This window comes from Ursus arctos, unplaced genomic scaffold (assembly GCF_023065955.2).
Source record: "Ursus arctos isolate Adak ecotype North America unplaced genomic scaffold, UrsArc2.0 scaffold_9, whole genome shotgun sequence".
Classification (NCBI taxonomy): Eukaryota; Metazoa; Chordata; class Mammalia; order Carnivora; family Ursidae; genus Ursus; species Ursus arctos.
This window is the reverse complement of record NW_026623111.1, coordinates 52,608,507-52,752,685: the sequence shown is the minus strand read 5'-3', so window position 1 is coordinate 52,752,685 and position 144,179 is coordinate 52,608,507. Positions and strand designations below refer to the sequence as shown.

At 36.5% G+C, this 144,179-nt stretch overlaps 2 protein-coding genes and 1 pseudogene across 2 annotated transcripts; 2 read left to right on the top strand and 1 right to left on the bottom strand.

The window, feature by feature from the left end:
* Window positions 1-15,545: 15,545 nt before the first annotated feature.
* On the top strand, window positions 15,546-28,859 carry LOC113262358 (transmembrane protease serine 11B-like protein). The gene is made up of 10 exons (XM_026508672.3): window positions 15,546-15,574; window positions 18,520-18,635; window positions 21,410-21,528; window positions 21,627-21,694; window positions 24,416-24,576; window positions 25,283-25,321; window positions 25,844-26,018; window positions 26,983-27,242; window positions 27,710-27,852; window positions 28,673-28,859. Exons 1-10 carry the CDS (start codon window positions 15,546-15,548, stop codon window positions 28,832-28,834), a joined length of 1,272 nt encoding a protein of 423 aa, XP_026364457.2. The 3' UTR covers window positions 28,835-28,859.
* A 36,689-nt stretch (window positions 28,860-65,548) lies between these two features.
* Window positions 65,549-135,954, top strand: LOC113262357 (transmembrane protease serine 11F). The gene is made up of 10 exons (XM_057309854.1): window positions 65,549-65,728; window positions 103,239-103,390; window positions 105,106-105,224; window positions 116,319-116,386; window positions 118,405-118,568; window positions 120,827-120,865; window positions 124,600-124,801; window positions 128,048-128,307; window positions 130,269-130,411; window positions 134,311-135,954. The coding sequence occupies exons 1-10, from the start codon at window positions 65,718-65,720 to the stop codon at window positions 134,467-134,469; spliced, it is 1,317 nt and encodes a 438-aa protein (XP_057165837.1). The 5' UTR covers window positions 65,549-65,717; the 3' UTR covers window positions 134,470-135,954.
* Window positions 108,410-110,317, bottom strand: LOC113262319 (CUE domain-containing protein 2-like; annotated as a pseudogene).
* Window positions 135,955-144,179: the final 8,225 nt, after the last annotated feature.

Here is a 144,179-nt window from a genome sequence, read left to right as displayed (position 1 = left end):
AGAAAAGTAACTTTGAAATGGAACATAAAGACAACTGCAGGGTATTCTTACCTGTTGCTTCAAGTCTTTCTCTTGATTGTTGTTATAAATCCTTTTGTTACATTCAAATACAAAAAGGTTTTTATCAATATTTTATTATATTCACAACATTATCCATTCATTTATCTATTCAAATAATACAGGAAATAGGAAGGAAAAAAAAAAAAGAAAAGATGGCCAAAATATTTTTATTAATAGCCTAGTTCTTTTGGGGGGGATTTTTTAAATTTAAATTCAATTAACCAAGTTATAGTCTAGTTCTGATTTATCTTACCATCATATTCAAAATTTACCTTTATTTATTTTTCAGAATTTACAAAAATACACATTTTGTTAGTATGAGAACATTTATGCTGGGTCTACCAAATAAATTAATTTTCATTCTATAAATTATAATTGCATTTTGTTAAACTGGAATATGTCAGATAAATAAATAATATACATTCATTTTTTAATGTATATGTGAGATAGTTTGCGTACCATGTATAATCATATGATCTTGGAGTGGAGAAGGGATATGAGCTAGAACGTTTCTCAATTTATAGAAAAGGAAAATAAAGACTAGAGAGGAAAAATTATTTGCCTAAAGTCACTCTTCACTTGTGACCCTCACGTGAACTTCCCCTGGTAGAATTTAGATACAAAATTAGTCAGGAGTTTAAAAATAATTTTTAGGTTGCAATTATTTATCTAACATTTTATTCATGTCATCTTTTTGTCATTTGTTTGCCTTCGCTTGTAGCAAAAATAATGTGAGGTCATCAAGGGCAGGGAACTGTGTGGCAGCAATTGTAATAAGGTCTCCTGACAGTGTATGTACAAATAAATGTATGGAGGGCTGACTTTGTAGTCTCTGCAAATTATTTACCTTTTGTGACTTCCTGAAATAAAAAAGTAGCTAAAATTTTCAAAAGCAACTAAAATAAACTAGAAAAAAAATACTCCTTTCTTCAAGTGTTTGTGATGCTACTCTTTCATTCTTTGTTTATTATAAAGTATGATTCGAGTGATATGCATGATGTCAAGACAATCCATAGCCAGGTGTGTTTTTTCTCTCCCCACTCCTTTCTCAGGCAGATCACACGTATTTATTGAGCACCTAGAGTGTTCCAGGAACTATCAGGTATAGACACGGTATCTTCTTTCAAAGATGCTGCATTTTGTGGACAAAGATGGGCAATAAACTTATCAATAAGAGAATCCTGGGTTGTGATAAATGTAATGAAAAAAACAAAAAGTAGTATGATAGAAAATACTGGGGCAGATGAGGGGAACTTGAGACTGGACAGTCTGAATAACTTTTCCAAGAGAGTAGTAGAATTTGAACTGTACCTAAATAATGAAGAGGCAAAACATACAGAAACACCCGGTAGAAAGAGAAATCCGAAAAGAGCAAGTGTAAAGCCCTTGAGATAGAAATAAGTGAGGTGGATGTGTGGGTGGAAACAAGGCAAAAACGACTAAAACCTGGCAGGTAAGTGAGAGATGGTAGAAAGGAGTATATGAAGAGGTGGTTGGGGATCAAGTCAAATAGCACTTTGTAAAGACGTTGGATTTTATTTTAACTGAAGTGAGGGGGCCTTGAGTTTTCTAAGCAGAGGTATGAGTGAGATGATCTAACATCACACTTTGAGAAGATTGCTTTAACTTTGATGAAGAGAATGGGCTGGAGTTGGGAGTGAAGATACCTAATGAAAAGCATAAAGACAGATTAGAAAGCTATTGCATTTGTCCTGGCAAGAAATGAATGCATATTCACCCTTTTCCTTGGGTCAGGAACTTATCTAGGAAAACAGAAGGGATCCTTTTATAAGGCAACTCAAAGTAGAGGAAAAAAAAGGGGCATAGGCTTATTTGGTATAATACCACTACTAAGAGATATAAGAGGTATTACTGGCTGTCTCTTTGTCTTGTAGATACTTAATTCAGAAGCCAGATATCTGTGAACTTATTTCTTTCCTCCCCAGCCTTATGAGCATGGTGTCTTAGCTTAGGATGCTAACAAATTACCATAGTCTTAGTGGCTTAAACAACATGCATTTATTTCTTATACTTCTGGGGTTAGGAAGTCCAAGATTAAGGTGCCAACAGATCTGGTATCTTGTAAGGCTCCATCTCTAAAGTCCCTAATATCGGGGATTAGAGTTTCAACATACAAGTTTTGAGGAGGCACAAACATTCAGTCCATAGACCACAGATCTTAGTCAGTCTGCCTGAGGGAAAATCATTTGGAACTGAATGAGTGATAACCCTAGCACTGATGGGGTAGTGTTAGGGTTTTTATCTTTTATCCAGCCTCAAATTAACCAACTAGCTTTGGCCTTAATGAAGAACTATTAAGAATGACTTCCTTGTTCGAGGATTGTATTTATTTATTTATTTATTTATTTGCTATTTGTTTATTTATTAATTTTAAGATTTATTTCTTTATTTGAGAGAGAAGAAAGAGTGTCTGATCGGGTATGAGTGGGGTGAGGGGCAGAGAGAGGGGGAGAGAATGTCAGGCAGACTCCCCATTGAGTGTGGAGCCCAGATTTGGGGCTCAATCCTACAACCCAAGAGATCATGACCTGAGCTGAAACCAAGAGTCAGATGCTTAACTGACTGAGGCACCCAGGTGCCCCAAGGATTGTATTTATAATAGAAATATCTCCAACCTATCAGCAGATGAAAATTTGATCTTTTAACTCATAAGCCAGCATTTTGTTTAGCAAAACAGACTTTCATATTGATGCATTTGAGGAATGCTTTCACTGAAAAGTGTGCCAGGAAAGAGAAGGTAAAGTGATGCAAAGTATAGAGAATTATTTTAATTATATTTTTTTATTTAGTCTTAGATATAGTCCTAATGGTCCAAAGCCTACTGGAAATTCTATTCCATTGACTGGAATTTTTCTTGAAAACTCACAAATATCTTTATGTTCTCCTTACTGAGTTTAAATACTATGGTCAACCATGGCATATGCCCCCACTGCTCTTGCCCCTTTCTCTATTCACCAGGTTTTTTTTTTTTTTTTAAACACTACATCTCCTTCCTGCCATGTTTATCTGCAAATATGGTTGAAAGTGTTGTTTCACCTCTTTTCCTTCCATTTTCTCAAATTCACTCCAGTCAAGATATTGACTCAGACACTGCTTTAAAACCACATTTCTCAAGGTCATCAGTACATTCCATGTTGCCAGCTCCGAGGCTTAATTCTCAATCCTCTTCTTATTTAACCTATCAATAACATTTAGTACTATTGATCATGCCCTATTAAAACACTTTCTTTTTCCCTTGTTTTTTTTTTTTGAAGTATACTTGACATACAATTTTATATTAGTTTCAGGTGTATAACATATTGATTTGACAGTTTTATATGAGATTTTATATATATATACACACACATATATATACACACACACACTTATATAATAAATATATTATGAAATGTTTACCACAGTAAGTTACCACCTGTCACCATATAAAAAGTTACTGCATAACAGACACATGAAAAAATGCTCAAAATCATTAGCTATCAGGGAAATTCAAATCAAAACCACATTGAGATACCACCTTCCACCAGTTAGAATGGCAAAAATGGACAAGGCAGGAAACAACAAATGTTGGAGAGGATGTGGAGAAAGGGGATCCCTCTTACACTGTTAGTGGGAATGCAAGCTGGTACAGCCACTTTGGAAAACAGTATGGAGGTTCCTCAAAAAGTTAAAAATTGAGCTACCTTATGACCCAGCAATTGCACTACTGGGTATTTACCCCAAAGATACAGATGTAGTGAAAAGAAGGGGCACCTGCACCCCAATGTTCATAGCAGCAATGTCCACAATAGCCAAACTGTGTAAGGAGCCAAAATGACCTTCAACAGACGAATGGATAAGGAAGATGTGGTCCATATATACAATGGAATATTACTCAGGCATCAGAAAGGATGAATACTCACCATCTGCATCAACATGGTTGGAACTGGAGGGGATTATGCTAAGTGAAATAAGTCAAGCAGAGAAAGACAATTATCATATGATTTTACTTATATGTGGAATGTAAGGAATAGCATGGAGGACATTAGGAGAAGGAAGGGAAAAATGAAGGCGGGAATCAGAGGGGTAGACGAACCATGAGAGACTATGGACTCTGGGACAAACTGAGGATTTCAGAGGGAAGAGGGGTGGGGGGATGGGTTAGGCCAGTGATGGGTATTAAGGAGGGCACATACTGCATAGAGCACTGGGTGTCATATGCAAACAATGAATCATGGAACACTACTGATGTACAGTATGGTAACTAACATACATAATAAAATAAAACAAATAAAAGGAAAAAAGTTATTACAATATTATTGACTATATTCCCTATGCTGTACCTTTCATTTCCATGACATTTATTCTATAAATGGAAGTTTGTACCCCTTAATTCTCTTTAACTATTTTCTTGTCCTCTCACCCTCCTCCCCTCTGGCAAACACCAGTTTGTTTTCTGTATTTATGAGTCTGTTTCTGTTTTTTTGTTTGTTTTGTTTCTTAGATTCCACATAAGTGAAATCATATGGCATTTGTCTTTCTCTGTCTGATTTATGAAACACTTTCTTTGCTTGGATTCCAGAAAAAAAAAATAATACTCCTTTGTAATTTTTCTGTGTCATCAGCTATTCCTTCTCAGTCTCTGCTGCTAGATCCTCTACCTCTTCCCCAACTTTGAATGTTGGTGTGCCCCAGGACTCAGTCCTCAGATCTCTCCTCTTCTCTATACACTCATGCTCAAGATTATCCTATCCAGTCCAGTACTTGTAATACTAACTACTTGCTAACTAACCCCTGAGTGTATTAACTTTAGTTCTGACTTCTCCTTGGATCTCTAATTTCATGTCTCTAAAATTTCTACTTGACATTCTAATAAGCAATTTATATTAGCATCTCAAAACAGATTTCTTCATATTTCCTTAGTCTTCTACATCTAAAAAAAAGGTTCTGGAGTCATCCAGAGTAAGAGATATTTGAAATACTATCCTTTGCAATGTTAATTATTGGATTTTGTGTAGAATTTACAACTGGACTGGGAAAGGTCTATCTTTATCTTTGGAAATGCCTGGATATGTGGCTTTGACTCTTGGCTATCATAAGGTGAAAGGATTTATGTGAGGTTTATATGAGGTTTAAAATCAGAAACTTTCTGTGCAAATTCTGGGCCAGTTTGTTTCCTGATCCAAGATCCTCCTGGATCTTGAAGTTAACAGATTTCAGTGGTTCAATATGGAGACAAAATATGTATATATGTGATAAGGACAGTGGGATCTTGCACCTGTATATCTCTTGGTCTCCCCGTGCTTGCCTGAGCTCTCTCTACACAGGATCCTTTGCTTATTTTATGTAAGTATTCCCTATGGAGTATATTATGTAACTTTATGTAGGTATTCCCCATGGAATCTTATGAGTCCTTTCAAATATTCAAACTTCTGAAATCTTTGCACATTTTAATATTTAAAAGTGCAGCAGTCGCATGCTGAAACTAGCCTACACCAATGTGCGAGTTTAATGTTAAAATTTCAGGAACTAATATGTTAGCCATCTGTGAAACACATCGCAGTCAAAAATTAAGAGTACTAAATACCCAAAACTCATCATGTCCTAGTTCTTTTACATTGTATTAGTACTCTGGGTCTTGAGGTTATTTATATCTATTGTATCTGTGTGGCAAAAATAAATATAATAGAGTACTACTTCTCACCCTTTCCCAAATGAATGTTTGGTGATGCAATGTGGGTAGTTTTAAATTGGCCATGGTATTGGTATTTACACCATAGAAACTGACCAGTATTACACATTAGCTCCGAACCCCTGGTCCTGAGACCTGGTTGTTAAATACTTACCAGCACACCACTGAATGTAACTATTCTTCATTTATGCTTTTAAAAGAAATTGTCACCAAATAGTGCAACTGAAGTACAATTTCTCTTCCTTGACATTACAACCTAGTTTTTTGGCCATTGCACCAGTTTTGTTGAGTGCCGTAAGTACTGCCTGCTCATGACTGAGGTGAATATGGTTTGATACTGGCTTTCATTTTACATAATTTTAATTCAAGAGAAAGCTCCAGAAGAAGCTATTTTTGAAACATTTCATAGTGATGTGTAAAGGACATTTCAGATTTGCAGTTTATAGTGACTAATTAAAGGATTCCAGAAAAGACAATAATATATTATTATAATACATTGTGTTCTCTACAGTTATTATATTTAATTATGAAAAGAAAATAATCCTATCATGCTTTCTTATGTAGTTTCTTCAAAAAAATTTAATTGTCTTCATTTAAAATTTGTCATAGTTGACACTCATGGTTGTGTAAAAAACCTTTATTTTCACTAAACATAGGAGTACGTATTATGTGAGAATACAATTATTAGCCATTTCTGGTTTTATAAACCTATGTTTATGCTTTTAAAGTCACATTTATCTCCAAAAAAGTCATTCAGCAAGGCAGGAATTACTAGCCAGGGTAATGAGAGATTGTTCCCACTTTTCCTCCCAAGTCATTTGATGAAAGAGAATTAGGAGGAATCAAACCAAGCCACAATCAGAGCAGGGACAAAGTCTTAGTAATCAGGGAGAATTAGTCTAAGAGCACCTCTCTCCCCTGCTTAACATCCTACTCCACCCTGGTCTCAAGAGAGTCTCAGAGAATAAAACCTAAACTCTTTATTATGACTTGCAACTCCATAAAAATCTTGATTCACTCTTCCTATTCCTTAGTCAAAGCACAGCTCAGGTGTTACCTCTCACCAGGAAGCTTTTCCTGACATCCCCACACTGATGTTGCAGATTGTCCCAGGCATACACCTGGCCATTACACTTCCCACAAGTTGTAAAACTTCTATTTATGCATCTGAATATCTTACTAGACCATGAACTTCCCAAGGCTCTTCTCCATCTCCGTGTTCCTTGACCTGTGGTTGGTTCAGTGGAGGTAATCATTGTGTCCAAAGGAATGATGCTGAAAAGCACTATTGGGACCTGGCTGTGGGAGACATCTCTGTTTATTTCCCATTGTGCCCTTGAATTTCATTTGTTCTCCAATCGCACTGTTACTGGGGATTTCTGAAACATGCTATCCTGGACTTTTCCAAATGATGTACTCCTTGCCTAGAATGTCTTTCTCTGACTTTTTTTTTTTTTTTCCCAGTAAACTCCTTCCATTCTTAAAAAACTAGCTCACACCTTTGTGAGACTTTTATCCCCTATGTTCTCATGGATTTGGGGCTTATTGTCATCAAGCTATCATCTCATCCTGGAAAGTCCTACAAAGCCAACAAATAAATTTATTTTTAGCCCATATTAACTTGGCCCTGACTCCCTGAGAAGTTGTATTTTATTGCCAATTCCACCTTTTTCCTCTACCCAGATCGCATCAAGGACAAACTTTTATTTCCCTTCAACAAGTACATTTGAAAAAAAATTAATTATATAAGCAATGTATTAACACATTATCCTTGTGAAAAAAATAAACCCGTTATAGATCAAGCTAAAATTTCTTTGATTGCTATTTTCAGTTCTGGTCTCTATCCTTCTCCTCAGGAGTAATAATTGATTTGCGAATTTTTCCAGATCTTTTCATATATTTATTTAACATTTCATAAATAAACACATGGATTTAAGTAGATCTATTACCACCCACTTAAAATGTGAAGTATTATTTACTGTTTCTTTTAAGTATTAATGATATCATATTGAATTTTCATTCTGCATTTCATATTTTCGGTCAGTATTTCTTGAAATCTTTCTATATTGATCTACAATTGTATCAGTCAGGGGTCAGAGCAGGAGTTTGAACAAAAAGAGTTTGAAGCAGAAAACTGCAAACTTCAGAAATTGTCAAAACAGCTGGGGATAAAGGCTCTAGGCTAAGCCTCAAGGATAATTCACAGAATACGAAAGAACTGATGTCAGGGGAAGGGACTGTAACTGGCATTTCTGAATTTGATAGGTAAGATCCAGAGATCAGAAAGCACCAGCAATTTTTTGTTTTGTTGATGATATCTTTTGCTGTGCAAAAGCCTTTGATTTTGTTGTGGTCTCAGTTTAATTTTGCTTTTGTGTTCTTTGCCTGAAGAGGCATATCTAGAAAAATATTTCTATGGCTCATGTCAAAAAAATTACTGCCTGTTTTCTTCTAAGAGTTTTAACATTTCAGGTCCCACATTTAGGTCTATATCCATTTTGACTTTAGTTTTGTTTATGGTGTAGCAAAGTGGTCCAGTTTCATTCTTTCGTTTGCATTATAGCCATCCAATTTTCCCAGCACCATTTGTTGAAGAGACTGTCTTTTCCCCATTGTGTATTTTTGCCTCCTTTGTTGTAGATTAATTGACCATATAATCATGGTTTTATTTCCGGGCTCTCTATTCTGTTCCATTTAACTATGTGTCACTTTTGTGCCAGTACCATATCGTCTTGATTGCCACAGCTTTGCAGTATATCTTGAAATCTGGGATTGTGATACCTTCAGCTTTGTTCTTCTTTCTCAAGATTGCTTTGGCTATTCAGGGTCTTTTGCAAAGCAAAGGAAACCATCAGCAAAACAAAAAGGCAACCACTGAATGGGAGCAGATATTTGCAAATGATATATCTGGTAAGGGGTTAATATTCAAAATATATAAAGAACTTATACAACTCAACACCAAAAAAAACAAAAGATCCAATTTAAAAATGGGCAGAGAACCTAATAGACATTTTCCCAAGAAAGACAGACAGATTACCAACAGACATATGAAAAGATGCTCAACTTACTAATCGTTAGAGAAATGTAAATCAAAACCACAATGAAAGATTACCTTACACCTGTCAGAATGGCTAGAATCAAAACCATAAGAAATAACAAGTGTTGGTGAAGATGTGGAGAAAAAGGCACTCTGATGCACTGCTGGTGGGAATGCAAATTGGTGCATCTATTGTGCAAAACAGTATGGAAGTTAAAAAATTTAAAAATAGAATTATCATATGATCCAGTAATACCGCTACTGGGTATTTACCCAAAGAATACAAAAACACTAATTAAAAAAAAGATATATGAACCCCTGTGTTTATTGCAGCATTATTTACAACAACAAAGATATGGAAGCAACCCAAGTGTCTATCCATCGATGAATGGATAAAGAAGAAGATATGATAAAAAAGATATAATGGAATACTACTGTCACAAAAAAGAATGAGATCTTGTTATTTGCAACAACAGATGGAGCTAGACAGTATTATACTAAGTGAAATAAGTCAGTCAGAGAAAGACAAATACCATACAATTTCACTCATGTGGAATTTAAGAAATAAAACAAACAAATAAAAGACACACAGACAAAGAAAGACTCTAAATAAGGACAATAACCTGGTGGTTGCAAGAGGGGAGGTGGGTGGGGAAAGGGTGAAATAGATAAAGGGAATCAAGAGTACACTTCTCTTGATGAGCTCTGAGTAATGTGTAGAATCGTTTAATCACTATACTGTACACTTGAAAGTAATATAACACTGTATGTTAATTAAACTTCAATTTAAAAAAAAAGAAAGAAGTCAGGATAGAGGTTACTTTTGGGGGAGGGTGAGAGGTTAAGCCTGTGATAGGGTATTGGGGGAGATTTTGGCGTGGCAGACAAAATTCTGTTTCTTAACAGAGATGGCAGATACATGGGTGTTTGCCTTATACCAACTCATCGAACTCATTAATTAGAGGAAGGAAGGAAGGAAGGAAGGAAGGAAGGAAGGAAGGAAGGAAGGAAGGAAGGAAGGAAGGAAGGAAAGGTAAGACAAGAAACACAAGCACTGATGACATCACAACAGCCTCCTGACACCCACAAGCTGGTCTGGTTTCTGCCTACTCTAAAATTGTTTCTTGGCTCCCAGAAAGCTGCAGAATGGACAGTGAAATGCTGCTAGAGGAAACATCATATATCCATGAACTTTTAACAGCAAAAATCCACAAGTGGCCTCATTTCTGCCTTAGAAGTCATCTGATATGTTTCTCCCTTCTGTTTCTTTTTTTTTTTTTCTGCATCATTACTTTTTGATATAAGGTTCAATGATTCATTCGTTGCATATAACACCCAGTGCTCATCACAACACGGGCCCTCCTTAATGCTCATCACCCAGTTACCCCATCCTCCCACTCCCTCCTCCCCTCCAGCAACCCTCAATTTGTTTCCTGGAGTCAAGAGTCTCATATGGTTTGTCTCCCTCTCTGATTTCTTCCCCTTCAGTTTTCCCTCCCTTCCCCTATCATCCTCTACACTATTCTTTATGTTCCACATATGAGTGAAACCATGTAATCGTCTTTCTCTGATTGACTTACTTCACCTAGCATAATACCCTCTAGTTCCATCCATGTCAATGTCAATGGTGGGTAGTCATCTTTTCTGATGGCTGAGTAATATTCCGTTGTATATATAAACCACATCTTCTTTATCCATTCAACTCCTGAAGGACATCTCAGCTTTTCCCACAATTTGGCTATTGTGAACATTGCTGCTATGAACATTGGGGTGCAGGTGCCCCTTTTCTCACTACATCTGTATCTTTGAGGTAAATACCCAGTAATGCAGTTGCTGGGTCATAGGGTAGCTCTATTTTTAACGTCTTGAGGAACCTCCATATTATTTTCCAGAGTGCATCTAGCTGGCAGAACCTAAACTGCAGCCAGAGTTCTAACTGTAAAGGAGTCAGGGAGATGTCATTTTTAGTTTTCCAATATCTGCAGGAGAAAAAGGAACCTTAGAATGAAGCATGAGTAAGTCAATCTACCATATTTACTATAACCTCATTTAATACCTGACTAATAGTCCAGAATATTGATATGCCATAGTTTACTTAACCATTCCTCTACTGATTAATAATTTGTTTCCATTTTTTTTGCAATTGAAAACATTGTAATAAACATTCTCATATATTCCTGTTTGATTACCTATGCCAGGATAGAAATCCAGCTCGTTACCTAGAAGTGAAACTGTTGATTACAGGGGACATAGGTATAAAATTAAACAGACGCTCCCTCTAAAGTTTCTGCCTCAATTCTAAGTTCTACCATCGACATATGGGAACCCATTTCCCCACATGCTTACCAAATCTTACCAACCATGGGACATATTTAAATAGAAATCAATACAACATAGCAGATGATTAAATCTAAAATTACTAAATTTATAATTTTTAAAAGTATGAATGACAGTAAATATTAGAAACCAGAAAATAAGAGGTCAAATAGAATAATGCTTTATAGGGAAAGCTTCATCAAGGAAGTGGCAATTAAGTTGGACCATGAAGCATGAATAAACATTGAAAGGGTAGAAATGACAATCCTGAGAGTATCAAACATCCTGAATAAAAGCATGGATGTAGGAAAACACTTGCCATTTAAGGAATGGAACTGTGAGAAATGGCTCAACTAAAGTCATACTTTAGATAAAGTCATCGTTAAGATAATACAATGTCCTGGATATTGTGCCATGCACTTGGTATACATGGCCTTAGCTGATATAACACCTTACAAGTATGACACCATCAGACTGCATTTTTACCTATTAGAAAGCTGAGGCTCAGATATATCATGACCTTTGTTTCACCAAACTACCATGGAACAACATAAATAAAAAGAGATGCTATTCTAAAGAGCCTTGAATATCAACCAGAGGAGTTCATATTTTATTCTGAGAGCAATTGAAAGTTTTGAAGATTTTATATAAAGAAATGTCATGAATATGTGCTTTAGGAAGATGAGTCATGCTAATTAATACTATAATCCTGTTCTCTGTTCAGTAGCCTCCTCCTCTGAGAGGCCTTTCCTGACCACCCTAAAGAGAGCCACCCTCTGCCCTCCCAACACACACACCACTCTCTACCCGATTACTTTGCTTCATTTTCTTTATGACATATCTCATATTAAATTTGCACTTACTATTTTCTTCAGTGTTTGCCTGTTTTTCTCATTAAAGTGTAAGCTCCATGAAGACAGGGACTTTATTATATTCCTTGTTGTATTTCCACTACTAGGAACAATATGTAAATCTCAGGAAGTTTACAACAAGCATTTATTAAATGAATGAATGGAGTGAATAGGTGGTTAAAGATATGAGATGCTGCCAAAAGTCTAGATATTTGTATCCAAAATATCTTAGTGACCTCCTGATTTTTTGTTTTTATAAGAATTTGATGTCACCCAAAAACTTAATCCATATTCATTTACTAAAACACCTCTTGACTAGATTAATTTGTTCCATTTCCTATAAACAATTAGCAAAATAGAACTGATATTTCTTTCACTAAAACCTATTTCTACCTGTAAATCCATTTCCTTTTTTTTTTTTTTTCTGGGCATGGTGGCATATCTATTTTTTTTCAAAAATGCAAATGTATTTTTCATTTTTTTATTTAAATTCAATTATTTACATATAGTGTAAATCTATTTTTACAAAAGTATGTATACAGTCCCAGTGAGAATTTTCAGACTAAGCACATTTCAAATGAGTAATGCTGTAGCAGAATTTTCATATAAAAAAAATAATGTATATTTAAGTCATTTGTCAGAGAGTGCTCTGGTGGATACAGCTGGTTTCACTGAGGAGGACTTCTGCTCCGTGAAAGAGCTGGACGGGATCTGAGTCAGAACACTGATTCACCAATCTGGGGTGGTATTTCCTGGGTGGACCTCTCAGGCAACCAATCCAAGTTAGGTCTATTCTTTTTCTAAGTATTCGACTCAAAGGGAATTTTCATTTCTTCCTTTAAACCACAAATCCACAGATGTCATCAACACTTGTTAAACGAGTTTCCTTTTAATTGCTTTCTGCTATTGCACCCAACCCTTAAAATCCCAAGTATCATTGTGGTTAGCACATTTACCTGAGAACCACTGACCAGGACAAAAGAAGTGCAGAAGTTTCCTTTATCTTATTAACACCAACAGCCTAAATTATATCAGCACAGTATGTATAGGTAAGTGGACATTTGCTTGCCCAAAATTCTAATTAGACATAATTAGAATTAACTGTTTGCCCTATATGACTCCCACCCAAGGGTTGCAGTAAAATAACTGAGTTAAGAGGGGGATTTGTAATTTTTTCTACAGCATTTTGCACGTTCTGCATGGAGACACCCCTGTAACACACGTGCATTTGTGTCTGGAATCTGTAGCTTTATGTCATGCTTTGGAGAATGTTTCAGAAGGGTGAAAAGCAGCTTAACATCCTGTGAATGAAAAACGTGTGACTGTTGTCAAGTACAAAGGAAGAAGCAGAGGGAAAATTTCTCTCATAAATCAAATGTTAAATTGTTATAGGTGGTGATGATGATGATGACTCCTTTGTATTTGTTTAATATCTAGTGCTTTCTAAACTGCTTTAATAAATACTGTCTTGAATCTCATAGCACCATTGCTTCATAGGTGTTCTTTATAGAATCATTTATAAACCATGTATTTTTATCTGAAAAATTATTCATGAACTAGAAGAGAATCATGTATAGACATGTGCTACTTATTTTTAAAGTATCTAACTAGGTAATTACCATGTTAAGTGAAAGTGATTTTTAATGTCATTTTATTTATTTATATTTTTTAAAGGTTTTATATATTTTTTTGAGACAGAGAGGCAGAGAAGTACCACTAGGGTGTGGGGCAGAGGGAGAGGGAGAAATAGACTCCCCAGTGAGCAGGGAGCCTGGTGCAGGGCTCCATCCAAGACCCCGAGATCATGACCTGAGCCAAAGGCATTCATGATGCCATTTAAAAAAATACTTTCATCTTACAAGACGTTTTCATCAAAATATAGCAAAATAAAGTGAACCTAATTATAAAATATTTAATGTTTAGATAAATACAAAATATAAATGCATGCTTTACACAAATGTTTCTTCAAAAATTTGCACCTTTAGTCAATTTTTTAGCCCTTTAAGACATACACACACACATATATATATATATAATTTACAAATCACTATTCATATAAAATGTGACTAGAAAGAGCACACTCACTGTGATGGAATATACCAAGAACATTTTTTTGAACTAAAGTAAATAATTTACTGTTGTGCAAATTCTTTTTTAGATAAGTCATATCATTCGTAACTCTGATGTTTTCTTATTAGCCACATCTCCGATCTATCAGTAAAGGAAAGGGTGATCACACACATTTAGTAAGTGGAAAGTAAACAGCATGATTATTTCGTTGTTGTTTTGCCTATAAGACAGACATCACGTTTATGCTGGATAGATGTGCTTTTTTTAAAAAAAAATAGGGCACCTTCTTCTCCTTCAACATTTTGACACTTGTGTAAAGTCTTTACCTGAAAGATTTCAAAGGATTAGTCCATTGTGTCCAAGTACACCTAGTTACCTAGGAAAGATTCAAGCCATAATTTAGTGGTTAACTTCACAGACTAAGGCATTAATCTGGCCAGAAGAATCTGGACGAATTTGGAAACATGGTTGTTTCTGCAGGTACTTTTGAGGAGACCTTAGTCAATCCTGTGGTTGTATTTGGGTGCCTGAATAATGAATGGCCAAGAGGAAGAAAAGCTACACTAGAAGTAGAAGTAAAGACTTCAATGCCATATTTTATCAATTTCAATTGTTTTCTTAGAGTAGTTCTCTAGGACAGATTGGAAAAAGTCTCAGGAGAAAGTGGTGTTTTAGATCCTTGCCAAGGTGGCATTGAGATTTCATCGCCAGGAGTTTGTTGTTTTTTGTTTTCATTTTTTTATGGCAAGATACAATTGATATTCTATATCCTCTTCCAGTAATCCCCCTTATGTGATTTTTCGGAAGAATTTATAGTATGGAGTACCAGAAATATTGGCTAACTAGTTGAGTGATTTTTCTGTGTGGGAAGTCTGTCATCTTTAAACAGATATTTAATCTGTGTAGTGGTGTGTAAGATCTTTAGGTTATCAGTTAAAGGTAGCTGCATCTGAGAGAAACATCTGAGCTGGTGACAAACAAAAATCAAAATGGAAAAAGAGGGTAGGGAATGTAACTATAAAATTCTACAGTATTTTCAATGAAAGACAAATGAAAATTAGGAAGTTATTGCAATCTTCTTTCTAGCCATAGTGTCTGGATGAATTCTAAGATATCTTATTTGATCACATTTTAATAGATTTAGATTTATGTCTGTTCTTATAAGAATACCAGTTCTAAAACAAATTGTAAAGATAAAAGAAAAAAAAATACCCAAATCTATATGAAGTCCTGTCCTGAGGTAAAAATTTAAAAATAAAACTGAACAAAACAAGAAATGTATAAATATATCCCCAGTTAAGAGACTCCTAGGAAAAGAAAAGTAATCAATGACAATTTATGGGAGACAGAAAAGTAAGGGAAGGGTGTGGAGCAAAGGTAGAGAACCAAGAGGTCAGCAAAGTAGTCTTGGTGGAGCAGAATGCCTAGGAGATGAGGTAAGTGCTTACCCGTCGCTGAAAGGTGGACAAGATTTAAAATTTTATAGTTAAGAAACATGCTGACAATTTAAGTCTTTTGAGTGATGTCAAACAACGAGACTGTGAAAATCAGGTAAGCATGAAAAAATTGAGATAAATTCATTGTAGTTAGAATGGAAACAAATGTTTGCCTCAGAAAGAGAAATATCAAATTTGTACTCTATTTTATATTTTATATAAAATATGTTATATTTTATATAACACGCACTAAATTTACTAATCCAGTTTCACAGCTTTGTTTGTTCCATTTTTGGATGACTCCTAAGTTAACCCCAACTACGGTGCCTCAGTTAACTACCAGTCTGACATCTCCATTTGTGTACTGGAAATTTAAATGTCTCTTAAATTCCAGATATAAAATATTTATCATTTTCCCCCCAAGTTACCTCTCCTAGACTTCATTCTTCTCAAGATAAAACTTGTGTTCTCTTTGACATGTCCCTATCCTTTACCAAGATAGCTAATTAATTGCCAAGTTCTGACAAATATTCTACTCAATGCATCACTTTGCTTCTTTTCTTACTACCACAAGCCAGGATGCCATCACTCCATTCCCACTGATTTTATTAGCCTCTTTGCTCATTGGTCCTCCTCTCATTTTTCTCCCTCCTTTAAACTATCATCATGCAGACTGCAGATTCATCTTCCTACCCTCTGCATGTCCTCGTGTTAGTCATTTCCACTGCATAAAGCAAAAAAAAACTCTTCTGATTAGCACTGACAGCTTTCTATAGTTTGTATCCCTCTGATCTATTTATCCTTCATAATCTAGTTGTCCTCAATACCCATTGGCATCCTTTATTCACTACTTCAACAAACCCTACCTATAATGTACTAGACCCCACAATATGGCCTGGGTACAAAGCAACAACAGTATCAGCAATAATTAATGACATGGGCCAGACCATAACATGGCCTTGAGTAGAGGTGAAAAGACTACCATTAAAAATACAAAATACTCTCAGTATAGATGCATATTTGGGTTAGCCATGGAAGACCTCAACAAAGAGGAGATAACAGAGTTGAGTAATAAAGTCTTAGTCGGAGCTCACTGCCTAGACTTGAGGTGGACATTTTAGGCAGAAGAACCAGAGTGTGCAAGGACAAGGAGGTGTGAAGGAGTTCGGTTGTCCATGGAACTCTGAGTAGTTTGAAATGGCTGGAACATAGATTAGAAGCAGGTTGGAAAATGAGATGAGATGATGGAGGGGTTGCCTTAAGACAGGGGCACAGTTTATTTACAGAAACATGAAGAAAAAGCAGAGTGTGGGGTACAGGTGAGAAGTTTGTAAATGTGATGATGGAGTTGTAAGTATTCTCTTCTGATGCCTTTAATTTTCTCAGTGGACCAGAAAGTAAGGTTATCAGCTAAGATTGAGGATGGGGTAAAAGGTGCTGGAGGTTTGAGGAAAAAAGAAGTATGAAATAGTTTTCAAAGAGAATGGGAAAAAAATCAACAGAAGATGTATGAAAAACACACACACACACAAACTTGTTCTCCTGAAAGCATCAACTCAGTTTATTTTTATCTGAGATCCAGTACCTCATACATACTGCCCTCGAATGCCACTTCCTTTTTCTTCCTTTTTCTTTTTTTTTTTTTTTAAGATTTTATTTATTTATTTAAGAGGGAACACGCTAGAGAGACAGAGGGAGAGCATGCAAGCACGAGCAGGGGGGAGAGGCGGAGGGAGACGGAGAGCCAGGGTTTGCTGTGGGGCAGGGAGCCCAATGCAGCGCTCCATCCCAGGACCCAGAATCATGATCTGAAGGCAGATGGTTCACCTACTGAGCCACCCAGCCTTCCTTCAATGCCACTTTTAATCTGAAAACCCTGGTGATAGGCCTGGCTGGATTAAAGTTTTCCAATTTTGCATATAGTTTAGTAAAAATCTGCATCACCAAGAGTGTTAAACTGCAAATTCTCAGACCCTTTCAGGAATTTGAATTCACTAGATCTGAGGTAGGATACTACAGTCTGGATATGTAGTACGCACTCCCAGGTGATTTTGATAAAGGCTGTCCTCCAATCACACTTGGAGGAGCCTCAGTATTTAAGACAAAATCTCAACACCTTGTTGTTGCCTCTGTATGAGGATTTTCCAGGGAAACAGGAACAGTAAGATATCTCTTTCTCTCTCTATTTCCTTTTCCTCCTCCCCTCTCTCTTTCTCTCCTTTTCTCTCTCAATAGATAGCTAGGGAGCTAGCTAGATAGGCATATAAATATATGGGATATATGTATCTAAGATAGAGAGATTTTATTTTAAGGAATTGCTTCACACAATAGTAAGGTTGATAAAGCTAGAAACTCAGGCAGGATTTCTACCCCCAAGGCAGAATTTTTCTTCTTCTCATGAAAAGCTCAGTTTTAGCTCTTATGTCCTTCACTGATTGGATGAGGCCCATCTACCTATAGAGGGGAATCTTTAAGTCAACTGATTATAAATGTTTATTATAGCTACAGAATACTTTCACAGTAACATGTAGACTTGTGTTTGACCAAACAGCTTGGCACTATAGCCTAGCCAAAGCTGACACTTAAAATTAGCCATTATGCTGTCCAGTTTCATCTTTGGCCAATCCATGACACATAGTTCACTGCAAGAAAACTGAATTTCTGGCCATTTTTTTGAGCACTGCTTGTTGCTCCCTCTTCCTATACTGTCTCCTCATGCCTCTTTATCTGTGAAGTTACCCCAAATCCCTATTTCAGTTTAAGCAATACCTATTAGTTGTCTAAATGAAACATGGTGAAAATACCTAATTTACTGTAGGCTGAACACAGCATGCTTCTCTACAATTGATTTTAAACTTCTTTCCTTCTTTCTCTTCCTTCCCCTCCTTCTTCCTTCCTTTCTTCCTTTCTTTTTCTTTCCTTTCCTTTCCTTATATACCTATTGCTACTATGATGCCTAAATTGAGCTTCTGGGGGTAAGCAAGAGTAAAGAAATAAGGATTTAGAATGACTGTGATTTATTTCTGATATACCTTTTATATTTATATCCTTTACTTGCAGACCAGTCACAGCTTCCCGTCCATCTTTTCCACTATGGATGATTGCCCTCATTGTGTTTGGAGTGTTGGCAATCCTGGGAGTAACTATTGGTCTCCTGGTTCATTTTCTGGCAGTAGGTAGGTAATGAATACATTTTTATTTATTTCAGTTTGCTGTCAACTTTATTTCCATTTCTACCAAAGACAAAGAGATAATCTCAAACAATAAATTATCTATCTTCCTTTAAAATGGCCATCAATGACCCAAGATCCTAGAAATACGCATTTACCAAGCATTCTATTGTAGACATCTTTTGAATATACACAAGTAAAGGAATGTATACAATATAGAAACATGAATGCACAGATAGATAACTGACAGGCATAAAAAGTAATACCAAGATGATATTATATGACTTTATAATTAAAATATTAAGACAAGAAAATCAGCATATACTTATAATTCTCATTTTTCTCCCAACTTCCCAGTGGTTTGTTAGCAATATTCTTTTTATATTGTCAACATTTATGACACTTCATTCTGGTTTGTAATCATAATTACTAGATGATTTCTAAAGAATACTGTGAAAAGTAAACCTGGGGGGTGGGAGTTTGCAACTTATATTTTGACTTATCTCAAATATTCTCTTATCCAGTTTATTTTTTAACCCTATGGAACACTTATCTTTAGTTTTTAATACAAGTAGCTGGGGTAGCCTTAGGAAAGCACCTTAATTTACAGACTCTGAATCATGATATAGTGATCCTGATTTCCCTCCCATGTTCATCCCAACTTACCTCTAGCAAGTTGCCTCAGCTGGGGGATTAGAACACATACCAAAAAATGGCACATTAGTATGGTTTCACTTTTATTTTCACTGCTGTCATTCTGCAGGGTCAAAATATGGCTCTATGGAAATATTCCTTGTCTTTCTTCTGGACCCTGAAGTCTCATTACTCTAATCATAGAATCATTGAGAACTTTTAGAAAGACCTTCATTTGACCCAACTTGTGAAGAGATGTATCTCTGTTCTGTATCATTCTTCACCCTAGTGTATATTTCACATTTGGGGGAATATTTGCTTCATAGTTTTTAGTCTGGAGTTGTGGTTTTCTTTTGTTTCCTTGGAAATGAGCCCTTTCCCCCTGTCTTTTGGTCCTTTTAAAAACTTAGAAGAAGGAGAATGTAAAAAAAGTGCTTTTACTCTGTCAAATTTAAACAGACATGTTTCCATAATTCATGCTTAAGCTCTGTTACTGCACTCCAGAACACTCCCTGTACAGAAACAAAAACGTGTGTGTGTGTGTGTGTGTGTGTGTGTGTGTATGTGCATGGTGTGTGTAAGTTGTAAGTTGTCTTCACAGAAATAAGTTCTAAGTCATGGAAAAGTCATAAAACAATTCTTTCTTTCTGTCCCTTATCCATCTTTCTCAATTAGTATTGTCATTTGAACCACTTAGAGAAATGGGAATGTTAATTATAAGGTGCAGGTGTGCCTTATGGATATCTCATCCCCAAGGGGTTGTTTTCATTTCACGAGGCACCAACAGAGGACTGGTTTCACAGCGACCTCAGCATAGTGAGCCATCTCTGTGGCCATTAGGATTGCTGCATAGAATTAAATTAATACTTGATTCCTTGTTCTAGGGTGTGGTTTCTTAGTCTTAAATGTCTTAGACGTAAAATTTTAGTTTATCCACTGGCTCTGGGAAAAGTGCCCCGTGCAGTAGTAATAAAAAGTTTGTATTTTGTCAATTTATTAGTTTATATTGAGGAATATTCATGGCAGCCTGATTATCATAATAGGTAGAAATATTTAGGAATCTAAATAAAGAACTGAAGGATGCACTGTGAACACTGAATTATAAAAAAGAAAGTTGAATAATCTCAAGATGTATTTTTTACTACTTATGGTAAAGTCTAATAACCAACCATTGCAAAGTTTGGTCTCTATAGGAAAAGATCCATGACCTCCAGACAGACTAACTACAATTAACAATGTTGGTTCACAAACTATTCATAAACAACCCATTTCCAGCATTTTCTTTAGAATTTTCTGACTTCTTTTTTTTATCACCTTTCTCACTGTAAAATATTTTCACCACATTTATAATAGTTCAGTCATATTTTATTTTAATTATGATGCTTTCCTTTCCTTTCCTGCTTTCAAATAGAAACTGTAGTTAAACAATTAACGTTATCATTTAGTTATATCCTTATTATTACCTCATGTAATGATTTCTTCCATATTGAGCCTGTCTCTTCTATCACATAGTCCTCAAAGGCAATGATCACAGTGCAAAATAGTATCTAGTGTTTGCTATATGCTAGGTGCTATATAACACTTAATATCGATCACATATTAGAGGTAAGATGTATCATATACGAAATGGGTTAGTATCTATGAAAATTTGGGAAGGAAATACAAGGATTAGGTGTGGACTTTGTAGTCAAATCAAATTTGATCCTTGGCTCTTAGTAGCCATATGATATTGGCTAAATTTCTGAATATCTCTGAGACCACATTTCTCCTGGGGAAAAAAAGGGTATACTTTATATGTGTTTTATAAAGCATCTTCCCATGGTACATAATAAATGGCAACTATTTTTACACATAGTTTGATGATTATGGGACAGAAATCTCATTTATAGTATATGATCTAATCTGTCCCAATCAAGATATTACTCTTCTTTCTTACTTTTGTCTATGTCTTTATCTGCTGCATTATGGGTCAAAATACTTTTCACAATGCCCAGGATATCTAATCAACTGTGCCAGAAAGATTCACAGGCTTTATCAATGTTGAATATGAGCATGAAATTTACTAGTTGGTATTACTATGTAATCTATATTTGCATTTGAAATCCATTTTACTTAAATAATTCTTTGATCATGTTTTTATCTCACAGAAAACACAATCTACTATTACCAAGGTAGCTTTAAAGTGTTGGATATCCCATATAACGGAAATTACCAAAGAGAGACATCACTGGAGAATAACTATCTTAGCAAAATTCTTGAGACTAAGGTAAATTAGTATTTTCCTATATTGATTTCATTGTTAGTTCTCTGAAATAGAAATATATTATTGGAATTTGATGTTTGACTGTATGTTCTCTTTAACAGATGGTTGATGCGTTTCAAAGTTCTAGCATTTACAGACAATATATCAATTCTCAAGTCATCACACTGGTGTAAGTAACTAATAATAGCAGTTAAAAAAGGGATCAACCCAGTCATACATACATATTTCAAGTACCTCTGTAAAAAGAATTTTGAAATGTTATAGTCATTAGTCAATAAATTACTAATAAACAGTATCACCCTAAGCTTAATGTCAGAATAATTGTTCAGTATAAAACCAAAGCAAAGATTGGGCTATCTAGTTTTATTCATTAGATCTATTGAGAATTTATTATTCATTAAATGCCTCATCACTCAAGTTTCTTAAGTTTTTATGTCCAGCAAATAGCAGATGATCCCTTTGACCAATGTTTGATGGTCTAACATTTTAGCAGTAGTAATACAGACCCTGTTTTCTCATGTCTTTCTACTTGCAAGTCAGCTAAATACCTTGTGGAACTTACAGGGTAGAAAAGAGTTCTTACAGGGTAGAAAAGAGCATATCTACATCGAGCTTTGATGACAAGGAGGTCCTTCTAGTCTGTAAGTAAAATAGACTATGTGTCCTCTGCATATGGGTTTAGAGTAGCATGGAATAGCAGGGGAGCTCAAGAACTGGAATTAGTCAACCTAAGCCCAGCCTTTGCCACTTAGTAACCCCAGAGCCTTCGGTGAGTTACTATATCGCTTTGAGTCTGCTCACATATCCGTGAAATACTGATAATAGCACCCTTGCTGACTCTCTCACAAAACTGGACTCAGAATCAAAGAAGATATGTATGAAAAGATTTGCAAATAAACACATTTCCAGTGAAGGCAATTTTTTGCTTTTATCTTCAATAATGCCTCCATACTATATGTCTTCCCTTCTTCCCCTGCTCCTGGAACTCATGGGACTCCTGAAATTGCAGGATACATCAAGATCTCAATTAAAATTAACCTTGAGGGTTGATTTTAATATTGGAAAGGGATGGGAGGCTAAAATTGAAGGGCCCAGGTACCTTTCAGAGATAATTGCAACCACTGGAGATTCTGCATTTTCACATGCATGTAACTTTAGGTATCTATAGGAAGTGGGAGCCCAAAGGAAGTGATGGAGAGGCTGTAGGACAGAGGTTTTCATTTTGGTACACCCTCCTATGATAATCAAACCTGTGTGTGCTAAGTGTTTCCTAGCACTGGTTACTGATTTATATGCCAAAAGATTAGTCATCTGTCAGGAAGAGCCAAAGCATAAGAGTGACACTTCAGACGCTAGCCTCAAAGCTGCTTGACAATTCCTACATGTCTGTTTGTCAGCCTCTTAGGTTGCTCACGCCCTTCCTGAATTCCAAACCAATCTTTCCTGAACACCACAGTCAGGTTCATCTTCCTGAAGCATGGTTTTATTCAACAACTTCTCTTTACTACTACCCCTTGACGAGCATTAAAAGTCCTCCTCCATCTAAGCCCAAACTCCTAGACATTGTTGTCTCCGTGACTGGGTATAAAGAGACAGTACAGTATGAAAATCCTTGGGCGCTTCAGTGGCGCAGTCGTTAAGCGTCAGCCTTCGGCTCAGGGCGTGGTCCCAGCATTCTGGGATGGAGCCCCACATCAGGCTCCTCTGCCAGGAACCTGCTTCTTCCTCTCCCACTCCCCCTGCTTGTGTTCCCTCCCTCGCTGGCTGTCTCTGTCAAATAAATAAATAAAATCTTAAAAAAAAAAAAATCCTGGGTTATAGAGTCAATTGTCCTGAATCTGGTCTGAGTTTAGCAGCTGTGTAATCTTAAACGGATTAGGTAGCCTCCCAGAGCTTCCATTTTTCCCTGTCTATAAAATGAAGATAATAACACCTATGTTGCAGGGTTGTTATGAAGTTTAAGTGTGATAATAAATGTGAAAATACAGCAGATGTCCAGAACACAGCGGATGCCCCGTAAATGCTAATTATTGCTCTTCAGTTATTCTGGAGTAGTACTCTTCCTTTTCTCTGCCTGATGAAATTTTTTGCTTGATAATGAAGTCGTGATAACAATACTTTAAGGTCCAGTGTACATGTCACCTCTTCCATGAAAATTTCTCTGCTTCTTTAAGTAAAAAATGACTTACCCTTCTTCTATTTGCAGATAAGATAAAATAAATATCATCACTTCTGCCTAATTTATTGTAGTAATTTGTATACATGTCTTATCTCCTAGAAATCTCAAATTCCTGGAGGGTAGGAACCATGTGTTAGTCACCCTTGCATCACCTAGTAGCACCTATTCCAGCCACTTGTTTATAGCAGTTGCTCAATGAATGACTGGTGAACACATGAATAAGTGAGCCCAGTTCTTACATGGTACTTCTTTTCTTAAAAAAATATTTATTTATTTATTTATTTACTTATTTACTTACTTATTTACTTATTTTAGAGAGAGAGAGAGAGAGAGAGCATGAGTGGAAGGGACAGAGGGAGAAGGAGAGAGAATCCCAAGCCTCAGACACCGCACAAAGCACAGAGCCTGATGCAGGGCTCGATCCCTCTTATGTGGTACTTCTACCCTGTGCTTCAGGCCTTTCCTATTTTTCAGATTTATAGAAATACCTGTCCTCTAAGATGAATACTATAGCTGCATGCTTACTGTCACCAAATAAATGTAAGCAGATGGATGCTCCTGTGATTAACCAGAAGTGAAATTACTACACAAACCCACAAAAGTCAGAAGAAATAAAAATATGAAAGATCAGGGAATGAGGAAGGAAATGCTATTTTTTAGCAACATATGAAATATGTTTATCTTGTAGAAACATATTTATCTCTTTTCCAGCCCTCATAACAACAATGTCACTGCACATATATGGCTAGTATTCAAGGCTTCCAGATCAATGAAGGAAAACACAAGAAGAAGAATTGAAAGCATCTTACGTCAGATGCTGAGGAACCATACAGGCTCTCTGACTACAGATCCTAATTCTCTTAGGCTCACGGGTAAGCTTATGTATTAAATAGGAGCAGTGTTACTCTCATCTTTTTATTTCTGACATATATCACAAGTATCATGCACAAAGCTGATACTCAGTTTTTTAAATGAATATGTCATTATTTTATATCAGAGTAAGAATTTATGTTCTTTATTATTGAGAACATAATAATCAAATCATAATGCAATAACTGAAAGCAGTTCTGGGGGAAAACTGCTTCTCATTATAAAGCAAATAGTAAAATTTTGAACAGCCTTAAAAGTAATGGTGTGTGTTGTGTATTTTTTCATGAACTCCTATAACATTCAAAAATAGCATGCAATCTGCCGTTACAAGACAGGTCACTTTTTAAAAGTTATTTTTGTGTACTGACAGAAATCAGCTTCACTTGCGAGTCTTCCTGTTCTTCTAAGAAAAGATACTGGTAATTTTCCACCTAAGATGATAAAGAATACAGTTCCAATTAAATAAAAAAGAAGTCTCTCATGTGGAACTATGGAGGTGGTATTTCCATGTCATACTTTCACATATAGTAAAAGAGCAATTCAAATAAGTCAATATTCTCTCCTTTTTACTGACATTTTATCCTGAGATTCAAAATTATTTCTGGACCCTCCTGCTCTGCTGAATCTAGCATCTTACTTCATTGGCCCCAGGGTCAATGGATTAATGCTAGGTATTATATTGACCATGAGCTTTTTGTTCTATTTCAGAAATCAGTAAGGTTGATGCTGAAAAGATTATCAACAACCGTAAGTTCAGATACTTCTTAATTAAATGTGCGAGATGATCTGAGACATAGCGGTCAAGATTTGTTGCTGTTAGTTAGGCACAATTCTAATTAGGTACTTTACATACAAATCATTTAATCCTCACAACTTTCGTAAAGATAGATATCATTATTATCATCCCATTTGAGAGATGGGGAAACTGAAGCACAAAGAAGTGAAATAATCTACCCAAGTTGATCCAGCTTGTGAACGGTATGGTCAGAATTCAAACCAGGGCTGCAGAGCCCATGGACTTAACCGTGGCTTTATCTGCCTCCCACAGTTCTCATATTCTCCAAGTGCTGAAGAATCTTGGCGGTACTGTGCTGGGTATGGAAGTGATCCAGGGGCTGCTAGTGATTCCTGTGCAAATTACAACCTGTCCCCTTCAGTGCAAGATATTGTCAGATAGAACCGTACAAGAATAACCCAGCTCACTCTCTGCTTTATAATCAAATAAACATTACCTTCCTACTCTCAATGGAACAAAACTGGCTCTGACAGGCTGTGGGACACGAGCAAGGATGTCAGCTACGTATGATAGAATCAGAGGAGGTTCCAATGCTCAGAAAGGAGAATGGCCATGGCAAGCAACGCTCAAAAAGAATGGTCAACACCACTGTGGGGCATCTTTGATCAGTGAAAGATACCTGGTGACTGCAGCTCACTGCTTTCAAAGGTAAGTTCATCATGTTGCCCAAGGCTAGGGAAACCAAAGACCCTGGACAGTTCCAGTTCTCACCTGTTTTCCCAGCTTCATTACCAGTAGCACTCTCATCACGAGTGTCCTGGTTTGGAAGACAAATTATATAGGAAGGCAATCTAAAATTGTTCTGCATCACCTATAAGAATGCAAAGAGTCATTCATTCTTGATACTACATTTTTGTCTCACATGATTCTTACTTCTCATAACTTTATACTCCAGATATCCCTAACTACTCAGAGTTGCTAAAACACATCACCCCGTTTCGTACCTCCCTTCCCCTCTGCACCTCCCTGTCCCCTTCTCTTTATCTTTTAGGCAACTATGCCTCACCTCTACAATCTTACCCAAAATGCTACTTTCCCTAAGAAATCTCTTCCCTGGGGCATGCAGATTTAAGTCCACCTGCCTTGTTGTCCCACTAATTCTATGCAAAGCACTTAAGCAATTATAACTGTCTGTGTTTATGCCCATTTTCATTAGATTTAAGTCTCTTGAAGGTATAGCTATTAATTTTTATTTCTATGTTCCCATTGCTTTACATAATGTATGGTATAGGGACTCAAACAAGATTTTTTATTTTTTTTTAAAGATTTTATTTATTTATTTGACAGAGAGAGAGAGACAGCCAGCGAGAGAGGGAACACAAGCAGGGGGAGTGGGACAGGAAGAAGCAGGCTCCCAGCAGAGGAGACTGATGTGGGGCTCCATCCCAGGAATCTGGGATCACGCCCTGAGCCGAAGGCAGACGCTTAACAACTGAGCCACCCAGGCACCCCTCAAACAAGATTTTTTAAATGAATTTTAAAAATCAGACTATCACTACTACTGAGCTATACAGCAAAGGAATATTAATGTCATGAAAAGAGTACAGTTGGTGCAGGCTGTATTTCTATTATTTTGAAATAAATACAAAATACATAATTTTTGTTTCTTTAGGACAAACAATCCAAAAAACTATACTGTCAGCTTTGGCACCACAGTAAATCCCCCCTATATGCAACGTTATGTTCAACAAATTATTATTCATGAAGACTACATCCAGGGTGAACATCATGATGATATTGCGGTTATAAAGCTCACTGAAAAAGTCTTATTTCAGAATGATGTACATCGAGTTTGTCTTCCTGAAGCCACACAGGTTTTTCCACCAGGTGAAGGAGTTGTTGTTACAGGATGGGGAGCATTTTCATATAATGGTAAGTTCAGTGAAGGCTTAACATAGAATTTGAGTACAAAAGCAGCAAGAAAAAATGGTGACCTAGGTGCAAAGACGTCATTTACTTCAGGATGCCTAGTTCTCCCAGGCAACGTCTCAGGAGACGATGCATATGGAGTTATGGCTTTGCAAATCCTTGGTTTGGAATGTTCTGTGGAGACAAATTGGTTGTACAAACTCCCCAACCTGGAATAACTAATTGAGAAAGTTCTGGTTCAAAGATGTAAAAAGAGAGAAAAGGGCATAGAAAGGCAGCTTTTAAAAGATTTCAAATTATTCTTTGAAGTTTTTTGTTTCATTGATTTGAGTGAGAGAACTGAGTGGGCTTTTTAATCTTAAGAATAGGCAAGAGTCAAATGTAGGTTTTATGTACAGAGGACAAAACAATGTTTCCATCCTGCTCTGTTTCAGAGCAGCTCTTTTACTGGTAATGTTTACTTCCTTTAGGGAAATACCCAGACGTACTTCAGAAGGCACCTGTCAAGATTATTGACACAAACACTTGTAATGCTAGGGAAGGATATGATGGTTTGGTATCAGACACAATGCTATGTGCTGGGTACTTGGAAGGAAATATAGATGCCTGCCAGGTAAGTCTGGACACTAGTCATATTGACCGCATAGTGTATAAATAACTGCTGTTATTTTATGAAAATCATCAATATGGACACAATTCTATGCTTCAGTTATTTTTCACTTTGACAAGTCCGTTGAACTGCCTCCAGCTTTGGTGCTAAAGTAATTCTCCGCTACGTGCAACATATGTCTATAAGTGTTTAACGAACACTTAAGTTGGACTTACTCTGAGCCAAGCACTGATTGAAGTCTTTTACAAACAATTAATTTAATCCTCATCACAGCCTTGTGATGTAGATACTCTCGTTATCATTTTACAGATGAGACAACTGAGTCAGAGGAAGGTCAAGTGATTTGCACGAGAGCCGTAGCTAGTGAGCGGAAGAGCTGGCACACAAACAAGGTAGTCTAGCATTACAGTCTGTCATCTGAACCATATTTAGTAAAGGATCAGTCTCAAAGAATTTTCACCACTTCCAGCCATTTCTCTTACCTTCTTAGCCTCCTCATGGCTAGGTTCTGGCTACTTTTCTCAGATATGAAGCCTCGTTCTCTATCTAAGTACATCTATAATATTTGTTTCCCAAAAGCTTTCTCATAGAACTAGACCTTGTATCTTATCAGTTCATGCCTTCAAGGTTCAAGTCAACACCAAAGAGCCCCAGAGAATATATTCCAGCCAAAGGTGGGGTTAAGGATGATACAGGGATTTACACCATACATTTTCCTATAGTTTGTATGAAGCATGAATCACAAACTTCATCTGGGCTTATCACTTAGTAAAGTATCTGAAAGTTAATTCTCATAATGACTAATATTCTTTGTTTTATTTAGGGTGACTCTGGAGGACCACTAGTTCATCCCAATTCTCGAAATATTTGGTACCTTGTTGGAATAGTGAGCTGGGGAGAAAAATGTGGTGAAGTCAATAAGCCAGGTGTCTATATGCGAGTGACTGCCTACCGCAACTGGATTGCCTCCCAGACTGGTATCTAAGAGAAAACCATCTTGTAGCAACTCTCTGAAGTCATTTTTACCTAAGGTTACTCCCAACCTTATTTAGCATGCATTTAAAATTAGCGTGTACAACGGCTGTTTTGAATGAACTGTGGTCCTGAGGGAATATTTATGAACTTTAATTTTAAGCAGACTTATGAAACAACAAGTCTCACGTTAAGTCAAAAAGGCCTAAGCAAAGAAAGCGCTCCTATCAAAATAGGACCATTACTATTTCTCTATTGCATGAACCCATATCATGGCTGTCTTACCATAGTATACTTTTGGTTTTAGTCATTCAGACTTCCTGGAATTGTGAAGTATGTCCTTTTCCATTGCAAGTTACCTGGCAGCGCTGCGAGAAACTGGAACCATCACTTTCTGAGGGTTGGGTTGGAACATGCTCTATCTGCTTTCATTCATAGCATTTGAGGAAAGGGTATGGTTGTAAACCGACTCTGGACAGAATTAGGCACTGAATTAGAGTCTCTTATTTGTACGAGGATCTTGGTCAACTCTTGAAATCATCGTGAAGTAATTTCACCATCAGCAAAACACAGCAAAAAACATTTTACACCTACAGAAACCAGGTACATTAATTCTTCAGTGTTGATACAGGTTTTTGTGGAAATCCTTCACTTGTAACACATATAAAAAGTAGCTATGAACCATGAAGATGTCATAGATATTTTAATTAAAACAAATTTGAAAGCACGCTGTCTTTGTACAATGACAAATTTCTTTCTTTTTATGTGTGTGTGGTTTTCTTGTTTTATTTTGTGCTTTTTTTTTTTCTTAATGGTCTTTTGCAGGTGGCTTTTTCTCTTTTTCTGTTATGGTTTCCACTTGGTCCATGGGTTGAGAGAAGGCAAAAGGTAGTTAAAAAGCTACCTTCAGGCTGGAGAGAGGCTCTGGCAGGCCAATGGGGGATGCAGCGGGTAGGTCCCTCATAACTAGAAGCAGGAGGTTCCCAGGCCCTCCTGAGGATGAGGCTAGCCCAACCAGGGTTGAGGCCTGCCAGCCCGAGAAGTTTCGTCAGGTGGTCGCTCGTCTTCTGGATGAGGAGAAGCAAAGTAAAGGCAGTTGTTTTATATACAGTTTTATTGACTATTTTAAAAAAATCAAGTACTGCCAATTAGCATCATGTCCACTTATACTCTGTTTAAAACAGATAAATTTGTGGATTTTTAAGTGATAGAGTAATGTGGCTAGTCTACTGTGCTAGCTTTGCCAAGTCCATATCCTGGATCCCAGATTATATCAGTGGTTCTCAAACTTTGAGCTCTTAGGATCCCTTTACAGTCTTCAAAATTACTGAGACCCTCAAAGAGTCTTTGTTTATTTTTAGCCTGTATCTATTCATATTAACCATACTAAGAACTAAACTGAAAACTAAAATATTTAATCCACTAAGAATGACAGCATTAAATTCATTACATGTTAACATAAGTCACAGAATTTTTATTAAAAAATAGTAATATTTTCCAATGGAAAAAATGATAAATATGACATTTTCTTTAATATCTGGCTTAATGGAAGATGGCCAGTTTCTCATCTCTGCTTCTTCATTCAATCTGGTTTTTTTTTTTTGGTTGAAGTATATGAAAAAATCTAGCGTTACATGAGTGTGTAGTTGAGAAAGGGAAGAGAATGTTAATAGTGTTTTCAGATATTTGTAGATATTCTCCTATGAAAATACACCAAAACTCAACAAGTGCTAGTTTCTTCCATGTGGACTTTAGTCAGATTGATGAGGGAACAGAAGGCAAGCTGAGGACAAGGTGGAAGCTGACACCCCACAACCCTCCCCCAAGATGGGGATATATATGACATTCCTCAGGCACTCCTGGCTGCCCTAAAGTTAAGGAAATGAAAAACAAATAATTAACTTATAGAGATCACAATCCTGCAAGACTTGAGTCTCCCTCAGTTTACGAATGTTTTAGCAATCTACAAGAACAAAGCATTTCTATCAATGACCTAGCTTCCAGAAGGAGATGTAGATACAATTAAATGTCCTTATAATCTGTAGCCCATTGACAGATACTTGGAGTGGGCAGAGTGTATTGTTCCTCCTGAAAACTCCCAACTATCTTCATGCTAATGCCTTGTCAGAGGGAAAAACAACCTTAACTGAGCAATGGCAAGGCCTCCTGTATCTTATAGGTCCTCTTTAGCATATGAAAGTTCTTTTGAAAACCTCCCTTTTCCCCTACCTCACCCAACCACATAGTATATAATCAGCAACTCCTCATACCACAGTGTGGCAGCTCTTTCTGCCCAGGGGTCCGGTCCCTGTCCTTCAATAAAACCACCTTTTTGCACCAAAGACATCTCAAGAATTCTTTTTTTGGCCATAGGCTCCAGACCTCACCCCACCAAACATCACCTATATTACAAAACCACATTAAGATCAATGAACTTTTTATGCTCTGTTATATTAAAAACCATTAGTATGTCTTGAATTTTCAATGAATCTTTTATCTGTGCATGGTTTTTTAACAGTATTTATTGGCCATTTTGAGTTATGCAGATGTTCCAAATGTTGACACTTCTAATTAATAAGTATAAAAATTATCATATTCATTAATATCGGAACTGATCCCATCATAAAGTCACATATAAATTCATCAAAATTTACTTTTCATGCTAAATTGCAAATTTTATCATTAACAACAAATACTGTCAGTTGTTTTCCTTAGGACAAGTTTCCTTTATTTATTTTCCAAGATAATGTTTGCCAAATACTGATTCTAAATTACCCTGGTTTGTCAGTCACTCTTTTCAGATAAAATGTTGTTCCATGACAAAAGTGCTGAGTTCAGCATGCGAGTCATACAATTGTTCAAGGCCTTTATTCAGGACAGCCGTTTTAATTCTGTAAGCAGCAGGAGTGCTTATGTATACTTCTCATTTGGCCATCCAGAATATTACAAAGACATACTCAGCCTCAAGATTTTATAATTCCTAATGTTTCACCCAGGGAATTCTTAAATGAAGTTAGATTTCTTTCCCCCCTTTGAATGTGTGGCAGTGAAGAATACAATGATAGGCTGACTCCTGGTAGAGTCTGATGCCAAAACCTTAATTTACTAAGGTGCCAACAGTTTTAACCACTATTGCTCTTGCACCACTGGTTTGATTTCACACACCTCTTCTAAGGGTCTCAGAGACCCGCTGGGGTATGCAGACCAAGCTTTTGAAACCGCTGAACTATGCTAATTTTTCTAAAGGGAAGTATCTATAACAACCACAAAATAGTTTTGTCCATCCGTAAATAACTAGCAGGCATTCATCCATACATATGCACAAAGGAAGCCTGTTGAAGAGGCACTAAACCCAGGAAGAAGGATGGGGGCAATCAAAGCTGAGATAAGCCATATAAGATGAACGAGAAGAAACCAAAAAAAAAAAAAGACTTCTTGGTGAAGGGGTAGAGGTGCTGCAGAAAGATAGAAGTCAGACGAGTGAGAAACCAGTGACACTTGGAGAAGTAGGAGAACTCGGGTTTATTTTATGTCCTCGGACCCAGATGAGCTCGCGCTGGAAATTCTGGGCCTCGGGCAGTGGGGTTACAGAGCTTTTATAGGGGAGTGCAGGGGCTCAGGTTCCAAGGGCTATGCTGACTGCTGGTAGTTGGGTTTAAATTGAGGCGAGGCTGCTTTAGGCAGGAACAGCAGCTGACGCGGGGAGCTTGCGGTGGGAAGCCTGTTTAAAGAAGGAGAAAGGGCTGGTTATCTCTTGCTCCCTGCGGGGCTTCTGGTTATCTCTTGCTATTTCTAGTAACTTTCCATCTTCTGGGGTACCGGCCTGGGCCTGCTCTGGGTAATCTTCCTCTTCAGAGGTACTTGGGTAGGGCACCCAAAGCAGAGGAAACACCTGTTGAACACCATGACTGACTACAGCATTATTTATTAGAATAGGCTAGATTGTATTGTTGTAGCACACACCTAAATCTCTGTAGCTTAATGCGTCACAATTTATTTCTCACTCATAGACTATTGCCAGTAGGATGACTCATCAAGGCAGCTGGATGAGCAATTCAGGCTGCTTTTATCTGTACGCGTGCCAAGTGAACATGCAGCCTCCACAATCTCCATGGCAGAGAAAGAAAAAGCTGCTAATAGATCTCACAGAGCTGAAAATATATCTACTAATGGTCTTAGACCATTCGACAGAACGCCTCCAATGGCCGCTTAAACTTAAGAGGGCTGAGAAATGTGAGAGAGCACTTGGGTATGTGGAGAGGCATAAATTAAACTGGCCTAACCTAGTTCCGTAAAACAGACCCCTGGCGCTAATTTCTACTACTGCAAAAGATGGATAGTTTCTGTAGATAAACAGGAAAGTGCTCTGTTAATCAACCAGAATGATGACTAGTAGGCAGATTCCCACTGCAGTTTCGGGTCAAAAAGGAGAAGAAATAGAGCTGGAGGGCTTAGATAGTAAGCAAGAGATTCTTTATAATGATCGAAAGTTCAGTCTGGTATTGGAGAGCTAAATTTTTTCCGTAAGTGGGTAGAAGAGGGAAAAGAAAACAGGTGTATGCATTTTCTTTCCACAGATGTGTTAATAAAATTTGTGTTAATTCAATTTTTTTAAGCTGAATTACACTTTAAATTCTCTAAAATAGCCTGCTTTTTAAATAAATACATTATTTTAAATTATTTTTCTATATAGGGTATATAGAAATTATATATATAATATATTTGCTTAAGGAATAATAAGCTTTCCACTTTTACCTCTGAAATCTGTGATTATTAGAAAAGAACACCTATGCTCTAGCACTTCTCCCAGCAGGGGGCACTACAACCCAGGTATCAAGCTTCACAGAGCTTCCGTAAATGTCAAACTTTTATAGTTACTTGACAACTTTCGTAAACGGGCAAAGTATAGTCCCATGAGGAGGCAGGGGAAGACAAAGTAAAAATTTCCCTTCCAGTTCTTTTTTCTGGTAAACAAAAAATATAAATCGACAAGATCTGTGCATGTTCTTACCAATTCGTACCAAGTGTCAAATGGAGACAGCTAACAGCCCAGAGGGCAGTTTTTATAAGGTTGTCATCACATCTAACAAGTTGTAAATATGGTTTGGGGAAGAGCATAGATTAAGTTCCATTTTAAAGGAAGATGCCAAGAACATTCTTGCAAATGACAATATCAAGTTTCATGATAAATAAAAATATACATATCGACTAATGGATTCTGCTCTAAAAACCACATGGTCTGGTGGAGGGAAAGTGTAAATACACAGCAAATTCAAATACATAACTGCAGTAATAATTGCCAGGTTTACACCTGGAAACTGTTTCAAATCTCCAGTTGCCTCTTTGACCACTCCAAACAGTTCAAAGCCCCATAAACTTGACATCAGCACACTTCATCATCTGACTCACATATGTGTTCCCCTTTCTCTGCCCATTCATTATTTAATGGCATTGCTGTTCTTGTATATCATGCCATATTCACCAAGTTTAAAGCCAAACAGCACACGGAGCACAATAGAGGTCCACTGGAGTAGTGGTTTAAAGCACCGACACTGGAATCATTAGACCTGCGTTGGAATCTGTCCGTGCCACAGCTGTAGGAACTTTGCCAAGTTTCTTAATTTCCCCAGGCCCTCATGTCTTTGTCTACAAAGTAGAAATGATAATTGTTAGTACCAAGGCTTGTACATAACATAATCACTATACGGCATTTAACACAGTGCTGAGCGTATAGTAAACCACCCTCCCCCCGCAAAGAGTGGCCATCTATTGTTACAGAAGCTAGGCCTTGGCGGGAGGGGAGAATTTGGACGGGTTACAGAGTGTGGGAAAAGGCTGGCATTTCAGGTGAGGGGAATATAGAACTTGAGCAAAGAAATGAACATGACACATTTGAGTGCACTAGAAAAGAAATGCATATCAAGAAGGAGAGGAGTAAGCCTGGGCTTATGGGATTGATCTAGAAGAGTGGTACCCATCTTCGGAGACCTAAGTGAGGGGGTAAGATGTGTGGTTATCATATGGCATCCTCAGATCCATTAGTGCTCCAAACAGTGCTGTTAAACTAACTATATATATATTACTTACCACTTTCAAATATATATGGATGCTATTGAAATTTATAAAGTACAAATTTATTGAAAGTGGTCATTGAACAAGAATACCATTATTCAGGTCTCAACTTAAATCTTACATCCTCAGACTTTTCCTAGTTCTACTACTAAAAGTAGTGCCCATGCCTTCTTTACTCTATAGTCCTTATTCTGCTTTAACTTGCTTCATAGCACCAGAAGCGACCTGGAATTATATTATGTGTTTATTTGTTTACTCTATCTCCTCTCTTTGACTATAAGCTACCATAAAGGCAAGAACTCTGTTGTATTCACTACTATCACTCCAACATCTGGAACAATATCTCTACATGGTGGGCCTTAGGTAAATATTTGCTGAATGAATAAACACATCTACAAAGTACTGGTTTCAAGCACATACCACAAGGCAAATTAATTGATTATGTTATATGCATTCATTTTCAGTGAACAATTCAAATTAAAATAGCATCAGAAGACTCTTCACTTCCTCTTTATAGTTATCATTGGCTCTTTGCCTGAAATGAGAATTTCTTATTAATATAAAAGGTGCCACAGAAGAATTGTCCTAAATTATGAAACACATAAGAGGGAAATAAGTCTTTGTTCTAAAAGGATGCAGCTTAAACATGTGAAGGAACACTGCTTCTGAGATATAAGTACATAGCATAGCTATTTGTTACAGTGCTCAAATGATAAAGACATTAATCAGAGCCTCCTCTAACCCAAGACAGGTTAAACCTCTAACATGTTATTTTAAAATTAGGTAATGTGTATTGTCACTTGGAGGCTGAGTCACTGAAGTGACAATACATTTTGAACTCCTGCAACCCCAGGCATCATAAGACAATGAACACATGTCATAAGATTGCTTAAATGCTCAGTACGGCAAGAAACAAGATCTGTGTTTATGTATAAAGAAAGCAGGTCATCAAAGGATATACTGACCATTTGATGAGAAATTTGGTATGACCCAAAGTGCTCAATATATAGTATTATGTCAGGAGATATCTGAGTTTTAATATAAGAGTTACATTATTTGATGCCCTGTCATGTTTATTGGGTTCCCTGACCTTTATTCTGACATTTGCACATACATATCAGTTAGATTACCACTAATTATAGGGCAAAAGTTGATAGCTCCTCTAAAGTATTTTATGTGTCTGAACTTCCTTCTCCCAAGAGTTTGATAGGGTCCACTTCATTTTCTTCCTATAACAGGAATGGAAATAGTAGTCATGCTGTTCTCCTTTCTTCTCTCATGACTGGCCGTCATTCTTTAAACAGTATATTAGCAAATTTCTTCTGGATATTGACCATGAATGAATAGTGTGATTAATACAAATCACAATAGCAAGCAAACAATTACGCATGGGACAACCTGTTTATCCATGTACTCACCTATTGCTACATCAGAATTATTTCTGATATGTCTGTCCCTAAAAAATCCTAAACTCCTTGCAAATCAAGTAAGATATTTTCAGTGCTAATGACTTGAATAGCTGCATGTATAACTCCCTTCCACCCACCATTCCTATGAAGTGCAGAAGTCAGAATCAGGAAATTTGTCATGGTTCTCCTAGAGGTAACTTCCTTTACTTTCTTGGAGCCCAGTAAATATGATTTTGTTTTCTGTTCCTCTTTGGCTTCTCAATCAAATAACTATACCCAAGTCCACAAAGATTCTGTTTTTACAGTTTGAAGCCTTTGATGATCTTCTTTAATGTGGTGATTAGGATTTGACTTCAGGAAGAAAGGCTAATGGTAGGGGATCTTAGGATCACCAACAATCCAATGAGAAAAACTGTATTCCAGTTCCAATTCTGTTAGCTATATTGTGGCTTGGGAAATTTACTCTATCACCCTGATCTTAGTTTCCTTTCCAGATTAATGGGAATAATAGTGTACACTTCACAGCATTGTTAGGATTAAGGAAACAAAGTACTGAAAATGCTGAGTACAGCAACAGGAAATCAGCAAATCTTCATTAAATTAGGAACTGCTCTAGAACTGCATTTTGTCACATCCCTTTTTCCTCAAATATTTATTTCGCATGCAAATATGTATGCCAGTATTTTCTACCAGTTATATAACACCGTATATGGATCTTTTTTTAAGTTTTTATTTTAATTTCAGTTAGTTAACTGATAGTGTCAACTAGTTTCAGATATACAATATAGTAATTCAACAATTTCATACATCGCCTGGGGCTCATCACAACAAGTGCCCTCCTTAATCCCTATCATCTAACTAATGCATCCCATCCCCCACCTTCCCTCTGGTAATCATCAGTTTGACTGGCCTCACCAGTTCGCATTCCCACCAACAGTGCAACAGTGTTCCCCTGAATTAGGAGAATAAAAAAACATGATAGATGTTTCTCCACATCCTTGCCAACACCTGTTGTTTCTGATACTGTTAGTTTTAGCCATTCTGATAGGTGTGAGGGGATATCACATTGTAGTCTTGATTTGTATTTCCCTGATGATCAGTGATGTTGAGCATCTTTTCACGTGTCTGTTGGCCGTCTGTATGTCTTCTTTGGAAAAATGTCTATTCGTGTCTTCTGACCATTTTTAAATTAGATTATTCTTTTTTGGGGGTGTTGAATTTTACATGTTCCTTAATATTTTGACATTCTTAACTTTTACTGAACTATCCTATAGATGAGAACTTTTAAAAGCACTTTATCCTACTTCCAATTTTTTAGGTTATCTAATATGAAGAGTTATGTCTTCAGTTCTTAGAAATTCTTGGTTATTATTTCTTCTAATATTGTATCACTCTATTATATCCTTATAAGATCCCATGGAATGTTTTTCATCTTATTTTTATCATTGTAGGTATTTTAGGTAATATTCTTTGCCATTTTTTAAAAGATTTTATTTATTTATTTGAGAGAGAGGGAAAGAGACTGAGCCATGGGGAGGGGCAGAGGGAGAGAGAGAAGCAGACCCCCTGCTGAGCAGGAAGCACTATGCGGGTTTGATCCCAGGACCTGAGCTGAAGGCAGATGTTTAACTGACTGAGCCACCCAGGTGACCCTTCTTTGCCATTTTTAAATAAGAAATTCTTGGACCCAGAATTTTAACTACCATTGCTAAATGAGCTTATTTGTTCTAGATGTTTATCAATAGCAATACTTAGAGATGTTCTTTAACTACAAGCATTTAAAAGATGACAAAAATATTAAAGGAGACTATTTCAAAATATTATTATAAAAATATTTTAAAAATATATAATGAATTATATGTATCTTATTAAAAGTTATCTATTTATAAGCTGAATATACAAATAAGCAATGGGCAGATTATATACAACTCTGACCCATTACCTTCAGCAACCAGCCCAGAAAGCCAACTCACTATCTGCAATGACCAGTCCAAGAGGCCAAATAAGCAATTGGCCCCAGATAAGTAGGACTTGATTAATAATATGATTAATAGCTGAGAACTTCTTTAAGATTTTCCTCTACTTCCAACATAGGACCAATCACAGAAAGCTAAATATGCACCCTAATCCAATCAAATAGGATGCCTTACTTTTATTTAACCTTTCTACAGTTTCCCCCTGCTCTCTGCCTGCCTTTGACTCTACCAAACACAAATAAATGATAATGGCTGATTTTCTTCCTATAGAAATTCTGAATAAATAGGCTTTACTTGTTCTCATTTGGTTGGTCTTTGTGTGTATGTATTTCTAGAAATAATATATATGCATATAACTAGAAATAGTGTGAGTGTGTATAGATAGATAAATAGATAGATGATATGATATAGATACAGATACAATTTATATGTATTATGTAGGGTGGTTCCAGCATTAATTTCTAGCACTTTATTATTAAAGATAGCTAGTGAAGCTATCTCAAAAGTTAAATATTATGTATACTGTTTGTGTACAAAGTCCTTATGAATGAGTACTTGATTAATTTGTTACTTCAACAACGTTTATAACTATGTGCCAAGCACTGTTGTAAGCATTAAAGAGGCAATGATCTATGTTTTCACTCTACTAATAAGTTGATAAATTATTATATGTGTATAGACATACACATATATATGTGATATATATGTAGACAGAGACAGAGATAACAAACTACAACTGCTAAGAAAAACAAGTAATCAGAGGTTGAGGCTAGAAAGTGATGGAGCCATTATTTTAGAGAACATGGTCAGAGAAGTGCCTTTGATGAGGTGACATTAGAGTGGAGATGTGAAAGAAATGAAGGAGCAAGACTTGTAAGTATCTCCAGGAAAAGTTTCAAAGGGAAGAGTACAGAAACTACAAAGGCTGAGGACAACATGGCTGGAACTGAGTGAAAATGAGGTTGGAAAGAACAGAGAAGTAGTAGGGCACGATTAAATATGGTTTTTTTATGCCAAGATAAAACGGAATATTATTCTAACTGTGCTGGAAAGGCATTTGAGGGGTTTATGCAAGGCAGCAACATAATCTGACTAGTATTTCAATGAGATCACTCTAACTGTTGTATACAGGATAGACTGAATGGGGCCAATCATAGAAGCAGTGATAGTTAGGAGGTAATGTAGTATTTCAGGTAACTGATGATCAGGTTATTGATTAGGGTGGTATAGGTGAAGATGGTGACAAGTGGTCAGATCTGAATTTTGAAGATAGAGAGTAGGATTTTCTAATGGATTGGATGTGGAGAGGAGTCTAAGATGGCTTCAAGGTTTTTGTCATGACCAACTGAAATGAGGAATGGTGCAATTTACTGAGATTGAGACTGAGTGGGAAGAAGCACTCAGGAAGGTTAGGGAGAACTAATTGTTAAGGGTGGGAAAGGTTAAATAGAAGATGTCTGATCAGTAGTGAAGAGAAGGGCCATATGCACCCCAATGTTCATAGCAGCATTGTCCACAATAGCTAAATCGTGGAAGGAACCGAGATGCCCTTCAACAGATGAATGGATTAAGAAGTTGTGGCCCATATATACAATGGAATATTATCAGCCATCAGAAAGAATGATTTCTCAACATTTGCTGCAACATGGATGGCACTGGAGGAGATAATGCTAAGTGAAATAAGTCAAGCAGAGAAAGACAATTATCATAAGATTTCTCTCATCTATGGAACATAAGAACTAGGAAGATCGGTAGGGGAAGAAAGGGATAAAGAAAGGGGGGGTAATCAGAAGGGGGAATGAAGCATGAAAGACTATGGACTCTGAGAAACAAACTGAGGGCTTCAGAGGGGAGGGGGGTGGGGGAATGGGATAGACTGGTGACGGGTAGTAAGGAGGGCACGTATTGCATGGTGCACTGGGTGTTATACGCAACTAATGAATCATCGAACTTTACATCAGAAACCAGGGATGTACTGTATGGTGACTAACATAATAAAAAAACATTAAAAAAAAATTCTAACTTTAAAAAAAAAAAAGAAGATTCCTGATGAAATACAAGTGAATATGTTGGGCAGAGATTTATATATGCCAATCTGGAGTTCAGAAAAGGGATCAGGACTGGAAATGTGAGCTGGGGAGTCATGAACATATCGAGAGTATATTTGAAACAAAAAAAGTCCATGAAAGTCAGAAAGTAAATGTGATAGAGAAGATATCTGAAGGCTGAGCCCTGAGAACTTGCAAGATAGACTGATTGGAAAGAGTAGAGGATTTGTGAAGTAGTTTTTCACTCATTGTCCTGTAATTAGCTGTTGCTGAGGAGTCACGTAACTCCTAGTTGATTCACGTTTCAAGTATTGGATACAATCTACTATGGCCACAGGTACACTAAGGACACGGTGTGTAGTAGTTTGAACATATTTCCTTTGCTAATTAGGAATAATTTAAAGCTAAAAAGTAGCTACAGGTTTTTTTCTTGGGTACTTTCTCAACAACCTTTTGAAGTAGATATTTTAATCAAACACTAGAAGTACTGTGCGTAATTTAGCTCATGTAATAATAATGTCTGCCAAACCCTTCAAATCTTTAGTGCCCAAGAGCATGCCTTACTGAAGTAGGAGCTGAATAAATATTCGTTCCATACTGTAATGTTTCACTGGCAGATATTTAATAGTCACAAAGCCATTTTATGTACTGGCAAAGAACACTAAAAATGATGATTGTAAAGGTTATTTTCTATTCATTTCCTTCAGCCACGTAAAGGAATATGAATAAGAAAAAACAGTATTTCTTGAAATACAGATCCCATATCCAAATTCTTTCATCAATATTTTAACTTCTGACTTACTGTGAGGCTTGGGTCAAACTGTGTAACCCTTGTATAGAGTGAAATAATTTTTTCTTTCTACATGTTGGAAGCTGTAAGATTTGATAGGTTATGTGCTGTCCGCAGACTCTCTGGTAGAGAGTCAGCAATAATGATAGTGATGATTACAGGTGTGTCAGAATGATGTCTCAATTGACCAGCTGTTGTTTTTAGCATGGCCCTGCGATTGGCTAAAAAAGATGGCATGTGACTAGTTTCAAATTGGCAAGAATGCTTTTGAAACTGGGGCCCTTGTCTGACTCAGATTTAAAGGGTTAAGTTTGGGGAGAAGGAGGTTAACTCTGCATTATCTTTCATATATTTTGGATGTCAGAGAAAAGATTCCAGAGTTGCATTCTAGGACCATTTGCAACAACTGCCAGCCAAAGAAGTAGAAACTGTCTAATGATGGAACCACTTCAAGACTAGAAACTATAAGGTATGGAAGCAATTATTAAAAGGATTAAACACATATGTTAAAATCCATTTGCTTTCCTCCTTTTGCCCTTTTATAGTTTACTATGACGTGATTCTTAACCATTTACTTCTTAAGCTTACGTTTTAAATCTGTCTTGTTCAGATTTTATTCTCTCTACTTGAACCTTGAATGATTAGGAATTTCAATTTATTGCATAAAATGTACAGTCAATTTTAAAAATATCTTGGGAGGTTTATAATGGCATTTATTTGTTTGAAAACTTTAATTTAGTGGTACCAAAAACTCCTGGGAAATCCCTGAGACTCTCCTTACTTGTTGACATCAAAATTAAAGTATCCTTTGTGGTTTTGCCGTGTTGACATTTGTACTGACTGAAGCAAAAGCAATGATGATTGAAACTGCTGCACCTTAGTGTGAATCACCAAACTGTACCCTGCTGCCATTACACATTTTGCTTTTAAGCATTACAAAAAAAAAAAAAAAAAAGAATTCCAGTTTCACTTAAGAATGTTATTGATGAAGCAGTAAAATGTATTTATTTTATTAAAGCTTGAACATTGTGTACAGCCCTTTATTAATACGTCTAGGGACAAAATGAAAACCAGGCGTAAACACTTCGGCTGCATACTGAAGTGCAATGGTCTTGAGGAAAGTCCTCAGATATTTGAAAAAAGCTGAAAAAGCTACTATTTAACACATGGCACCAGTTTTACTTTAAAGAGCAACTGACAGACAAACTATGGTTATTTAGATTTAGTTTTTTGGGCAGGTAGCTTATAAAAAATTTAAAAAGTGAGTTTGTCACTTCAAAGAAAACAGCTAATAATTTTTTGTTTGTGATAAAATTCAAACTCACAAGAAAAATTTGAATTTTTAAAAACTTGCATAATCCCCTGTAAATGTTACAGCTTTCTAATACACTTACTTTTTATAATGAGATTGGTGTTATTAAGAAATATGGGGTTTTTGATATTATAAAATGAAATGTGTTAACACTTGGGAGATATGGATGATTATGTGAATTAAGTGAATCAGTACTTTATGAAGACCTAATGCATGATATTACAAAATCATACACATATAAAAATCCTGTCAAGTGTGACAAAGACTAACGGACTTTAACCTACCAAAGTACACAAATTTAATTGATATGGTCTCAGATTCTACATGGCAACAATTCACCTTTTTCATGTTTGGTGTAAAATCAAAGAATATCCATAATTATTTGAAAGCCTATCAAAATACTTTTTCTTTCCAAGAACATCTCTGCGTGAGACAGAATTTTCCTAAAATACTTAAGTCAAAACAACACATGGCAATACAGTGAGTTTAAGAGCAAATAGACAGAAAATAAGATTCACATATTTTTGAAAATATAGTTTTTAAAAATAAAAATGGTATCTTTAAATGGCTTATTTTTATTTTAAATAAATACTTTAAATTTCTTAGTTTTAATTTCTAATACAGTAATTATTGATAGATAGTCAACATAAACTACAGCTATTTAAGGTCTTCAGTAATTTTTAAGGTTATGGGGTGGTCCTGAGACCAACTATGCATTTCTGAGGACCACTGATTTAATTCTTTGCAAGGGAGAAGTCAAGCATAACAGACTTATGTAATGATAGGGTGCTGATTCATTAGCCTCAAAACTAGATTTTAAAAATATATAAGCCCACAAAAAAATGCTATCTGTTCTTGTTTCATTCAGTGACTCAGTCCGTGACATATTTACTGTAGTGATAATGCAGCTAATAACTGTGCAGATCAGAAGCTTTAAAATGGATAATGCTAGTGCTCTGGGTGATATTTTTTGTTTGTTTTTTTAATTAATGCTTATCTCCTGGCCACCAGCATTTAACATAATCATTTGCACAATCACACTGAGGATCTTGAATAAGATATATTTTTTTGATGCTCAGAACTATGTTTGACCCTACTACAAATAGTCTTAGGTTTCTCATAGGTCATGGGATTAAAATCATAGAAGTATGATTATTTGAGAATAGAAAAAGACATGGGATGAGGTAGTCCAAAATTTCTTTTGCCAGAAACAAAAATAGAGGCCCAGAGAGGGGTAGATAGCATGCAAAGTCAGTATGTGACTAATTCTGGAACTGGAATCTGGTTTCCTAGTCAAATATTCTTTTCAGTATACTGCTCTTTATTCTCTACCCTCTGATATGTGAAATCTTTGATCTTGAGTGCAAAATAATGACTTACAATGGTACCATAATTCCATAAACTGGTGATTTTTGAAACTTTCACCCACTCCTTCAGTCCACTAAGAGTGCTCAATTTTATTAAGTTAATGTTTTGAGCTATTAAATTAGACGTGGAAAGATTCAATGCTGAAAATCAAATTTGGAACTTTAGCCTAATTTTCCAGGTTAGTACTGTCCTAGTTGCTATCATACCTGCTTTGTAAAAACCATGCATTTTTTATTGCGATTATCTGGGTAAAATTGCTAAACTGAAGCCTCTGAGAGATTATAGATAAAAAAGGATGTGAAGAGTCACAATCTGAGAACATTCTGAGGTTTATATCTAAAGGAACATTTAAACATTGAAATGTTCAGAATTTTCTGTTTCTTCTCTCATTTTCTTTATTTTTTATTGTTTTCTGCCCATTTTCTTCTTTTTTTTCTCTACACCTTCTCTTCCCCATCTCCAAATCTAATATGAATTTTCACATTTTAAAAAATATTCCATTTACTCAGTAATTGGTGTGTTATCAGTTTTCACATAGAAAAATCATCCTTTTAGCCTTTTGTAATATTTTTCTGCATATCTTTGTAGTATTTTTTTCTCTTTAAAATGTGTATAGCTTTCTGTATGTGGTTATTGCACATAAATCTTTACCTAAATATATTTCATAAAGTTTTAGCTGTGTATAATACATTTTTGGAAATTATATAACAATGATTAAATCCCTGTTTACAACTGGTCTCTATCATAAATCAAAGAGTATATAAGAGAGAATAATTTGTAATATTTGAGATGTATCATTAAGTGTAAACTTCCCATCTTGCTGTTAATTAGGCATCTAACTATAGCTTTCATGAGGAAATCCTAGCCAGCCAACATTGCATAATGACTGGTTTCATTCATGAATTACAGGCATAGAAATATGGGCAAATACTTCTCTGGCGAGAAGTATTTGAATTATGCATAGATAGTGATAGAAATACCTAAGGAATTAGTACACTTACTGGAGATAAATGAAACGAGGCACATGGTATAAAAAGGGATGGACATTAATGAACTTCAGTATATGTGAATTTGGAATGGAACTAGAAATTGGCCATAATTCAGTGAGAATAATAGTATATTTTCAGACAGGGAGTAGGTTTGGAGAAGAAATTGAAAGGTGGTACTCAGGTCAGAGTCAGACTTAGAAATGGAAATTCCAAAGAGCAAAGGTGGGGAGTCTGTGGGTGGTACCCACCCCTCAGCCTGGATATTGGCTTTGATGTACTATTTTCTCTGTTGTCTGTGCCTTCTAGTAAAGAGGCCAAAGAAAGTACTCAGCTCTTGTATTTCTATTTTCACCTCTCAATATCAGAAATCCGGTTTGTTTCCAATAGTTCATGGGATCCCAGGGGAACTATTTAATTCATTCTAGAACAGTCTTCGTAGTTTTAGTTTGGATGGCTAAGGATCAAATTAGAGTGCTATATTTCAAAATCAGTGCCATTACCTGTTAGTAGAAAAGACTGTTTTGTGAAACATATATATGTATCCATATGTGTATGATGCTGTGATATAAAATGTATTTTTACTGTAGAACATAATAAAAATTTGGGGGGAAAAAAGCTGCACTAAGATGTGTCAGAACTCTCATATTTACCAGGAAAAATCTAACACCCACAAGGATAACTTCAGGGCGTGATATAGGAGGTAGGGCGGAAGTGGAGAATTAGTGGGACTAGTCCACCCCCAGCAGGGAGGAATATTTTATCAGTGTTGCTGTTTAGAATTGCTGGTGCATGATGACAATAATGACCATAACAACTTTTTTTTTTTCAAATGAAGACCATTCTTTATTGTGTTTCTTTTAAGTATACTGACTTACACAAAATTGGAGTTCATGCCCTAAATCATATAAATAATTTTTAAGATCTACTTCATCAAAATATAATTTACATAAAATTCAATGAGTGCTCACGGCGTTATACTCATGTCACACTACCACAATTAACACATGGACTATCTCCATCAGCCTTCCCAGTTAGTCCTTACATGCTCAGCTCTGTGCCACATACGCCCACTGATGTGCTTTCTATCACTATCAATTAGATTTGCCTTTCCTACTGTTTCATACAAATGAATTCATTCAGTAAGTACTTTTTGTGTCTGCCTTTTTGCACTCACTCTAGTGCTTCTGAGATTATTTCCATGATGTTGAGGGTATCAGTAGTTCCCTCCTTGTTGCTAAATGGCAGTCTGTTACCTGATATATGACAATTATCCATTCATCTGTTGGTGGACATTTGGGAACAATGGAATGCCCATAAATTGCTGGTGGGAATGTAAAATTGTACAACCAATTTGAGAAATGATTTGGCAGTTTCTTATAAAGTTATGTATACACTTATAATACAAATCAACCATTCCATTCTCAGCTATATACCAGAGAAATGAAAACATATATCCACACTCAAACTTGTACACAAATGTACATATCAGCTTAATTCACAATAGACCACACCACCTTTAATCAGTTTCCTTTTGTTTTTAAATGCTTTACAGACACAGTAACCTCCTATTTCCTGCATGCAGAATAGACTGCTTCTACAACCCCTGACTTCAGACATGGGGTGCCACTGCTTCAGAGCAGCAGTGGAAATTCCAAGTTCTTACATACCAGAGTCAATCTCAATTATCAAGTTACCGATGAAGATTATAAGCCACTTATGAATAAGATATAAGCCACTGCAATACCTAAATCAGCCACCAATAAAGGAAAGAAAATGTTTAGAGGAAATGGCTATCCTAATTTTCTCTTAAGTATAATTTATTAGAAGATTCCTTTTGCTTAGCAGCCAAGAAAGATGGAGTTCATAAAGAATTCTGAAAAGCTAACAGTGCAATTTTTATGCAAAGAAGTCTTTTTTTTACTTCCAAAATTAAAGAGAGAGAGAAAGATCACATTTCCAACTTCCAGAAGTTATGTAAAAAAATAAATACTAATTGTTGTTTGGAAAGGAATAAGATAAATCAGCCAGTGAGTGTTAACTGGCCACCTACTATGGGTCTATACCAGATACCAGAAGATACCTCAGAAGGAAAAGATCTACCTTCTGGTCTTTTGGATTTTAAATAAAGTTGAAGAGACAAAACTAGAATACACAATAGCAAAAACACAAAACTGTATCATAGATTATAAGTGTTTGAGAAGTCTACCAGTGGAGAAGCTAAGGGTTCTAGAAAGATATATCACTATTACTAAATTATTGATGATGAGAATGATGTAATGTTTGCTGAGTAATTACTCTTGTTAGATACTGTTCCAAGTCATCTACATTCATTATTTCATCTGCTATGCACAACCATTCTAAAAGATAGATGCCATTTTCATCTTTCTCTTACAAGTGAAGAAATTGAGGCACAGGGAGATTAAGTGACTTAATGAAGATAACAGAGTCAGTGATAGAACAAGAATTTGAATCAAAGCAGTCAGTACTCAGGAATTGCACTTTATTTTATTATTATTATTTTTTAAGATTTTACTTATTTATTTGAGAGGAAAAGTGTGTGCATGCACAGCCAGGGGGAGGGGCAGAGGGCAAAGCAGACTCCCTGGTGAGCAGGGAGCCTGATGTGGGGCTTGATCCCAGGACCCTGAGATCATGACCTGAGCCAAAAGCATACACTTAACTGACTGAGCCACACAGGTGCCTCAGGAATTACACTTTGAACTGCTGCCCTAAACTGTCAAAGATTTCATTAAGGAGGTGGTAATTGGGTTGAGCTTTTACAAAGTGTCATACTTAAGTGAGAGAAAATAATAGGGAGAACTCTCCAATGGGAAGGAGGCTGTCATAACAGAAATTACAAAGTCAGAATGAATATTACATGTTTTAAGAATGACAAAGCTTAATTAGGCTTAAAGTTCATGATGCACTGTATCATGGGAGATAGAGTTGGAATGAATTTGATTCTTAGAGGATTTTAGAATTTCATTGAGCACATTCTTTTTTTTTTTTTTTTTAAAGATTTTATTTATTTATTTGACAGAGAGAGAGACAGAGAGAGAGGGAACACAAGCAGGGGAAGTGGGAGAGGAAGAAGCAGGCTCCTAACACAGCAGGGAGCCCGATGCGGGACTCGATCCCAGGACCCTGGGATCACTCCCTGCGCCGAAGGCAGATGCTTAAGGAATGAGCCACCCAGGCGCCCCATCATTGGGCACATTCTTGATGAGGTAGAAAATACGGAAGCCATTATAAGCTTTTTAAAATAGTCACATGATGAAAGTCCTGTGTACGGACAATTAGTCTTTAATAAGCATGAAGGTGAAATGGAAGGAGAAAAGAGCAAGAGTCATAGAATTCAGCTGGGAAGCTATTATAATAGTCTAATATAGTTTAGGATGAGAAAGAAGTATATGGACCAAAGAAATAATTTGAGGGAATAATTACCAAAATCATTGGCTAGATACAGAGAATTAAAGTGAGTACTGAGTCAAAGATACCTTTTGAATTTTGAGTGTAGGTGATTAGGACATTGGGTGGCGCCACTGACAATGACAGAGAAGCCTGAAGGCACAAAGATTTGTTAAGGTTGAGATACCTTGCGGCACCTGGGTGCCTCAGTCGTTAAGTGTCTGCCTTCAGCTCAGGGCCTGATCCCAGGGTCCTGAGATTGAGCCCCACATCGGGCTCCTCCTCTGGGAGCCTGTTTCTTTCTTTTTTTTTTTTTTAATGATTTTTTTATTATATTATGTTAGTCACCATACAGTACATCCCCGGTTTCCGATGTAAGGCTCGATGATTCATTAGTTGTGTATAACACCCAGTGCACCATGCGATACGTGCCCTCCTTACTACCCATCACCGGTCTATCCCATTCCCCCACCCCCCTCCCCTCTGAAGTCCTCAGTTTGTTTCTCATAGTCCATAGTCTCTCATGTTTCATTCCCCCTTCTGATTACCCCCCCTTTCTTTATCTGGGAGCCTGTTTCTTCCTCTCCCACTCCCCCTGCTTGTGTTCCCTCTCTCACTGGCTGTCTCTCTGTCAAATAAATAAATAAATAAATAAATAAATAAATAAAATCTTAAAAAAAAAAGTTTGAGATACCTTACTAGACTGGAAAATTCTCTGAGGGTAGGGTGGTGTCCCATTTACCAATTTAGCCTTAGCCGTATGATAGGCACAATGCCTGGCACATAGTAGATGGTCAAGAAAATGTTTTTTAAAAAGCCTGGCACAGAGTAAGTGGTCAAGAAAATAGTTTTTAAATATATCATTGAATACGGTTATGGTAAGACAGTGAAATGAAAACTCAATAAGCATCTATAGGACTACAACTTTAATGAGGGAGTAAAGTGGGGATACAGACTAAGGAACTGTCTGAATAAAGGAGAGTCCTATAGAGTCATGAGGATTAATTAATTCATAAAAGAGAAATTTGTTTTGAAAAAAAAATCTGGAGGACCTTTTGTAGAAACCCCCTAGTTGAGGTCTTAAAGGACTTTTTTCAATTTAAAAATTATGAAGAAAAATAAATGCCTATTTAGCACATGTGTCACAAAACAGTCTCCTTGCATTTAACCTTGTTGGGGAAGCTTGTGGTGTGTTGATCAGTTTGACACATTTTTTTTCTTTCATCAAAGTCACTGACACATATAGCTAATACACAAGAATGTAGAATACATTCATCTGTTTTAACTCAGATCCAGTATCATTCGATGAAGATGAGAATATTTCAGTCTGTTTAATTCCAAATGAGAAACACCTAATTATTTTTTGAAATTGTATACCAGAAAATGTTAGATCATATTCATAGCTCATGTTTTAACATCTAGGAATGGTATACACTGAGACAATGGCAGCGGTATGCAGAGACAGAAGAGACGAGAAGAGTAGATACTAATCCAAAGAGACTTTAGTCATGTCTTTAATAAATACTTACATTCTAGAAAGAGGCTGGATGTATGATATTATTTAAAGGTATTAGAAACAAGAGCACACACTTTCTCCCATGCTTCTCCAAAAGAGCTTCCCAATAGATCAAAGTTCTGTTTGTTTCTTTATTATTTATACTCAACCTTTTCCATTTTATGAAGAGAGTTTATCTAAAACTAGATATTTTTATTCATAAACAATTCACCTAATCAAATACGTAAAATTGCAGTACATCAAAATATGATGAAAGCTGAAACAACAAATGCCAGTGCCCCTGTCAACAGAACCACTAGCCGAGGATGCTGACATGACCTGACATCCAAGGCCGAGTGAAGTTGCCAATCTCAATCAAGGAATTAGATGCTAGTAATGCATTGCTTCTTAATATTCTGTACATTAAGAAATACATGTAAAATAAATTCTAGCAGTTTCCTCCCACATCTCTGCCAATGACCTTGTGCCTCACCGGTGCCCTTATAGAGTGTGAGCCCTTCTCTTCGAAGACTAGACTATACCAGACAAGCCTACATATACTCTACATGTCAATAACTGGAGGTATGTTGGTGAAAATCAAAGCTTGCTCTTGGAAATGGTTCTTCAAAGTTTCTGGAACAGGAAATATTCCCTAAAAGTTATCTCAAATGCAATCAACAGGACTATGTCAGTGTTATTAGAACCAGTCACATCATCTTCTGGGATCTACACAGTTTAGGGCAACCAATCTTGGTTTATCAAACTGAGAAAACTGAGCTCTCTAAATGTCATCAGGATATTGATGATTTCATTCAACAAATTGATAGTAGACACAAATATTTCCCTAATTCTGCCTTCACTCCCAGATCAAATAAGAATAAACTAAACTTTTAAAATATCCCATTTACTCTTCCAAGTTTTACTTTCAAAATTGCCTTCATAGCCCAAATAGACCAACTTAGGCCCCACAAATTGTTTATTCATGTAATTTGAAACTGCACTTTCTATGAATTATTAAAGCATTCCACTGAAGTCTTTATGAGTGGGTGGAATAAAGCCATTTAATCGCTTAATCTAAATATTAGTCAAAGGTTACACAGCAAACTTGTAGTAAATTTACTAAAGAAACAAATCACATGAAAATGTGAATGAAACATGATAGAGCTCTTATACGTCACTTGGAAAGTATTGGAACACATTCAATTCACATTTGAAAATACTAAATTCTGGGAGCAAGTGACACAAGAGTTTTATACTTATTTTGTAAAGTTCAACTGTAAATGTTAAACTTAGGAGAAATCTCTTAATTCTATATTATTTATTGAGGAGAAAAAGAATCAAAATGTTTCTTAACCTGATCACTATGTCTTTCTAAATTTCTTCTCTGTATGGACTGAAAATTGCTAGCAAAAACGTGAAATTTCATAGGGACACCAACATAAGGCTTTGTGAAAAAACAAAATAAAAATCAGACCTGTTCTACCTCAGATATCAGAAAGTTAAAAATTGAATTAAAATGATAAATTTCATTTACCGTAATTATTCATAGTTATTCAAACTCTGAGTCTAAGGTACTATAATGCCTGAAAAGAAGTTAAACAATCATGAGCTGAAAGAACACTGGGAGAACAGTGCATAATTTGGAGCTATAAATATGGTTTGACTCCAGAAAACTAGACTTGTGCTTCTAGAACCTGCTATGAATCCTTCAGCTTTTTTTTTGTATCTAACATATAAAACAAAGCATTGGATAAAAATTCCATCATATTTCTCTCCCACCCTTCCTTCCTTATCATTAAATTGGAGCTAAGAATGAGTCTGAAAAATTATGAAAACAAGTAAGCTAGATATGCCTATAAAACATTCTGTAGATTCGTATTCATGTCTGTGTCACAAGGCTTTTACAGAGAGAAAAGACTATCTTACTTGGCATGATATGAAATGTAAGGTCAGTGATACTTAAATTCAAATATAGAATGAAATAAAACTGTGTGAACATTCACCGACAGGAAATGTTGTTTGGCTTCTCTAAATCCTGGCGTCTTCACTGTAGTGGTTAAGGGTGCTGCTGCAGCATTTGTACTTCTGCTCGGAGGATGTACTTTACTATGATTCTTTGCTTGATGTTTGTCTTCTTTGCTCAGTCCTAAGGTCTTTGCAGAAAGAAATTAATCTTGTTTGCTACAGTGTGCCCTGCAATTAGCACACTGTTTGACACAGTAGGTGCTCAAGAAATATCGTTTAATGATAGTATGCATGAATAAAATGAAAGCTGGGGTCCAATTTCTGAAAGGATTTTTAATTTGAGAATTTCTAAAGAAGACAAAGTAGTTTGCTTATTTTGGATGACCACATGTTTTGGAATGAGAACTATACAGATGTATCTATTCAATAGTTCAAAAAAATTTTTAAACGATGCAAACATATTAGATATATGAAAAAATCTTAATGTAAATTTTCCATCTCCTCATTAAAAATCTTGTGAAAATCTTTAACTAGAGTATGTATCTGTCGTATGTACTGTTGTAGCCTAAACTGGATTCTTTCTTCTCTTGCTTTTACGTTTCTTCCTATTCTTCCTTTTCCTGCTTGTCTTTCTTCTTTTGCATCTCCTTCTCTCTCTTCTCCTCTTTCTCTTATTCCTCCTTTTCCTGCTTTTCCTCCTCTTACTTTTTCTTCTAGAGTCTGGGACATTAATTTTTATATACAAAAGATAGTTCAGTTACATATATGGAAAGAAAGAAGGAAAGAAAGAGAAAGAAGGAAGGAAGGAAGGAAGGAAGGAAGGAAGGAAGGAAGGAAGGGAAAGAAGGAAGGAGGGAAGAAGTTGCGAAAAAAATACAGTACAAATGTACGTACATCATCAGAACCGTCCTGAAAAATTGGATACAACTTTTTTTTACATAGAGAAACAGCCTTCCCTATGTACTTTCCTTTGAGGCTTCCAGAGAAGAATAACTGTCAAGCAAATAAGGAGTATATGACTATCAGATTAGTACTGGGTTGGGTCCTACAGGTAGGATAATAGGATATAATCAATCAACAGTATCTCAAAGACCATCAGTTTCAACAGTTTTTAATGTGTCTTATAACATAGAACCAATGATGAAATCTGATGAAAATGATAAAGCTTCCTTTAGAAAAATGCACACACATAACTGTGAATAAATTTTATAGTAATTTCTATAAATCCAACTGAAACATATCAGTGGTCCTTGGACCTAGTTGAAACCCTGAAATTACCTATACATCTATCTATTATCTATCTATCTATCTATCTATCTATCTATCTATCTATCTATCTATCATCTATCTATCATCTATCTATCTATCTATCTATCTATCTATCTATCATCTATCTATCTATCTATCTATCTATCTATCTATCTATCTATCATCTATCCATCCATCATCTACCTACCTACCTATCCATTAATCCATCATGTATGTACAAAATGAGATCTAGAGATGTTATGTGCATTGTTCAGACACACAACTATGAGACAGCATTCAGTTCTGTCACCAGGGCACTTAGCTTCCTGATCATGTTTTGTTTTGTTTTTTCTATTCCTCATCCTGGAAAGGAGATTATAGAGAGAGAAGGGTGAGGTTTTTTGTTGTTTCTTTTTTGCTTTTATTTCTTTTTGCATATCTCTGGCATTTTCATACTTGTTTTTAAACAGTTACCTCCCTTTATTCTATTTCCCCCCTTTATCCTAAAAACTAATCTAGATATGTGTCTATAAAAGATTGCTTCATTCACAGATCTGGTAAAGAAATCTTAAGATGTATTGAATCACTGCTGTAGAATGCCTGTGGTTATTTCCTATTGTTCTTCCCATACCTTTGCTGACTCTCCTAGAGGAAACAGTATCAGCTTCTCCATCTTCAACTATTAAGCTCATCATATTTCTAAGTAAGAAAATACCCTAGCTGACCAAACAACATTGTGATGCTAACGAGGGTTAAAAATATCTTATTCCAGGAAAGAAACAGGTTAAATTGTGCAACAGCATTTTGGTAATGCTCAGAATGAAACTTCCACTTGTGGCCAGCAAGCTGCCAGCTGTCTTCTGCACAATTAATTGTGCACAAGTACACATATCATGAAAACATGTCATGGCCCTAAGACAGAATGAATAGCAATAAAGAGAATGAAAGTCAATGACTCCTTTAGACCAGGAAATGCAGTTTTGGGGGAAGAGTTTCCTGGACAACTGGATCCATCTACTTGAGAGATGAAGCAAAAACCTAGATGTGGAGTTTCCAGTTCATCAGTTGATGTTGGGAAATCAGTATGGAAGAAATGCAATCTTACTCATAGTCAACGAGCATGCTTTTCATAGTATTGCATGCTGATGTCAAACATATCATCTAGAAAGCTTTTCAACATGGGTTTTTTTCTGTTGCTGTTCTTGAGTTTGGCCATTCCTTTCTCATTGGTCATTTCAGTGATACAGGGCGTTAATTATCTGATCTTTCTGATGACAGAGAAGCATGCACATTCTCTGTGAAGACCCAGGGAAACCCTTCCTTGTATCACTTTGGCATAGTATTACTGGCCATTTTGGATTTTGCCATTTGGTTGATGCTACACCTATGCTCAAAGAATTTTTAAAGAAAGACTCTTTTGGTAGAAGGATCTGTGGCATTAAGAAGTTTGTGTTTTTTCAATTTTTCCCTAATAGACTACCTATTAACTCAACACTCAACGTGTTTATCAAGTTGGAGATCAGGATCAAGTTTTTTTCTTTCTAAAGATGACAGGTTTTAGTTCATCAGTAGTTACAGACTACTACTGTACAACCCCAGGAACACACATTTTTAGACTTCCTAAACCATGTGAAAAAGCTCATACAATGTTATAAAGCCATTTATCTACATAGAAGACCTATTTTTTTTTTAGAAGGCCAGAGTTAAAAGTATCATGAAAGAGGGTATCTGTAAACTATAGATATACTGAAAGTGTAACAAACGAATTTCCAAAATTTGAGTTGAAGTTGATATAGTGTTCTATCACAACAGAACCTACTAATTTTTTCCCAAAAGCTAAACAGTTGTTGCAGAAAATATTTTCCAATTTCCAAAATTTGAATTGAAGTTCATATAGTGTTCTAGCATAACAGAACCTACTAATCTTTTTCCCAGGAGTTGAACAGTTTGTACATAAAATATTATCCAATCATGTCACCCAAAGAATGAAAATAAATGACTGTTTGATTATTAGAAACAGAATCTCAGTGTTACTTATATTAGCCAATTCACTTCTTTATAACCACTTATAGTCTTCTATTTCCCAACATTTAGTTGGATGATAGATGGATCACAAAGCATAAAAGAAGTGAACTCTACATCTAAGAATGCAGAAATATATTTTATAATTACTTGTAAAATAATTTGAGCAGCAGTATTTTTAAATATAGAGACTGATAAATTGTTTTAGATTTATAAATTTAGATAATACAGATATTTATCAGCAAGGACATCACTTAATATTTTATATTTGAATAATAATAGAATATGTCTACAACTTTGAAGATGGTTATAATGAAGTAATTAAGCTATTATATTGAAATAAAATAATTTATATGTAAAACATATATTTCGCTTTTTTTTTTTTAAAGATTTTATTTATTTATTTGACAGAGATAGAGATAGCCAGTGAGAGAAGGAACACAGGCAGGGGGAGTGGGAGAGGAAGAAGCAGGCTCATAGCAGAGGAGCCTGATGTGGGGCTCGATCCCATAACGCCAGGATCACGCCCTGAGCCGAAGGCAGACGCCTAACCGTTGTGCCACCCAGGCGCCCCATATATTTTGCTTATAAATAAAAATTTTCTGGGGCACCTGGGTGGCACGGTCGTTGAGCATCTGCCTTCAGCTCAGGGCGTGATCCCGGCGTTCTGGGATCGAGTCCCACATCAAGCTTCTCTGCTGGGAGCCTCCTTCTTCCTCTCCCACGCCCCCTGCTTGTGTTCCCTCTCTCGCTGGCTGTCTCTGTCAAATAAATAAATAAAATCTTTAAAAAATAAATAAATAAATAAATAAAAGTTTTCTGAAAGAAACAATTAGAATCTAAGGAGGAAAAAAACTATTAGCTTGCACACTCACTCAAAAAACTCCAAGATCTACTCCTTGAGATGAAAAAAAAAAAAAAAGACACATATATTATCTTTTGATCTTCTCAGTTCCATAGTTTAATAAGCACAAGTAAATGATACATGTAAATGAGTTGATCTTAGAGTAAGTGTCTCCGATTTTTATTACCTCAGTTTTCTGGGCAAATAATATCTATTAGTTCTTATAATCTATTAAAGACAGGCCATTCAATCTGGTCTCCTTTTCCATAGGTCTGTGATACATTCATTCTAGTCCATAGAATTCATTGTCACCCTTGAGGTTGGCCTCTTCCTTCCATGTAATCACCGTTTGGCAGTGCTCATACTTGGGAAGGTGTAATACTCCACTAAATACCCTTATGTTCTTTCTTGAATGGCAAAATAGTACACCGATTGCCTTAATAAATGCAAGATAAAATTTAAGGCCACTTCTCAAACCTTAGGCTATTAATAAGTATGAGGCTAAGTTATTTCTTTATTATAACTCTATTAAGTTCGTTAATTTATTATAAAATCTGAAATTACAGGGAAATATATACAAAACTTTTAGATTCTATTCTAAAAGTTATCTTTTTCCTATTCCTTTCTTTTATTTTGTAAACTGAAGAAACGTGATCAGTTTGGGAGTATCTTAACTTTCCCCTTGATGTCATGATGTAATGTCACCTTATTATTGACTTTCCCTATTGACATTTTGCAACATACACTTATTGTCTTTTGACTAATAATAAATCAATCAACAGTGCAGCAATAGAAACTAATATTGTGCCTGCGCACATGGAGCAAGGTGTGCTGAAGGTTCTAAGAACCACTGAAATAAAATTCATGTCTAGTAATTTCACTTCTGTAGTACAAATAACTAAGCCTGCCAACCTTCAGAATTAGCTGATGGTTATTCAGCCTTATAAGGAACATTTGTTTAAAAATCCACAAATGTTATATTAATTAGAACCTAAGACATCAATATCTTTAATTACATATTACAATTAGAATTTTAAAAATTGTGCAGATACAATATATTGCTGAAAAGAGAAACCATATAAATAGAAGAGTTTGGAAATACCACTTTTGAAGTTCATTGAAAGCAATTAGCAATATGGCACTAATCTTAGAAAAAAAAAGAGAGTTGGGAGAATTAAAAAAACTAATATTTTTGTGGGCTTTATTATGAACCAGGAACTATTTTAAGTCCTTTACATTTATTCTCTCATTTAAACTATGTATAAGCAGTATCCTCGTTTTACAGGGGAGAAACTGAGATGTAGAAAGGTTAAGAATTTTCCTAAGTTTACACAGTTAGTTGATGATAGCACAGGAAGTGAACCCAGCCATCTTACCCAGGAGCCTAGGGTACTGCCTCCCCACCATGGTAAAGATATTACCTCAGAGAATAAAGATGAGTTATTTTTCATATTGACAGAAAGCAGAAGAAAGGGAAAAAACTAAAAACAATCAAAGAAATAGAACCTTTGAAATCAGACAGAAGATAATTTGAACGAATGGCATAGGAAGAAAGATTACTGAGGGAAAGTGTTGAACCTCTATTTTTGAATATTTATGAATATAAGAAATATATGCATACTGCATCTCATTCCAGAACCCTCAAAGCTGGTCCTTGTACTTACATTCTTTTTTGTATAGCATATTTTCCTCCACTTAAGCCAGTTTATTTTCTCTGTATTATTATTTACTAACATAAAGAGAATATTTCTATAAAATTTAACAAATTGTAATTACAATATTAATTTATACAAATATAAAATTAATTTATTAATGAGAAATATTTGAAAGTAAACATTAAAACCATTTTAAAAGCATACATCTAAAATGCTTATTTCAAGTTAGCATACTACTATAATATAGCAATAATAGTTACAGTCATATATTAAAATAAATATAATTTTTCTAGCATTTTTTGTTAGATTTTTATAATTTTTTTTACTTTTTGAAAAAATCAAATCTCCAAAGAATAAAATTACTTTTTGCTAAATTAAGTTATAATTTTTAATACAGGTAAAGTGATTCAGTTAGTTTTGTGACCCACTTATTCAGAAACTTTTATTCCTTTTCAAAATTATATTGTTACATGTCTTTTTTCATATTATCCATGATTCCACAAACTACAAACTGGCCCAGTTTTTCCACTTTTAAAATGTCTTGGGGGCGGCATTCCAAGATGGCGGAGGAGCAGGAGACCTAAAGTTCATCTGGTCCCAGGAATTCAGCTAGAGAGCTACCAAACCATTCTGAATACCTATGAACGCAACTGGAGAATGAAGAAAAGAGTAGCAGAAACTCTATGAACAGAAAAGCGACCAGAGAAAAGATGGCGGAGGAGTGGGAGACCCTTTCTCAGCTGGTCCTGAGTGGAGCTGGATAGGTACCAGACCATCCTGAACACCCACGGAATCAGCCTGAGACGCAGGAAGATACATCTGGATCTCTACAAACGAACATCTCCAGTGTTGAGTATTGAGGTACGAAGCGGGGAGCCGTGAAACCGCGCACAGATATTGGAAGATAAACGGAAGGGGGAGGGAGCTGATGCGCTCAGGCGCTGGGAAACAGTAGTCACCTGCACGGGGGAGCGGGCGGACTCATGGACGGCACCCATGAGAGAGCAGACTGAGACCGTGAGCCTGGGAACACGTGCGACCAGACTGAAAACTGGAGTTCCGGAGCACTCACTGGAACCGGAGTAAAACCGGAGCTCAGGAGCACGTGGGGGTCCAAACTGAAAACCGGCGCTCCAGAGCACATGTGAACCATACTGAAACAGAGGGCTTGGGAGAGCGTGCGGGAACTGGGGGTGGCTGGCGGTGTTAGAAGCACAAAGGACAGAGACCTGCCGGCCTTGGAAGTGAGGGCTGGGAGAGCGGCTGTGGGGCGCACAACCTGAGACGCTGCAGGGTTTTTAGCAGCACCGACAGAAACAGAGTTAAAGTGGTCAAGAGAACTCAGTGGAGAGCAGACTGCGATCTCTCTGTTCTGAGACAGAGGCTAGGATACAGCCACTGCTGCTCTGACTCTCAGAAGAGTCACAGAAAACCGCCAGGGAAAACCACCAGAGAACAAAAGCCCGCAAATACCAGTTCACATTGTGCCCATCTCCATCCCCCCTCACAGGGGACGGGGCAACTCTACCCAAACAGGGTTGCCTGAATATCAGCGTGGCAGGCCCCTCCCCCAGAAGGCAGGCTGAAAAATCAAGAAGCCCACATCCCTAAGGTCCCTATGAAACAAGTGCACATTGCCTGGGTCCTAGTCAATAATTTGGGCTCTGGGCATCCCCACAACCACTCCTCATTAGAATGACGAGGAGGAGAAATCCCTGCCAGCAAAGAAAAGATAATGAGTCTGTGGCCTCTACCACAGAACTGATGGATATGGATATAACCAAATTGTCAGAAATGGAGTTCAGAGTAACAATGGTCAAGATGATGTGTAGGCTTGCAAAAAATTATCAATGAAAATATTAACGAGAATATAGAATCTCTAAGGGTGGAAATGAGAGTGAATCTGGCAGAAATTAAAAATGTTATGAATCAAATGCAGTCTAAACTAGACGCTCTGATGGCCTGGGTAAATGAGGCAGAAGAACAAATTAGTGAATTGGAGGATGGGATGGTAGAAGAGAAAGTTAAAACAGAAACTTGCCTCAAAAAAATCCAATCTCAAGAATGTAGATTACGGGAGATTGCTGACTCAATGAAACGTTCCAATGCCAGAATCATAGGCATCCCCGAGGGGGTGGAGAAAGAGAGAGGTCTAGAAGAGATATTTGAACAAATTCTAGCTGAGAACTTCCCTAATCTGGCAAAGGAAACAAGCATTCGTGTCCAAGAAGCAGAGAGGACCCCTCCCAAGGTCAATGAAAACAGACCTACACCACATCATGTCATAGTGCAATTTGCAAATATTAGATCCAAGGATACAGTATTGAAAGCAGCCAGGGGGAGGAAAATCCTTATATACAGAGGGAAAAATATCAGAATAACGTCAGACTGTCTACAGAGACCTGGCAGGCTAGGAAGGGTTGGCAGGGTATTTTCAAAGCTCTATCTGAGAAGAACATGCAGCCAAGGATCCTTTATCCAGCAAGGCTGTCATTCAGAATTGATGGAGAGATAAGGACCTTCCAGAATTGCCAGCCACTGACCAATTTCGTAACCACAAAACCTGCCCTACAGGAGACATTAAGGGGGTTTCTATAAAAGTAAAAAGGCCCCAAGAGTGATACAGAACAGAAAGTCACAATCTATAGAAACAAAGACTTCACAGGCAACATGACATCATTAAAATCATATCTATCAGTACTCAGTCTTAATATTAATGGCTTAAATTCTCCCATAAACGCCACAGGGTTGCTGATTGGATAAAAAGACATGACCCATCCATTTGCTGTCTACAAGAGACTCATTTTGAACCTAAAGATACATCCAGACTGTAAGTGAAGGGATGGAAAACCATTTTTCATGCCAATGGACCTCAAAAGAAAGCTGGGGTAGCAGTTCTCATATCAGACAGATTAGATTTTAAACTAAAGACTGTTGTTAGAGATACAGAAGGACACTATATTATTCTTAAAGGATGTATCCAACAAGTGGATATGACAATTCTAAATATATATGCCTCCAACAGGGGAGCAGCTAGATACACAAGCCAACTCTTAACCAGAATAAAGAGACATATAGATAATAATATTTTAATAGTAGGAGACCTCAGCACTCCTCTCTCAGCAATAGACAGATCACCTAAGCAGAAAATCAACAAAGAAACAAGAGCTTTGAATGACATACTGGATCAGATGGACCTCATAGATATATATAGAACACTACACCCCAGAACAACAGAATACTCATTCTTTTTAAATGCACATGGAACTTTCTCCAGAATAGACCATATACTGAGTCACAAAACAAGTCTTAACCGATACCAAAAGACTGAGATTATTCCCTGCATATTCTCAGACCACAATGCTTTGAAACTGGAACTCAATCACAAGGGAAAATTTGGAAAAAACTCAAACACTTGGAAACTAAGAACCATCCTGCTCAAAAATGATTGGGTAAACCAGGAAATTAAAAATCAATTTAAACAATTTCTGGAGACCAATGAGAATGAAAACACATCAGTCCAAAACCTGGGGGACACTGCAAAGGCGGTCCTAAGGGGAAAATACATAGCCATCCAAGCCTCACTCAAAAGAATAGAAAAATCTAAAATACAGTTTTTATATTCTCACCTCAAGAAGCTGGAGCTGGAACAGAAGAAAAGTCCTAACCCACGCATGAGAAGGCAGGTGATCAAGATTAGAGCAGAGATCAATGAATTAGTAACCAGGAGCACAGTAGAGGAGATCAATAGAACTAGAAGCTGGTTCTTTGAAAGAATAAATAAGATCTATAAGCCACTGGCCAGACTTATTCAAAAGAATAGAGAAAGGACCTAAATTAATAAAATTATGAAAGAAAGGGGAGAGATCACAACCAACACCAATGAAATAGGAAGGATCATTAGAAACTTTTATCAACAGCTTTATGCCAATAAATTAAGCAATCTGGAAGACATGGAGGCCTTCCTAGAAACCTATAAACTACCAAGACTGAAATAGGAAGAAATCAATTATTTAAACAGACCAATTAATTATTAAGAGATTGAAGCAGTGATCAAAAACCTCCCCAAAAACAAGAGTCCAGGGCCTGATGGATTCCCTGGGGAATTCTACCAAACATTCAAAGAAGAAATAATACCTATTCTCCTGAAGCTGGTTCAAAAAATAGAAACAGAAGGAAAACTACCAACCTCATTCTATGAGGCCAGTATTACCTTGATCCCCAAACCAGGCAAAGACCCCATCAAAAAGGAAAATTACAGACCGATTTCCCTGATGAATATGGACGCCAAAATTCTCTACAAGATCCTAGCTAATAGGATCCATCAGTACATTAAAAGGATTATCCCTCAAGACCAAGTGGGATTCACTCCTGGGATGCAAGAGTGGTTCAACATTCGCAAATCGATCAGTGTGATAGATCATATCAACAAGAAAAGAGTAATGAACAGTATGATCCTCTTGATTAACGCAGAAAAAGCATTTGACAAAATACAGCATCCTTTCCTGATTAAAACCCTTTAGAGTGTAGGGATAGAGCGTCCCTTCCTCAATTTCATAAAAACCATCTATGAAAAGCCTACAGCGAATATCGTTCTCAATGGGGAAAAACTAGGAGCCTTTCCCTTAAGATCAGGAACACGACAAGGATGCCCACTCTTGCCATTATTATTCAACATAGTACTAGAAGTCCTTGCAACAGCAATCAGACAACAAAAAGGGATAAAAGATATCCAAATCAGCAAGAAGAAGTCAAACTGTCTCTCTTCGCAGATGACATGATACTCTATATAGAAAACCCAAAAGACTCCACCCCCAAACTATTAGAAGTTATAGAGCAATTCAGTAATGTGGCAGGATACAAAATCAGTGCTCAGAAATCAGTTGCATTTCTATACACGAACAATGAGACTGAAGAAAAGGAAATTAGGGAATCCATTCCATTTATAATAGCACCAAAAATCATACGTTATCTCGGAATTAACTTAACCAGAGACGTAAAGGATCTATATTCTAGCAACTACAAATCACTCTTGAAAGATATTGAAGAAGACACAAAAAGATAGAAAAATATTCCATGCTCATGGATCGGAAGAATAAACATAGTTAAAATGTCTATGCTACCCAGAGCAATCTACACTTTCAATGCTATCCCGATCAAAATATCAATGACATTTTTCAAAGAACTAGAACAAAGTGCCCTTAAATTTGTGTGGAACCAGAAAAGGCCACGAATTGCCAAGGAATTGTTGAAAAGGAAGAACAAAGCTGGGGGCATTACGTTGCCGGATTTGAAGCTGTACTATAAAGCTGTGATCATAATGACAGCATGGTACTGGCACAAAAACAGACACATAGATCAATGGAACAGAATAGAAACCCAGAAATGGACCCTCGGCTCTTTGGGCAACTAATCTTTGACAAAGCAGGAAAAAACATCCAGTGGAAAAAAGACAGTCTCTTCAATAAATGGTGCTGGGAAAATTGGACAGCTACATGCAAAAGAATGAAACTTGACCACGCTCTCACATCATACACAAAGATAAACTCCAAATGGTTGAAAGACCTCTATGTGAGACAGGAATCCATCAAAATCCTAGAGGAGAACATAGGCAGCAACCTCTACGACATTGGCCACACCAACTTTTTTCATGACACATCTCCAAAGGCAAGAGACACAAAAGAAAAAATGAACTTGTGGGACTTGATCAAGATAAAAAGCTTCTGCACAGCCAAGGAAACAGTCAAAAAACTAAGAGGCAGCCCACGGAATGGGAGAAGATATTTGCAAATGACACTACAGATAAAAGACTGATATCCAAGATCTACAAAGAACTTCGCAAACTCACTACATGGGAAACAAATAATCAAATCAAAAAATGGGCAGAAGATATGAACAGACACTTTTCCAGTGAAGACATACAATGGCTAACAGACACATGAAAAAATGTTCAAAATCATTAGCCATCAGAGAAATTCAAATCAAAACCACCTTGAAATGCCACCTTACAGCAGTAAGAATGGCAAAAATTGACAAGGCAGGAAACAACAAATGTTGGAGAGGATGTGGAGAAAGGGAATCCCTCTTACACTGTTGGTGGGAATGCAAGTTGGTACAACCACTTTGGAAAACAGTGTGGAGGTTCCTTCAAAAGTTAAAAATTGAGCTACCCTATGATCCAGCAATTGCACTAATGGGTATTTACCCCAAAGATACAGACGTAGTGAAGAGAAGGGCCATATGCACCCCAATGTTCATAGCAGCATTGTCAACAATAGCTAAATTGTGGAAGGAGCCAAGATGCCCTTCAATAGATGACTGGATTAAGAAGTTGTGGTCCATATATACAATGGAATATTACTCAGCCATCAGAAGGAACGATTACCCAACATTTGCAGGAACATGGACAGGACTGGGGGAGATCATGCTTAGTGAAATAAGTCAAGGAGAGAAAGACAATTATCATATGGTTTCACTCATTTATGGAACATAAGAAATAGGAAGATCAGTAGGAGAAGGAAGGGAAGAATGAAGGGGGGATAAACAGAAGGGGGAATGAACCATGAGAGACGGTGGACTCTGGGAAACAAACTGAGGGCTTCAGAGGGGAGGGGGCTGGGGGATTGCACAGGCCGGTGATGGGTATTAAGGAGGGCACATATTGCATGGTGCACTGGGTATTATATGCAAATAATGAATCATGGAACATTGCATCAAAAACTGGGGATGTACAGTATGGTGACTAATATAACAAAATAAAAATTATTAAAAAAATAATAAATAAAATAAAATGTCTTGGGAAATTTATTTCATGTTAATGACTCCATGGAATATTATAATAGAAATGATAAGATTAGATTCATATTGCTTGTAGTATTTTATTTATTTATTTATTTATTTATTTATTTTTAAAGATTATTTATTTATTTATTTATTTATTTATTTATTCGACAGAGAGAGACAGCCAGCAAGAGAGGGAACACAAGCAGGGGGAGTGGGAGAGGAAGAAGCAGGCTCATAGCGGAAGAGCCTGATGTGGGACTCGATCCCGTAATGCCGGGATCACGCCCTGAGCGAAGGCAGACGCTTAACCGCTTTGCCACCCAGGCGCCCCTGCTTGTAGTATTTTAGATAAAGGTATCCTGTAAGAACAACAAAAACTCGATGTTTAAAGCTTTTTTTTTTTCAATATCTCCCAGCTCTAAGCCTTTAAAAGCAGCTCTTAAATTTGTAATATTCATGCTGAAACTTTACTGATCTTCATTAGAAGTTCATATATTCAGTCCAAAATCTTTATCTAAAGCAACTATTTGTAAATACTGAGGAATTCACACACTGTAAAGACGAACTAAGCTATTTTTTTTTAAAGATTTTATTTATTTATGTTAGAGAGAGAAAGGACAGAGAGAGGGTGCACAAGTGGGGGCAGGGTCCAAAGGCAAGGGAAAGGGAGAGAATCCCAAGTGGACTCCCTGCTGAGTGCGGAGCCCGACACTGGGGCTCTATCTCAGGACCCTGAGATCATAACCTGAGCCGAAATCAAGAGTCGGACACTTAACCCACTGACCCAGGCACCCCGAAACTATTCTTAATGATGAGAAAGAAGAAAAAAAATTTTTTTTTTTTTAACATTCTTCTTTTACCTCTTGGGGGTAAATAAATTCTTTCAATAAAGTCTGTAATCTTTAGAACTAAAATGGACAGCAGTAGAAAAAGCTAATACAGTCCTGCCATTTTACTTATGAGTAAGATAAGTCCCAATGAGCTAGGCAGGTTGTCCAGGGTCACACCACCAAGGTGGCAGAGACAAGCACCCTGCCTGGCCCATAGCTCTGGTCCTTACCACGACACCATACCTCATGGTTCCCTCAAAGGGAAGAGACATAACAACTCTCATGAAGAAGGAAGTGCCATTGATGTACTCTAATATTGTGTTGGTTTTTTTTTTTTTTTAAACAAACTGGGGACACACCTCAATGCCGATCATACCTCCCCAACTGGAAAACTGTGGTCTTCTGAATCATCAGCAGTTGCACATTGTATGACGTCCACTGCTTGGAGCCTCTCTGTGCTATGAAGTATTAATAATTACTTCACTGTGTTGAACTGGCTGGGACAAAATCGATCATGTTCTTATCAGCCTATATCAGGACAGCAGATCTCAGTCACTAAACCTGTTGGACTTGTTTCCTTTCTTGTTGCCAGTGACTCTCATTATTTTCTAGCCTTCCAGCCCTGACCTGGCTGATAGAAATCAGATGGTGACTGGATAGAAGCTGTCCCAGTCCTGGGTCCATGATGTACGCGTAAGTACTCAGCTTTTCTCAGTCAGAGTTAACAATAGAGGCAGAGGTTCACGACTCCTGAGACAACCAGGACAAATGTTGGCTGGTGGAGAGTGCTTTAAAAACAAGGTTTTGTTTTGTTTTGTTTTTTAATGTGTGTTACTATATTTTGGGTTAAATTTTATTTTCTTGCTATTTCTACATACAAGAATTTTTTTAAACAAAAAGAGCCAATATGATCCTTTCTTTCTAAATAACAGAAATAAAAATGATGTGCAGTAATATATTAGCTATATTATATTTAAACATTTAGAAAAACCTATGCTTCAAAAGAATAATTTATAATAATTTATTTAATTTCTTTGGTATGATCAATAGCTTGGTATAAATTTTTGTCTTATGATGCTTTGTAAGGTATATTCTTGGAAAACTTGAAATATAAAAGGAGAGTTTATTGGAATTTCAATCTTTAATTCTAAATAATAAAAAGTATGGTAGCAGTGAGATTATATGTATCATGAATGAAGGATGAAAATTAAAATATTCATATCTAAATATCTAAATAATTATTGAGTTAACAAATATTACAGTGTATGTGACATTTTTCATAATTGAACTCCAAAATAACTGATCAATTAATGAATTTAAGGTAAATAAATTTGCGTATTTATATACATTTAGGTAATTTCACGCTATCATTTTGCAGACTCAGAAATTAATAACTAATATTTGATATGAGTGATTTCGTTCAAACACCTGCTTAGTCTAATCTTGCTTCTCAAAGAGGTTTTTGACTTCTCTATGCACACCAGTTTCCCATGTGGTCTGCTGACTGATGTTTCAGACTTAATCATGTTTCTGTGATCATTATAATTGTATAGTCATTTGATTTCATCTTCAATGAAGTATAATACTTTAAGCCTATAGGCTCCAGCACTCTTAGATAATGAGCATTCTTGCCCTTCCTAAATTACTCTGAAATAATAACATGAGCCTGAGGAAGACTATCTATTTCATGCATAGAGCTTCTCCCCAAAGGCTCTTTCAGGACAGCATGATATAGCATATTATCAGTACTTCTTATTAAGTATGAGAGGTGTACTTTTTTTTTTTTAAGATTTATTTATTTATTTTAGGGAGGAAGAGAGACCAAGTGGGAGGGGCAGGGGGAGAGGGAGAGAGAGAATCTCGAGCAGACTCCACACTGAGCACGGAGCCTGATATGGAGCTCAATCTCATGATCCTGAGATCATGACCTCAGCTGAAATCAAGAGTCAGACACTTAACCAACTGTGCCACCCAGGCACCCCATGAGAGATGTAGTTCTTATTAAATATGAGAAAGTGTTATTTCTTCTTTTTAAAGATTTGTTTATTTATTTATTTATTTTTATTTGAGAGAGAGAGAAAGAGAGAGAGGGAGAGAACACTAGTGGGGGGGATCAGTGGGAAAGAATCTCAAGCAGATTCCCCATGAGTGCAGAGCCTGATGTGGGGCTTGATCTCAAGACCCTGAGATCATGACTTGAGCCAAAATCAAGAACTGTTTAACTGACTGAGCCACCCAGGAACCCCTGAAAGTGTTATTTCTAATTCACCAAGATATTAAGGACAGAGTAAGACAAAATGTGCAGACAGAAAAATTACTTTTATATATAACAAACATTCATATAACTATGATATATTAACAATTTCAGTTTTAAAGAATTAGCAAAGAACTTGAAGTTCTCTCATTCTCATTTTGCTCAGAATTCTGTGATATGTCTTTTCTATCAGTCTGATTCTCCTCTTCCCAACTTCTGGTATCATCTCCATTCACTCACTTTCCCACCCTAAAAGTATCATTACAGACACATGAAATTTCTATATTGAAACCTCATCAACTTTGATCCAGAGTTTATAATTCTGTATCTTTACAATAAAGTATCTCTTCTAATTGGATTCTAGATCAGTATTATTTTTAACACAGATCCTCTGTCAAAAAAGTGGATTGTGCCAGAGATAAAAAGGTTAGGCAGTTCATCGACTTCCTTAGTAAAGGTATCTTGCTCAAGGGCAAAGAGTCTCAGTTTCAAAGAATGAATGAATTAGATGCTATAGCTTCTTAGAAGTTCTGTTCTTCTCGCTGTGGTGTAGTGTAAAGAGTACTAGCATGAGGTTTAGGTGTGTTCTAAATCCAGGTTTGTACTCATTTGTCTGGACAAGTCACTTACCTCCAAGACTTCACTTCTTTTATATGTAGTGTGGAGAGTTTACACTAAGGTAAATGGAAGAGGGATTGTCACCAGTAGTGGGACTTGAAGTCATTTTTGTGGGTAAGCACGAAGATATTTTATTGATTTATTGTTTGGTTTATTTGGGTATTATTCATTTTGTTTTTTTCTTTGTTAAATTAAGCAACTGTGATGTAATATCTGATACTGATTATGTTATATTTTTACTATATCATAACTAGTAAGTCTAAGTATCGTATTGTGAAATTGTTGTTTTAGATACATGATTACATGTGTGTTCCATGCTACAATGGTGAACATGTCTTACAGTGGGTCATGGTCAAAAATATTTTTAAAAACACTGCACTAGCCTTAAAGTCCTTTTGAATTCTGTGATTTCAAAAGACTTAATAGCTAGTTAATATGCAGAACATCAACTTTCTTGGGGCTCTAGAGACCATTTAAATGATCCCGGAGTATAGATTTTTTTCCCCCACTAGTCTCTATATCTGGTGCCTCCCACAAGTGAGGCAAAAATAAGAGATATGGTTACCAGCAATATAGATACTTTAGTGGCAGAAGTCCACACCCTGATGGCACAATCAGACAAATGTAAAAAAGTAAGTATAAACAATGCTATGGGGATACCCACTCATTCTCATAAAGGCTTCTCTGAACATATAATCATTGAGTTTAGTCTTAAAAAAATGCTATTTGGAATTAGTTGGAGGAGAAGGAAGTAGGGATCCTGGGCTGGGAGAACTTGGCCCTTGCAAAGGTCATGACACCTAACATTCACTGGCAAACATGTTAGAAATTATGAGAAGAAATGAGTGATCAGTCAGACTATGAAGGACCTTTTGTATCAGAATAAAATTTCTGAACTTTATTAAGAGAGTTGAGTAAAAATTTAAGCACAAGGAAGAAATGATAAAATTTGCAATTGCGAACCATTAGGGTAGACCAGAGCAGTCTGGTGGTTCTACTGTTTTCTGGTACAGCTGCAGAAATAAATGAAGGGAATGGCAGGGAGACTGCCCATGTACAAGTTGTTTCTTCTGCCTAAAATCAATGTTCCTTCTCACAGTTGGTGGAGATGCCATATCTTCCTTGAAGATTCTAATCAAAATTACTGTGAAATTTTTGTCCTACCTCACATCTTATGTCTGAAGTATTCCTGAAACACAGCCATCCTGTTAAAAAAAAATCACATAAACAGGGGTGCCTGGGTGGCTCAGTTGGTTAAGCCTCTGACTCTTGATTTTAGCTCAGGTCATGATCTCAGGGTAGTTAGATCAAGCCCCACATTGGGCACTGGGCATGGAGCCTGCTAAGATTCTCTCTCTCCGCCCCTCCCCCACACTCTCTCTCTAAAAAAAAAGTCACATAAACATTATATATATATATCTGTTAGCACTTCTCTGTATGGTTAACTATTTGTTTACAATTATGGCCCACAGTTAAACAGACAGCTCTCTCTATTCCCAGTGCCAAACACATTGCCTGGCCCAACGTAGACCTTTAGCATTTGTCTGTTGACTTATGGTAACATATGCCTAAAGCCAAAGAACAGAGGCTGAGAAAAGAAGAAAAGCTGGAGTAAATGAAAATTTCACGTTTATTATTTTTTTTAAGATTTATTTATTTATTTTAGAGAGAGAAAGAGAAAGAGAGTGCATGTGGCAGGAGGGGCAGAGAGAATCTCAAGCAGACTCCATGCTGAGCACGGAGCCCAACGCAGGGCTCGATCTCATGACCCTGAGATCACATGAGCCAAAACCAAGAGTCTGACGCCCAACAGACTACGCCACCCAAAAACACAGAGTTTACTTTTCATTATATATGTATTCAAGAAGGCCTATGAGATAATTTGAGATGGTAATCAGAAGGTAAATAAAAAGTTAAATAGTGGAGAGAATTCATTTGAAGTAAATTGATGCCATGGTGCTGATGGGGATTTATTGTGGAAGAGATGAAAGCATCACATAAATGCCTGTAGATTAGATTTTAAAGTTTTATTTATTCATTAATTCAACAAATGCTTTTTATTCCAACTTATAGCATACCAGTAGCACATTATATGCACACATAATATATATATGTATATATATACATATATTATATATACATTTGATATCTATTGTGAGTTTATATCACGTGTGCATATATACACATATCACATGCAGGTAAAGAAATATACACATAGACATGTACATGAATATAGCAAATATTCTCTACTTTTATGATGTTTACAATTCAGAGGAGACATGACAAACAACTAAAACAAATGGATATGAATTAAAAATGTGATAAGTATGAAGTAAAGGTTTTATACTTTTCCCCCAAAATTTTTTCTACTTAGCTTTATTTCTTTCAATAATTTCTTAAATCAGTGATAATGTGGGTAGTGATAACTACTGGCTTTTTTTAAAAAATAGGCTTTTGGTTTATATGATAACATGCTACAGCCTACTTTTATTGGCAGGTAATTGAAAGCTAAATTTGTGAAATGCATTTGAAAACATTAAATATTGAAAAAGTTTCCCACTATATTTAAAGAAGCCTTGTGAAGATCTAAATAGGATCTAACCCTCGTAACACTATTCAACAAGTGTAGGAAGACATGGAAACCGGTACCCTGACCAAGAAAATGCTTCTGTGTTGCTGTGTCCAGTTATTTGCAGTAGTCTTTAAAAAGGATATTTTGTCTTTGGAGTACTGTAGGGTTAGATGTGTTAGGATAATGGATGGATATTTAGGGAAAAATAGCAAGAAATTTTTCATGCTCATTATTTATGAAGCATTTGAATCCTTATCATTTCAGGAATATTCACATTTGAAATCCAAGTTGAGAAGCCAACTCAAAAGACATATGAGAGATATTTGCATTTGCTGTTTTAGATTCTGCACATTATATTTTCTTCCACTAGTGTATATGACTGAACTTTGATTTTTAACTGATTCCTTGTAGTTGCCAGTAGTAAAATGTATTTAAATGTCTTTGAATTACCTTGCAAAGTTTTTAAGATTTTATAATTAATTGTTTACTACTGCTCAATATTTGAAAACAGGCTACTTTGAAGCATTCAGTAATTTATGTAACATTATCTTTGGGTAAAGATAACAGCCCACAACTTAGATATTGTGTATAAAATAAAAATAAATTCATTTAAAATATAACTATAGAAGATATACAGTAGTGTGATCTACTAATGGGAGCCATATGAAATTGCCCCTTTTATAGGTTAAAAATGACTGAGTATCAGAAATTTCATATGGTTCAAATAATCAAATCTCTTCCAGGTCTTATTTTACTTATTTATTTATATATATACATATATATATGGAATGACTGATGCAACTTTAAAGTTACGTGATTTAAAGAAACTATTGAGACATTTGAAAAATACTTCATACTATCTAAAAAACACTGGCTTAGACACAAGAATGTCAACCTTGAACACACATCTCAAAAAAGTGATTTAAGGTAGAGCAAGTTGGCAAGAATTAACTCCTGAAAATAGAAAAAAAAAATCCAGATCAAAACAGATTGTAGGGTGTCTATACACTACTGTGAGCAAAAGGGGGGGAAAATCCAGTTAATCATTTGATCTATAAGGTATCAAACAATTGCCTTATCTCTTGTATCTCCCTTTACACCCATTGACAGATTCTTGCATATGCTCTGCACTACTTCTTTTCATAATCAGTCAAATAAAGCCAAACAAGCAAAAGGACCTAAGATGAATGAGGCCTTTAGTACAATGTGGCAGTGTCAAATCATAAGAGAAGTTATACAAAGTAAGAATCTATGGCTTCATCTTAATAAAAGTTTTAAAAAGTAGTTTAAAAATCACGTCAGTTAAGGGTGCCTGGTTGGCTCAGTCAGTTGGGTGTCTGCCTTCAGCTCTGGTCATGATCCCAGGGTCCTGGGATCAGGCCACTCATCGGGTTCCCTGCTCAGCTGGGAGTGTGCTTCTCCCTCTCCCTCTCCCTCTGTCTCTCCCCCCACTCATGCTCTTCTCTTGCTCACTCTCTCACTCTCTCAAATAAATAAATAAATTTTTAAAAAAATTAGGTCAGTTATGTTACTCCCATCTTTCACACTGAATTCATGATTTTGGTTATATGTATAGAAATGAATGAGTTGTAGAGACCTATTAAAGACAGGGTTGGACAAAATAGCATAGACACCTCCTCGAAACTACATCGGTGTTATCATTTTAGCTCTCTTCTCTACTAGGTCAGTGAGACATTTCCTGTCCCATTATGGCCCGACTACCCACCTTCTTCTCCCTCTTATCATCCATCCTTCCATAATCATCTTTCTCCTTGATTGTTACTAGCCCCCCATTATACCTTCATTTCCAGTCTCAAACTTCAGTTGCTTTAGGGCTACTGGCCGACATCTCTGCTACTGACAAGATAGAGGAAGGATGAATTTATTTTTCTATTGCTTATTATGGGATATTGTGATAGAGTACTTAAGATATTATCAGATAAAATGGTTGAGACAAGTACCTTCACCTTTTTGCATTTTCAGTAGTCAACTTAAGAAATTTGTCCTCTTTAGAAGAAAACATAAACAGAATTCTCACGTTCCATGATTTATCTTTTTTGGGGGCAAGTATTTCTTGTTTAGGACCGTTCCTGTGTTCTTTACCCTTTGGCCCAACAAGAGCAGCAAGAATTTAGTCAGTATTTACTACTTCTTTTAAATTGGCAAAACGTTCATTTCTCTTTATTGCTATTTATTTAACTGGTCAGCTGTCACCTTTCTCTTGCTGACAAGTTTTTAAAAAATGTTCAACATTACTTATAATGAAACTGTAGCAACATGGAAGGATACAGCTCGTTAACTGAGAATGGCTTTTTTCACAAACTTCTGGCTTTTGAATTAATTTTTTAGTAGTGTTGTGTAGATCTATTTGTATTGTGTGGTTTGTCCTGACTCTCTCGGGGCTCTCCATTAGTTGGAAATTTGCACGGCAGTTAGAATTGCAGTTTATTATCAAGGAATGTGGTAAAGCCAACTGACTGTATGGTTAGTACCCAACTGGAATAAACTAAGCTACATACCCCCATGTGTGATATTTGTAAGCTGGAATTCAGGTTCAAGGATCAATCTACATTCCCTCAAAAAAAATTTTTTTTAAGTAGATCAGGAACTCAGAGATCACTCAACGTGCATATCTCTAAACTAATGAGGATAAAGGGTGCTATATTCATGACTGTCTTTCTGGAAATGATTTAATAAATTTTAAATAAAATGTACTTTGATGCAAGGCTAATGAACTAGGAGTTGTTCTAGGTGCCTAGAACTGGATTATCTGCTTTGATTATGTGATACCTATTCATTAGAGTAAATGAAATAAACATTATTTAGAATGGAATCTACCTACTAGAATTGCATTTTCTTTGATTCATATACTAATGTTGCATTTATAGTATTTACCTATTTAATTGCATAGGAGAAAATACGTGGGAACTGAATTTCACATCCTGCAGTATACTTAATGAAATATGGCTATTATTATTCATAAAGCTATGAAATAAGCTTTTTTTCTGACTGTAAATCCTTTTTTTTTTAAAGATTTTATTTATTTATCTGTCAGAGAGAGAGAGAGAGAGCACAAGTGGGGGGAGAGCAGCAGATGGAGGGATGTCGGGTTTGGCCAGCAAACCCTGAGACGGTAGTGAAAAGACTACTCCAGACACCTTAGTAGGACAAAGGAGAGGCCTGGGGACCAGACACTCTAGGGGCAAAAGGCCTGGAGGCAAGCTTTGTCTCCACTTTTACTGGGGTCAGCAATACACCAGGTGCAAGCACAAAGCAAGAAGGCAAGGAGTCCGTGAAGTACGTGACTACCACAGGTGCCTGTTTTTCTTCAAATATAAGCATTTACTCCCTAGGAGAGAATCTTGAGCTGTAGTAAGAATCTGGCCACTTTCAGCCAAGAAACTTCAAAGGAGGCCCAGCGTTCTGGGCACTCCTTTGCTTTTCAATTAGTCCAATCCAGGGAGGCATATCCAAGTCAGAGTTTGTGTATCCAGGCACTGTGAATTCTCACAGAGGGAGAAGCATGCTCCCTGCTGAGCAAGGAGCCCGATGTGGGACTTGATCCCAGGACACTGGGATCATGACCTGAGTGGAAGGCGGACGCTTAACCGACTGAGCCACGCAGGTGTCCCTTTGGCTATAATTCCTTTTCAGAGTTTTATCTGTAGCCAGATATAACTATAATAATTTGATTAATGGATGTTCATGCAAATGTGGGAGTGAATGTCTGTTCATCCATTCATAAAAATAGAAGTAAAATCAATCAGATTATGAAATTCAATGATGGAATCCTAGGTATTCTGACACAGATCAAATTTAAAATTTACACTGTTTATATACACAGTTTGTAAGATTCCTTTGAATGTTCAGAAGTTAAAAAAAAGGAAAAAAAATTCAGAAGTTCAAATCCAATGATTTTATGTGATCCCACAGCTACATAGTATTTCTTTAAACTACTGAGAATTAGATGATTTTATTAGAGCAATTAATTAATTATCAATGAACACTTAATGCATACTCAGACCTTCAAAAAATAAAAAATGGCTATTTGAAAAAAGTATAAGTCTAATGGAATAGCATTTGGGTTGCTTGATATTTTAGTTAATTCCTCAATGATAAGGCAATTGAGCATTTGAGGGGAAAATGAGAATGAGAAGCTCTTAAACGTCTCTGTATCCAATCTAGCACTCCAACCTACTCATTACCTCTTTCACATGGCCCTTCAGAAATGTGACAGAAAGATTCTGGGACATGTTAATTTTGTTTATTTAATATGCAGATTATATTAATTGCAAATGAGAACATTGTTGATCTCCTTTATCTAGGACATTATATCTTAATCATACCTCCTCCCACTGAATTGGATTGCAAAATACCACTGAAATACAAACCTTTATACCAGTCAGTCATACAGGAAGCTAAGTAAAGAACACTGGCTGCTTATTTAAAGTAACTGCATTTTAAAAATATATATTTATGTATTTAATTATTTATTTTGCCAGAAACTCATAGTAATAGCACATTCTGTTTGGTATCTGTGATATATATATGGAGGTATGAGTGTGCATGTATGTGTGTGTGTATATATATATCTGTGATATAGATGATATATATATATTTGAACTTGCTGTATATATACTTGCTATATATATATAGCAAGTTCAAATTTATTGTAACTAAGCACTCTGTATAACTATTTAGTCTTTGAATAATAGACAAATATTGAAGATTTTTCAAGATTAGCATACCAAATATGTTTTACATCAACAAGTATACAAAATATTTGTCAGGAGAGTGTATACTTAGCAGTTTATGAATTTTTTCAGTCACTAACATCATTTAATTCTGTCCCTTAAGATGTCCCCTCAGGGGCGCCTGGGTAGCTCAGTTGTCTGAGTGTCTGACTCTTGTTTTAGGCTCAGGTCACAATCTCAAGGTTGTGAGATTGAGCCCCACATGGGGCTCTGCTCAGGGAATGGACCCTGTTTAAGATTCTCTCTCTCCCTCTCCCTCTACCCCTCTTCCCTTCCCTCTTTCTTTAAAAAAAAATTTTTTTTTTAGTTTAAAAAGATATTCTCCCAAACTCAGGCACAAGTAGCAGAATGTGATATCTCAAGAAGCATAATATGCTGTGTTGGATGAGGATGAGTAAAATTATTTTGGCTGAAAGAGATGGACTTGAGTTAAAAAGAAAACGTATTGAGAGACCGTTAGGCTATTTCATAAAACAAAAAAAGAGAATTGACATGGAAGGTATGGATCCAGTGTAGATCCAGTCAGCTGGACATGTTATATAGAAGGGGAGGTGATACGCCAGTAATTTAGCATTTTTCTTTTCAATTTCTCTTATATCAATATTTTAAAAGAGAATTCCTGGGTCATACTTGAGGAAAAAGTAAATGCCTTGCCTATTACCTGATCTGAAGTTCAAAAATTTACTAAGAAAGTCTTGTTGTTCTCCTTACTATTAGATGACATGTGTTATTATATTTCTGCAGCCTCGGGGGACAGAATAAAACCTCAGAGCAGGGTTCCTTGATTTGATTCTGGGAAGTTATTATGGTTGTTCCTAATTATTGTGTGTCAGATGTTGAATTATGTTCTCTTTATCTTCAGGAAATACTGGCAAGTTGTGAACCTGGAGTTCATTGTGATTCATTCATAGCTGAAATTTTCCAGGTCCACCAGAGTTTCTAAATAACTGCCATGCAAGGGCCTTTTGGAAATACAAAAGCAGAAGAGAAACCTCTGCCCTTTAGGAGTTTAGAATTTTGGAGAAAAATTTTACACACACAAGCAAAAAATAAATTAGCATGTAATCAATGGCTGAACACAGTAATAGAATAATATAAAATATAGGTAGAAAGAACAGAAGAATGCTAATAATACGCCTGGATGTTTATATATAATGATCACAGGCACTATTTCTATAATTTGCATACCTTTTGTCTATGGTATCCATGTTAATACTTTTTCTCTTATTTTTACAATGACTAAATTTTAAAGATTTTATTTATTTATTTATTCGATAGAGATAGAGACAGCCAGTGAGAGAGGGAACACAAGCAGGGGGAGTGGGAGAGGAAGAAGCAGGCTCATAGCGGAAGAGCCTGACGTGGGGCTCGATCCCACAACGCCGGGATCACGCCCTGAGCCGAAGGCAGACGCCCAACCGCTGTGCCACCCAGGCGCCCCTAAATTTTAAAAATATTCAGAGTAATGTGGTGAACTTTGCATATTTTTTTTGTTATTCATTAATGAACTTTATATAATATTGCTGAGATTTATAGAGCTAATTTTGTATACTCATACACAAAAATGTTTGTGGAATTATTTTGTTTATCTTTTTGCAGTGACTTTAGGCTGTTCTCTTTCACACTCACTGTGTTTCATCTACACTGGTTTTATTGAATCTGCCAAACTTCAACTCACCCAACATGTGCTGCTTCCTCTGCTTAATTAGCACATCTAACTACCTAATTAGATAATCCTTCAGGTCTTGGTTTAAGTGTCCTCAGGGGAACTTTCCTAATCCCCTACACTAGATAAAATTTTCATGTTATATGCATAGAAGAGCACCTTGCATTTCTCTTAGCAGTTTTCATTATGGTAATTGTATACAGATTCCTGTATTTTTTTTTTTTTAAAGATTTTATTTATTTATGTAACAGAGAGACAGCCAGCGAGAGAGGGAACACAGCAGGCGAGTGAGAGGAAGAAGCAGGCTCCCAGAGGAGGAGCCCGATGTGGGACTCGATCCCAGAACGCCGGGATCACGCCCTGAGCCGAAGGCAGACGCTTTAACGACTGCGCTACCCAGGCGCCCCAGATTCCTGTATTTTTTAATGTCTGCGTTTCCCTCTGGGCTGTAAACTCTATGAATAGGTCTAGTTAACCATTCTATCCCCAATCAGTAAAAATTTTCAATAGCTGTTTTTTGAATGAACATATAAATATTAAAATTCTTTACCAAGGAAAATCCTGAAGACCTGATTTTAAAGAATTGCTAGAAATATTTGTAATTAGCATATCAAGCATTTGTAATGGGTGCTTCCAAACTGCATAAAATATAGACAACATTTGAGTATAGAATTTTCTCTTTAAATATTTTAGTATGCATGTCATACAAACACCCATGTCTGAGCTATCAAAAATAGAGTTATAATAGGGCTTGAATTGAATCTTTGGGGGAAAAAAACCCCAAAACACCCTTTCCATATTTTTGGAAGATACTTAAGGCTGTGGAATTAAGATTTTTTTTTTAAAGATTATTTATTTATTTGTCAGAAAGAAAGAGAGAGAGCGCGAGTACAAGCAGAGGGAGCAGCAGGCAGAGGGAGAAGCAGGCTTCCCACTGAGCCGGAAGTCCGACGTGGGGCTCGATCCCAGGACCCTGGGATCATGACCTGAGCCGAAGGCAGACGCTCAACCAACTGAGCCACCCAGGCATCCCTGGAATTAAGATTTTTAAATGTGTATTAGTTTAGGTGTTTTCAGTTACAATTAATTAAAAACACAACCTCGAACTGGCTTACGCAAGAAGAAAAATTATTTAATAGAAGAGTATTTCTAAAAGTAGGACTGGTCTTAGTCCTATTTGATGTAGCAGCTCAACTGCATCACGTGAGAGCCCGGTTCTTTCTCTCTCTCCTCTATGCTGTTTTTGGTGAATCAGCTTGGCCCCCAGGTTGGCTTTTCTCAGAGTTGCGAGGTGGCTGCAGCAGTCCCATGTATCACATTGACACATAATGTCCAGAGGAAAAGAAAAGGAGCCATTTCTTAGTTTGACTTATTTTATTTTTTTAAAGATTTTATTTATTTATTTGAGAGAGAGAGAGAGCATGAACAAGCGGAGGGACAGAGGGGGAGGGAGAAGTAGACTCCCTGCTGAACAAGGAGCCCGACACAGGGCTCAATCCCAGGACCCTGGGATCATGACCTGAGCTGAAGGCAGATGCTCAACGGATTGAGTCACCCAGGTGTCCCTGAGTTTGACCCATTCTAAAAGAAAGGAAATCTTTCCTAGCAGTCCCCTAACTAACCTTCCCCCTCCTCCCCTATCATTGGCCAGAACTGAATTGGCATGTCCACTCTTGAACAACCATTGGCCAGGGGAATGGAACAATCAAGATTAGCTAACACTAATTATGTGGGGATGAAATAAATATAGGGATGTGCTTTAAGAAAATTTTGCCCAAGGATCGTGGTAATTAGTAGTTCATTTTATAGTTCAGTGAACTAAAGATTGAGAACTCTAAGAAGCAAACATGAACCAAAAAAGGATTTTCAGTGAAGATGCCCAACATTCTATTCAAGAAAACATTAAATAATCATTGAATATTACCTGTATTAGGTACTCCGATTTCTTTATTGGTGAGATCTTTCTCTTTTTATTATGACAAATACTTGTTTAAAATTTCAAGAAACCACCTTTACCTACTGCCATGTTAACTGAAGAATACAAAAAGATTGGACTGTTCAGTCTGTGAAAATGATGTGAATACTTTTCCCTTGAGTGTAACTTCAAGGGATCTTTAAGGCATACCTTCTGATACTCAAGATAATTGAAAAATAAAGATTCCTAATTACAAACTTCTATTCTTCATTTGGGAAAGTGATAGGTTTCCTCTACTCTCTACAACAGACATTTCAAAGTAATAAGCACTGTAAAGTTCTTATGCCATAGGGCAAGATTTAAATGAAGTGTATTTTTTATGATTCTTCTCCCCCAACCCGTTATAATTTAACATGTGGAAAAGAAATGGCCTAAGCCTTGCTGAACCTTTCACCCAGTGATAATCTTACTAAGAAGGAGGGTAATCTTACTAAGTAAGGACTAAGGCTTACTGAGAGTCTTAACATGAAAAAATAGCAAGCAAAATATACACAGGATTTTCCAAGAATACTTGTCACAGATGCATGGACCCCACCAAGATATTTGTTACAGAATAAAATGAGTTTTCTTCTTTTCTTACATCTAACTAAATCATTTTTGTTGAAAGTTCACAAGGCCATGAACTTCACTCAGAAGGGCCCATCCAGCCTAGTAGTGTGTTGCCAGTGACAACCTCAGGAGATGGTGGATCATGTAATAATTGCATTGCTTTCCTGTTACCAACACTAGAGATTAATACACTACATTTTTTAGTTGCCATTTATGGTTTCAATATATATTTTTTAAAGACTTATTTATTCATTTCAGAGAGAGAGAGAGAGAGCATGAGTGGGAGTGGCAGAGGAAGAAGGAGAGAGAATCTGAAGCAGACCCCATGCTGAGCATGGAGCCTGAAGCAGGGCTTGATCTCACCACCCTGAGATCACGACCTGAGCTGAAACCAAGAGTCAACCACTTAAGTGTGCCACCCAGGCACCCCTGTGGTTTCAATATTTATAAACATGTACAAATTCTCTTTTTCTCTACCATGTTTCCTATCAGCACAACCTCTTGGAAGGAGTTTCATAAATTATTATTTTCAGAAGTCCTAATTTCTATTTGGCTTAATTCTATTTTAAAAGGATGATCACTCTTTTTAATTCTTTCTTTTGGGATTTGTTCAGCAAGTTTTTGATAATGACACTGCTCAGTCTTACTCTTTCCAGATTAGAGTGCAGTATTTCTACTCTAAGCTCAAATGGCAGTTCTAGGGGCCTCTTGATCATTTCAGTTTCCTTCTTTGGACCTACTCTGTGTCCATTAGCACTTTCCTTGTAGTTATACACGATGCTCCAGAGCATTGATTTGCCTTTTATATTCGTGAGGGTTTTCTTCCTAATTTTCCTTTACAGTAAATTTATTCTTCTAGTTGTACAGTTCTGTGAGTTTTGACAAATGTATACAATCAAGATATAGACTATATCCATTACCTTAAAACATTACCTATGCTCATTGATAGTCGATCTTCTATTCCTGCTCCAGTTTCTGGTGATCACTGGTCTGATTTTTGTTCCTAAGATTTTGCCTTTTCTCAGATGTCATATAGATGGATTCAAACAATATTTAGTCTTTTGCATCTAATTTCTTTCTTAGTTTTTTTTATACCTATCATAAAACCACTGAGAGATTTCTCCTTGTTGCATGTATAACAAGGTATTGGTTTTTATTGCTAAGGAGGAGTACGTTGCATGTCTACACCACAATTTCTTTATTTGTTTAGTAGTTGATGGATATCTGGGTTGTTTAAAGTTTTTGGTGATTATTGATTTCTCTACTGTTTTTCTATTTTCAATTTCATTAGCTTTTGCCCTTATCTTTATTATTTCTTTTCTTCTACTTTTTCTTGGTTTACTTTGCTCTATGTTTTCCTAGTGTCTTAAGGTAAAGGCCAGATTATTGTCTTCTTATTTTCTAAAAAAAGAATTTAAAGCATAAAATTTTGGGACGCCTGGGTGGCTCAGTCAGTTAAGCATCTATCTTTGGCTCAGGTCATGATCCCAGGCCTGGGATCAAGTCCCACATTGGGCTCCCTGCTCAGTGGGGAGCCTGCTTCTCCTTCTGCCTGCTGCTGCCCTTGTTTGTGTGCTCTCTCTCTCTGACGAAAAATAAATAAAATATTTTAAATAAATAAACTATAAAATTTTCTCTTAAGCATTGCCTTAGGTGCATCCCACAAATTTTTATAGAGTAGATAATTTTTCTTTCAATTCAAAATATTACTAATCGTGACTTCTTTTTAATCTATAAGTCAGTCACTTAGAAGGTTGTTATTTAATTTTCCAATATTTGGGGGATTTTCCAGATATCGTCCTGTTATCAATTTGTAGGTTAATTCTCCTGTTAAGATTTAATTTATTTTTAATTTGTTGAGGTGTGAACCAGATTGTGGTTTTTCTTAGTAAATGTTCCATATGCAGTGGAAAACAACATATATTATGTGGTTGTTGGGTGGAGTGTTCTGAAAATGTCAACTGCAGCAAGATGGTTAATAATGTTCCTAAGATATTTTGTTTCCTTATTTTTAGTCTATCAATTCTATCAATTACTAGGGAGTGTTGGTGTTTCAAACTATCAATGTGGATTTGTCTATTTCTCCTCTGAATTATCATAGTATCTGTTTCATGTACTTGGAAGCTCTGTGATTAGTTACACACACGTTTAGGATTATTATATCATTGCTATGTTGGTGAAATGACCCCCTTTATTATTATTCATCATCTGTCGTTCTCAGTAATTCCCTTAATTTGTAGTCCAATTTTGTCAAATATTAATAGCCACTATAGCCTTTTTTTTATTGGTTTTGTATAATACATAATTTTTCTATCCTTTCACTCTTACATCTTTATAAGTATAGTAGACTTTTTTGTAGACAGAATATAGTTGGGTCTTGTTCCTATAACCAATCTGATAATTTTTGCCTTTTAATTGGAGTTTTTAAAATAATTTACATTTAATGTCATTACTGATATGGTTGTATGTATGTATGTACGTACTTTGTTTTAAGTTTTTATTTAAATTTGAGTTAGTTAACATATAGTGTAATACTAGCCACCTTCAGGCATACAATTTAGTGATGCATCAGTTACATACAACCTCCAGTGTCATCACAATGTATTTAAATTTAACCATTTTGCGAATTGCTTTGTACTTGTTTCATCTGTTCTTTTTCCCCTTTACACTTTTCTGCCTTCTTTTGGATTAGTCAATTATTTATTTTTTTCCACTTTATCTCTACTATACACTTTACTATTAGTTATAACTCTTTCTGAAAAGTTTTAACTACCTCTCTATGATTTACAACATACATCTTTAAATTATTACAATTCGTTTTCAAATAGTATTATACCATTTCACCTGGTGTAAGAAGTTTATGCTGTATTCTTCCAGTTTCTTTCTCCCATACCTTGGGCTATTTCTGGAAATGTTTACTTTTTCTCGTATTCTAAATCCCACAGCATATAAAGCTCACAATATGTTGTTACTAATTTTGCTTTATACAATTATCTTTTGAAGCAATTAAAAATAATAAAGTTGGGGTTTTTTTTTATGTCTACCACTTGCTATTTCTTAAACACCCTAGGCACATTCTTGATGTAGAGTCATTGCACAAGATGTTGCTTCTGCCTAAGAGAACCTTTCCCTATCATGTGCATGTCTTATTTCTTCACTTTAATAAGGTCTTGCTCAAAGGCCAGCTTCACAGTGAGAGTCTCCTTAACCACTCTATTAAATGTTTTACTCCTGCAACCTAGTTCTCTATTATGCATAAGTTGCTTTATTTTTCCCCCATAGGAATTATTGTCATCTGATATGCTATATGTTTTTTACTCATTTATTTGTCTGATTTTACTAGAACATTCATGGTAAGCGTCATGAGGGTGAGGTTATCTATTTTGCTTACTGACATATCCTTAGACCTGTACCACATAGTAGCTTACTATTTGTTCAGTAAAAAGGAAGAATGGTGAATGAACACTAATGGAACATTGTTAGTATTAAAAACTTGTTTACTAGATTATTGGTCAATATGCAAATGTATGTGTGCTTGTTAAATATTTAATTTTCAAGTAAATAAATTTCTTTTAAATATCAGAAGCTACCAGAACATTTGGTCACTACACTGCTATAACTCTGTTTGTTTTTTTTTTTTAAAAAGATTTTATTTATTTATTCGACAGAGATAGAGACAGCCAGCGAGAGAGGGAACACAAGCAGAGGGAGTGGGAGAGGAAGAAGCAGGCTCATAGTGGAGGAGCCTGATGTGGGGCTCAATCCCATAACACCGGGATCACGCCCTGAGCCGAAGGCAGACGCCCAACCGCTGTGCCACCAGGCGCCCCTATAACTCTGTTTTTAATAAGGAAATGGAAGCATATCTAAAAGATCAAAATGACATTAATTTATTACAAGTTATTGAACAGGTTTTGAAGGAATGAATTTTCAATGTTAATATAACTGTGACTAACCTATTTCCATCTGTAGTTCCATCAAATATTTAAATACAAATTAATGGGGACAAAGGTATGATGGGAAATTCCCTCTGTGAAGAATAGGGTTCCATGTGTCATGACTATTTCTCCTTGGGATCCTTCTAATACCAACTTAAGGTTATGATGCAGATACTCCATAAACTGCTTCCAGTTAAATTTTTAGAGTTAAAGAGGCCCCTGGGTGGCTCAGTTGAGTAAGCAATTGACTCTTGATTTCAGCTCAGGTCATGAGATTGAGCCCTGCATCGGGCTCTCTGCTGGGTGTGGAGCCTGCTTAAGATTCTCTCTTTATTTCTCCTACTGCTCCCCCCCCCCTCTCTCTCTCTCTCAAAAAAATTAAAATTAAAAAAAATAATAAAATAATGATAATAAATATTAAAAACAAATAAATTTTTAGAGTTAGAATCTTTCTGTCTGGGTGAATTTAGAAGGGCATTTATTTCCCTTAGATGCTGATTCACTGCAGTGAACAAGAAAAAAATTGAATGTTATATTAAATCAATACGAGACACGACTTCTTCCCTTGAGAAATTTACACTATGCAGCTACGTCTCTTGTTTAGCTGTATGTATATTTGAAAAATTATGAAAACAACTGAATACACCTTTAATACAAACTTGTAACTCCACTTGATAGAGGTTTGTGTGATAAAATACTGAAACAGCAATAATAATAATTGTTTTTAGGAAGGCAAATGTTAAGTTAAATGTTAAGTTCATTTATTCGTCAGATGGTTTCTTGATAGTACCATGTTATCTGGAATTAAGTTAATATATTTTAATGGAAGAGACAAAAATAAGTAAATATTTATCATAATTTGAATAATGATAAATACAACAAAAACAACAAAGAAGAATAAAGGGAAAGAAAGTGATATAGACTATTTTAAATTAATCAGAAGTCCTCTCTGAAATGATTTTCAAATGGTCACCTGAACAAAATCAAGGCATGAGACACGTAGATGTCTGGGGGAGGGATATTTCAAGCAAAAGAACTTTTTTTTCTCCCAAGTTTTTTTTTTTATTTTAATTAGTTAACATATACTGTAATATTGATTTCAGAAGTAGAATTTAGTGATTTCATCACCTACATATAATACCCAGTGCTCATCCCACCAAGTGTCCTCCTTAATGTTCATTACCCATTTAGCCCATATCCCCCACTCACCTCCCCTCCAGCAACTCTCAGTTTGTTCTCTATTGTTAATAGTCTCTTATGGTTTGCCTCCCTCTTTTTTTGTCTTCCTTTCCCTGTGTTCATCTGTTTTGTTTCTTAAATTCCACATATGAGTGAGAACATATGGTAATTGTCTTTCTCTGATTGGCTTACTTTCCTTAGCGTAATACCCTCTAGTTCCATCCATGTTGTTGCAAACAATAAGATTTCATTTTTTTGATGGCTGAGTTATATGTATGTATATATATATATATATATATATATATATATATATATATATATATATCACATCTTCTTTATCCATTCATCTGTTGATGGACATGTGACATCTTTCCACAGTTTGGCTATTGTGGACATTACTGCTATAAACATTGGGGTGCAGGTGCCCCTTTGGATCACTACATTTTTATCTTTGGGGTATATACTTAGTAGTGCAATTGCTGGATCATAGGGTAGCTCTAGTTTCAACTTATTTTTTTATTTTTTATTTTTTTATTTTTTATTTTTATTTTTATTATTTTATTATTATTATATTTTATTATTTTTATTTTATTTTATTTTATTTAAATTCAATTAGCCAACACATAGTACATCATTAGTTTCAGATGTAGAGTTCAATAATTCATCAGTTGCATATAACACCTAGTGCTCATCACATCACTTACACCTCCCCCTCTAGTAACCTTCAGTTTGGTTCCTATAGTTGAAAGTCTCTCATAGTTTGTCTCCCTCTCTGATTTCTTTCCATTCCATTTTCCCTCCCTTCCCCTATGATTATCTGTGCTGTTTCTAACATTCCACATATGAGTGAAACCATATGATAATTGTCTTACTCTGATTGACTTATTTTGCTCAGCATAATACCCTCCAGTTCAATCCACACATTTGATAGGGTTTGCGTTGAATGTGTAGATTGCTCTAGGTGGCATAGACATTTTAACAATACTTGTTCTTCCAATCCATGAGCATGGACGGTTTTTCCATTTCTTTGTGTCTTCCTCAGTTTCTTTCATGAGTGTTCTGTAGTTTTCTGACTATAGATCCTTTGCCTCTTTAATTAGGTTTATTCCTAGGTATCTTATGGTTTTGGGTGCAATTGAAAATGGGATCAATTCCTTGATTTCTCTTTCTTCCGTCTCATTGTTAGTGTATAGAAATGCAACTAATTTCTGAGCATTGATTTTATATCCTGCCACTTTGCTGAATTCCTGTATGAGTTCTAGCAATTTTGGGGTGGCGTCTTCTAGGTTTTCCACATAAAGTATCACATCATCCATGAAGAGTGAGAGTTTAACTTCTTTGATGGTTTGGATACATTTTATTTCTTTTTCTTGTCTGATTGCTGAGGCCAGGACTTCTAGTACTATATTGAACAACAGTGGTAAGAATGGACATCCTTCTGGTGTTCCCGACCTTAGGGGAAAAGCTCTCAGTTTTTCGTCATTGAGAATGGTATTTGCTGTGGGCTTTTTGTATATGGCTTTTATGACATTGAGGTGTGTTCCCTCTATTCCTACACTGTGAAGAATTTTTTTTTAATGATTTTTTATTATATTATGTTAGTCACCATACAGTACATCCCCAGTTTCCAAACTGTGAAGAATTTTAATCAAAGGATGCTGTACTTTGTCAAATGCTTTTTCTGCATCTATTTAGAGGATCATATGGTTCTTGTTCTTTCTTTTATTAATGTAGTGTATCACGTTGTTTGATTTGAGGATGTTGAACCACCCTCGCAGCCCAGGAATAAATCCCACTTGGTCATGGTGAATAATCCTTTTAATGTACTGTTGGATCCTATTGGCTAGTATCTTGGTGAGAATTTTGGCATCTATGTTCATCATGGATATTTGTGTCTAATTCTCCTTTTTGGTGGGGTCTTTGTCAGGTTTGGGGATCAAGGTAATGCTGACCTCATAAAAAGAGTTGGAAAGTTTTCCTTTCATTTCTATTTTTTGACACAGCTTCAGAAGAATAGGTTCTTCTTTAAATGGTTGGTTGAATTACCCTGGGAAGCCATCCAGTCCTGGACTCTTTGTTTGTTTGGAGATTTTGATTACTGCTTCAAATTCTTTGCTGACTATGGTTGTGTTCAGGTTTTCTATTTCTTTCTGTTTCAGTTTTGGTAGTTTATGAATTTCTAGGAATGCATCCATTTCTTCCATATTGCCCAATTTGTTGGCATATAATTGCTCATAATATGTTCTTATAATTGTTTGTATTTCCTTGGTTTTGGTTGCTATCTCTCCTCTTTCATTCATGATTTTACTTATTTGGGTCCTTTATCTTTTCTTTTTGATAAATCAGGCTAGGGGTTTATCAATTTTATTCATTCTTTCAAAGAACAAGCTCCTAGTTTCATTGATCTGTTCTACTGTTGTTTTGGTTTCTATTTCATTGATTTCTGCTCTAATCTTTATTAATTCTTTTCTCCTTCTGAGTTAGGCTTTATTTGCTGTCCTTTCTCCAGCTCCTTTAGGTATAAGCTCAGCTTGTGTATTTGTAATCTTTTTGTTTCTTAAGAAAGGCTTGTATTGCTATATACTTCCCTCTTAGGACTGTCTTTGCTGCATCCCAAAGGTTTTGAACAGTTTACTTTCATATTCATTTGTTTCCATGAGTTTTTAATTCTTTTTTAATTTCCTGGTTGATCCCTTCATTTGTTAGTAGAATGTTCTTCAAACTCCATGTATTTGAGTTCTTTCCAAATTTCCTCTTGTGATTGAGTTCCAGTTTCATAGCATTGTGGTCTGAAAATATGCAGGGAATGATCCCAATCTTTTGGTACCAGTTGAGACCTGATTTGTGACCCAGTATGTGATCTATTCTGGAGAATGTTTCATGTGCACTCGAGAAAAAACATGTATTCTGTTGCTGTAGGATGAAATGCTCTGTATATATCTAGGAAGTCCATTTGGTCTAGTGTGTGATTCAAAGCCCTTGTTTCCTTGTTGATCTTCTGCTTAGATGACCTGTCCACTGCAGTGAGTGGGGTGTTATGTCCCCTACTATTATTGTACTATTACCAATGTGTTTCTTTAATTTTGTTATTAATTGGTTTATCAAATTGGCTGCTCTCATGTTAGGGGCATAAATATTTACAACTGTTAGACTTTCTTGTGGGATAGACCCTTTAATTACCATACAGTGTCCTCCCTCATCTCTTATTACAGTCTTTGGTTTAAAATCTAATTTTCTGATATAAGGAATGCCACCCCAGCTTTCTTTGGATGTCCATTAACATGCTAAATGGTTTTTCACCCCCTTATTGTAAATCTGGAGGTGACTTTAGGTCTAAAATGTGTCTCTTGCTGACAGCATATTGATAGGTCTTGCTTTTTTATCCAATCTGACACCCTTTGTCTTTTGATTAGGGCAGTTAGTCCATTTACATTCAGAGTAACTATTGAAGGATATGAAAATAGTGCTATTTCATTACCTGTAATGTCACTGTTTCTGTAGATTGTCTCTGTTCCTTTCTGGTCTATGTTACTTTTGGATTCTCTCCTTTGCTTAAAGGATCCCCTTTAATATTACTTGTGGGGCTGGTTTAGGGATCACAAATTCCTTTAGTTTCTGTTTGTTCTGGAAGCTTTTTATCTCTCCTTCTATTTTGAATGACAGCCTTTCTGGATAAAGTATTCTTGGCTCCATATTTTTCTCATTTAGCACCCTGAATATAACATGCCAGGTCTCTGTGGATAGGTCTGCTGCAACTCTAATGTTTCTACCCTTGTAGGTTATGGACCTTTTGTCCTGAGCCACTTTCAGGATTTTCTCTTTGTCTCTGAGATTTGCAAGTTTAATTTTTATATGTTGAGGTGTTAACCTATTTTTATTGATTTTGAGGGGGGTTCTCTGTGCCTCCTGGACTTGAATGCCTGTTTCTTTCCCCAGATTATGGAAGTTCTTTGCTATAATTTGCTCCAATATACTTTCTGACTCCCTCTCCCTCTTTCCTCTTCCTCTGGGATCCCAGTTATCCTAATATTGTTTCACTTTATGGTATCACTGATCTCTCAAATTCTCCCCTCGTGATCAGGTAGTTATTTATCTCTCTTTTTCTCAGCTTTATTCTCCAGCATATTGTCTTCTATATCACTAATTCTCTCTCTGCCTCATTTATCCTAGCAGTTAGACATTCCATTTTTTTTGTATCTCATTAATTGCCTTTTTTATTTCAACTTGATTAGATTTTAGTTCTTTTATTTCTCCAGAAAGGGATTCTCTAGTGTCTTCTATGCTTTTCTCAAGCCCAGTTAGTATCTTTATAATCGTTATTCTGTACTTTGGTTCTGACATCTTACTAACGTCCATACTGATTAGTTCCCTGGCAGTCAGTACTGCTTCTTGTTCTCTTTTTTGAGGTGAGTTTTTCAGTCCTTTCATCGTGTCCAGAGAAGAATAGAAGAATGAGAGATCAAATACTAAAATGGCAACAGCGTCCCCAGAGAAATATACACTAAACAAATGAGACGAGACCCAAACTTGGGGGGGGGGGGAGGAGAATATAATCAAACAGGTGAATAGAACAGAGCAGTAAACTGGATCCTGTGTGTATTCTGGTCTGCTTTTTAGAAAACTAGGTCCCAAAATTGTAAAGGAAGAAAAACACATATATACAAAAATAAAATTAAATACAATGAAAGGTAGAATGTGACTGTAAAAATGAAAATTAAAAGACAAAAAAAAAAGGAATATAAACAGACAGGTGAACAGAACAGAGTGATATACTATATCCTGGGTGTATTTTGGTCTGTTCGTTAGAAGAAACTACATCCCAAAACTGTAAAGAAAAACATATATATACAAAAATAAAATTAAATATAATGAAAGAATAGAATGTAACTGTAAAAATGAAAATTAAAAAAGACTTAAAAAAAGAGTTGATAAAATAAGAAATTGTTTGGAAAAGGAAAGAAAAAAATTAAAACTGAAAGAGTAAAGAATCATGAGGGAAAAACCATGAATTCTCTGTGCTGTATTCCCCTAGCACTCAAGTTTTGCAGTTCTCATTGATCGGTAAACTTGGTCTTGGCTGGATGTTCTTGCTGATCTTCTGGGGGAGGGGCCTGTTGCAGTGATTCTCAAGTGTCTTTGTTCCAGGTGGAATTGCACTGCCCTTGCCAGGGGCCAGGCTAAGTAATCTGCTCTGGATTGCTCAATGTGGCTTTTGTTCCCTGAAGACTTTCCACATGCTTTAGAGGATGAGAATGAAAATGACAGCCTTCTGATCTCCCACCAGAGTCGAAACCTCGGGGCCCCACTCCTCAGTGCACCCTCAGGGAATAGCAGTCATTCACTCCTGTCTCCCTGGTTTTCATCATCACTCTATGCTCACGCAGTTCGTGACCAAGCATTTCTATCTCAGGCATGTTACCCTGTTTTGAGTCTCTAAACACTGCAAACACCTGCAGTATGCACTCACGCTACTCCTCCCAGGGGAGGAAGGGGAGTTTTGTTGCTGTTCTGCTGCTTGCTGGGCCCCTGCTTGGAAAGCAGTTGCCTGACTGTGCTGTTATTTGTGGTTTATGGCAACCCTGAGCTGAGAGCCCACTCTTGGTCTTGTTGATTGCAGCTGGCTTCCCTGCTCTGATGCCTGGGAGATCTGATGCACTCAGCCCCCACCCCACCCCCCATTCTTTCTGTGAGCCCGGGGATCCTGAGACCACACTGTCCCACCTAGGAATCCACCCTGCTTCACCACCTGAGTGCTTTTCAGGCAGGGACGTCCCTCACCGGGGCAGACTTCTAAAACTTCTGATTTTGTGCTCTGCTGCTAATCACTTTCCAGTAGCTGGCTTACAGAGACTCCCTTCCCCTGCAGTTTATCTTCCCATATATCACCTAGGATTCATTTCTCCGCACCTCCTACCTTGCAGAAAGTGGTCACTTTTCTATTTGTAGTGTTGCAGCTATTCTTCAATCTCTGGTTGAGTTCACAGGTGTTCAGAATGATTTGATAGCTGTCTAGCTGAGTTCCTGGGACAAGATGAAACTAAGGTCTCCTACTCCTCTACTATCTTGGAATCCTCTGTCTCATGTTTGCTTTTGTTTCCCTTGCTTCTGGATACGTGTCTAGTAAGAAGTTGCTATGGCTGATATCAAAGAGATTGCTGCCTGTGTTCTCCTGTAGGATTTTGAGGTGTTCTCACATTTAGGTCTTCCAACCATTTTAAATTTATTTTTGTGCATGGTGTAAGAAAGTGGTCCATTTTCATTCTTCTAATGTTACTGTGCAGTTTTCCCAATACCATTTGTTGAAGAGACTGTCTTTTTTCCATTAGATATTCTTTCCTGTTTTGTTGAAGATTAGTTGACCATAATAGTTGTGGGTCCATTTCTGGGTTCTGTATTTTGTTCCAGTGATCTATGTGTCTATTTTTCTGCCAGCCAAAACAAAAAGAAAAACAAAAAACAAAAACAAAAATTTTCAATGAAAAGATGGAGACTTAAAACTTCTTAATGATCCAGGGTAAACTATTACTAAGCCAGAATAATGAGGACATATGACAGCTTGAAGTTTAAAATATTTGAAAATGTAATTATACACATAATCATTTTCTATCCCTTTACTCTCAATTCAGTAGACAGTAGACAGCTGGAGAAGATACATAAGCAGAAGAAACACCATCAGAAAAGTACTTTGCACATATCTCTGTTCACAGAGTATTGGATAAATTGCCAGGATGAAAAAGAGAAAACAAAGAGAACAGCCTAGACTCCGTTATGATTGTTCAGTAAGAATGTAGTGAGACAGAACTTGAGCCAAATCTCTAGGTTTAATTATTTATGGGTTTAATTATCAAAGGTAGATGTGTAGATTACAGAAACAATTTGAGAGTTGGAATCATAGTCCTGAATTCAAATTCTTATCCCTGTTTTCGCCAAAATTATATTGTCCAAATTAATCTAAGTCTTAGTTAATTCATCATTAAGTGAGACTATTAATAACTACATTGTAAATTATTGGACAAATTTGAGATAAAATGTATCCACTGCCCAGCACTATGATTTACAGGGGGAGCTGTTGCAAAGTAGAAAACACACAAATCTGCCTCCCTAAATGTGAGAGAGAACACCTCAAAAATCCTAAAGGAGAATCCAGGCAGCAATCTCTTTGACAGAAGATTATCAAAAAGTTATCTGCTATCTGCAGGTATTAAGCAATCTGTTTCATGTTCTCTCAATACAGCAGGCAAGAATGTCTGAACTGTCATAAGAGTATTCCTAAAACTTTTGGAAGGAAAATGTGTTTACCAGAGATTCAGTGTGATAGAAGGAATAATTTCAGAAACACTAAACTGAGATGAGTGAAATTGTGATAGTAAATGTATAAGCTTCAACTGTAAAATGTGGACAAGGCAAGCAAGGGAAAGCAAGGGAAAACAGCTGTGTTCTAGAAATACAGGGCTGAGGTTTGGTTATATTACAGTTTCACATGTAGGACTGTACAGAATTTACATAGAAACCACCTCTACTTGTTGAGCTTCAATCTAAATAAGGCATGAAAGAAAAATGGGGTCCAAATGCATTATGACCGTGGTTCTTTCGAGGGGACTTAATACTGTCTTTGAAAAATGGTTGAAGTGTTGTTACTCTCCATTTCCACCCTTAGGCTCCTACTAGAGTCATTTTATTTTTCAAGGCAAGAAAGTCAGGTAAGAATGCAGAAAACCATTCTACTGGAGTGAGAACCAAAATTAAATGATCATACAGAAAGGCAGGAAAGATACTTGGATTCGATTATACCTGGAAAAGGTGCCCTTTTTTTAAAATGAAAGTCAACAAGCTACTGGCATTTTAATAATAGCAAAAACATTTACAGCACTCATGGCACTTTACATATATAGTCTTATTTTATTTTCACAAGAAACTTATGAAGTAGATACTATTTTTTAAGGAGCTAGATACTCTTATATCCATTTCGCTGATTTAAAAACAAACAAACTGAAGCACAGAAAAGTTAAGTATCTTGCTAAAGTCACACAGCTAGTAAGCATTAAAATGGGGATTTAGAGGAAAGAGGTTCCAGAGGGTGCTTCCAAGCACTATATTTTATCTCAACTCAAATCACTCAAAACAAACTTCATGCCTTTTAACTAAAAGTAGAGTGGACCAAAATGAAAGACAGGCCATTGTTGGTGATTTATTTCTACTGTGCCCTAAATCCGTGGCTAAACACTGGAGAGAAAAGGTCTAAGTCTACGGGTATTGCTGAGTTTCACAAGTTCCTTTGTGCATTCAAAATTGCATTTAAAATGAATATCAGATTGTTTTCTGTTGCTGGTTCTCTCCAATAACACGTGTGCATCACTACATGTGTGTTTTAAGGAGAGTTGTTAACCTCAGTTAACCCATGTCATTAAAGAGGTATTACTCACCATGGGCATTACCAGAAATGAAGGCTTTTTGGCAAGAAGTAGAGAGAACTGTTCCCAAACAGAATATCTAATGTGTATCTGTGCTTCGGGTTGAATGCAAATGCGTTAAGACATGTGTAAGACACAAAAAGAATTTCCCCTCAGGGATGCTGCTGTGAGAACCCCATTAGCACATAAATATTTATGCTGCACATGGAGGAGTGTACACCATTTACCTTAAGCTTGTTTATTCACATTTTTTTAGTACCAAGGATAATCACATATTTAAATTCTCATTCTGATGGCATCAGCTATTTGACAGATTCACTTCATCCACTTCAAATTAATTGTGCAGGGTTTCTTTGTAACATTTTAGTGACCTTAAGAACAAACACAGAGATATCCCAATGAAGAAGTTATGTGAAAGTGATCAAAAAGATTTGAATATTGGTCATACTCTGTTAAAGGATGTTTATATAATTCTCACAAAATAACTTCTCTTTTGTTATTTAAACCCTTCGCCAACTCATTCCCCTTCTCTTTGTGTTACTGAGTCAAACTAACCTTATCCAACTAAATTCTTGGCTCTGTTTCTAATTTTGAGAGGCATCACTTAATTGGCTGATTTTAAATCAAAGCCAAGTCCTTAAATTCTGAATGAAAAAAAAAACCATATTTATAAAGTTCTCAGTGATCTGTGCTTTCATCATTTATATTCACCTATTATATAGTTCTTATTAATATTTTTTTTAATTCTTGAAAAATGTTTGGGAAATGTTTTCTCAACACGTCCCTAACTGTCTTCCCTAGGCAGTAAGGAGATTTAATCCTTTGGTTTGGCCAACTGGTGGAAGAAACTGGAAGTGTTCACCTGATTTTAATTTACATGACAACAGGGAGTTAGATTTGTTCATCAGCAAATATCCAGTGCCTATAATGGTGCTGGGTCTACAGTAGGGCTCAGTAAGAACCTGTTGAATGAATTACATGTGACAGAAGGATTAGATCCATTTTATATAATCCTAAGGAAATATGACTAGTGCAATAGATGTAAAGTTTAGGAATACGTTCCTAAAGACCATCGTCAGGTTACTTAAGGTGAGAGGAGCTTCCTCAAAGAAGTTAGGAAGGAAGGGTTTTAAGAACAGGCTGGGCAACAGTAGAGTAGTGATATGATAAAGGAGAGTTTAGCATTGGTGAGTGAAGTGGATTAAATATAACTTAACTATGAATTCTGAGAATCTATGTGTTCCTGGGTAAAATCAAGAAAGGAGTCTTCATATCCCTACCCCCATTCTTACAAATACATTTGTATCTGCAACCAGTTTCAGAGGAAGCAGTTCTCTTTATCAAGACTGTCTTCTCTAGGGGCCCCTGGGTGGCACAGCGGTTAAGCGTCTGTCTTCGGCTCAGGGTGTGATCCGGCGTTATGGGATCGAGCCCCACATCAGGCTCCTCTGCTATGAGCCTGCTTCTTCCTCTCCCACTCCCCCTGCTTGTGTTCCCTCTCTCGCTGGCTGTCTCTATCTCTGTCGAATAAATAAATAAAATCTTAAAAAAAAAAAAAAAGGCTATCTTCTCTAGATCCCAGCTTTGCCTACCTCTTCTGAGGCCCTGTGACAAAAAGGGAATAAATGGCTCAAATCTATGTCCGCCACCTGTCTGCTGATTTCTTACAGGTCAAAGCCAGCTCAGGAGTTTCTATGTTGAAAAGACTTTCTAGAGGTGCCACTTGAAAAAGTGCTCCTTGGGTGCATGACAGGTAAAGGCTGGAGAATTGGAAGTGATAGAGATGATTAAGGGGCTGCGTGACAGATCCAGCAGTAGAGGGCTCCACCATGGGGAATCTTCAGGCTTATGCTGAAGAGCTTGTATGTCAATGTGAAATTTAGCAGTTAATTCTTGTGACTATGTTTCGGTGAGATTTCATACTGGTAGAGTTCCATATATCTTCTCTATTCCAGAACAGCTCTGTTTTAAGTCAGTGTTACACAGTAGAGTTCCATATAAGCATTAATTTGAGAAAGGGGTCTCAGCCCCTTCAAAATGTTTCTTTCCCCTGCTCAGGCTAAACACAGTAGAATCCTCCTTAACACTTTCTTTCACATTCTGTACCAATTCATCAGAAAAGACTCTCAGCAAGGCCTTCAAATATATTCTAAATCCAATTATATATTTTGATCTCCTCACTGCTAACGTCCTACTCCAAGCCACTATCCTCTTCCACCTGAACGTCTGCAGTGGTCCTCTAAGCAGTTTCCCTGCTTTTTACCGTTCATGCTACCTTCTCCCTCTGCCACAGTCTATTCTCCACAGTGATCCTTTTCAAAAGACCATTCCACTCCACCAATCAAAACTCTATGATGGTTTCCCTTCTCTCTCAGAATAACATAAAGGAATCCTAATGGTGGCTCACCAGGTTATGATCGGCTATGTGACTCTCTCTGACCTCGGCTTCTCTCTTCTGCTTGCTCACTGCATGCTGGTCACATTGACCTTCTTACTCTTCTGTCAGCATACCAAATCTGCTCCCACTTCAGGACACTCATACTTACTGTTCCCTTTGTTTATAGTACTTTTCCCTCAGACAGCTGCATGACTCCACCCTTCACTTTGTTGTGTCTCCTCGGATGTCATCTTTGCAGAGAGGTCTCCTCTGATTGCCTTAATCCATCCCCATTCATGCTCTATTCTCTTACCTGACACTTTACATTTGTATATAGATTATGTGTTGTTCACTGTCTGTCTTCCTCATCAGGAGATGTGAGGGCAGAGAATATATCTTTAGTCCTGCTATATCCCTACTACCTAAAATAGTGCCTGAAACAAGTAGATGCTCAATGAACATATGTTGACTGAATAAATGAAATCAAAGTAGTCTTATTAACAGTGTGTTTGGCAATCATAATAACCATAAAATCTTTTTCAGACAGAAGATGTGATCATTCTAATGCAATTTTTTTAGTCATCCAGAAAATAAAAGATTTTGAAGAGCCTGGTGTATTTTTGAAGGACACACAAAAACTATGGAAATGTTTCCCATATTTGCAAGAATTAAATTACCAAATATTGTTGCTCATGTAGCTGCTTTCACAGAGGTGGAGCTGACCTTGCCAATATTATAGCATCGGAGGAGGTTGCCTTTGGGTGCTTAGAAGATGGCAATCATGATTTTGAAGATAAGCTTTAGAGGGTGATAGATCTTATGCTGGATCTAGAAATCATAGGTCTAAAAATTTTCTTAAAGGCAGTTTTGGAAAGCACATGACATTATCACCAATATCCTAGAATGTCCTATATGCTTTTATATTCTATTAGAGTATGTAAATAGAATGTAATGGGGTTAACATACCTGCCCCCTGCAATATATAGAATTATTACACATCACAGTAAAGGATCAGGGTGCTATCTGATTTCTGCCCACACTCTGAAACTTTGCCCTTCTCCATTACCTGCCAAACCAGTCATGACTAGCTGATAGAGAACCCAATTTTGATGACTAACTCATACTTGAAATTCCCCCAGTTCCCCACCACTTTGCTAGTTCTTTATGCTGCTGTAGTCATTTACTATCCCCACATTTTTGGGGTATGCCTTCACGTGCCTTTTGAACAAAACCAAGGGCATTTCTTGCCAGAGTCCTTTCATTTGTGTTCCTCGTCTTTAAAGTTCTTATCACGTCTAAAGCAAATTTTGCCTCATCATGAAAACATGTCATCACTACTTAAATGACTGTATTATGGATTGATTGTAATTTTTTTACTTAAATATAGTTGACATACAATGTTACAGTAATTTCAGGTATACAATATAGTGAGTTAACTTCTCTATAAGTCATGCTATGCTCACCACAAGTGTAGCTAAAATCTGTCACCGTGAAACACTGTTACAACAGTATCATTGACTATATTCCCCATGCAGTGCCTTTTATGCCCATGAACTTATTCATTCCATAAGTGGAAGCCTGTATCGCCCTCTCCCCTTCACCCGTTTTGCCCCTACCCCCCTCCCCTCTGGCAGCCATCAGTTTGTTCTCTATATTTATAGGTCTGATTCTGCTTATTGTTTCTCTGTTTATTCATTTGTTTTGTTTTTTAGATTCTACATATGAGTGAAATCATATGATATTTGTCTTTCCCCAGTCTGACTTATTCCATTTAGCATAATACCCTTTAGGTCCATCGTGTTGTCACAAATGGCATAACCTTATTTTTTATGACTGCAAAATATTCCATTACATACACACACACACAAACACACACCATATCTTCCTTATTTACTAATGATATATCTGATAAGAGTTTAAAATCTAAAATAAATAAAAGAATTTATACAACTCAACACCAAAAAACCCCCACAATTTGATTTAAAAATGAGCAGAGAAACTGAATAGACATTTTTCCAAAGACATATGAATAGACACATGAAAGATGCTCAACATTACTAATCATCATGGAAATGCAAATCAAAACTACAATGACATGTCACCGTATACATGACAATGGCTAAAATCAAAAAGAGAAGAAATAACAAGTGTTGGCAAGGATGTGTCAAAAAGGAACCCATGTTCACTACTTGAAGAAATGTAAATTGGTGCAGACACTGTGGAAAACAGTGAGATTTTTCAAAAAATTAAAAATAGAAATACTATATGATCCAGTAATTCCACTACTGGGTATTCACTCACCCAAAGAAAACAAAAACACTAACTCAAAAAAACACTGACTATGTTTATTGTAGCATTACTTACAATAGCCAAATTATGGAAGCAACCCATGTGTCCATCATAGATGACTGTGTCATTTTAAATGTTGCAACAACACAATGAGATCCTCTTTTATCACCCACCATTTTGCCAGTGTTTTGATTCACATTTTCTAGTATTGCCAAGTCTTCCCATAAAAAGAAATTTCCCAAAAAGAACCACGTTACCATCAGCTGAACTAAATGAGACTGTTTAAGCCATTAGTATGGTTTCCCAAAATCTCTTAAACTCTTCTTACTTCTCATCTTCTATCCAAAATGTATGGATTGTTTTGTTGATTTTATCAATTTTTTATTTGAGTGGTGGTGAAAAATACTATTCATTGCTGTTTTCCTTGACTTCCAAATAAATTCTGTGGTCATATTCCTGTTTAAAAAGGTGCTTCTATGATAATGAGAAGTTGTTCTGCTTGCAAGCAAGTAGTAAACAGGAGTAGGATGTATTTAACCACTATCACATGCTGGAGAACGCCTTTGACCTTCAAGGGCCCTGATCAGTAGTCACATCTTCTAAGAAGTCTTTCCTGTATGCCTTTCTGTCCCTTTCCCAAACAACCTTTGTCATTCAATCCTCCATGTTTACTTATCACTGTACTTGGTAAATCTGTTATTTTTCCTCTGGCACTGTATTGATTTTATTATTTCATATCTTTCTACTCTACCATAAGCTCCTTGAATACAAAGTGTATTTGTTTTTAAATTCTTGTAACCTCACTGCTAGGAATATATTAGGCACATAATAAAAGTTTCTGAAATAGAATTAAGTATAACAAAAGGACATATAACAACCCTACTGACCAAATCATGCATCATGTGGCTCTGGGTATATTCCAAATTCAGTACCAGCAGAGCTTTGTCTAGAAATACTTGACATATTTTATGTCAATAAACTAATTGTCATTATTATGATAATGTGATAATATAACTTTTGGACCTTTAACCATGAACTCAATGAACATAGTAAGACTATGGGAGAAAAAAAGTACTGGAAAAACTTCTAGTCTATGTGGTGTTCAGAGAACATAGATAACTGAGCTTACAAGGCATAGACCAAACCTTTCTTCTGCATCAACAAATAAAATGCTATAGCATAAATAATAGAGACATTTCATTTATGTAATACACCTATTAGTTATTATTAAATACTTATTTATATATATATGATCTGAAAAGCAGATTACAATTAGAAATTAGAGAAGCTGAGAATTAGTCTATCAATGCGAACACCAATAGCAACACCAATGCTAAACCAACAAATAATTATCCAATAATAGCATAAATGCTTTCCAGTGATATAACCTTAGAGAATCAAGCACACACACACACACACACACACACACACACACACACATCAACTATAATATGAAGTCTAGAAATTGGAGAAGCAATGTCAATGTATTTCAGTAATGAACTGGTTCAAATCCCAATTTCATAACTGAACTAACTTAAACAGATTAAAGTTTCAAAAAGGCAGGGTACTGTACCAAAACACATGCTACAATGTGTCTCAAATTAGTGGCTTAAGTCTTATAAAGCAAAAGGCAGAAAATAAATCCTAAGTATGCATTTAAAAATTAACGCTTTGCCATCTGACTCTTTAATTATTCCATCTTGATAATATCTAGTAGTGTTTGGTGATTAAGGAAGTTTTACTCTAGCTTGGGGATATCTCTTATCATGTGAGTGTTCTCTTGTGACTGGTACAGTCCACCTGAGCCATATATGCTTACATATATTTCTTTTTTGTACAGATTGTATTTATTTATTTATTTGTCAGAGAGAGAGAGAGAAGGAGCAGAGCACAAGCAGGGGGAGCAGCAGGCAGAGGGAGAAGCAAGCTCTCTGTTGAGCAGGGAGCCCAATACAGGACTTGATCCCAGGACCCTGGGATCATGACCTGAGCCAAAGGCAGACACTTGACTGACTGAGCCACCCAGGCATACCCGCTTATGTATATTTCAATTTAACTCTTTAAAAGGATACAAATGGATTAATTTTGAGAATTCTGGAATAAGAATAATTTAGGCACAGCTAGGCTATCTTCATTTTTATGATTTATTTCTATTTCATTATTCCTTAATCTAGTCAAAAATTCTATAATTTTTCCATATTTCATGGTTTTTGAACAGCTTTGTTCCACTGATTCTCACATTAAGATCAATAATCTAAAAGATATATGGAGTCTGAGGGACTGGGAGATGTCTTAATCATACAGCAATCTTCCCCATTGTGCCTAATATAAAAGACACACATGCCATCTAATGTGCAAATATATAATAAAATTTTCCTACTTCTTTCTGCATATTTCTACTTAAACTACACTGGTTAGAACTTCAATTAATCTGGTACAAAAGCCCCATTTTAAGAAAAGTTCTGTAAAAGAAACTGGGGAAAAGCAACTCCGTTTCAATTGCCTAAATAAACTTCCTAAAAGTTCAAGATATATGTCCAACAGTCAGCCATCTTTGATATAGTAATCTTAGAGCTTATTACAACTAGTTATTGAGAAGAGGCAAGCTTTCTCAACTATTTATTTAGGTAAGATTACAGTGCTTATCATCTAAGAGCCTGCCTCTAAAGGAAGACATAACTCTGAGACTTAATTCTTAATCTACACAAGTGGCATGTTGGAGGGGTGCTGTATTAGAGGTTATGTTTGTTCTCTTCATCGGAGCATTTGTGAGGCTGTCTTCAGAGAAAGGTATAAGATTGAACTTTTTTATGTACTTGGTTTGGTCTGGGGTAATGTAGTTAGTCTGCTACATCTACCTGAATTAAATCATAAGAATGAAATAGCTGGGTTCTGGGGCGGAGGAGTACCCGGGGAGGTCGTTCAGAGCTATTCTCAATTTGCTACAAACTCATGGGTCTTATGAAGGTGAGCCTGGCTGGTTCTCAAAGCTACAAGTTTTGGGGGATTCATCTCTTAGGTTTTAAAAGTTAGGGTGCCCAATGTGGGATTCAGACCCTTTGCTCCTTAGGGAGAAGCTCCAGGTTTTGAGCTTCCTCCCAGTTGTGGGTCACCATGCCAGGGGTGGGGTTTATGGTAAGATTATGTCTCAGCTTCTCTTACCCACTTTGATGTGGTTTCTTTCTCACTTTCTGAAGTACAGTAGTCGCTCAAATAGTTCTCAGGTTTTTTCAGAGTGCATTGTTCCATATGCAGCTGTAGGTTCTGTGTGTCAGTGAGAGAAGATAAGATGGGTCGCCATCTTGAACTGGAACCAAAAGCTGTGTCTCAGAATTCTTTAGCTTTTGTCTGCAAATGAGTTTTCGGATCTAGGATCTAGATTGTGTTCCTTTCATTCATCATTAATTTATTCAAAGAGCAGCAACATTTATGTCAGGAATAAAAAAATCTTTGCCAAGATGCAATGTTATCATGAATTAGTGTGTGGCTATAACCCCCAAAATTTGACAGAATTTGATTCTTGTCTCAGGCAAAAGCAACCAAATTGACAAAACTTAGGAAAAAAGGAAGTGAGAAAAAAAATGCAGCAGCCAAAATATCCACAAACTCAATAATCAAAAATACTTAATACCATAGATTTTGTATATGAAAACTTCAATTAGGATGAGGAAGGAGGTATTGTATATGGGGATATTAATAAATTTTTGTTTATTCTGGGCTGTGTGGTGCTAAGCTCAACAGTTTCTTTTATTAGAGTCATGCAAACAGGTGTCAGTGACACAACTGAAATAAAATAAGTAAAAAAGAAAAGGGCATAAAAGGAGTACTTTCCATTTGGCTCAGACCCAAGCGTAAGGACAGAACATTGCTCATTATTAACAACATTGATGTCTGAATTGAACTCACTGTCTCTTCCTTAATATTTCTCATCTTGCCAGGAGACACAATCATTTACCTGGACATCAAAACAAGGGAACCATTAATCCTTTCCTTATCCCACAACTAAGTAATCAGCCATCAAAAGTCAAGAATTGGAGCTAAGTCCATTCCCTCTCCACCCCACTGCTTGAAGCAGATAGATGATCCTCCTTCCGATTTGTCAGAAGGTAGTAGCAGCCTAATGCTAGTCACCATGCTTACATCATTCATCTCACTTCATCTCATCACAGGCGTTTTTTTCATCTCACGTCATCACAAGAAGAATGAGCACAGTACAGTAAGATATTTTGAAAGAAAGAGACCAGATATACATAACTTTTATTACAGTATATTGTTATAATTGCTCTATTTTATTATTATTGTCGATCTCTTACTATGCCTTATTTATAAATTAAACCTTATCAAAGATACGTATGTATAGGAAAAACATAGGGTTTGGCACTATTCACAATTCCAGGCATCCACTGGGGGTTTCAGAACATATCAAGTGAATAAAAGGGGACTAATATATTAGTAATGAATACTGTCTCACATCCTTAGTACCCCCCTTTTTGCACGTGTTATTTTTTCTGTTCTTTTCTCCTTTTTTATGCCTGGAGAACTTTAAACACTCAGTTTAATCATGTCACCTTCTTGATAAAATATCCTGACACAGTCCTCCAAAAAGTTAATTGCTTTCTATTCTTGCAGAAAGTTTTATTTTAGCACATTTCACACTACATATTGATTACTTTTTGCCACACCTGTATCCCAATACAAAGAGTGAGTTTCCTACAGGCAAAGAGTATATCTTAAAATCCTTATATCTCTAGGCATCTAGAACTGCTCCTGAAACATTGTTGTAATGTGGTAGGTACTGTTCTAAGAACTATTATCTCATTTAATGAATAAAGTTTACAATAAATATTGTTAAATAAAATTAAAAATATAAAAACGAAAAATATCTCACTTGCAAGATATTAAATATTGAATGTTATTCAGGGATTTGGAAAATGAAGTAAATAAACACCTTCTTTCAACTTGAAGAAAGATCATTTCAATGGCTTAAGATATTTTGAGTGGGGAGATAGTACATGAGTAGGGATAGGTAAAAGTCAAGTGGAAATAGTCTTCTTGGGGACTAGGTCTTATCAAATATAATTCAGTTTGTGATTTCATTGGAAGGTGTTAATAAAATGCAAACAACCATAATCAGGTCTTCGAAACTAATGTTGCTACTTTTAAAACAAATCATTAAGAAAATTTTTAAGGTCATTAAAAAAGTATTCATATTAAGTTTTTTTTTAATTTTTAATCAGGTAGAACTGATGAGATTATTATATAACTGTTGCTAGAAACTCCCTTATGAAATATGAAAATGTTATTTATAAATTACCTCTTTAATAAGTGTGTCTTTGTGTTTCACCATTCAAATTTCAAATTGCTAATATCTCAGACAAAATGCTATAGGAAGATGTTCTCACTTGAATGTCAACATCGGTAGAACGTTAACCAAAATTTATACTGTGATTAGGGTATTGGGAAAGTGTATACAAATTAAAGCCTTGTGTTCTTTTCAAGATCTAAGTATCCTATTGTTAGTTAGCAGTATAAACTATTTTCTCAGAGAACATAACAAATGGACAAAAGGTGGAACCATAATGACTTTCCTATTGTCTTACTATTTATTTCTATTATCACAGACCAGTTGAATTTTCAGAAGCTGATTTCCCACGGGTTGAATATCAAAGAAGACAGCAATTTTGGGATCCTGTACGTCTAGCTCTTTTCACATTGGCAATTGTAGCAATTATAGGAATTGCAATTGGTATTGTTACTCATTTTGTTGTTGAGGGTAAGTATCCAGGTCACATTTCTATTGCCTAAGTGCTCTATGACTTAATATCTTGAAATTCTTTCTTGTATAAAAAATGCTATTTGCATGATATTAAATTTTTAATTACTAATCTCTTATTGGTGTTAAATTATTGTTTGCTCCAGTATTGAGTTCAGTGTTACATATTTCCAGACAGCGAAGCTTGAAATATACATTACATGGATAGACACATCTAAAAGCAATATAGTCTTGGGACGCCTGGGTGGCTCAGTCAGTTGAGTGTCTGCCTTTGTTTCAGGTCATGATCCCAGGGCCCTGGGACAAAACTCCCTGCTCAGCTGGGAGTCTGCTTTCCCTCTCCCTCTGCCTCTACCCCTTGCTAGTTCTATCTCTCTCTTTCTCAAATAAATACATAAAAAATCTTTAAAGCCATATAGTTTTAAAATGAGAAAGAAGAGTGAAAAGCTTAATCTTTAGAATAAAGACAAATTACATCATGTGGTGAGTTTCATATTTTTTTCCCCCAAAAAACAATATAAGGCAATTGTTTAAGCTATAGGCAATCAAGTAATTTCCTTGCTTTGCTTCTGCATCTTCTCTATACAAATCTCCCCTCACTCCTGTTGGTGGAGGGCTCCTAATCACTTTCGGTTTGGTGGTGCCCAACTGGCATCACTATTTGCTCAAATAAACTCTTGAAAATGTCAATGTGCCCCATTTGTTTTTGTTTTTTTTTAAGATTTTATTTATATGAGAGAGTGAGAGAGAGAGAAAGAGGATGAGCATGAACCAGGGGAGTGGGGGGCAGAGGGAGAGGGACAAGCAAACTCCTCACTGAGCAGGGAGCCCAATCCAGGACCCCGGGATCATGACCTGAGCTGAAGGCAGGTGCTTAACCAACTGAGCCACCCAGGCACCCCAACCTAGTTGATCTTTTAATGTCAACAAATAGTTGATGGTTGAGGCCATCACTGTTAGGATCACCCAGAAGGGCTTATTTAAATGACCAGGGCAAGGATAGAACAATGGGTGGCTAAGGATAGAAGTAGAAATAAAGAGTTCTCCAAGGTCACTGAAAAGGTGTGGCCAGGGAGGAAGAAAGCTAGAGGATGGCTCCACAAAGCTTAAGATGGGGTTTCAGCAAATATGATTAAGGCTGCTAAACAACCAAGCTTTAAAAAAGAAGAAGAAAAAAGACCCTAAAAAGGGTAGCTATTAGATATTATGACTGTTGTTCTTGACAATGGCAGTTTCAGTGGTATGTCAAGAGTAGACTGCAGAGAATTGAGAGGTGAATAGGCAAAAAGTGAAAACAATAAATACTAATACTTATCAGTAGCATGGAAAAAAATTGATAACCTGTTCAAAGTACTCATAATATATCTTACCTAAGATATACCTATGTTATAATTCTTTGAGGAAATTGATAATTTTTACATGACTTTCAGCAATTGCTTTCAATATTTATTTTCCATATTGCCTGTCCAATTGTACGAAAATTTTGATATGCATAAACACTGTAAATGAAGTATTCCAAAAGTGTACTTGGAGGCCTGAATTTTCTATTTTAGCTGGATACAATGATAAAATTACAAAATATTTGAAAAATGTCCACAATAACTTTTGTACCAAGAAGAAATAAACTACATTATAGTAAACCTATTTCCTGGAGTTGGGGGACAAGAAACTGATTATATTTAAGCATGGATCTTTTGTTTATGTTTACCTTTCAGATGATAAATCATTCTATTACCTTGCCTCTTTTAAAATCACAAATATAAAATACAAAGAAAATTATGGAATGAAAAGCTCAAGAGAGTTTACAGAAAGGAGTCATCAGATTGAGAGAATGGTAAGCCTAATAGAAATTTCAAAAGTTTATGAATGTGTTTTTCTGTTTCACTTTCAGTATGTTTGCTCTAAGAACTTAGCCTCTCCATGCCCCAATCTCTTCTTCTGTAAAATGTGGATAATATCTCGCCCATATGGTTGTTCAGGATTAAATAACTTAATATATGTAAAATACTTAGAATAATGTTATATACCATTAAATATGTGTAGATTAGAGTAGGCTACTAATTAGCAACTAAGAAAACTGTTGGTTGAAACAGATGTTCTCCCTATTTTTAGTTCTTGATTTTCTGTCCTGGTTCATTGTCCTTAAACTTTTTTAACATCAGAATATATGATTGCCATGTTTGCCTTATCATTTTTTATTATGTTTTTAAAAGCATGTAAAGCCTCACACACAAGATGTACATCTCTCTCTCTCTCTCTCTCTCTCTCTCTCTCTCTATATATATATATATTTTTTTTTTTTTTTTTTGAGAGAGAGAGATTGGGGCAGGGAAAGGCAGAGGGAAAGAGAGAGGGAGAGAGGGAATCTAAAGCAGGCTCCATGCCCAGCACGGAGCCCAGTGCAGGGCTGGATCTCACAACCCTGAGATCATGACCTGAGCCAAAATCAAGAGTAAGAAGCTTAACCCACTGAGCCACCTAGGTGCCTGAGTCTATAATTTTTTATATCAGTCTCAAATCTAGTTATGCCTTTCATGGTTTCCTTTGAAAACTATGCATTTATCAAGGCATTTCTAACTTTCAAAGTATATTAGACAAGCTAAATCTCTACAAGCTAAATCAAACTGAATAATCTTCCATTTTTTGTCCCATGAAAAGCATGTCTGTGGAGACCATAGATTTGTTTAGCAAAACCCAGTATATTAATTAGCCAAGAGTGTACTCCTTAAAGCTTATGAGAGTTATTCTGGAACAATAAAGTAATCATTCTATAGAAAGAAGACTGGATTAGTATGATGATTTATGATTAGCTCAATTAAAAGATGACTTTAGCACTTCAACCCTCACTCACTGTACATTCCTTTCTCTGAATTATTAACAATGTAGGAAAGTATTTGCATTTTATTTAGTTATTTATCTTTATATAGGTTGATTCTAAATATTGAAAACCAATGAATAGTATTTTCATATCCATAGCTATTTAAAGTGTTTGTAATTTAACAAAACAGTGTTTTTTTACAATTGTGTTGTCACACAAGAATGTTCCCAAAAGCAAATTTTTAAAAAGATTTTATTTATTTATTTATTTATTTATTTATTTATTTATTTGACAGAGAGAGAAACAGTGAGAGAAGGAACACAAGCAGGGGGAGTGGGAGAGGGAGAAGCAGGCTTCCCGCTGAGCAGGGAGCCCAATGTGGGGCTCAATCCCAGAACACTGGGATCCAGAACACTGGGATCATGACCTGAGCCAAAGGCAGATGCTTAACGACTAAGCCACCCAGGCGCCCCTCCCAAAAGCAATTTTGTGTACTACTCACTCATTTATTTTAAGTTCTCTACCATTTTACTATATCCTCAGATATGTCCAAAGTCTCACTATTTCTTTATTTCTTTAATTCTTCTTTCTCAAAACTTTATCCTTTCTGCTTCAATTTGAACTGGTTGCTTTCTAGGTCGACTCCAGAGAGGTAACCTGGGTCCAAACAGGATTTCTCTAGTATGTGAGAGCCATTGCTTCTTGCATCACATAATTTTCTTGATATGGTGCGTTATGTCCTTAAGCACCTTCCTTAAGAAAAAAAAAGTGCACAGGAGGTAACATTTCTGTATTATTTTATGTTAAAAAATGCTTTATTCTATAGTCCACTCAAGTGACAATTTGAATGTAAACCTTAAAATTGAAAATAATTTCCCCTCAGACCATCTGAGGCCTTGCTTCATTTGTATTACTCTATCACTGCAGCTGATGAGAAATTTTTTGTGTTTCTTTTTAGGTCATTTCTTCTTTCTCTAGAAGCTTTTCTACTCTATTTTTTTGTTTTCTGAAATTTCATAATGATGTGTCTTGGCATTTGGTATTTTTTCTTTCGTTCATTTTTGTTGGGATATCATTATACTTTAGAAACAATGTAAAACATTTTAAAGAACGATAATAAGATGAATATCCAAGAACTCACCACCGAATTTCAGAAATAGAACTTTACCAGTACCTCTGAAGCCTCTATATGTTCTTCTTTCTCTATTCTTCATAGTTAAAAACTGTTTTGAATTTGGATATAATCATTCTGTGGTTTTATCACCTATATATACATAGTCAAATACTATATTATGCAATTTTACCTCTTTTGAACTTTATGTAAATATAATCATATTATATCTTTCTGTGACTTCATTCTTTCACTCAACATTACGTTTTTGAGATTTTCCCTTTTTGATGTATGTAGCTATAGTTTATTTGTTTTCACTTCCATGTAGAATGTTCTAGAAAGAATATATTACTATTTATTGATTCGTTGACAAATATTTCAGCTATTTTTACTTTTATAATTATGAACAATGAAGCTAATTAACATCCTTGCAGATTAGTGCATGCACTCCTAGTGCATGTGCAAGAGACTCCACAGGTCATAAACCAAGCAGATGGTTTGCTGGGTCATAGGTTATGCTCAGACTCAACTTTATCAGATTCTGATCAATGGTTTTCCAGGGGGTTTGTAGACATTGGCACCGCCACCAGCAGGGAATGAGTTCACACATCAAAATTTTCTACAAAATTGGCTTTTGCCAAACTGGTATGTATGTATATGTGTATGTATGTAACTCATTATGAATTTAACTTGCATTTTCCCGATTATTAATAATGTTCATCAGCAGTTATCAACCATTTGTATTTTGTCCTTTATAAATACTTACTCATGATCTTTTGCCCATTTCTTTTTTCTTTTTCTTTTTCTTTTTTTACTTAACATACAGTATAATATGCCCATTTCCTATTGTATTTTTGTCTTTTAATTTATTCTTAGAACATTTTTTGGGAAAAAAAGAAACATTTTTTTGGGAAATGAATCCTTCATTTTGGGAAATGAATCTTTTTCCATTTTGTGATTTGCCTTTTCATTTTTTAATAATATATTTTAATGAACACTATTCTGAATTGTAATATCATTAGTTACATCATTCTTTTATTATTAGTATTCTTTGTGTTTGTATAAGAAATCCTTTCTGATCCTGATGTCACTGTCTTTAAAAAAATCGGTTTTCCTTTTTTCATTTAAGCCTTCTTTATTCTACATGGAATTCATATTTGCATATGTGTTTGACATAGGGATTTAATTTCATTTTTCCCCCTATATGAATAAAACATTTCTCTTAGCGCCACTGATTGAGCAGTCAGTTTTTCTTGGCTGATCCGCCATGCCATCTCTGCCACAAGTCAAGTTTCCATGTGTGAATCAGGATGTTGCTATGCTCTCTAATCTGTTCCATCGATCTGCTTGTTTTGCATTGTGTCAATACTGCAGTGTTTTAACCTCTGTAGTTTGACAGTAAGTACTGATACTTGTTATATTAGTTTCCTAGTGTTGCTGTACCAAATTACCACAAACTAGTGGCTTAAAGCAATAGAAATTTATTCTCTCGCAGTCATGGAAGCCAGAAATCTGAATCAAGGTATCAATAGTGCTGGCTCCCTTGGAAGGCACTAGGGAAGAATCTTTCTTTGCCTCCTTCAGCTTCTGGTAGCTTCAGACATTCCCAGACATAATTTTAATGGGGTTTTCAAAAAAGGAGAGAATATATAGTCAATCTGCTATCTTGGACAAAAATCTCCTTATTTGCATGTAATCGAAGTTCATCATTTCAAAATTAACATCTACAGAATCAAAACTAAATCTCCTTCCATAAGAATACCTCCAAATCCTTGAATATTTTATTCCTTTCCCTTCACTGTATCTCATTCTACTTCAACTTTCTCAAAGGAGAGTGAATACAATTAAAATTTTATGCAATGTGCATTTGTGCATAATAAATAAGCAGGAGTTTTCTGGTTAGTTCCAATATCTTTTATGATGACAACAATTTATTGGCCTTTTATTTTTTATCATCAGAGACTGTTAAGCTAATACCTCCTCAGAAATGTGAAAGGTTCTCTTATATTGTTTAACTGCAATTTTTTTTCTTTCTCTTTCACATTCATTTCATGAAGCCAGTTTCCTTACTTCACTGTCCCTACCCCTCAGGACCACCTTTACTGTGCCCATGGGCAGCTCCAAGAGGATGTCAACACTGTGGTGCAAGGAAGTAGAGAGCAGGGTAGAGAAGGAGGACAGGAGTTAGAGCAGGCCCTGTGTGGGGGTATAGGGCTCCTGCATCCCTCTGGGATCTGAGCCTGGAAGGCTTTGACAGAGTCTGGTGAATGCCTCAGTGGAAACGGTAATTCCTGGCTAGTTTGAGTTTGATGTATGTGGCCTTCATCTCCTTGGCCTCAGGGTTCTGCACATCTTTGAATCCCTCCCCTTTGGTGCTCACTACCTGGTTGTTGATGTATTGGATCAGCTTCTTGAGGGCCTCCCTGGGAGCCATGGGCTGGTAATCTCCTGATCCTCTGTGTTATCCACCATCATGTACTTCTGCAAGATGAAGCATTTCAGTTCATCCTTTTGAGGACCCTTCGAGGCATCTGGGCAGGTCCTGGTTGGGGCCATTCCAAGCTGGAGTCCCCTCTTCCTTCCCCTCTACCAACATCTGCACAAATTCTTCCAAGTCTCCCTGAGCTGTGGCCAGTATCCACTGGGCCTGCGCCACTGAATAAGGAGGGAACACCTCTAAGAGTACATGCACACCTGGAAGCAACTCTTCCTCAGCACTGGCTGATTCATCCTGGGTGTCTACAATAGTAGCATATAGGAGAAGCCCTAGTCTCTTCATTGAGCTTTTCAGGCCACTGCAGGAGCTATGTGGAGATGGGCACCACACCTTGAACTACAGAGCTCTGAGTTTGCAGGTTCTCTTTTTTCTTGGAACCACTCAACTGCCCTAAGAGCTTCTGCATCATGTCCCCTATCATACCACTTGGAATGTGGGCAAACCAGGCACATAAGCCATCATCATCTCAGTGAAGGCCTCCACATCGAAGGAGGATGAATTTTACTTTTTCCACTCTGATTTGAATGGTTTTTATTTGCTTTTCTTACCTGATTGCTCTGAGTTTTTCAGCACTGAATTGAATAGAAGTGGTGAGAATGAGCATCCTTGTCTTGTTTCTGATTAAAGGAAAAGTTTTCAACTTTTTACCATTTAGTATATCAGCTGTGGACATGCCATATATGGCCTTTACTATGTTAAGGTACATGCCTAATTTGTTGAGAATTTTTAATCATGAAAGGAGCATTAGTGCACTTGCCCAGTAAATGCAGTTTAGATAGGGAACAAATATCTGCTACAATTCCTCTTTTACCACAATTCATCATCTGTAAGTGAATTCAGCTTCTTAATGAATTTCTTAAGAGGAAAAAAATTATTTACTTGTAAGTGATTAGAGACAATATAATTCCCATTGGCCTAGGCCTCCAGCTCATCCAAGACATGATCCTGATTTTGCTTCTTTTTCTTCTATTGCTCTGTAAATTCCCATAATAAATGGGACAGTTTGGGTAGATAGTAGCAGAAACCCAATGAACAAGTGAAGGAAGGAAAGAAGGAAGGAAGGAAGGAAGGAAGGAAGGAAGGAAGGAAGGAAGGAAGAGGAAGGAAGGAGGGAGGGAGAGAAGATTGTTGGGAAAATCTAGAGATTCATTTGACTTCAGGTATGGTGGGATTCAGAGGCTCAAACAATGTCTTCAGGCTTTCTCCACATGGCAGGTGACATAGCTTACATCTACTCTATATTCACATGTTTCCAGGTATTAACTGAAGCAGGAAAAGACAATTTCCCATAACAGTCCTTGGAGGAAAATTTGAAGAACCAGTCTAGTTGGCCAAAGTTGGAATACATCCTCAATCCTACACTAATAACTGTGACCAAGAAAATAAACCTGTGCCATCTTTGTGGTAGATGGGATAAGTGGCAAGTTTAGCTCCATCTGGGCCATATGGAATGAGTTTCCTGTAGGAAAGAAGGGGTCTCTTAGCAGGAAAAAAAAGGGGGGGGAGTACCAATGAATACACAATAACTCTAATTCTAAAATTTTAATCTCTAACCCAGATATCTCTGAACCCTAGACTTGTGCATTCAATGGTCTACTTGACATTTCCACTTGGATCTCTCATAGGCATCTTGATGTTATATCTAAATCCAATTCTTAAAAGTTGTTCCTTTTCTCACTCTCTAATTCCTATTTTTTTCCACTCAGCCAATGACATCACTGTCCATATAGTTACCAGAATACTATTTTCCCTTATCCTCATGTCCAATTCATTCACAAATGATGTTTCTATTTCTAATTCACTGTCTCCATCCTGGACCTAGCTAATGCATTCCCTCATATGGGCAGCTTACCATAATCATTGCTTCCACTCAGGCTCCCTCTAATATCTTGTCTACATAGCAACCAGATGATCTTTTAAAAACATATTATATATTACTTTGCTTAAAATGTCATAAGTGGTTTCCAAATGTACTTAGAATAAAATCCAAACTTTTTATGAAGTCCTCCAAGGAACTTAATGCTCTGGCTCTGACTATTCCTCCAATTTCTACGCTCTCCTCCTTGCTCACCTCTGGCCATATTGGCCTTCTTTTTGGATGCTCTGTACATTCTGTTCCTTCTACCTGGAAGATTGTCCCATGATCTTGTTCTTTTTGCTTATTTCTTCTGATCTTTCGGATATCACTTAAATGTCCCTCCTTAGAGAACCCTTACTTATTATAGACCCCCAGCCATTATCCTATGTTACTTGACTATATTAGTAGTTGCCTCTTATAATTAATTTATTTTTGTTGATGACTGTCTATCCCTCTATTCTATGAGTCCAGGGACCACAGCTTTTTGCTTACTAATTTTTATCCAGTGTTGTCTCAGTGCCTTAAAAATAGAATATTCCTAATCAATTGCATTGAGTGAATAAATAAGTGAGAAAAAAGGAAGGAGACACAATATAGTGAAAGAGTCATGAAGAGATCCAAAAGCTGGCATTTTTTCTTCACACTGTTGTTTATGATTAACCACAGCTGGAGAATCAATCAGTTAATGAAAATGTTATTGTACACCTATTTTGCGCAAGACTGTGAAGGATGCCAAGTTCTAAACAGTACAGTCTCTTCCTTATTGGAGGTTTTTTTTTTTTTATTTAAATTCTGTTAGCCAACATATAGAACATCATTAGTTTCAGATTTAGAGTTCAGTAATTCATCAGTTGCATCTAACACCCAGTGCTCATCACATCACATGCCCTCGTTAATGCCCATCACCCAGTTACTCCATGCTCCCACCCACCTCCCCTCCAGCAACCCTCAGTTTCTTTCCCATAGTTAAGTGTCTCTCATGGTTTGTCTCCCTCTCTGATTTTTTCCTATTCCATTTTTCCCTCCCTTTCCCCTATGATCTCCTGCACTGTTTCCTGAATTCCTCATATGAGTGAAACCATATGATAATTGTCTTTCTCTGATTGACTTATTGGAGTTTATAATGCAGTTTATGTATGAAAGTCTGTGCTCGGGAAAGAATACAAACAAGGTAGATTAGATAACAAGACAATATGGCAATATAGAGCTGTCACAGTACAGAATATAATTGTCAAGTATATATCATGTGAACAAAAAGTGTTTTAGGAGTTCAGAGAAAGGAAAAATCCCGTTGGACTAGCAGGAAGTTTTCTTGGAGAGGAAAGGAATAGGGATTTGTCTTCTTGGTATGTTCACCCTCTGTTGTATTTCCCTGACAGTAGCAAAAAATCTGCAGAACTTGCCTGACTTATTTTCATGGGTGGACCTGGAAAGGGATTCCCTAGTTGGCATCCGGTAACTACTGATCTTTCATGAGGACTTAATCTGCATGCAGTTCCCAGCCAGAGGGAAGGTGCAAGCTCAGGCTTGTGGAAGATAGTAACTAGATGTACTATTAGTCAGCGTCACAAGTATTGTTTCAAACATGTTGTTTTGTTTTTTTGACGCTGGAGTTCAAACCAAGGACTCCAAGTGGGATCTGATTTTAAGGTGAACTTTTTTTCCCATTTTAGCTTAGACTCTATCTTGTTTTAAATGGAATAATCTCTAAAAAAAAAAAAAATCTATTCTTAGGTTTGGACCACGAAAAGGGAAGGATACAATTAGTTTTTGTAATTTGGACTAAATGTAACATTACTGAGTTCTCAGTAGAAAAATGTAAACAGTAAGTTCATTTTCTCCAGAAATTGCTTACAGTGATGATTAGGTGTCTAAAAAGAAACAGTTTTTCAGAAGCAGAAAAAATGCAATCTCTCAAGAGATGAACTATTACGAGGTTTAGATTCAGGGAATAAAAGATATATCCGAGGTCGTCTTTAAGGGTTTCCTGCCCCAGGACTCTCTACCCAGCACCAAACTGAACATCTGTCATCAGGTATATAGTATATAAGTATAAGAGTTGTCAGTGTCACTTAATATACTTAAGAACACAAGATCTAGCTCCAGATTCCCAGAGTTCATATGCCAGAACTAGCACTTTCTTCAACAAGTTTACTAAAGTGCCCTGGCACAGTTCCTTTACCTTTAAAATGAGGCTGATGAGAATTTAAAAAATACTTTACTCCTAAGGTGGTATGAGGTTTAAACAAAGGAATTGGCTCAATGCATACCCTGTACTATGGACTTAGTGTATGTAAGCTATTATTAGTGGTCACACCACTACTGTACTGTGCCAGAATCTACCCATTTTTAAAACAGAGGTCAACTCCTCTGAGAATGAAAGTCTTGCTAATAATCACATTTTAGTTTGAATGGATTCTTAGCACTTTCTTATACTTGGATATGACAGAATCCTGATCCTTTCCCCAAACGCCATTATGTGCACCGTTCAGAATTTCAGAGGACATTTATATAAGGTGTTGGAGACCTTAACATCAGATTTTCTCCCTGTTCCCTGAGATACGGAAATAAAATGAGCTCAGAGAAGCTTAGTGAAATCATAAGTGACATAACTCAAAAGTGATCCAAACCCCTGGAATGACCATACAGAAGGAGCTCACCACTGGAGTCTCCTGGCTCCCACTTGCTTTAGATTCCTGTGGATTTCTATTTATACTTGGCAACATGATTTGCAGATGAAACAAAACAATGTGTTATTATCTTCTTCCCTTTACCATATTGTTGATTCTTAACTCATTTATTCATTCGTGGAGTTATTCAAACATGCATTGAATATTTACTGTGAGTCAGGCAGTGTTCGAATCACTGAAGATAAAAAGATGGATCAGACACACTCCCTCCCATCACATAGCTCACAGTCTAAAGTGGGGGAAAGGCACAACTGTGAACTGGTATGATAATCACTATAACAGCCTCATGTGCAAGATGCTGGGGTGGTCCAAATAAAGGAGTATTGAACTTTGAGGAGGGCAAATCAAAGATAACTTATTGGTCCCTAGAGTGTCTGGATGGTAACCAAATTGTCATTAAAGGAATTGCCAGGGGAAAAAAGTGCATTGTGGGAAGAGGAAATGAATGTGCAAAGCCATAGAGGTGTGAACCAGTCTAGTGGGATTGGGAAAGAGTAAGTCATTCAGTAGATAAGAAAATAGGCATTGAAGGTAGAGGTGGGGCCAGGGTGAATGAAGGCCTAAGATTGTGGAGCTTGCACTGAGGGAGACATTGGGCTTGAAGCAGGAGTATAACATACTCAGATCTGTACTTTAGGGATGTCACCCTGGTTGGTAGCATTGTGGGGGAACAGCTGAGAGGAGAGAGGACAGAGTAGAATGGCAGAAACGCGCCAGTGAGGGGATACTACAGAGGCCCAGGCACAAGTTTCGAAGATGCAGATTTCAGACCATAGCAGTGGAATTGGAGGAAGGGAGGGAGATTCAATATTTAGTAGGTAAAATCTATTGAGCATTGTTACTAGTTTAAAGGAGTCAGGGAGAGGGATAAATCTTGGGGGGAGATAGGCAATAATCCTCCTTCCCAGAGGATGTAGTATGGGGGGGGGGGAGGGGGCAAGATTTACCAGGGAGGTGGGCCTTATGTACACTCATGTGGACCTGCAATTTCTGATTTCTGATTCTCAGTCCAATGCTTTTTACTGTGAGGCACTGCCTCAACAGTCTTTTGGGAATTAGGTCCCAGGAAATCAGCTCACTGAACATCCAAATCTTTCAATAGCTCAGGCTGGAAAAGCTGAGTAATAAAACGCTGATGGTATAGAGTGTGGTGAAACTTATTCCCAAAGCTGGTACCAGTTGTGAAAGCCTGCCTGCCACAGAAAGGTGACTAACTAGTGAGGGCATCAGAGTCAAAGGACACATATTGCTGCTTATTGTGCCAAATGCTTCAGTAATGGGATAATCATTTAAGAAAGCAATGAGTTGATACAAATAGTGGACTAGTTTCCATATCTGGGAATAAGACAAATTTAGGGTGGGCTTTCTTAAAAGTGAGGGTGCTGGGGCACCTGGTTCAGTCGGTTGAGTGTCTGACTCTTGATTTCACCTGGAGTGTGGAGCCTGCTTGGGATTATCTCTTTCTCCCTCTCCCCCACCTCTCCCTGCACGTGCTTACTTTCTCTCTCTCCCTCTCAAAAAGATACATTTAAATTAAATTAAATTATTAAATTAAATTAAATTAAATTATTAAAAGTCAGGATGCTGCCTTTAAAAATAGCACAGATACTTAAATTAATTTGACAATAATCAAAATGAACATTACCAATAGTTTAGCACACACCAGGCAAGGTGTGAAATGTGCGATAAACATTATCTCATTTAATCTTCAAAACAACTCTATGAGGTAGATATTGTTGTTATCTTGTTTCACAGAGGCTTAACAAAATTACATAATTTTGTTAAGGTTATACATTTATGCAAGGATTAGAACCTCTTTTAGTCTTACCACTATGATAAACCAGTTCCAATCTGGGAATAAACCAAAATTGTCTTTGCCTCAACTGTATAGAAAAGACAAGGAGTAACGTTTTTCTTATGACTAATATTTCTTTTGTTTAATGTTTCTAACCAGATGTCTAGGATATTTCTACGTTCTTCTGGAGGGGGTCGGTTTATCAAATCTCATGTTATCAAACTGAGGTATGTAAACTTAGTTTGCAAATTTTATTTAAGACTTTAATTTATTTGAGAGAGAGAGTGAGAGAGAGAGGACATGAGCAGGGAGGAGGGACAGAGGGAGAGGGAAAACCAGACTTTCATCTGACCAGGGATCCCAACCCAGGGTTCCATCCCAGGACCCTGGGATCATGACCTGAGCCAAAGGCAGACGCTTAACTGACTGAGCCACCCAGGGGCCCTAGTTTGCAACTTCAAACCAGTACCCTTAAGAAACACTCGATCAACATGACTGTCCAGCTCCCTCAGGCAAATCTTTGCAGGAATACAGAGATTTCATAAATCCTGAGCAATCCAGCTTATACTGCATATACATCTCTCAGTCACAATAGGCAGAGGCAAAGTGCTCTATATCAAGAGGCAATGTCAGTTATTAGACATTGGAAAGGGAGGAATGGCCCTGGTGACACACCTGCTCCTTTAGCTCAGGGCTAAGTAGAATTTAGACCCAACAACAGCAGACTATGACTTTCTCTGCAATAAGGTTTTTCTTTAATGCCATTGCATTTTTGTTATTATTCTATTACCTTTCATTTTTATGTTCTGATAGAAAGCAATATGCATAAATTGAATATATACTTGTTGTATATCTTGTTTTCTACCTATTTTGATGAAAAACTTTAAATTTTTTCTGTGGCTATCAATCAATATACAAATATAAGTATTTGTAATACTTATTTGTCTGCCTCACTTCTTGATGGTAAAGTAAATATACGTGTGGTTAGGGAGCCCCTGCCTTTTCTTCTCTCCCACTCTCTACTTTTGTTCCTTCCTATCTTTGCTTTCCCCTTCCCCCCTCTTCCTTCCTTCTTCGATTCTTTATCTGTTTTTTTTTTATAATTTTTATTTTGTTATATTAGTCACCATACAGTACATCCCCACTTTTTGATGCAATATTCCATGATTCATTATTTGCATATAACACCCAGTGCACCATGCAATATGTGCCCTCCTTAATACCCATCACCCGCCTATCCCAATCTCCCACCCCCCTCCCCTCTGAAGCCCTCAGTTTGTTTTCCAGAGTCCATAGTCTCTCATGGTTCATTCCCCCTTCTGATTACCCCCTCTTCCTTCTTCCTCTCCTTCTCCTACAGATCTTCCTATTTCTTATGTTCCATAAATGAGTGAAACCATATGATAATTGTCTTTCTCTTCTTTATCTGTTTTAAGGTTAAATTCAACCTCAGAGGGCAACTGGAGGATTTCTAGACCTACACATTATAGTATAATATGTGATTCCTTTATCAAAAGATTTCCTTTAATAAGTGCTTTCTCTAATTTTCCACTTATCAAACACATATTAACTAACCATCAAATCCCCCAAAATAAATGGCTTAACACAATAAAGGTTTGTTTCATTTTCATGGCATAGTCCAAAGACTCAGAAGTGGCAGCAGGGACTTGGGTGCTGGGAGGGATGTGGAATAGGATTGCCTACTGGAACTTCAGCATCTGGTTGGCAAATATGGGAAGAGTAAAAGCATGGAGGCCAGCATGGGAGGTGCCAGGGGCAGGCTGGATGTGGGGTACATCATTTCTGCCCACATTCCATTGTCCAGAATTCATGAGAGTTTTGCTAAACTGCAAAGGAGGGCAGGAAATGAAATCTAGCTCTATTATCAGGAGGCAAACGTAACTGGATTTCATGAACACAAAGCATTGTCTCTGCCATGCCAGGACTGAAATATGATGTTGGTTGTGATGGCTCACATTGTCTCAAAAAGCAAGTTGTTTAAGTGCATATAAAGCATGAATTCATGAACATCTCCTCCTCTCCCAACCCCCTGCAGACTATGAGCTAAGTAAAGGGCAAGATAATTTTTTTCAGCTACATATCTGAGCCCATATTTCTAGAGATAATTTAGAAATCTGATGTACATATATTTCATCTATTGTTTTTTAAAATTCAGTGTGAATCTTAAGAGGTAAAAATAGTTAATGATTACAGAGGTGGCTTTATCTGCTTTTTTGCTCTTCAGTCCAGATGAACATGGCATGAGAATTTTTATGGTGCTCATGTTTCGATACCCATCAACTGACAGTGCTGAGCAAATCAGGAAAAAGATTGAAAGGATTTTATATCAAAGTCTGAAGACAAAACAGTTGCCTTTGACTATAAACAAGCCATCCTTTACACTCACATGTAAGTCCTTTTACCATCCTTGTGGTTCCCTTGCAATCCTCTTTATTTTTCATAAGAATTTAGGTCAATGTCTTCTCCCATTTTAAGACTTCACCGCTGTGAAGTCTTATCAGTGTGGAATAAAACTAAAATAAAAATTCACTATAAGGTAAAGTTTAATTTTCAGAATTTATTTTCATATTTGATTAAGGCTTTTGCTAAAGTTTCTCAATTATTTCCCATATACCATGTCATATCTTTTTAAAAGCATGAGAGGGTAGGTAGTATTTTCTGGCATTTTAAGGAAGCTGAGATTCAAGGAAAATGTGAGACATGGGACTAGCAAGACTTGGAGGCCAAAACTAAAGCACAGGTGTTCTGAATCCCAGAAGTCTTTACAGGTCAGTTCAGGGGGTTAGCTTCTGTAGTATCAGGGAAACAAACATCTTTATGGAAGTTAACCCCTGGACGACGAATCATTGACATGATCTGCGAAGAGGTTCTCTATATTATTTCCAATTTAAAATGATGTTTCATTCATTTCCTCATTTATTCCTCACAAAACAAAATCAGAAAAGTTTTGTTTTTCCCCAAAATTAGAAGGAAATGAGGCCAAAATACTAAGAAATTAAAACTACCTCACAGCTAGTTGGAATCCAAGCTGAGAGGCATACTAATATGTTTCAAACGCTAAGTCTCAAGGTCAGGTACTGTGCCTTTTTGTTCCTTACCCCTCCCCCAAACACTAGAGTAAGTCTCACACACAGCAGGTGTTCCAGTTGTGTTCACTGTTCTGATTAAGTACTTCAAGGGCAGCTATTTCTGATTTATTAACAAGAAATAAGTCTTGCCCTTTGGACTGGAAAGTCTTTTCCCCATCCATGAATTTAAGAAAAAGATTGTCTAAAGGTAATTTCTCTGTTGTTAGAAATAAGGAAAATACTTAAAATCCATTTTGAGATAGAATCCTCACACACATTAATGACAACTTTCATGAAGTAATTAGAAATAATGAAGAGTATGGTATCTACCTTAAGTATTAATTATATTCCAAAGTAAAACACATTTTTCAGCATTCTATAAATGGCAATCTCAAATTAAATTTCAATTTCTGATAATATAATTGCCCCTAATGCATGATTATTTATGTTAAAATATCCATCATAAAAGACACATTAAGGGGTTTTTTTTTGCAATTTTTAAAAAATAATTTTTACAGTTTTTTTAAAAATAATTTTTCAGACTTCTTGGTCATGCACACTGACTTTTTATTATACAGATTGTTTTAATATCAAAATAACTGTATTCTATGACTACACTCAATAACCAAAATTCTCCTACAAATATTTTCTTCTGCCACATAAATATCTCATGTTAAATAAAGAGAAGTGAAATGTCCAGGAAGCCTCTAGTAGGGCTTGGGGCTCACATCGCTCTCTTGGGGAGGTCAGTGTTCCTGAGGAGATCATCATATACTTCTTTATTTTCTCTGTCAAATAAACAAAACAAAACAAACACCAAAAAAAAAAAAAAAAAAAAAAAACCCAAAAAACAAAAGACAATGAAACTAAACTTGAACACGAAGAGAAGTTTAAAGGGAAAAATGATGTCACAGAAGGGAGGCATAAAGTGGTATGGTTGGGGTTCCTGGACTGGCTGTATGGCAAAGAGCTTCTTCATGCCTCTGCTGTCTGCTCCCTGAGCTGCAGCCTTCTGCAATATTCACCATGAGGAAGAATCCTCAGTGAGAGGCGGCCATCAACCTACACTGAATGAATTCCTATCCTTTGTAGACCAGGGCTGGAAATTGGGCTGTGAGGGGCCTGTGATACCCTTTGTTCCCTGGAGCTGCCCTTTCAATACTGGCCATCAGGCATATGCTTGACACACACTGGCTGCTACATCTAATATGGCGAGCACCAGTTGTGATGGGAATCGAAGGTTGCATCCTCAAGTTTTACTGGAGCTCCCAAAGAAGGTAATCAGGGACAGTTATCCTTACCATTCTTTCCTAAATCTCTAATTTGTTTTTCAGATCTCATAGCAAAAATTGGAAAACAACAAAATGCTCTCTTTTCATTTTAAAGTAAAATTATACATTTTGGACCAAATCAAATCAGAGTTATGTATGTATTACTTGGCTATGAAAACTTTAATACCCTTTTGAAATATGGATGCTTTGGATAATAAGCATTTCTTATAGTGACCATTTGAACAAAATCACGTAAAAATAGGAACATATTCTTCTACCAACTAATTCAATTTTTTGTTTATTCCAGCTATTGACAGCAAAAAGATGAGGAATCTTCTCAACAGCCGTAAGTTCCAAAACCCACAATTAACTGTCCATTTCATAGCAAAGATAACGAATAAAAGCCACAGAAAAGTTAGAAGTAGAATTTATAAAGTCCTTTTTGCTCATCTTATGTTTTTGTAAACCAAATACTTGGTGTTTTTATTACTGCTTATTTTTAACATTTAAAACATTTAAATTTATAAACTTACACCAAATACAATTTCAAGGTTTTTTTTTAAAGATTTTTAAATTTATTGTAGAGAGACAGAGAGAGCACGGGGGGAGAGGCAGAGAGAGAATCTCTAGCAGACTCCGCACTGAGCACAGATCCCGAGGCAGGTCTTGATCCCAGGACCCTGAGATCATGATCTGAGCCAAAATGAAGAGTCAGCTGTTCAACCAACTGAGGCACCCAGATGCCCCTACAATTTCAAGTTTTATGACTTGCAGTATACTAAAATAACAATAATAATAATTACATAGTATACTTACTATTACAAGTTTTGTAACTATCTTTCTAATATTGTATATTAATATTCTCTCACAATTCAAGACAATGTTTTAAAGTGGTAACTAGTTAGGTTTTCTCCTGTTAAAATTTCTCTTTCCTTGCATCTTTGCTGAAATATCTGGCATGTACATTTTCTGCCTTCTCCCTTCCATTTCCTTTATCTCAACTTCTTATAGGATTACTGGGTCATACACTTTCCCCTATAAATTCTATACACATTAATCCATTTTCTACTAGTGTTTTGTTATAGAGAAGAAATCTAAGACTGCTGCATTTTTTATTCTTACGTAGGTTATCTTTTTTGTTCTGGGATGAATGTAGGAAATATTTACCCTATAACTTTTTGCCAAGAGAGCAAGATGAAATTATATTTTGCACTGATTTTTGACTAGACATTTTGAATAGACAGTTTTCAATCTGTATATCATTTTTTTCTTGTTCTGGAAAAATGTTCTTCCATTATAAATTTGATGATTGATTTCCATTCTAATTGTTCTTTTTTTTTTTTCTCCCTCAGGAACACAGATGATTTATTTGAATTCTATTTTCTGCCCTTCATATCAATCATTATTTCTAGTTCCAGTTCAGTCACCTTCCTCTGCATTCAGAAAGATCTTATCAATTCTGTACTCCCCAAAACCACTTATCTCAGTTGTCTGGTGTCACTTCTTCTCTCCTCCCGTGTGGATTTTATATCTGCTATGATGTGCCTGTGATTTCTTGAATTTTATTTAGTTACAGACAGCTCTTGTGTTATGGGTACTCTCCTCACTGCCTATTTTCCCTCTTCTGTTTGGCTGCTTTTGTTACATTAAGATCATGTTTTTTTGCACAACTTGGCTGATAGCAAACACATGTCCTAAAATTTTTTGTAGAAAATAACTTTCAGAGAGGTGTCTCTCTTCTGAGTTTACATATCTAGTTTGGGGGGCCCTGACCATGCTATATGTTAGATGCAGGCTTAAGTTTTGATCTTACATGCAGAGTTTATGAAAACTACATCAACCTCCCCATTTGCACCACCACGTGCAGCATTCACTGATGCCACTGCTCTTCCTTTCACTGTTTAAATTGCTTTCATGAGGCATCTCAGTCCATTCTTGGAGCTGTAACCAAATACCATAGACTGGGCATTTAATAAATAGCAGAAATTTATTGCTCACAGTTCTGGAGGCTAGAAGTGTCAGATCAGGGTGCCAGCATGGCCAAGTGAGGCACCTTTTCCAATTCACAGATTTCAAGTATCATCATGTCATGAGCAGAAGGGGCTCGGATCTCTCTGGAGACTCTAATAAGGCACTAATCCCATTCATGAGGGCTACACCCTGGTGATTTAAGCATCTCCCAAAGGCCCCACCTACTAATACTATGACCTCTAAGGGTTAGGATTTTAACGAAACTTTGAGGGGTTCACATTCAAACCACCGCATGTGGTAACTACATTTTCATAGAACATCTCATCATTCCTGTATCTTTCAACTGGACGGTGTGCCAGGAAATGTGGCTTCTGCATCCATACAGAGGAAGAAAAGTGTTTGTGAGTCACAGTGGGATGGTTTAAACAGTAGTTTCTGCTTGGCTAGGAACAAGTGCAGCAGAGCTTTATTTCCTGGGCTAGGGAATCACAATAGCAGTGAGCCAAAGGCTTTGCCAAGCTTACCAGGATTCTCTACACAACTCTGGTTCACGGGTTAGAGCTTAGGTCGTCCAAGAAGCTGCTTTCAAACCCCGTTGGATATTGCAGTTTTTACCAGAATTTAAAACTTTTTTTCTTATCTTTCCTTATGTTGTGGTGATTTTGCTCCTTTTGCCTTTGAAAAAAACCATAGACTCAGGTTTTTCATCTACAATGTGAGGATGACACCTAACATAGAGAGTTGTTGTGAAAATTAAAGAAAATATATGTAACATTACATATAAAGGCCTGGCTCAAAACTAGTAGATATTATTTATATTAGTATTACTTCCATGCTTATTTTAAGAGGAAGTTGGGAGAGGGAGGAAGTATTAGGCACTACCAACACGGCACTATAATAGCCTAGAAATCCCATTTGTCCACTTTTATGGTCATTTTGAATTAGAGCTATTTAACTCTGAGGGAATTATGATGAATCTATAAATATGATTTCAGGCATATATATTCCTGTTTCTGAGAAAGTTCCTTTTTGAAAAAAAAAACTAGCATTTTTCATAAAAATATAAGTAATTAAAAGGTACATTAATAGGGGTGCCTAGCTGGCTTGGTCGGTAGAGCATGCCATTCTTGATCCAAGAGTCATGAGTTTGAGCCACACATTGTATATAGAGTTTATTTTTTAAACAAGTAAAATAGGGATGCATGGGTGGCTCAGTCAGTTAAGCAGCTGACTCTTGATTTTGGCTCAGATCATGATCTCAGGGTCATGAGATGGAACCCCACATTGAGCTCTGGGCTCTGCTTGTCCCTCTTCCTCCCCCTTTGCTCTTCCCCTCCACCATCCCCCTGCCTTCTCTCTCTTATAAATAAATAAATACATAAATAAATACATAAATAAATCTTTAAAAATAAATAAAAAATAGAAATAAAAGGTACATTAATAAAATACATCAATATGCTTTCAAGTCTTATTAAGGTTGATTTGAACTCTAACAAATTGAGGGTTTGCTATCAGAGAATCAGAATTTTTTTAAAACCTAGTCTTTCAAATTTTAGAAAACCAAAAAGGTCATTATTAAGACTGTTTAAATTCAGGGCTTGCAAAGACAATGTATACATTCATGTCAAGGGAGAATCATGAACTGCATTCAGTACTGGGCTCTCTCTCAGGAGCAAGAACACAAGTTTTGATGTAAATCCTCCTAATCTTATGTCACTCACCAGCTGGGGGACCCCTAGCGATTTAAGTTCTCTTTCCAAGGCTCAGTTTTTTCATCTGAAGATGTGTTGCTATAAATAAATCTGCAACATTTAGCAGAGGACCTATATATTTTTAATGCTCAATAAATTATTTATCTATTTATTTATCCATCCATATATGCTTAATAGAAAAGTTAATTCCCGGACTGGATGCCTTGACTGTTAGTCAGTATTTCTTCTGAACCTCAACAGGATCAAGTTGACCCCTATGGACTAATGTCAGACTCTGAGTCCTAGGAAGGGGTTAAAAACGGCAGGCACAATGGACTGCCAAAGCATCTGCACCCTATGTAAATCAGCATTTCTCCTCCTTTTCATGAAAACAAGCTAACATATATTTCTGTGACAGGCTGTGGAATAAGGATGACATCTTCAAACATGCCTTTACCAGCATCCTCTTCTACTGAAAGGATCATCCAAGGGAGGGAAACAGCCCTGGAAGGAGAGTGGCCATGGCAGGTCAGCCTCCAGCTCATAGGGGCAGGCCATCAGTGTGGGGCCAGCCTCATCAGTAACACGTGGCTGCTCACAGCAGCTCACTGCTTCCGCAAGTAAGTTCACAGGGCTGTTGTGAGTCTTCTTTGTCCAGTCATCACTGTCACCAATTCAGCGCTTGGGAAAAGTCCAGCTCACCAGTTTCTCCTCTGCTCCATTCAGAATGGATCCCACTCTGTCCTCTGAATGCATTATGCTCTGTCTACACCTCGTTCGTGCACTCCCCTCTCTCTTTTCTCAATATTTATGATGTTCGGTTTGTTATCACTCTACGGTTCCTAGCACATATTTTCCTATATTATCATGACACCAGTGTTATCCTTCTACTATATCATAAATTATTTTAGTGTAAAGACTGTTATACATGTAACAAGTATAATCTCTTCCACATACTCAAGGGAGAAAATTCGGCTGCTTCTGGTAACTTCCTTTTCCCCTGATTAGCCCCTCTATCCTCCCTCTGTCAACACCTACCATGACTTTATAAATAAGAAAAAATGAAGGGTATCACTCTTGGATATTTTCCTTCAAGAACCCATGTGGGCTGTGTGGTCCAGAGAGGTGTGTAGATGACAGGAGGGACCTGCCACCTGTTTCACCCCCCCCCCCACTGTATTGAAGACTGGCCCTATACCACCTGACGGGAGTGTGCTGCTTGGGCTTTCAGACCTATAGCTTTTAAGACTCAGCTGTGTCCGTTCACATACATGGACCTACCCAGGCACCCTGTTGCCCCAGGAGATCAAGCACACACCATCTTTCCTCTCTGAGGTTTCTTCTAAACTCTCAAAGACAAAAGCTCTGAATAAAGCCCTGGCCAGTGGCACTGTTCACACTCCCTTTCAGAGAAAACTATGCTTGGTAATATGAGGAGACTCTTGACCATTCTTCCAAGGGTAACACCCAAATGGTTACAAGGTGCCTACACCTTTCTTTATGCGTAGAGGTGTAATGAGAATGACCTAAGGAATTTAAGGTGATTGTCACTCTCTCACTAGAGAAGAAAAAAAGGATTCACTTATATACATTTACAGCCCTCAGAATAACTAGCATCATGCCTTAGGGGAACTTGAGTTCCACTAATTTAAGGCTTTCTAATTTGGGGGGTTCACATAGTCCTCTAATCTTTGCACTTGTTTTGGAGAATGTCACCCATTTTAGTTTATAACTGACCTCTGTTTGAAACACATAAATTAAACATAAATAAACCCAGAATGTCAATATATCAATACGTAGTGAAGAAGGTAAGATACAGTGATTGAAGTACACCTCTCAGCAGATCCAGTGCAGTCTCTGTGTGACAACAGACCTAACAGGAATCGGCCGCGGAGTGTGATAAAGTAGAGATAACTGGTGACCTTCATAAGAGAAACCAGTATCAGTGGTATGATGGGGTTGGGAATGAATTCAAGAGAGAATGGAAGAAAGACTTGGATGGGTTAGATACCACTTTCAAGGAGTTTTTAAAAGAATGGGAGCAGAAAAATTTGACAGTTAAGGGTGGTTGTGGACTCAAAGGAAGGATTTTTTTTTAATGTGACAGATATTAGAGCATATTTTATGCCAGTAATGATAATTCAAGAGTTGGGAAAGGTGATGATTTTGGAGAGAAAGGGCTCAATTTGGGGGGTGATATAATTCTGTGTAATTGCACAATGCATTATACTGTTGTGAAGGAAAAAATACAGGATACTTTGAAGACTATATCACAATTACCCAAATAACTTTGAAATTTTTATAAGTGTATTTTTTCTACAGAAATAGTGTATTTTTAAAAATTGTGTCTAAAATAAATCTTAGTACCTGTATGTCCATGAAAAATGATCCCAGTCTTTGTGCAACAGTGTGGGTGGGGACAAAGTTCCCGACAGCATGTCAGGACCCACAGGCCATCTCTCTCTGACACTAACCCGCTGGATGCATCACTCACCTGGGCAAGCCATTTAACTTCTGAGTCTTAGTGTCCTTATCCATAAAGCATTGGTCGAATTGGGCTTATTTCATGATGTTCCCTTTCTGGCGACAGTGCATGAAGGGGCAGAATAGTTCTATTTGATCCACTCAATTAGTTTTTGAGCTCCTTAAGTCATATATTTCTTCATATCTTCCAGAATTCCAGTTTTCAAAGGAATGCTTCAGCCCTAAGATTTCTGTGTCAAATAAAATCTTCCTTTAAAGTATACATAAGTAAAACAGCCTTTCCCATCTCCAGGTCCCTGCAGTGCCCACTTCCTCCCCCGACTCCTACACACCCCAGGCCTGCTTATACCTGAGGCAGTGCAGAATACCTTGAAAATCACTGCTCTTTAAGGTTTTTCACGACACTTAGAAGCTCATGATTCACCAACACGGTAATCCTGCATGAACAAGGAAACCCCCTTAATGAATTCTTCTCCGTGTGAATTCCTTCTACATAATTTCTTTCATAGACAATTTCAAGTTTCTATACATTTCTAGTCATTTTTCACTGGGATAATGAGAAAAACAGGGAACTGGGCTTTGGGGAAGAATAGGGAGGTAAAGAGATAATAGGACTAGATAGCATTTTCTTGTAATAGAAGCTTGTGGGAGAGAAAAGCTTCTGTGTGGAGGGAGAGCCTCAAAAATACTAAGGGGGACTGACCAGGCCAGGTCAAAGGGCGGGGAAGGGGAGGCGGGTGGAGGAGGTGGAGAGACTCTAACAGCGTGACATTTAATTAGATCTGCTTAGCTATTGAATATTGATGGGGACAGTGCATGGGCAGAGGGCAGAGAAATAAACCTGTGTACACGTAAGGGTTTGTGAGGCAGGGAAGACTACACTTTGTGTCAAAGACCACAGTAAGACAAGTAAACAAGAGCCAACAAGTGAGTCATAAAGGAAGAATGGATGGAGTGTCTGATATGGAGGGAAAATGCCTCCTAGCATCCATATTATCCAAAACAAGTCAAAATTAATTTCTACACATTTCATTGAAATTATAGAAAAAAACAGACTGAAGAGTTTTTAACAAAGAATTAAAAGATTGGCAATTCATTATAAAATATCATTTACTATTATTAGTCCAAATAAAGCATGAAAATTCCATTTAGTTGCTGCGCTCTTTTTAATTTTAGAGGATGTAAAATATTTTTAAGGGGCTTCATGCACTCATTTGTCTCATAAATATTTTAAGCTTTGTTATAAGGCCAACAAGTGTAAAGTCTCCCGCCAGAGAGATTTTTCAGAAGCATAATCCCAATAGTTGGGAGAAATTCAATCTCAATCTCTTTTAAAGGATGCAGTTAAATGTCACAAACCTTAGCCTTTAATTTTTTTGCAGAAATAAAGACCCAAATCAATGGATTGCTACCTTTGGTACAACGATAACACCACCTGCAGTGCAACGAAGCCTGGGGAAGATTATTGTTCATGAAAACTACCACAGAGAAACAAATGAAAATGACATTGCTTTGGCTCAGCTTACTACTCGAGTTGAGTTTTCAAATATAGTCCAGAGAGTTTGCCTTCCAGATTCATCTATAAAGTTGCCACCTAAGACAAGTGTATTTGTCACAGGTTTCGGGTCCATTGTAGATGATGGTGAGTAGTTCAACCTAATATACTTAGTACAAATTTGTCTTGAGCTCTAATGAGCTGTCCTAGGTAATCCCTTTTCAAGATATTCGTAAAAATAATGTCGATGCCTCCAATAGGTATGGCCCAGAGCAGAACTGAAAGCTGTGGGTTAAAAAAGTAAAAGGAATCAGGTCCCTTTCTTTGAGTTCACAGTTAATTGGAGCAGTGGTGAGAAAGGGGAGAGGCTAAGAGAGAAGCAAAGAACAGGCTGTTTTAGATGATACAAGAAGGGACAAAATACTATGGGGCTACCAGGGAGTAAATGATTCTAAATTATACATTTCCCAGATGTAGAAACTCCTATACTTAAGATCACAATCTTAATGATAGCTTTTTAAAAAAGATTTTATTCATTTATTTATTTATTTTAGAGAGAGAGAGAGAGAGTGCGCACACATGCAAGTGGGGGGTGGGGCTGGGGGAGAGGGAGAAGGAGAGGGAGAGAATCTTAGATTCCACACTGAGCGCAGAGCCCAACACAGGGCTCTGCGTCACGACCCTAAGACCATGACCTGAGCTGAAACCAAGAGTCAGAAGCTTAACCAAATGAGCCACCCAGGCACCCCAATGATGGCTTTTTTCTTTTTCTTTTCTCTTTCTTTCTTTCTTTCTTTCTTTCTTTCTTTCTTTTTTCTTTCTTTCTTTCTTTCTTTCTTTCTTTCTTTCTTTCTTTTCTCTTTTTTTGTCTAAATACTTTCTCATTTTAATGAGGATTTCTGATGATTATAAACGTGTTAAGTGTTTTGTGAAAGTTTTGAGAATTTTCATTTGGTTAGTTAATTTAACATATATTTCTTTTCATCTTTCTCACCTCTTGGGTGGCTGAAAGATACCAGTTCTATAAATTGAAGAACAGAACTTAAGATTTCTAAGTATTAGCTCATTCCATTCTAAAGAGAGAATTAATTGAATGTTTTAAAGTGGGAAATAAGAAATGTTTAAGGTTCTATCAAAGATCATCCTGAAGAAAGTAAGAGACAAATGCTAATATATCTTTATCAGGCCTTTTTTTTCTTTTCATTTCTTTTTTTTAAAGATCTTATTTATCTGAGAGAGAGCACAAGCAGGGGTAGGGACAGAGGGAGAGAGAGCAGCAGACTCCCTGCTGAGCAAGGAGCCAGATGCAGAGCTGAATCCCAGGACCCTGAGATCATGACTTGAGCTGAAGGCAGATGCTTAACCAACTGAGCCACCCAGGCGCCCCTGGCTTTTCCTTACTTGACAGAACTCTGTTACATGTAAAATTTCCCAAATGCCCCATGCATATCCAACTGGACTTTTTGCAATGTTGTTGTAAGGCTCCTTTCGTGTTCTCTGCCCTTATCACTAGATTAGGACTACTCACCACCAGTTTCAATCTGGAGTCCTAAAATACTTCCTTTCCTTCTCCTATCCTCCAGCCTTGCTCCGGAATAGCACCAGATTGCTGGCATATCTTGGGCATTAGTTCTGTTTTCCATGTTAAGTAACGCACTACAGAATAGAATAGAGCAAATGGTGCTGTGCAGCTCACGTACTGATTTCTGCTTGAATATCTTTCAGAAAATAAATATACTTCCCTGAGCATTGATTTCCTTACACAGAAAAGGGTACCAGTTGGTCAAGATGAGTGTGATGAACTCTCTTCTCATGAAAAAAAAGTGTATACACACACACTATTACATATAGTTGTAAGGGTTCTAATAACTTGAAGATTCACAAATATGATGTAATATTGGGGTATGTATGTTTATATTTCCTTGCATTTGGGTATTTATGATACAGATATAAATTAGGCAATAATTAATTATAATTAATGTTAATAAAGTAACTTTTCTTTTGTGGTTTTTTCCTAGGAATATACAACATATGTGTTTTCCATGTGTTAGATACAGTTGTATTGAAAGAACACATTATTTGTTTGTATGTGTATGTTTGTGTAATAGGACCCACACAAAATAAGCTTCGGCAAGCCAGGGTGGAAACCATAAGCACTGATGTGTGTAATAGGAAGGATGTATATGATGGCCTGATAACTTCAGGAATGCTGTGTGCTGGATTCATGGAAGGAAAAGTAGATGCATGTAAGGTAAGTCCAAAGTCAAGGTCAAAACTTTGAAAGGAAAATTTCCATTAGCTATTTCTAAATTTGGCATATATTTCCCCCGGGAAAGAAAAAAAAAATCATCTAATTCACCAAGAATTCAGTTTATTTAATAATCATAATATTAAAAATTCTTGTATTGAGTGTTTACTGTACACCAAGCCAAGTGCTAAGCAAGTTTTACATGTTATATCATGTAATACACTGAAATTGAAGAGGTACTATTATTATGCCTATTTTACGAATTAGGAGATTAAAGTCTATTGCTCCCTATTTCTGGTTCAAACAATTACGTTTCTGTTCTTTTATTTTTTTAAACAAAATTGGAAACAAAAGACAGAGAAACCTGCCTTCTGAAGACCATTCTCTTCAGCTTTGGCATCATCTCTCATGCATCTTGTTTTCATCCCCTGGCCTCCACGTCTCTCTTTGTCCCTCTCACTCTTCAGTGACCTTGACATCTGAAACAGGTTTCCTCTCCATCTCAAGCCTGCAGAACTAACACTGACTCATTGAAATGCTGGACTCTTAGTTCCTCGACCTCCGAACCCCCAGTGATCTTCACTTCTCAGTCATCATTTCTAGGGCCACATCTTGAGCCTTGTCACCAAAAATTGTTCTGTCTCTAAAAATACTAATTTCCCAAATCTTCCTGTTTAACAACTATCTTCAATTGTTCCTGCCTGCATTTCAAGCTATTCCTGCTCCCTAGGCCACACTCTCTATGTTACACCCCAACCTACCAGTCCTCACCCCCAAACATACACGGCCACGCATGTGTAGATTGTGTCCTTTCTTTGTTTTATTTTGCCCTTTAGCTTTTATCACCATCCAGTATAGAATGTGTTTTATTTAGATGGTTTATTGTCTGTCTCTCCCACTAAACTAGAATATAAACTTCATGAAGGCACAGATTTTGGGGGGTCTATTTGATTTACTACTGTATTACCAACACCTAACACAGTGCCTGGCACAAGTATTTGTTGGCTGAATAAAATATCACTTTTCTTCAACTTCATAAGGACCTACAGACTATTGCTTCTCTGCTTTATCACATTCCGTTAATCCTTTTTTCCACTGTCAACTTGTCCAACTTAGATTTCACTATTAATCATTTTCTGAACACTTTTGCTAATATCCCAAGTTCTCTTGTTGATCTCTCTTCAGTGTTTCCATCTGACAAAGTCCCAAAGCTGGAAGAACTCAATTATCTAACCTCTCTCTCTCTCTCAATTATCTAATCTCTCTCTGCCTGCACCTATGAATTCTCCTGGAAAAAATACAACAGAGCACATTGGTTCCACTATAGTTTCTAGATAACAAAAGCGACAGTCCTACTACTCTTGTTTGTTTTTTCCAAATCCACCTTTCTCTGAATTTTCCCAACATTTTCCACTTTCCTTAACTTCTGTGTTTTTTATACCTTTTTGTTCTCAACTGATGATTTTGTTTTCCAGTTTTCAAAGAAAAACAGAAGTCATAAGTAGAGAATTTCCTCATCTTCCCACTATCAAGCATGCAGACCTACCTTCATCTGAACCCATTTCATCCACCTTCAGCTTAGGTCACGGCAGAAAAGTCCCCTCTTCTCTAAGGCCGATCCTTTCTCTGCTCAGCTTCTTCTTGGCCTTTGGGGGAAGTTTACAGTAGCATTATTTCCTCTCTTCATAGTTAACATTTATTTTGTAACTAGATCGTTTTCTATTCATCTCTCTCAAGTTGCGGGGGGGAACCCAACTCTTTGTTGACCCATAATGCCTCCAGCTAGCACCACATCTTATCTCTTTACTATGAAATATTTGGGGAAATGTCCATTCCCATTGTCTCAATTTTCTCACCTCCCTTCGAACCATTTCAATATGGTTTCTGCCCTATCACTTCATCAAAATAGCTCTTCCTGAGGTTTCCACTGATGCCCCCAATGACCTCCAATAAATATATTTTTGTACTATTCTTTTTTTTCTTTTTCTTTTTTCTTTTTTCTTTTTCCCACTTCTTAGCACCATTTAATAATGCTTACCACTCCCTCTCTTGTCTTCCTTGGCTTGTAATGATTTTCATCTTACATCTCTGCTTCTTCCCTCTTTCCTTCCTTTTCAGGTTCATTCTCTTAATCCTAGCCATTAAATGTTGATCCGTTCTGCGACTGCCCCTCTTTTTACCCTATACTTTCTCCCTCAAAGATCTGATTTTCTTCCTTAGCTTCAAATGCAATCCTTTGGCAGATGATTCATGAATTCATACTTTTAGTCCTATACTCCCCTTTGATCTCCAGACTTACATATTTAACTCCTACTTGACAACTCCCCTTGGATGATTCAAAGACATCTCAAATTCAAAATGTTACACCTGATTCTGCCCTTCTGCCCTCCCCACCTGATCCTCTTTCTTTGTCTCTATGAACAGCATATCCTTTCATTCTGTTTCTTTCCCCACCCCTTACCCAATTAATTACCTAATCCCATAGATTTTTACCTCCGTAAATATCTCTGTCATCTCTTGCTTCCCTTTCCCCACTTTTTCCTTACCGACCCCCACCCCCCCGCCCCAGTCTGGAGGAATTAGTTATCTTGCTAGTTCCCTTACATTCACCCTTATGCTCCTTTACTGCATTAGTCAAATGAAAGCCAGGATGATTTCTAACAAGATGCTAACCTGATCATGTCAAACTCCTTAAAACACTTCAGTGGCTTACCTTCAGTCTTAAGATAGAAAATGTAACTTCTAAGAAAGACCCACAGGGTTCCTCAAGGGCTAGTTCCCCTGACCTCTCCAGCCTCATCACACACCATTTGCCCCTTTCCTGTCTTCTCTTCAGTGTTCTTTTTTTTTTTTTTTTCCCAGACTTTCGCATATGCCAGATTCCTACATGCCACAGAGCATTTGCAGGGCCATTCCTTCTGCCTAGAACATGGTATATCCCCACCTGCCTTTTCATGGCTAAATCCTTTAGATATCAGCTCAATTACATCTCATCAGGAAAAACTTTCCTGACCTTCCTAACCTGTCACATTCCCCTCTGTATATTTCTATAGCACTTACCATAGTTGTCACTTTGCATTTATTCATGGGCTTATTTAATATTGATTTTATAACCTAAACTTCAAGTTTATGAGCACAGGGACCATTCACTTCCAGTCATCATTGAATTCTGAATGCCCATCAAAATGTCTGGGACACATAGTTGGAACTCAATAAGTAGTTGATAAAGGAATAAATGAATGAGGAGGAAGAGGCACAGAGAAGTTAAGTATATTACCCTAAGTCACACAGCTAATAATTAATAGAGCTAGTCCTGAAACTTAGCACTTCACCTACCACACCACACTTTCAACCTCTACATCTATATCTGTTTATTTACTTAACTGTCTGTGTTCCAAAACAGATTTAAGGGGGTTTATATAAAAGTGAGCAAGCAAGCTTAAATTAGAACTAGATGCATGAAAGACAAGGAAACAAGAATCGATCTATAATATAGAGTCTAGCTAACAATATTCAGAGATCATCAAAACTTTCCCCCTATGCTTGCAAACACTACCTTTGTATTTAATATTTTATATACATACTAAACCATGCACGAAGTGTCTAATCAAACTAACAAAAAAAAATCCAAGGATGTTGAACCAGAAATAATGTAACCATTCCATGTGAATGAGGTTTAGCCTTTCTAGAAAACAAGGCACTTTAATGTTTAGGACAAAATTTTAACTCAATTCAAAGAAGCATTATATAATCTATCTCTAGTCTGGCTGCCTATTCCATGTACCAATTTCCTTTTTTTTTTTTTTTTTTTTTCCCTGTGGAAGGGAGATGATTGCAATGACCTTTCTCTTAAATTAAATTAGAGTTAATAATTTTAAATATATTTTTGTTTTTTTCTCAAGGGCGATTCTGGAGGACCACTGGTTTATGATAATCATGACATCTGGTACTTAGTTGGTATAGTCAGTTGGGGACAATCATGTGCTCTTCCCAAAAAACCTGGAGTCTACACCAGAGTGACTCAGTATCGAGAATGGATTGCCTCAAAGACTGGTATCTAGTGTGAATTGTCCATGAACTATATCCATGGCACACGAAGCTGAAATGCCTGCATGTTGTATGTTATTTATAGTCATGTGGTTTGGATCAGTGCTTTTTCTGGATGTCAAGAAATCCTCTGACTCAGACCAATCTAATATCACAAGGTATCTTTGCATACAAGTAACTGAACTCTTTCTCTACCCTGAGGGAGGAAGACACAGCAAATGATAGTAACACCAACTCCTCACTCACAAGAGAAACTTATTAATAAGATGAGTATTTATAAATGGCTTCCCCCAATGGAAGACAAGGAACATCATTTTTTACAGGATATGAGGAGCTGCTAGGGCTGCCGAAAGCTTACTGTGTTATAACCTGGAGCACCTGTAACTCTTGATGCAAAAATATCATTCCCTGAGAATTCAGAGCCTCAGCATTCTAGGACTGATGGCTGCACATTCAATGGCTAGAATGGAGAAGCATGGATTTACAATATAACTTAAACTCCAACCTGGGTTTGTAAGTAATAATACAAAGGACTATCATTAACAAGAAGAGGTGCCATTTAAAACATGTTTGAGTGTATCTGAACTTACTGTTAATATTGTTATACACACAAGAACTAGCTTCAGGATGCATAGTATTGAAGCATATTGTATAAGAAGCATTTCTGATTTATTCTTTAACAGCATCTTGCCGCCTATATATCTATTGAAGTTAAGCCGGAAAGAAGAAAAAAGAAGAATCTTGGGAGCATTTTTCCATGTTTACAAGGAAGATAAAAAGAACTGATGGGACATAGGCTAGCAGAGCTGCTTTCAAAAGATTAATAGCAGGGAAAACACTCCTCAGATCTTTGGTAGAATGAGCTATCCAATTATTTATCTAGAAATATCTACATCAGCAGATGGTAGCTGCTGCTTTTGTAAGTCTTCAGCTCTCTGACAGGTCAGCTATCTATCAGGTTGGGAGAATTGATTTGTATAAGCACTTGGAACAGTACCTCACATACGTTAAGCACTGTGTGGATGTTTCCTGTATGCGGAGGAAAGGAATGCTTCCGTGAGCTTTAAGATAAATTAACTTAATGTGTCAAAGGAGTCAATGACTTTGGGGCTTAAATACAGCCCAGAGTCTAGTGGTGGAGTGCATAGGCTTTGGAACCAGGCTGCCCAAGTTTAAATGTTGGCTCTGCCACATGTGAGCTGTGTGTCCTTGCACAGGTTTCTTAACATCTCTGTGCATTAGTACTTTCATCTCCAAAATAGAAATAAAAATAGTACCTACCTCATAAGGTTGTTATGAGGATTAAATGCATTAATAAAAGTAAAGCACTTGGAACAGTGTCTGCACACAGTATCTCAATATGGACTAGCTATTATGAATTATTATGAATGTGCCTTGGACTCAATAAAACAATATACTTTTAAAAAAATATTCCTTCTTTAAATTCATGTAATTGATTTCAGAATGCTTAAATTACCCTGTAAAAAAAAAAAAAAAAACCCTAAGTGATCTACTAGATTTTCAAAATCATTTTTTATATCTCAATCTATTTGGGACTGTGTCTGCTCGGAGACACAGCTTGCAGGTGCACGGTCCTCTGTCACCAGGTCTGTGACTTCAGAGATGTAGCAGCATGCATCTTCAGGGCGCAGATGTGAGACCTCAAGTGCTAGGTTTGTTCTGATTTATCAGAGAAAGATCTAGCCTTTCTGTTTCTTTAATGACAAAGTTTTGTTACTTTATATGTACATGGGTTTAGCCGTAATATATGTAAACAAGATAAATATAACTTAAAAATTTTCCCAGTTATTATTTACATCTTAATATTAAGATATAATGAACACAAAATGCATCCATGTACACATTCCTTTTAAAAAGAAAATGTCACCAAATTTCTGAGTTGGTGACTACTAATAACTAAATATCAATAGAAAAAGTAGAGTAAAAACTTAAATGTTTACACTTCCTTCTGTATGCAGAGAAACATCCAAAGCTTTCTGGAGAATATTTAGCAAGTGTAAGACGTGTTTGATTGAAGACAGACGTGTTTATATTAAAGCTAAACACAGTCTTTGGTAGAAACAGGAAAACAAATCTGTCCACAAAATAAGTAAATTTCTACTACGTAAGTTCTATAACAATGAATATGTGCTTTTGTGTAACTATATTTACATTTCATAAGACTGATAGCTTTTTTGCATATAAGTATCTGTGAAACTACACTGATTTAAATAATTCAATGCTCAATTCAGTTAAATTCAATGACATTTTAACACAAATGAGAAGAATAAATAAGAAAGTAAATCTAAGAAATGGAAAAGTAGAGTTTAAAAACAGGATTTATATGACCCATTTTTAGTTTGATATCTGACCTGTTGAGTGGTGTTATAGGAATCATGCAATACCTTTTACCTCATGTTTTCCATCTACCAAATGGGACACTGAATCATCTACCTCATGGCATTGTGGTGAGGCTTTCCTGTTGAATGATAAGTTGAAAAGTCAAAGAACGTTGAAAGCCTACTAAAAAATGCAAAGTGTATTATTGTAATCTGTTATCAGTACAGATGATGGTGCAAATACATTTAGATTGTAAAAAAGGGCTTTTTTTTTCTTACAGTGTTGACACTTTTGTTTATCAATAGTATCGCCTTGTGAATTTTGCAAAAACATTGTGTTTAAAAAAAAAAGCAAACCTGGTTTTGCCTCCTGTGTTGTAAATGTTATAGTAATAGTCGCACCTTTAACAACAAAAAAACACCACCACAAAAAACTACAATTTGTTTGATGCATTGTTTTAAAAGACAGGTCAAATCCATTAAACTGACAGTAAACAATACAGCACATAATCCTCTGTAGAACCCTGATGGAATTGGGGTGCCATGAGAACTAAAGTGTTAGTTTTTAATCTTAGAGCAAGATTGGACCAAAATTTTTGCAATGTTTAAATATCTCTCAGTAAAATTCATAATTCAACAACAGTAAGGGCAAAAGTATATTAATGGGAATCTACCCTTTTCAACTGAATAAATCTGTCACTTTGTTAATGTGTTTGGGTGAGGGAGAGGGGATATGTCTAAGGCACCCCTGCATGCAGTCATGAAAATGAAAAATCAGCTTTTGCTGGTCTAGTCTTCTCCCCACTATTCTCATCTGTTATGTAGGTGTCACTAGCCAGGAACATTGCAGTTCTAGAAGTCACTGGAATTACATTGTTGCCAATCCAATGTTTTTCTTTGGAAAAAAAAAAAAGTGAGGTAAGTTAAATTCACATGGTTTTCAGCAAAGTATCACTGGACCAAAACAGTTTTACAATTACAACACCACTTTAAAGTATATCCAACTATGCTTGGGGATAATTTTAATGAGGCAAACCTGCAGAGCTAGTTAAATTGCAGTAATTTAAAGCCTTAATATGGTATAAATTACAAATCTGTACTATTTTTAAATGAAGAGCAGCAAAAGATTTTGAATTCTACTAAAACAAATGTCCGTTTTTCTCTTTGCTCTTTTTATTGTCGCATTAGAAAATGTTTTATAAACAGATAAAACTACAGAAAGCCCACTAAAATGCAGGAAATTAAAATTTTTGATTAAGCTGTTTTTGTAAATACTTACAATAAACATTCCTTTACGGGTTTCAATATTTTCCTTGCCTTAAAGTTTTAACTATAGCTAATAAGAAATGAGAGCACTGCAATCATGTCATACAATTAAAAAAAGAAATAAAACTTTGCTTCCTACCGCCTTCAGTCTGTGAAATGAAACATTAATCTATCTACCTCATGACGTTTATGAAACTTTCCTGTTGAATAATAACATCCAAAAGTCAGAGAATGTTTAAAACCTGTTTGAAAAGAGCAAAGTATATTACTGGGTACTGATATTAGCACAGTTGATGCCAAACTTGCCCTAAGATTGTCCCTTAAGTTTTTATACAGTGTTACCATTTTCATTTATCAATACTGTTGCTTTGTATATTTTGCAAATACTATTGTTTTATTGAAATTATATTTAGCATTTTCTAAATAATATATCATTCAATTCCTGTATATTATTTTTAATATTAATTTATTGCAAAAAGAAAAATAGGCAAATGAAATTGTTTTTCACTTGATAGCACTAAGAATGACTATAATCCAGGGGCACCTGGGTGGCTCATGATTTCAGCTCAGGTCATGATCAATTCTCCCTTTGGGCTCCACACTCAGAACAGTCGGCTTGTCCCTCTCCCTCCCCCCTCTTGTGTACTCTCTCTCTCTCTCTCAAATAAATAAATAAACAAATAAAATCTAAAAAAATAAGAATGATTATAATCCAAAGCATATTATACTATAATATGTTAGAGAACTCTAAAATCAATCTTTTGGGAACATTTTTTTTTCTACTGGGAACATTTTAAAAGTTATTACGTAGTTGACTGTGAAAATATAAAAATTAGTCCAAAGTAAGAATTTAACAAAGTGTATTTTAGAAACTCTGCTTTGTAATATTTTAGTCTTTATTCTGGATTATTAAAAGTTCTTTACGTAACAAAGCTATGCAATAAAGAGAATGTTAACCAGTTGTCAGCTTTCCTGTGAAGTTCCATGTTTATACATTTTGTTCCATTGTCAGAATCTATGTCCACCTTTTATTTTAAAATGTAGTTTCATAGATAAGGAGATCATCCTGTCAGATTTTCTTCTCTTTCCACCCCCAAAACCTAGATATTCTCTGTAAAAAATGATCAGATGCCCCCCCTTTCAAATGTTTCCAGGAAGAGAAATTTCATAAATGCATCGGACTGCCTTCCTAATGGTTTTAATCACCACCTTTCACCCTCTGTATTGTCGACCAAGAAGAGTTTGTAAAGCAACCAAAATTGTTTATTTGGGGTCTTAGGGAATGCAACCCGAGAGAAACAGCGGACAGAAATTGAAAGTGTGCTCCAGATTGCAAGCAGGAGCGTGCGGTTACAAAGGCAAAACCCACAAAGTTACATAACTTGTTTTGAAGGAATTATGCTGACAGAGTTAAACCATGTAACACACTTATTGACTATTTAGCTAACAGATGTTACATTATTTCTGTTTTAGTACAAAGTAGAAGGATGTGTTCCAGAAAGTGGTCCGGGTGCAATTGACAAGTTGTAGTTGACAAAAGTAAAAAAAAATCCATGGTGTTCCAAAAATAGAAAGAGGAAGCATGCATAGGCCTGCTTTCTCAGGGTCTTCCCGACCCTATTTTGAATGACTCTATTAGCAATGCTTACTTCACCTTGGAAATCTTTCTCAGTATTCAAAACAAACACCTTTTGTTAAACCTTAAACATGTATTTTCCTGTTTAGATCTACGTGGAGATTACTGAATTCTTGGGATAAGTATTTAATCCACTAGTGTTTGTCCTGTAAGTGATAATCCTTAGGGAAAGAGAATTAGGAAGCTGAATGAACAGGCTGAAATGCCATGAAGAAAAGGAGAATGTAAACATGGAGAGGATAGATCAGTAGAATCTGAAAGTAAAAAAGAAACCTTTGGAAAGACAAATATTAAGCACCAGCAACTTGATAGAAGTTTTGGAGAAAAGAAAACAGTTGGACTACTGAATAAAAGTAGTTGTTAAAGTAAAGGAAATGGACGATGGATTTATTCCCTTAAAAAAAAATACTACAGGAATATTATAACCAATACTTTTTGAGAGATAGAGGGCACACAATTGTATCAGCTTAACTATTTCTACTTTTTCTTAATCTTCCAATCCTTGTATATATTAACATATATCTTACAACATTGACATACAGCATATATAAAATTATGTCTTTTTTCATCTGAGATTATATTATGTATTTTTAAATGACTATGTGGTTTGGTATGATCATCATTTTTTTAAATGGCTACCTTTGAGCTGCTACGTCAAATAGTTACACTACACAAACCTTGCCCAGAAAGACAGGTTATCCCGCTATCAACTAAAGTTTATACCAGGGTCATGAATTATAAAGTAAGACATCCTCCATGAACCCTCTAACACTGCACGGAACGAAGAGCACTGTTATCACCCATCCTTTCCACCTTTGCTTCTTACCCATCATGCCTGTGGTTTCTTCTCTTTCTCCTCATACTGCTCTGTCTTCCCTCCTGGCTTAACATCTCTCCACTACCCTCTTTCTCAGCTGGTTCCACTGAGTCCTTGCTTCTTTTTGTAAGATGTTCCTAGACCTTAAACCTCTTCACAGAATGCTCCCCCACCATCTTACTAAAGTCTGTATGTCCCTATTGAACACATCCTTTCACGGTAAGCCTCTCAAGAGATTACTCTTTTTCTCTAACTATAATACTGAGTCAAAATTCTTCCAACACGTAACTAAAATCTTCCAAATACTTGTATAGTCTTCCAACAATTACTGCTACACACTAGTATAAAAACATGTAGTATTTTTAGTATATAGGGTCATGCCTCTAGCTATACCACACGTTGCCCCTGCTAACTACTGCCAACTCCTTGACCATGCCCCACATTTATCGAGGTACTAGGTATCTGCTCAAAATAGACCTCTCTCTATCACCCCTGTCTTCATTGTGGTCAAGTTCAACAATCAAGTGGATGATCCACACCTAGCATCAATGCTTTGAAATCATAAATCCAAACGACTCTAACTTCTATTCCACTTCCATCATCTCCTGTCTGGATTTTTGGAAGAACCTCAAAATGATCTTCCTTTTTCAATCTTGATGTCCTCTAGTCCGTTCTCCTGCACTTCTGTTTCAAATACGTTTAATTTCTCCATCTACTACAGCAGAGATACTTAATACAGAGCCCAAAACTTGGATAGATGAGATCAGGTGCGTTCAGGGTGGTATGGTCGGAGACTCAAAACTTGGATAGAAAAAAAAATCTTAATTTTATTTTGACTAACTTTGAACAGAAATTTATTATTTCTTTCTATTATAAAATAGGCCAAAAAAACTTCCAAAAAACAAAAATAAAAATAGTAACATAAGCTATATCAATGACTTTGTCACCAAGAGAGATTATAGACATTTTTATTTCATTTAACAGTTATTACATATATATCAAAATATGTCTATGCTCATCACAACTTTGAAATTATGTTATTCAACATTGCTATATCCTGTGATTAAATATGTTAATAGAAAAGCATATTTATTACTCTATCCAAATTTTTAAAAATTTCAATAAAAACTTGCTATATATGGTTTCTCTATAATTCTGTGTATTCTATTTTATGCATCTAAAAATATTATGGGAAGGGATCCACAGTCTTCACCAGACAGCCAGAGATGGACATGGTATAAAAAGAAATTAAGAGCCTTGACCTATGGGGTAAAAACAAAATCCATTTTCTTGATGTAAAAGAATTCATGATTATCCTCTTCCTATTTTCCATTTCAATCTCTCATCTTGGTTTCTTCCCTTTAGTTTTTAAAAAGGTATTTCCAGTGCTTTAAATACACTGTGATATTGCATACACAAATGAATCGTTTTGCCTGGAAGCTTTTCCCTCCTTATCATTTTAGCAAGTTTGCTTTCTGAAACTGTTGTACCAACTGACCATATTCCCAGAGTATCTGATGTTAAATTTTCACTAAAATCTACTAACATTATTAACCATATAGTTTAAAAGATAGAGAACAATATTTTCTTTTACTGTTGTGATAGGCAAACTTCTAAAATGGTCGTCCAAGATCTTCTGCCCTAATCTGATTGTGAATAAGATGAGATATCATGATGATAATGTTACATTACTTGGCAAAAGGAATTTTGTAGATACGATTAAGGTTACTAATCAGTTGACTTGGAATTAATAAAAAAGGAGATTTTCCAGATAGGGCTAATCTAATCCTTTAGAAGTAGAGAATTTTCTCTTCCTGATAGCAGAAGAGACAGAGATTCTAAGTGTGAGAAGATGCACTGTTGCTGGCTTGAAGATGGAAAAACCATCTTCAGAGACTGCAGGTAGCCTCTAGAAGCAGGGCAGCCCCAGCTGACAGGCAGCAAAGAAACAGGGAACTTAGTCTTTCTGCAAGGAACTTAATTCTGCCAATAGCCTGAATGAGCTGGGGCATGATTTCTCACCATAGCCTCCACAAAGGAATCCAGCTGAGTGCACACCTTGCTTTCAGCCTTTGATATAGTAGGCAGAGAAAAAAGTTGAGCTTGCCTGGACTTCTGGCGTGCAGAATAAAAATACATAATAAGTGGCTGTTGTTTTAAGTGGCTAAGTTTATAGTAATTTGTTACACATTAATAGAAAAATTGACAAAGATAAAGAACTTTTATTTATTTGCTAATTTGAACAATTTGTCTGTATTTCATTTATTGATTGTAATTATCATATGTTCCTGTTTTGCCAAAAAAAAATTTTCAAAGTAAAAAAGGGATGGAGATATGAGTGAATGTGGATTGTCAAATTGACTAAAAGACAGAATTAGCAAGTACTGAATGTCAAAGTGTTTGCACAGGTTCTGGTAAGTGCATTCATTCAAAGACATCAAAGTTTCTGGCCTCAAATCTTTCACTCTCCAACATGAGAAATGGATCTATAGACCTGAAAATAAGCAAAACTAAAACAAGGTGCCTGCCTGAAGGGAAAGTATGGGTCAGGAGTTATTCAGATAGTGTGATAGCCAGAGAAATCAGAGGATATCATCCTAGAGGAGTCATCTTAGAATGTAGGCTTTCAAAGTCTATGGACTCTATCTAGACAGATTCTAGTTAAATTACTTGAATCTTACAGCCAGGTGAATTTTGAATTGAGAACTGTGCTAAAAAGAAGGGAAAGGAAATTTTAGGTGTGTGGGCAAAGACACAATGGGAAAAAATGGACTGGATAGACAGAAAAGAAAACTCAAAGTCCAAGAAGGTAGATGCCTCTGTAGCTACAAAGGAGAGTATATGGGGAGAAGCTAATCAGCTGGTGAAGCCCTTTAACATGGCAGTTGGCACAAATATATTTTCATTTTCCTATCTTAAAGCTGGCTTCTCCTTTAGAGCACACAAAATGAACTACTGGGCCAGACATAGTAGTACCTGCACTATTGCACTACGAGGAAGTAGTCAAAGGCTACCAAATGTTCTATGGAAACCTCTGATCTTGGTGCACGCTTGCCTTTCAAGATGAATGGCAGGACCTGAAGATGAGACTTGTAGTGACTCAGAACAAAAAGTGATACCTCTTGAAAGACAAAACCAAGCTCTCAAGGGTGTTGCTTAGGTTTTGAACACATATTATTTCTCATTTATTTTCATTAGCCAGAACCAGGAAATTCATCCTTCCTGCAACAAAGATTTATCAAGTGATTCTTCACTTCAAACCCTACTATTGGTTAAAATTTACCCATCCCAACTTGTTAAACTAGTTTATTCTAAATCCTTAAGCATTCTTTCTTTAGTCAGCTTACAAATCTGACGGAATGCCCAGGATGCTACTCATTTGACGAGAAAGCACAAGCAACACGGAGGTGGAGGAGTCCGTATTCGCAGCAGTGTATGATGTATCAGTAAGTTTAACCTGATTTCATGTTTGAAAGAGTTGTTTCAGGTTGTGGTTTCTAATTCTGAACACTATCATGAATTGGGAATTTAATAGCTTTTTTTTCTTTACTGTTCAAGGAAATAATAACATAGTAGTAGTGATGTTAATGCTTTTTATTTCAGGAAACTGTGCTAACGATTTCATATTTAGGATTTGAAAAGTTTAACAAATTGGATTTTAATTGG

Bases quoted from the DNA above. Each gene is read 5' to 3' on its own strand.
- LOC113262357 (XM_057309854.1), top strand. The intron at 116,387-118,404 runs GTATGTAAACTT...TTTGCTCTTCAG, and splicing joins TCTCATGTTATCAAACTGAG to TCCAGATGAACATGGCATGA. The intron at 118,569-120,826 runs GTAAGTCCTTTT...TGTTTATTCCAG, and splicing joins GCCATCCTTTACACTCACAT to CTATTGACAGCAAAAAGATG.
- LOC113262358 (XM_026508672.3), top strand. From the start codon at position 15,546: ATGTCAAACAACGAGACTGTGAAAATCAG. The intron at 18,636-21,409 runs GTAGGTAATGAA...TTTATCTCACAG, and splicing joins GGTTCATTTTCTGGCAGTAG to AAAACACAATCTACTATTAC. The intron at 27,853-28,672 runs GTAAGTCTGGAC...TGTTTTATTTAG, and splicing joins GAAATATAGATGCCTGCCAG to GGTGACTCTGGAGGACCACT.